Genomic DNA, 136991 nt, shown 5'->3' on the forward strand with positions numbered 1-136991 from the left:
ATGGGTAGGCAGACCGTTCCATAAAAATGGAGCTCTATAGGAGAAAGCCCTGCCTCCAGCTGTTTGCTTAGAAATTCTAGGGACAATTAGGAGGCCTGCGTCTTGTGACCGTAGCGTACGTGTAGGTATGTACGGCAGGACCAAATCAGAGAGATAGGTAGGAGCAAGCCCATGTAATGCTTTGTAGGTTAGCAGTAAAACCTTGAAATCAGCCCTTGCTTTGACAGGAAGCCAGTGTAGAGAGGCTAGCACTGGAGTAATATGATCAAATTTTTTGGTTCTAGTCAGGATTCTAGCAGCCGTATTTAGCACTAACTGAAGTTTATTTAGTGCTCTATCCGGGTAGCCGGAAAATAGAGCATTGCAGTAGTCTAACCTAGAAGTGACAAAAGCATGGATTAATTTTTCTGCATCATTTTTGGACAGAAAGTTTCTGATTTTTGCAATGTTACGTAGATGGAAAAAAGCTGTCCTCGAAATGGTCTTGATATGTTCTTCAAAAGAGAGATCAGGGTCCAGAGTAACGCCGAGGTCCTTCACAGTTTTATTTGAGACGACTGTACAACCATTAAGATTAATTGTCAGATTCAACAGAAGATCTCTTTGTTTCTTGGGACCTAGAACAAGCATCTCTGTTTTGTCCGAGTTTAATAGTAGAAAGTTTGCAGCCATCCACTTCCTTATGTCTGAAACACATGCTTCTAGCGAGGGCAATTTTGGGGCTTCACCATGTTTCATTGAAATGTACAGCTGTGTGTCATCCGCATAGCAGTGAAAGTTTACATTATGTTTTCGAATAACATCCCCAAGAGGTAAAATATATAGTGAAAACAATAGTGGTCCTAAAACGGAACCTTGAGGAACACCGAAATTTACAGTTGATTTGTCAGAGGACAAACCATTCACAGAGACAAACTGATATCTTTCCGACAGATAAGATCTAAACCAGGCCAGAACATGTCCGTGTAGACCAATTTGGGTTTCCAATCTCTCCAAAAGAATGTGGTGATCGATGGTATCAAAAGCAGCACTTAGGTCTAGGAGCACAAGGACAGATGCAGAGCCTCGGTCCGATGCCATTAAAATGTCATTTACCACCTTCACAAGTGCCGTCTCAGTGCTATGATGGGGTCTAAAACCAGACTGAAGCATTTCGTATACATTGCTTGTCTTCAGGAAGGCAGTGAGTTGCTGCGCAACAGCCTTCTCTAAAATTTTTGAGAGGAATGGAAGATTCGATATAGGCCGATAGTTTTTTATATTTTCTGGGTCAAGGTTTGGCTTTTTCAAGAGAGGCTTTATTACTGCCACTTTTAGTGAGTTTGGTACACATCCAGTGGATAGAGAGCCGTTTATTATGTTCAACATAGGAGGGCCAAGCACAGGAAGCAGCTCTTTCAGTAGTTTAGTTGGAATAGGGTCCAGTATGCAGCTTGAAGGTTTAGAGGCCATGATTATTTTCATCATTGTGTCAAGAGATATAGTACTAAAACACTTGAGCGTCTCTCTTGATCCTAGGTCCTGGCAGAGTTGTGCAGACTCAGGACAACTGAGGTTTGGAGGAATACGCAGGTTTAAAGAGGAGTCCGTAATTTGCTTTCTAATAATCATAATCTTTTCCTCAAAGAAGTTCATGAATTTATCACTGCTAAAGTGAAAGTCATCCTCTCTTGGGGAATGCTGCTTTTTAGTTAGCTTTGCGACAGTATTAAAAAGGAATTTCGGATTGTTCTTATTTTCCTCAATTAAGTTAGAAAAATAGGATGATCGAGCAGCAGTAAGGGCTCTACGGTACTGCACGGTACCGTCCATCCAAGCTAGTCGGAAGACTTCCAGTTTATATACAGGGTGTTACGGTACAGAGTCAATGTGGAGGCTATATACAGGGTGTTACGGTACAGAGTCAATGTGGAGGCTATATACAGGGTGTTACGGTACAGAGTCAATGTGGAGGCTATATACAGGGTATTACGGTACAGAGTCAATGTGGAGACTATATACAGGGTGTTACGGTACAGAGTCAATGTGGAGGCTATATACAGGGTATTACGGTACAGAGTCAATGTGGAGGCTATATACAGGGGGGGTACCAGTACAGAGTCAATGTGTGGGGGCACCGGTTAGTTGAGGTAATATGTACATGTAGGTAGAGTTATTAAAGTGACTACCGGTACCGGTACAGAGTCAATGTGGAGGTTATATACAGGGGGTACCGGTAAAGAGTCAATGTGGAGGCTATATACAGGGGGCACCGGTACAGAGTCAGTGTGGAGGCTATATACAGGGGGTACCGGTACAGAGTCAATGTGGAGGCTATATACAGGGGGCACCGGTACAGAGTCAATGTGGAGGCTATATACAGGGTGTTACGGTACAGAGTCAATGTGGAGGCTATATACAGGGTGTTACGGTACAGAGTCAATGTGGAGACTATATACAGGGTGTTACGGTACAGAGTCAATGTGGAGGCTATATACAGGGTGTTACGGTACAGAGTCAATGTGGAGGCTATATACAGGGTGTTACGGTACAGAGTCAATGTGGAGGCTATATACAGGGTGTTACGGTACAGAGTCAATGTGGAGGCTATATACAGGGTGTTACGGTACAGAGTCAATGTGGAGACTATATACAGGGTGTTACGGTACAGAGTCAATGTGGAGGCTATATACAGGGTGTTACGGTACAGAGTCAATGTGGAGGCTATATACAGGGTGTTACGGTACAGAGTCAATGTGGAGGCTATATACAGGGTGTTACGGTACAGAGTCAATGTGGAGGCTATATACAGTGTGTTAAGGTACAGAGTCAATGTGGAGGCTATATACAGGGTATTACGGTACAGAGTCAATGTGGAGGCTATATACAGGGTATTACGGTACAGAGTCAATGTGGGGGCTATATACAGGGTGTTACGGTACATAGTCAATGTGAAGGCTATATACAGGGTGTTACGGTACAGAGTCAATGTGGAGGCTATATACAGGGTATTACGGTACAGAGTCAATGTGGAGGCTATATACAGGGTGTTATGGTACAGAGTCAATGTGGAGGCTATATACAGGGTGTTACGGTACAGAGTCAATGTGGAGGCTATATACAGGGGGTACCGGTCCAGAGTCAATGTGGAGGCTATATACAGGGGGGGTACCGGTTAGTTGAGGTAATATGTACATGTAGGTAGAGTTATTAAAGTGACTGTGCATAGATGACAACAGAGAGTAGCAGTGGTGTAAAGGGGGAGGGGAGGGGGGCAATGTGAGTAGTCTGGGTAGCCATTTGACCAGATGTTCAGGAGTCTTATGGCTTGGGGGTAGAAGCTGTTTAGAAGCCTCTTGGACCTAGACTTGGTGCTCTGGTACCGCTTGCCTTGCGGTAGCAGAGAAAACAGTCTATGACTGGGATTGGAATCTTTGACAATTTTTAGGGCTTTCCTCTGACACCGCCTGGTATAGAGGTCCTGGATGGCAGGAAGCTTGGCCCTGGTGATGTACTGGGCCGTTCGCACTACCCTCTGTAGTGCCTTGGTCGGAGGTCGAGCAGTTGCCATACCAGGCAGTGATGCAACCGGTCAGGATGCTCTCGATGGTGCAGCTGTAGAACCTTTTGAGGATCTGAGGATCTCAGGACCCATGCCAAATCTTTTCCTGACTGGTTCCTAGGTTTTGTCGTGTCCTCTTCACGACTGTCTTGGTGTGCTTGGACCATGTTAGTTTGTTGGTGATGTGGACACCAAGGAACTTGAAGCTCTCAACCTGCTCCACTGCAGCCCCGTCGATGAGAATGGGGGTGTGCTCGGTCCTCCTTTTCCTGTAGTCCACAATCATCCCCTTTGTCTTGATCACGTTGATGGAGAGGTTGTTCTCCTGGCACCACACGGCCAGGTCTCTGTCCTCCTCCCTGTAGGCTGCCTCATCGTTGTCGGTGATCAGGCCTAACACTGTTGTGTCATCGGCAAATTTAATGATGGTGTTGGAGTCGTACAAAGCAGCAGTCCTTACGTTTGCAAGGAACATGAAAGGAAGGATCCAGCCTCCACCGCAGCTGCAGCACCTCACACAGGAGCAACAGAGCAACAGGCAGAGAAACAGACAGACCTCCGAGGCTCCCCCATGGAACTGCACCTTGAGGACCCACGCCAAGAGGACCTACACTATATATACTATATATACAAAAGTATGTGGACACAGCTTCAAATTAGTGGATTCTATTTCAGCCACACCCGTTGCTGACAGATAAAATCAAGCACACCGCCGTGCAATCTCCATAGACAAACATTGCCGGTGAAATGAGCTCAGTGAATTTCAATGTGGCACCGTCATAGGATGCCACCTTTCCAACAAGATGCCACCTGTCCTCTAGGTTACAGAGAGCTGGTAGTCCCATCCACCAAACTACCAGGTGTGAAACAGGGAAGAGACTCGGGGGGGATGCTAATCTGATATAGATTAGACATAACCCACTCCATTAAATGAATCAAAACTGGAACATTTTATATTTTGCTAGAAATTCAGAAGAAAATCATCTCTACAGAGAACAATTTCCTCCTGTGTGAAACCTGAAGCCCCCCACTAGAATCCCAATACTTTAATGAAGACAGCTTCTCCATCCTGGAGGGGGAGATCAACCACTTCCAGGCACAGGGACATGTACTAGTCTGTGGTGACCTAAATGCCAGAACTGGTCAAGAACCTGACACCCTCAGCAAACACCAACCTGGAGGTGACAGTATTCCCTCCCCCATATTCCCCCCCGTAGACACAACTACGACAAAACAACCAACAAAAAATGGGTCACAACTCCTGCAGCTCTGTCGCACGCTAGGTAAATCAAATCAAATCAAATCAAATCACATTTTATTTGTCACATACACATGGTTAGCAGATGTTAATGCGAGTGTAGCGAAATGCTTGTGCTTCTAGTTCCAACCATGCAGTAATAACCAACAAGTAATCTAACTAACAATTCCAAAACTACTTATACACAGTGTAAGGGGATAAAGAATATGTACATAAGGATATATGAATGAGTGATGGTACAGAGCAGCATTGGCAAGATACAGTAGATGGTATCGAGTACAGTATATACATATGAGATGAGTATGTAACAAAGTGGCATAGTTAAAGTGGCTAGTGATACATGTATTACATAAGGATGCAGTCGATGATATAGAGTACAGTATATACGTATGCATATGAGATGAATAATGTAGGGTAAGTAACATTATATAAGGTAGCATTGTTTAAAGTGGCTAGTGATATATTTACATCATTTCCCATCAATTCCCATTATTAAAGTGGCTGGAGTTGAGTCAGTGTCAGTGTCAGTGTGTTGGCAGCAGCCACACAATGTTAGTGGTGGCTGTTTAACAGTCTGATGGCCTTGAGATAGAAGCTGTTTTTCAGTCTTTCGGTCCCAGCTTTGATGCACCTGTACTGACCTCGCCTTCTGGATGATAGCGGGGTGAACAGGCAGTGGCTCGGGTGGTTGATGTCCTTGATGATCTTTATGGCCTTCCTGTAACATCGGGTGGTGTAGGTGTCCTGGAGGGCAGGTAGTTTGCCCCCGGTGATGCGTTGTGCAGACCTCACTACCCTCTGGAGAGCCTTACGGTTGAGGGCGGAGCAGTTGCCGTACCAGGCGGTGATACAGCCCGCCAGGATGCTCTCGATTGTGCATCTGTAGAAGTTTGTGAGTGCTTTTGGTGACAAGCCAAATTTCTTCAGCCTCCTGAGGTTGAAGAGGCGCTGCTGCGCCTTCTTCACGATGCTGTCTGTGTGAGTGGACCAATTCAGTTTGTCTGTGATGTGTATGCCGAGGAACTTAAAACTTGCTACCCTCTCCACTACTGTTCCATCGATGTGGATAGGGGGGTGTTCCCTCTGCTGTTTCCTGAAGTCCACAATCATCTCCTTAGTTTTGTTGACGTTGAGTGTGAGATTATTTTCCTGACACCACACTCCGAGGGCCCTCACCTCCTCCCTGTAGGCCGTCTCGTCGTTGTTGGTAATCAAGCCTACCACTGTTGTGTCGTCCGCAAACTTGATGATTGAGTTGGAGGCGTGCGTGGCCACGCAGTCGTGGGTGAACAGGGAGTACAGGAGAGGGCTCAGAACGCACCCTTGTGGGGCCCCAGTGTTGAGGATCAGCGGGGAGGAGATGTTGTTGCCTACCCTCACCACCTGGGGGCGGCCCGTCAGGAAGTCCAGTACCCAGTTGCACAGGGCGGGGTCGAGACCCAGGGTCTCAAGCTTGATGACGAGCTTGGAGGGTACTATGGTGTTGAATGCCGAGCTGTAGTCGATGAACAGCATTCTCACATAGGTATTCCTCTTGTCCAGATGGGTTAGGGCAGTGTGCAGTGTGGTTGAGATTGCATCGTCTGTGGACCTATTTGGGCGGTAAGCAAATTGGAGTGGGTCTAGGGTGTCAGGTAGGGTGGAGGTGATATGGTCCTTGACTAGTCTCTCAAAGCACTTCATGATGACGGTAGTCGTTTAGCTCAGTTACCTTAGCTTTCTTGGGAACAGGAACAATGGTGGCCCTCTTGAAGCATGTGGGAACAGCAGACTGGTATAGGGATTGATTGAATATGTCCGTAAACACACCGGCCAGCTGGTCTGCGCATGCTCTGAGGGCGCGGCTGGGGATGCCGTCTGGGCCTGCAGCCTTGCGAGGGTTAACACGTTTAAATGTCTTACTCACCTCGGCTACAGTGAAGGAGAGTCTGCATGTTTTCGTTGCAGGCCGTGTCAGTGGCACTGTATTGTCCTCAAAGCGGGCAAAAAAGTGATTTAGTCTGCCTGGGAGCAAGACATCCTGGTCCGTGACTGGGCTGGATTTCTTCTTGTAGTCCGTGATTGACTGTAGACCCTGCCACATGCCTCTTGTGTCTGAGCCGTTGAATTGAGATTCTACTTTGTCTCTGTACTGACGCTTAGCTTGTTTGATAGCCTTGCGGAGGGAATAGCTGCACTGTTTGTATTCGGTCATGTTATCAGTCACCTTGCCCTGATTAAAAGCAGTGGTTCGCGCTTTCAGTTTCACGCGAATGCTGCCATCAATCCACGGTTTCTGGTTAGGGAATGTTTTAATCGTTGCTATGGGAACGACATCTTCAACGCACGTTCTAATGAACTCGCACACCGAATCAGCGTATTCGTCAATATTGTTATCTGACGCAATACGAAACATGTCCTAGTCCACGTGATGGAAGCAGTCTTGGAGTGTGGAGTCAGCTTGGTCGGACCAGCGTTGGACAGACCTCAGCGTGGGAGCCTCTTGTTTTCTGTCTGTAGGCAGGGATCAACAAAATGGAGTCGTGGTCAGCTTTTCCGAAAGGGGGGCGGGGCAGGGCCTTATATGCGTCGCGGAAGTTAGAGTAACAATGATCCAAGGTTTTTCCACCCCTGGTTGCGCAATCGATATGCTGATAAAATTTAGGGAGTCTTGTTTTCAGATTAGCCTTGTTAAAATCCCCAGCTACAATGAATGCAGCCTCCAGATAAATGGATTCCAGTTTGCAAAGAGTTAAATAAAGTTCGTTCAGAGCCATCGATGTGTCTGCTTGGGGGGGGATATATACGGCTGTGATTATAATCGAAGAGAATTCTCTTGGTAGATAATGCGGTCTACATTTTACTGTGAGGAATTCTAAATCAGGTGAATAGAAGAATTTGAGTTCCTGTGTGTTTCTTTCATCACACCATGTCTCGTTAGCCATAAGGCATACGCCCCCGCTCCTCTTCTTACCAGAAAGATGTTTGTTCCTGTCGGCGCGATGCGTGGAGAAACCCGCTGGCTGCACCAACTCCGATGGCGTCTCTCCAGTGAGCCATGTTTCCGTGAAGCAAAGAACGTTACAGTCTCTGATGTCCCCCTGGAATGCTACCCTTGCTCGGATTTCATCAACCTTGTTGTCAAGAGACTGGACATTGGCGAGAAGAATGCTAGGGAGTGGTGCACGATGTGCCCGTCTCCGGAGTCTGACCAGAAGACCGCCTCGTTTCCCTCTTTTTCGGAGTCGTTTTTTTGGGTCGCTGCATGGGATCCATTCCGTAGTCCTGTTTGTAAGGCAGAACACAGGATCCGCGTCGCGAAAAACATATTCTTGGTCGTACTGATGGTGAGTTGACGCTGTTCTTATATTCAGTAGTTCTTCTCGACTGTATGTAATGAAACCTAAGATGACCTGGGGTACTAGTGTAAGAAATAACACGTAAAAAAAATAAAAAATGGTATCGTTTCCTAGGAACGCGAAGCGAGGCGGCCATCTCTGTCGGCGCCGGAAGTTAAGGTATGTACATAATCAATGGTAGGCTTCATGGGGACGCCTATGGTAGGTACACCTATAGCTAATTTCTTGGCAGTATTACTGTAGACTACTTTATCACTGACCTCAACCCAGACTCCTATGGTAGGTACACCTTTAGCTCATCTCTTGGCAGTAGTACTGTAGTTTATCTACTACTTTATCACTGACCTCAACCCAGAGTCTCTCAGAGCGTTCACAGTCAGCCCACTGACATCCCTATAAGATCACAGCTAATTCAACGGAGCAATACTCAACATAAAGCATCAAAGCCGAACAAAATGCCTACTATTAATTAATGCTATATCAAAAGGAGGATAGTGTAGGAACGATTTGTCAACAACAAATCCCACCGATACAAGTTCCTGGACAAAATGTTTCTCTGCAAAAGTGAATGTGTAAACTTAGCATATATATAATATAATATTAATATTATATTACATTTTAAATTCAAGCAGCAAACATAAGAAAACTAACGACAATCAGAAATGGTTTGATGAAGAATGCAAAAACCTAAGAAAGAAATTGAGACGTAACGTATCCAACCAAAAATGCAGCAAACCATAGCCTACGCCTTCACTACGCGGAAACACTAAAACAATACATGTTGGAGAAACAGGTGAAGAAGAATCCATAGAATCAAATACCTTCTGGGTAAATTGGAACTTGCTAAACAAACAACAACATGAAGAGCTAACTATCCAAAACAGAGATGTATGGGTAAACCACTTCTCCAATCGTTCTAAAACAAAGAACCAAAGGCAAATGCATTTACTTAGAGTCAGTTATTAAAGACTACCAGAACCCGCTGGATTCTCCAATTATAACTACAGGACAAAATACAAAACCCTCCAACCCAAAAAAGCCTGTGGTGTTGATGGTATACTAAACAAAATGGTAAAATATACAAATCACAAATTCAAATGCGCTATTCTTAAACTTCTTCAACATATATAACACCATCCTCAGCTCTGGTATCTTCCTTAATATTTGGAACCAAGGTCTGATCACCCCGATCCACAAAAGTGGAGACAAATCTGACCCCAGTAATTAACCGTGGAATCAACAGTAACCTCTGAAAAATTATCTGCAGTATCATCAACAGCAGACTCCAACATTTCCTCAGTTAAAACAATGTCCTGAGCAAATGTCAAATTGGCTTCTTACCAACATCGTAGGACAGACCACGTATTCACCCTGCACACCCTAACTGACAAACAAACACAGTCTTCTCAAGCTTTTTGTCTCAATTTATCACAAGGATCTGCTATACAAATTTATGGAAAGCGGTACTGGAGGGGGGGGGGGCATGGGGTGACACAGGGATGCAGCTTGAGCACCACCCTCTTCAACATATATGAGGGCACTAGAACAATCTGCAGCACCCAACCTCACCCTACTAGAGTCTGAAGTAAAATGTCTACTGTTTTTTTAAATTATTATATATTTTTTAATGTAACCTTTATTTAACTAGGTAAGTCAGTTAAGATGACGGCTTACCCCGGCCAAACCCGGACGACGCTGGGCCAATTGTGCGCCGCCCTCTGGGATTCCCAATTTATAGATGTGCGCCGCCCTATGGGTCTACTGTTTGCTGATGATCTGGTGCTTCAGTCCCCAACCAAGGAGGGCCTACAGCAGCACCTAGATCTGTCCCCAACCAAGGAGGGTCTACAGCAGCACCTAGATCTGTCCCCAACCAAGGAGGGTCTACAGCAGCACCTAGATCTGTCCCCAACCAAGGAGAACCTACAGCAGCACCTAGGGTCTGTCACCAACCAAGGAGGGTCTACAGCAGCACCTAGATCTGTCCCGAAGCAAGGAGGGTCTACAGCAGCACCTAGATCTGTCCCGAAGCAAGGAGGGTCTACAGCAGCACCTAGATCTGTCCCCAACCAAGGAGGGTGTACAGCAGCACCTAGATCTGTCCCCAACCAAGGAGGGACTACAGCCGCACCTAGATCTGTCACCAACTAAGGAGGGTCTACAGCAGCACCTAGATCTTCTGCACAAATTCTGCCAGACCTGGGCCCTGACAGTAAATCTCAGTAAGACAAAAATAATAGTGTTCCAAAAAAGGTCCAGTTGCCAAGACAACAAATACAAAATCTATCTAGAAAATCTAGACACTGTTGCCCTAGAGCACACAAAGAATTATACATACTTTGGTCTAAACATAAAACACCACAGGTAACGTCCACAAGGCTGTGAACGATCTGAGAGACAAGCTCAAGAAGGGCTTTCTATGCCACCTAGAAGGAAGTGATGCCCACACATTACACAACAAATCCCTCACGTAGAGAGAGAGAGAGATGAGCCTAGAGAAAAGTCCCCTCAGCCATCTGGTTCTGAGTTCTGAAACATAAACAGTCCCCAATAGAGCCCCAGGTCAGCAACACAATTTGAACCAATTAAATTATGAGAAATCTCAAATATACTGTAACTATTTGACGCACTGGAAAGAATCAACCTAAACAGAGAATCCACTGGCCCTAAACAGAGAATCCACTGGCCCTAAACAGAGAATCTACTGGCCCTAAACAGAGAATCCACTGGCCCTAAACAGAGAATCCACTGGCACTAAACAGATAATCCACTGGCCCTAAACAGAGAATCCACTGGCACTAAACAGAGAATCCACTGGCCCTAAACAGAGAATCCACTGGCACTAAACAGAGAATCCACTGGCACTAAGCAGAGAATCCACTGGCCCTAAACAGAGAATCCACTGGCCCTAAACAGAGAATCCACTGGCCCTAAACAGAGAATCCACTGGCCCTAAACAGAGAATCTACTGGCCCTAAACAGAGAATCTACTGGCCCTAAACAGAGAATCCACTGGCCCTAAACAGAGAATCTACTGGCCCTAAACAGAGAATCCACTGGCCCTAAACAGAGAATCCACTGGCCCTAAACAGAGAATCTACTGGCCCTACAGAGAATCCACAGTAGCAGAATACCTGACCCAAAAGGAAGAGCTATGTTCCGACTCAGTGAGCATATCCTTGCTATTGGGCAGACCGTAGGCAGACCTGGCTCTCAAGAGAAGCAAGGCTATGTGCCCACTGCCCAACCAAAAAATGAGGTGGAAACTGCATTTCCTAACCTCCTGCTAAATGTATGACCATATTAGAGAAAACCCATTTCCTGCAGATCGCACAGACCCACAAAGAATTCGAACACAGATAAAATGTTAACAAATCCCCGTATCTGTTAGCTGAAATACCACAGTGTGCAATCCCAGCAGCAAAACGTGTGACCTGAAAAGGTCAACCAGAGGGTCAGAAACCCCGTTGTAAATCCACCCATTTATTGGTTGCACATTGTCACAAAATGTTTTATATTATACAAAATGTTTACCCCCTGAACTTATTTAGGCTTGCCAAAAAGGGGTTGAATACTTATTGACTAATGTCATTTTAAACTTTTAATTTTTAATACATTTGTAAGAACTTCCAGATACATACTTCCACGTTGACATTACGGGGTATTGTGGGTAGGTCAGTGACACAAAATAACTCAATTGAACCCATTTTCAATTCAGGCTGCAAAAAAAATGTGGGAAAAAGTCAAGGGGTGTGAATATTTTCTGAATGCGCTATAGGTGCCAGCTAGTGACATCATTTTTTTTTTTTTTTACCTTTATTTAACTAGGCAAGTCAGTTAATTAAGAACAAATTCTTATTTTCAATGACGGCCTAGGAACAGTGGGTTAACTGCCTTGTTCAGGGGCAGAACGACAGATTTGTACCTTGTCAGCTCGGGGGTTTGAACTTGCAACCTTCCGGTTACTAGTCAAACGCTCTAACCACTAGGCTACCCCAATATGCCCCAATATTTTAGTCTCGGCCACGTACCTCCAGATTGCCGGCCATGGCGAAGACTAAAGCAAAGCAGTCGACTAGGTACTGTTGCTGTTTCAGCTGTTGCGGGCAGCCTAGCTGTTCAGAGAAGAATGTGCTTTCAGTACCATTCAGTACCATTCAGTGCCATTCAGTGCCACTCAGTGCCATTCAGTACCATTCAGTGCCATTCAGTACCATTCAGTGCCATTCAGTACCATTCAGTGCCATTCAGTACCATTCAGTACCATCCAGTGCCATTCAGTACCATTCAGTGCCATTCAGTACCATTCAGTGCCATTCAGTACCATTCAGTACCATTCAGTACCATTCAGAGCCATTCAGTACCATTCAGTGCCATTCAGTGCCATTCAGTACCATTCAGTGCCATTCAGTACCATTCAGTGCCACGCATACAGGGACTGTTGAGATGTTTGGATCCTTCTTGAAATGTACATTTGATTTGTAGATGAGTAGGATGTGAGGTCATTTCAGGAAACGTTTGATTGAAACACATCTTTATCTAAATCCTCTGATTGGTTATGAGGAGCAGGAAGAGGAAAGTCTTTTAGCTATTCCTTCCTGTTTTAAACCCTCCTGCTCTTTCTCTCTCTCTCTCTCTCTCTCTCTCTCATCTCTCTCTCTTTTTATCTCACCTCTCTCCTCTCTCTCTCTCACTCTCTCATCTATCTCTCATCTCTCACTCTCTCTTTCTTTCTTTCTTTCTTTCTTTCTTTCTTTCTTTCTTTCTTTCTTTCTTTCTTTCTTTCTTTCTTTCTTTCTTTCTTTCTTTCTTTCTTTCCCTCTCTCTCTCTTTTTATCTCACCTCTCTCCTCTCTCTCATCTCTCGCTCCCTCTCTCTCTCTTTCTCTCTCACTCTCTCTCTTTCTCCCTCTTTCTCTCTCTCTCTCCTATTCTCTCACCCATGAAAGGCCTCCTTTATGAGTTGATATATTGTGTTGTGATGGCTGTGGAGAATCATTGATGGATTAGCTAGTTGTGTGGGTATAGCTGTGGTGGTGCCTACTGTGCTGCCTGGGCACTGGGGTTTAGACTAAACAGGGGAGGCTTTCTGGTCCCTGTGTCTTTGTACCCAGGAACGGTTTCCTTTCTGTAGCAGGGGAGCTGGGTTAAACCTTGGTCAATATTTGGTCAGAAATGAACAATGCACCTAAGGATATTGCTCTGACCCAAAAGCACTTCCCCTTTCTTTCTCTCTTTCTCTCCTCTTTCTCTCCTCTTTCTCTCTTTCTCTCCTCTTTCTCTCTCTGTTCTCCTCCTCCCCACCCATCTCTTTCTCCCTCCTCCCATACCAAAACGCCTTAGCTGTAGGACTCACTTCCTCCCTCTTCACTCTCTCTCCTCCTCACGTTCTCTCTCCCTCCCTCTCTCTCAAGCGTTCTCTTTATCCCTCCTAAAGCCTTATAGCATTCCCTCTTTCCCTCTCGCGTTCTCTCCACTTCTCTCCTCTTTCTCTCCTCCTCCTCTCTCCTCCTCTCTCTTCCCCATCCCTCTCCTCTCTACCCCTTCCTCTCCTCCCTCTCTTTCTCTCTCCCCCTCCCCTCTTTCTCTCTCCTACCTCTCTACCCCTTCCTCTCCTCCCTCTCTCTCTCCTCCTCCCTCTCTTTCTCTCTCCTTCTTCTCTCACACATAGCCCTAGCTGTGAAGAATGAGCTGTGGGACAAGGGGTTGGTTATATTTTCCTCCCTGGAACCTCGGTCTCCATAGAAACCCATGCTGTTTGTATTGCTTAACCTTGTTTTCAACTTTGTATCTTTTCCAATGCCTTTGTAAAAGCCTATTTAGCATGCCTAGCAAGGGGCCACCTTTTATGTGTCAGGAACAATGGTGATATATGGTGTGGTCTGGTGTGGCTTGGCCTTTTAAATTCAAAGCACACACTATATGCAGTAAAGGAAATGTCTGATTTTTGTCAACATCTTCAATACATTCTATAGGACGGACAAAATGAGAAAGGACTCAATAACAGGACTACAATAAACTGACAAAATGAGAAAGGACTCAATAACAGGACTACAATAAACTGACTAAATGAGAAAGGACTCAATAACAGGACTACAATAAACTGACTAAATGAGAAAGGACTCAATAACAGGACTACAATAAACTGACAAAATGAGAAAGAACTCAATAACAGGACTACAATAAACTGACAAAATGAGAAAGGACTCAATAACAGGACTACAATAAACTGACTAAATGAGAAAGGACTCAATAACAGGACTACAATAAACTGACTAAATGAGAAAGGACTCAATAACAGGACTACAATAAACTGACTAAATGAGAAAGGACTCAATAACAGGACTACAATAAACTGACTAAATGAGAAAGGACTCAATAACAGGACTACAATAAACTGACTAAATGAGAAAGGACTCAATAACAGGACTACAATAAACTGACTAAATGAGAAAGGACTCAATAACAGGGACTACAATAAACTGACTGAGGGGAGGAGAGGGGAGGGAAGGAGAGGAGAGGGGAGGAGAGGAGAGGAGAGGAGAGGGGAGGGGAGGGGAGGGGAGGGGAGGGGGAGGGGAGGGAGGAGAGGAGAGGAGAGGAGAGGAGAGGAGAGGAGAGAGAGAGAGAGGAAGAGAGAGAAGAGAAGAGAAGAGAAGAGAAGAGAAGAGAAGAGAAGAGAAGAGAAGGAGAAGAGAAGAAGAAGAGAAGAAAGAGAGGAGAGGAGAGGAGAGGAGAGGAGAGGAGAGGAGAGGAGAGGAGAGAGGAGAGGAGGGAGAGGAGAGGAGAGGAGAGGATGAGGAGAGGAAAGAGAAGAGAAGAGAAGAGAGAGAAGAGAGAGAGAAGAGAAGAGAGAGAGAGAGGAGAGGAGAGGAGAGGAGAGGAGAAGAGAGGAGAGGAGAGGAAAAGAGGAGAGGAGAGGCAGAGGAGAGGAAGAGGAGATGAGAGGAGAGGAGAGGAGAGGAGAGGAGAGGAGAGGAGAGGAGAGGAGAGGAGAGGAGAGGAGAGGAGAGGAGAGGAGAGGAGAGGAGAGGAGAGGAGAGGAGAGGAGAGGAGAGGAGAGGAGAGGAGAGGAGAGGAGAGGAGAGGAGAGGAGAGGAGAGTTCATATCCATACATATACCATACATATCTGGACAGTATATTCATGAAACTTCTCAGAGTATGAGTGCTGATCTAGGATCAGTTTTCTCTCTTTTAAGATTGTAATGAATGGACAGCAGAGATCTGGGACCGTATCCACAAAGCATTTCAGAGTATGAGTGCTGATCTGGGATCAGTTTTCTCTCTTTATAAGATTGTAATGAATGGACAGAGGGGACTGGATCCTTGATTAGCATTCCTACTCTAAAACACATTGTGGACTCCCGTGGCTTAGATTTGTTGGTACCTTGGAAGGTCTCAGTCTCTGGTCTAGTGGGTGGTCTGGTGCTGTGTCTGTTTGTTAACCACCCTACGCTCTGCCTCTCTGGCAGAGAGACACGCCGGACGAGCCACTCTAGCAACAGAAATGACGAGGGATCCATCCCAAATGGCGTACTATTCACTATATAGTGCACTAGTTTTGACCAGGGCTCACATCTTTATTTTTTTGGTTTGTTTACGAGGGCTCTGGTCAAAACTAGTGCCCTATAAAACGGAATAGTGTGCCATTTGGGTCTCAGTCACAGGGACTCCGGGGGAACAGTCCCAGACTGTAATACTCTGGGGGAATCGTCCCAGACTGTAATACTCTGGGGGAATCGTTCCAGACTGTGAGACTATGGGAGAATCATCCCAGACTGTGATACTCTGGGGGAATCTTCCCAGACTGTGATACCCTGGGGGAATCATCCCAGACTGTGATACTCTGGGGGAATCATCCCAGACTGTGATACTCTGAGGGAACAGTCCTAGACTGTGATACTCTGGGGGAATCATCCCAGACTGTGATACTCTGGGGGAACAGTCCCAGACTGTGATACTCTGGGGGAATCATCCCAGACTGTGATACTCTGGGGGAATCATCCCAGACTGTGATACTCTGGGGGAAGTCCCAGACTGTGATACTCTGGGGGAACAGTCCCAGACTGTGATACTCTGGGGGAATCATCCCAGACTGTGATACTCTGGGGGAATCATCCCAGACTGTGATACTCTGGGGAACAGTCCCAGACTGTGATACTCTGGGGGGGAAGTCCAAGACTGTGATACTCTGGGGGAACAGTCCCAGACTGTGATACTCTGGGGGAATCGTTCCAGACTGTGAGACTATGGGAGAATCATCCCAGACTGTGATACTCTGGGGGAATAATCCCAGACTGTGATACTCTGGGGGAACAGTCCCAGACTGTGATACTCTGGGGGAATCATCCCAGACTGTGATACTCTGGGGGAACAGTCCTAGACTGTGATACTCTGGGGGAACAGTCCTAGACTGTGATACTCTGGGGGAATCATCCCAGACTGTGATACTCTGGGGGAACAGTCCCAGACTGTGAGACTATGGGAGAATCGTCCCAGACTGTGATACTCTGGGGGAATCATCCCAGACTGTGATACTCTGGGGGAACAGTCCCAGACTGTGATACTCTGGGGGAATCATCCCAGACTGTGATACTCTGGGGGAATCATCCCAGACTGTGATACTCTGGGGGAACAGTCTCAGACTGTGATACTCTGGGGGGGAAGTCCCAGACTGTGATACTCTGGGGGAACAGTCCCAGACTGTGATACTCTGGGGGAACAGTCCCAGACTGTGATACTCTGGGGGAATCGTTCCAGACTGTGAGACTATGGGAGAATCATCCCAGACTGTGATACTCTGGGGGAATAATCCCAGACTGTGATACTCTGGGGGAACAGTCCCAGACTGTGATACTCTGGGGGAATCATCCCAGACTGTGATACTCTGGGGGAACAGTCCTAGACTGTGATACTCTGGGGGAACAGTCCTAGACTGTGATACTCTGGGGGAATCATCCCAGACTGTGATACTCTGGGGGAATCATCCCAGACTGTGATACTCTGGGGGAACAGTCCCAGACTGTGATACTCTGGGGGAATCATCCCAGACTGTGATACTCTGGGGGAATCATCCCAGACTGTGATACTCTGGGGGAACAGTCTCAGACTGTGATACTCTGGGGGGGAAGTCCCAGACTGTGATACTCTGGGGGAACAGTCCCAGACTGTGATACTCTGGGGGAACAGTCCCAGACGGTGATACTCTGGGGGAATCATCCCAGACTGTGATACTCTGGGGGAACAGTCCCAGACTGTGATACTCTGGGGGCAAAGTCCCAGACTGTGATACCCTGGGGGAATAGTCCCAGACTGTGATACCCTGGGGGAACAGTCCCAGACTGTGATACTCTGGGGGAATAGTCCCAGACTGTGATACTCTGGGGGGAAAGTCCCAGACTGTGATACCCTGGGGGAATAGTTCCAGACTGTGATACCCTGGGGGAACAGTCCCAGACTGTGATTCCCTGGGGGAACAGTCCCAGACTGTGATACACTGGGGGAATCGTTCCAGACTGTGAGACTATGGGAGAATCATACCAGACTGTGATACTCTGGGGGAATAATCCCAGACTGTGATAATCTGGGGGAACAGTCCCAGACTGTGATACTCTGGGGGAATCATCCCAGACTGTGATACTCTGGGGGAACAGTCCTAGACTGTGATACTCTGGGGGAACAGTCCTAGACTGTGATACTCTGGGGGAATCATCCCAGACTGTGATACTCTGGGGGAACAGTCCCAGACTGTGAGACTATGGGAGAATCGTCCCAGACTGTGATACTCTGGGGGAATCATCCCAGACTGTGATACTCTGGGGGAACAGTCCCAGACTGTGATACTCTGGGGGAATCATCCCAGACTGTGATACTCTGGGGGAATCATCCCAGACTGTGATACTCTGGGGGAACAGTCTCAGACTGTGATACTCTGGGGGCAAAGTCCCAGACTGTGATACCCTGGGGGAATAGTCCCAGACTGTGATACCCTGGGGGAACAGTCCCAGACTGTGATACTCTGGGGGAATAGTCCCAGACTGTGATACTCTGGGGGGAAAGTCCCAGACTGTGATACCCTGGGGGAATAATCCCAGACTGTGATACTCTGGGGGAACAGTCCCAGACTGTGATACTCTGGGGGAATCATCCCAGACTGTGATACTCTGGGGGAACAGTCCTAGACTGTGATACTCTGGGGGAACAGTCCTAGACTGTGATACTCTGGGGGAATCATCCCAGACTGTGATACTCTGGGGGAACAGTCCCAGACTGTGAGACTATGGGAGAATCGTCCCAGACTGTGATACTCTGGGGGAATCATCCCAGACTGTGATACTCTGGGGGAATCATCCCAGACTGTGATACTCTGGGGGAACAGTCTCAGACTGTGATACTCTGGGGGGGAAGTCCCAGACTGTGATACTCTGGGGGAACAGTCCCAGACTGTGATACTCTGGGGGAACAGTCCCAGACGGTGATACTCTGGGGGAATCATCCCAGACTGTGATACTCTGGGGGAACAGTCCCAGACTGTGATACTCTGGGGGCAAAGTCCCAGACTGTGATACCCTGGGGGAATAGTCCCAGACTGTGATACCCTGGGGGAACAGTCCCAGACTGTGATACTCTGGGGGAATTGTCCCAGACTGTGATACTCTGGGGGGAAAGTCCCAGACTGTGATACCCTGGGGGAATAGTTCCAGACTGTGATACCCTGGGGGAACAGTCCCAGACTGTGATTCCCTGGGGGAACAGTCCCAGACTGTGATACACTGGGGGAATAGTCCCAGACTGTGATACTCTGGGGGAGGCCTGGGCAAATCCAGTCCTTGAGGGCCTGATTGGTGTCACCCCCCCCCCCCCCCCCCCCCCCCCGTCCCTAGCAAACACAGCTGATTTAAACTAATTGCATTCTAAACTGAACATCATGTTTAGGTGACTATTGGAATTAGGTGTGGTCAGTGTGTTGTGAAATCTGTTGTGAATGTATTGTAATGTTTGTAAAATTGTATCACTGCCTTAATTCCGCTGGACCCCAGGAAGAGTAGCTGCTGCCTTGGCAGGAACTAATGGGAATCCATAGTAAACCACAGGAAGAGTAGCTGCTGCCTTGGCAGGAACTAATGGGGATCCATAATAAACACCAGGAAGAGTAGCTGCTGCCTTGGCAGGAACTAATGGGGATCCATAATAAACACCAGGAAGAGTAGCTGCTGCCTTGGCAGGAACTAATGGGGATCCATAATAAACACCAGGAAGAGTAGCTGCTGCCTTGGCAGGAACTAATGGGGATCCATAATAAACCCCAGGAAGAGTAGCTGCTGCCTTGGCAGGAACTAATGGGGATCCATAATAAACCCCAGGAAGAGTAGCTGCTGCCTTGACAGGAACTAATTGGGGATCCATAATAAACCCCAGGAAGAGTAGCTGCTGCCTTGGCAGGAACTAATGGGGATCCATAGTAAACTACAGGAAGAGTAGCTGCTGCCTTGGCAGGAACTAATGGGGATCCATAATAAACCACAGGAAGAGTAGCTGCTGCCTTGGCAGGAACTAATGGGGATCCATAGTAAACCACAGGAAGAGTAGCTGCTGCCTTGGCAGGAACTAATGGGGATCCATAATAAACACCAGGAAGAGTAGCTGCTGCCTTGGCAGGAACTAATGGGGATCCATAATAAACACCAGGAAGAGTAGCTGCTGCCTTGGCAGGAACTAATGGGGATCCATAATAAACACCAGGAAGAGTAGCTGCTGCCTTGGCAGGAACTAATGGGGATCCATAATAAACCCCAGGAAGAGTAGCTGCTGCCTTGGCAGGAACTAATGGGGATCCATAATAAACCCAGGGAAGAGTAGCTGCTGCCTTGGCAGGAACTAATGGGGATCCAAAATAAACCCCAGGAAGAGTAGCTGCTGTCTTGGCAGGAACTAATGGGGATCCATAATAACCCCCAAGAAGAGTAGCTGCTGCCTTGGCAGGAACTAATGGGGATCGATAGTAAACCACAAGAAGAGTAGCTGCTACCTTGGCAGGAACTAATGGGGATCGATAGTAAACCACAGGAAGAGTAGCTGCTGCCTTGGCAGGAACTAATGGGGATCCATAATAAACACCAGGAAGAGTAGCTGCTGCCTTGGCAGGAACTAATGGGGATCGATAGTAAACCACAGGAAGAGTAGCTGCTGCCTTGGCAGGAACTAATGGGGATCCAAAATAAACCCCAGGAAGAGTAGCTGCTGTCTTGGCAGGAACTAATGGGGATCCATAATAACCCCCAAGAAGAGTAGCTGCTGCCTTGGCAGGAACTAATGGGGATCGATAGTAAACCACAAGAAGAGTAGCTGCTGCCTTGGCAGGAACTAATGGGGATCCATAATAAACCCAGGGAAGAGTAGCTGCTGTCTTGGCAGGAACTAATGGGGATCCATAATAACCCCCAAGAAGAGTAGCTGCTGCCTTGGCAGGAACTAATGGGGATCGATAGTAAACCACAAGAAGAGTAGCTGCTGCCTTGGCAGGAACTAATGGGGATCCATAATAAACCCAGGGAAGAGTAGCTGCTGCCTTGGCAGGAACTAATGGGGATCCAAAATAAACCCCAGGAAGAGTAGCTGCTGTCTTGGCAGGAACTAATGGGGATCCATAATAACCCCCAAGAAGAGTAGCTGCTGCCTTGGCAGGAACTAATGGGGATCGATAGTAAACCACAAGAAGAGTAGCTGCTACCTTGGCAGGAACTAATGGGGATCGATAGTAAACCACAGGAAGAGTAGCTGCTGCCTTGGCAGGAACTAATGGGGATCCATAATAAACCCCAGGAAGAGTAGCTGCTGCCTTGGCAGGAACTAATGGGGATCCATAATAAACCCCAGGAAGAGTAGCTGCTGCCTTGGCAGGAACTAATGGGGATCCATAGTAAACCACAGGAAGAGTAGCTGCTGCCTTGGCAGGAACTAATGGGGATCCATAATAAACACCAGGAAGAGTAGCTGCTGCCTTGGCAGGAACTAATGGGGATCCATAATAAACACCAGGAAGAGTAGCTGCTGCCTTGGCAGGAACTAATGGGGATCCATAATAAACACCAGGAAGAGTAGCTGCTGCCTTGGCAGGAACTAATGGGGATCCATAATAAACCCCAGGAAGAGTAGCTGCTGTCTTGGCAGGAACTAATGGGGATCCATAATAACCCCCAAGAAGAGTAGCTGCTGCCTTGGCAGGAACTAATGGGGATCGATAGTAAACCACAAGAAGAGTAGCTGCTGCCTTGGCAGGAACTAATGGGGATCCATAATAAACCCAGGGAAGAGTAGCTGCTGTCTTGGCAGGAACTAATGGGGATCCATAATAACCCCCAAGAAGAGTAGCTGCTGCCTTGGCAGGAACTAATGGGGATCGATAGTAAACCACAAGAAGAGTAGCTGCTGCCTTGGCAGGAACTAATGGGGATCCATAATAAACCCAGGGAAGAGTAGCTGCTGCCTTGGCAGGAACTAATGGGGATCCAAAATAAACCCCAGGAAGAGTAGCTGCTGTCTTGGCAGGAACTAATGGGGATCCATAATAACCCCCAAGAAGAGTAGCTGCTGCCTTGGCAGGAACTAATGGGGATCGATAGTAAACCACAAGAAGAGTAGCTGCTACCTTGGCAGGAACTAATGGGGATCGATAGTAAACCACAGGAAGAGTAGCTGCTGCCTTGGCAGGAACTAATGGGGATCCATAATAAACCCCAGGAAGAGTAGCTGCTGCCTTGGCAGGAACTAATGGGGATCCATAATAAACCCCAGGAAGAGTAGCTGCTGCCTTGGCAGGAACTAATGGGGATCCATAGTAAACCACAGGAAGAGTAGCTGCTGCCTTGGCAGGAACTAATGGGGATCCATAATAAACACCAGGAAGAGTAGCTGCTGCCTTGGCAGGAACTAATGGGGATCCATAATAAACACCAGGAAGAGTAGCTGCTGCCTTGGCAGGAACTAATGGGGATCCATAATAAACACCAGGAAGAGTAGCTGCTGCCTTGGCAGGAACTAATGGGGATCCATAATAAACCCCAGGAAGAGTAGCTGCTGCCTTGGCAGGAACTAATGGGGATCCATAATAAACCCCAGGAAGAGTAGCTGCTGCCTTGACAGGAACTAATGGGGATCCATAATAAACCCCAGGAAGAGTAGCTGCTGCCTTGGCAGGAACTAATGGGGATCCATAGTAAACCACAGGAAGAGTAGCTGCTGCCTTGGCAGGAACTAATGGGGATCCATAATAAACCACAGGAAGAGTAGCTGCTGCCTTGGCAGGAACTAATGGGGATCCATAGTAAACCACAGGAAGAGTAGCTGCTGCCTTGGCAGGAACTAATGGGGATCCATAATAAACACCAGGAAGAGTAGCTGCTGCCTTGGCAGGAACTAATGGGGATCCATAATAAACACCAGGAAGAGTAGCTGCTGCCTTGGCAGGAACTAATGGGGATCCATAATAAACACCAGGAAGAGTAGCTGCTGCCTTGGCAGGAACTAATGGGGATCCATAATAAACCCCAGGAAGAGTAGCTGCTGCCTTGGCAGGAACTAATGGGGATCCATAATAAACCCAGGGAAGAGTAGCTGCTGCCTTGGCAGGAACTAATGGGGATCCAAAATAAACCCCAGGAAGAGTAGCTGCTGTCTTGGCAGGAACTAATGGGGATCCATAATAACCCCCAAGAAGAGTAGCTGCTGCCTTGGCAGGAACTAATGGGGATCGATAGTAAACCACAAGAAGAGTAGCTGCTACCTTGGCAGGAACTAATGGGGATCGATAGTAAACCACAGGAAGAGTAGCTGCTGCCTTGGCAGGAACTAATGGGGATCCATAATAAACACCAGGAAGAGTAGCTGCTGCCTTGGCAGGAACTAATGGGGATCGATAGTAAACCACAGGAAGAGTAGCTGCTGCCTTGGCAGGAACTAATGGGGATCCAAAATAAACCCCAGGAAGAGTAGCTGCTGTCTTGGCAGGAACTAATGGGGATCCATAATAACCCCCAAGAAGAGTAGCTGCTGCCTTGGCAGGAACTAATGGGGATCGATAGTAAACCACAAGAAGAGTAGCTGCTACCTTGGCAGGAACTAATGGGGATCGATAGTAAACCACAGGAAGAGTAGCTGCTGCCTTGGCAGGAACTAATGGGGATCCATAATAAACCCAGGGAAGAGTAGCTGCTGCCTTGGCAGGAACTAATGGGGATCCAAAATAAACCCCAGGAAGAGTAGCTGCTGTCTTGGCAGGAACTAATGGGGATCCATAATAACCCCCAAGAAGAGTAGCTGCTGCCTTGGCAGGAACTAATGGGGATCGATAGTAAACCACAAGAAGAGTAGCTGCTACCTTGGCAGGAACTAATGGGGATCGATAGTAAACCACAGGAAGAGTAGCTGCTGCCTTGGCAGGAACTAATGGGGATCCATAATAAACCCCAGGAAGAGTAGCTGCTGCCTTGGCAGGAACTAATGGGGATCCATAATAAACCCCAGGAAGAGTAGCTGCTGCCTTGGCAGGAACTAATGGGGATCCATAGTAAACCACAGGAAGAGTAGCTGCTGCCTTGGCAGGAACTAATGGGGATCCATAATAAACACCAGGAAGAGTAGCTGCTGCCTTGGCAGGAACTAATGGGGATCCATAATAAACACCAGGAAGAGTAGCTGCTGCCTTGGCAGGAACTAATGGGGATCCATAATAAACACCAGGAAGAGTAGCTGCTGCCTTGGCAGGAACTAATGGGGATCCATAATAAACCCCAGGAAGAGTAGCTGCTGCCTTGGCAGGAACTAATGGGGATCCATAATAAACCCCAGGAAGAGTAGCTGCTGCCTTGACAGGAACTAATGGGGATCCATAATAAACCCCAGGAAGAGTAGCTGCTGCCTTGGCAGGAACTAATGGGGATCCATAGTAAACCACAGGAAGAGTAGCTGCTGCCTTGGCAGGAACTAATGGGGATCCATAACAAACCACAGGAAGAGTAGCTGCTGCCTTGGCAGGAACTAATGGGGATCCATAGTAAACCACAGGAAGAGTAGCTGCTGCCTTGGCAGGAACTAATGGGGATCCATAATAAACACCAGGAAGAGTAGCTGCTGCCTTGGCAGGAACTAATGGGGATCCATAATAAACACCAGGAAGAGTAGCTGCTGCCTTGGCAGGAACTAATGGGGATCCATAATAAACACCAGGAAGAGTAGCTGCTGCCTTGGCAGGAACTAATGGGGATCCATAATAAACCCCAGGAAGAGTAGCTGCTGCCTTGGCAGGAACTAATGGGGATCCATAATAAACCCCAGGAAGAGTAGCTGCTGCCTTGACAGGAACTAATGGGGATCCATAATAAACCCCAGGAAGAGTAGCTGCTGCCTTGGCAGGAACTAATGGGGATCCATAGTAAACCACAGGAAGAGTAGCTGCTGCCTTGGCAGGAACTAATAGGGATCCATAATAAACCCCAGGAAGAGTAGCTGCTGCCTTGGCAGGAACTAATGGGGATCCATAGTAAACCACAGGAAGAGTAGCTGCTGCCTTGGCAGGAACTAATGGGGATCGATAGTAAACCACAGGAAGAGTAGCTGCTGCCTTGGCAGGAACTAATGGGGATCCAAAATAAACCCCAGGAAGAGTAGCTGCTGTCTTGGCAGGAACTAATGGGGATCCATAATAACCCCCAAGAAGAGTAGCTGCTGCCTTGGCAGGAACTAATGGGGATCGATAGTAAACCACAAGAAGAGTAGCTGCTACCTTGGCAGGAACTAATGGGGATCGATAGTAAACCACAGGAAGAGTAGCTGCTGCCTTGGCAGGAACTAATGGGGATCCATAATAAACCCAGGGAAGAGTAGCTGCTGCCTTGGCAGGAACTAATGGGGATCCAAAATAAACCCCAGGAAGAGTAGCTGCTGTCTTGGCAGGAACTAATGGGGATCCATAATAACCCCCAAGAAGAGTAGCTGCTGCCTTGGCAGGAACTAATGGGGATCGATAGTAAACCACAAGAAGAGTAGCTGCTACCTTGGCAGGAACTAATGGGGATCGATAGTAAACCACAGGAAGAGTAGCTGCTGCCTTGGCAGGAACTAATGGGGATCCATAATAAACCCCAGGAAGAGTAGCTGCTGCCTTGGCAGGAACTAATGGGGATCCATAATAAACCCCAGGAAGAGTAGCTGCTGCCTTGGCAGGAACTAATGGGGATCCATAGTAAACCACAGGAAGAGTAGCTGCTGCCTTGGCAGGAACTAATGGGGATCCATAATAAACACCAGGAAGAGTAGCTGCTGCCTTGGCAGGAACTAATGGGGATCCATAATAAACACCAGGAAGAGTAGCTGCTGCCTTGGCAGGAACTAATGGGGATCCATAATAAACACCAGGAAGAGTAGCTGCTGCCTTGGCAGGAACTAATGGGGATCCATAATAAACCCCAGGAAGAGTAGCTGCTGCCTTGGCAGGAACTAATGGGGATCCATAATAAACCCCAGGAAGAGTAGCTGCTGCCTTGACAGGAACTAATGGGGATCCATAATAAACCCCAGGAAGAGTAGCTGCTGCCTTGGCAGGAACTAATGGGGATCCATAGTAAACCACAGGAAGAGTAGCTGCTGCCTTGGCAGGAACTAATGGGGATCCATAATAAACCACAGGAAGAGTAGCTGCTGCCTTGGCAGGAACTAATGGGGATCCATAGTAAACCACAGGAAGAGTAGCTGCTGCCTTGGCAGGAACTAATGGGGATCCATAATAAACACCAGGAAGAGTAGCTGCTGCCTTGGCAGGAACTAATGGGGATCCATAATAAACACCAGGAAGAGTAGCTGCTGCCTTGGCAGGAACTAATGGGGATCCATAATAAACACCAGGAAGAGTAGCTGCTGCCTTGGCAGGAACTAATGGGGATCCATAATAAACCCCAGGAAGAGTAGCTGCTGCCTTGGCAGGAACTAATGGGGATCCATAATAAACCCCAGGAAGAGTAGCTGCTGCCTTGACAGGAACTAATGGGGATCCATAATAAACCCCAGGAAGAGTAGCTGCTGCCTTGGCAGGAACTAATGGGGATCCATAGTAAACCACAGGAAGAGTAGCTGCTGCCTTGGCAGGAACTAATAGGGATCCATAATAAACCCCAGGAAGAGTAGCTGCTGCCTTGGCAGGAACTAATGGGGATCCATAATAAACCCAGGGAAGAGTAGCTGCTGCCTTGACAGGAACTAATGGGGATCCATAATAAACCCAGGGAAGAGTAGCTGCTGCCTTGGCAGGAACTAATGGGGATCCATAATAAACCCCAGGAAGAGTAGCTGCTGCCTTGACAGGAACTAATGGGGATCCATAATAAACCCAGGGAAGAGTAGCTGCTGCCTTGGCAGGAACTAATGGGGATCCATAATAAACCCCAGGAAGAGTAGCTGCTGCCTTGGCAGGAACTAATGGGGATCCATAATAAACCCCAGGAAGAGTAGCTGCTGCCTTGGCAGGAACTAATGGGGATCCATAATAAACCCCAGGAAGAGTAGCTGCTGCCTTGGCAGGAACTAATGGGGATCCATAATAAACCCCAGGAAGAGTAGCTGCTGCCTTGGCAGGAACTAATGGGGATCCATAATAAACCCCAGGAAGAGTAGCTGCTGCCTTGGCAGGAACTAATGGGGATCCATAATAAACCCCAGGAAGAGTAGCTGCTGCCTTGGCAGGAACTAATGGGGATCCATAATAAACCCCAGGAAGAGTAGCTGCTGCCTTGGCAGGAACTAATGGGGATCCATAATAAACCCCAGGAAGAGTAGCTGCTGCCTTGGCAGGAACTAATGGGGATCCATAATAAACACCAGGAAGAGTAGCTGCTGCCTTGGCAGGAACTAACCTCATGAATCCATGAATTTCTTACACATTTTAAGTTTGAATATTACATACATTTTTACTTTAAGATATTTACTATATTTACTACTGTACTACAAAAGTGATATTGCATTGCGTTTAGTTGACCACGCAACCAAATATTTAAACATTGAAAGGGAAGGTACCAGTGTCTACTGCTTGCATAGTTTCATTGGAGCCACTGGCCTTAATCCCTTTAACTTTTATATTTGCATGAGTTGGAGATGTGAATCCAACATATTACTTCTTGACAACTTAATTGGCTATTCATTTCAAAAGTGATTGAATTGAATTGAATTGTGTTTGGTTTGTTGTTTTCCACTTCGATTCCACCACACAATACGTCGACAGATTTCGCTGAAGCAACGTTGGTTCAACCAGTTTGCGCCCAGTTGGAATGTGTTCCTGGTACACGTAGGTAGGTACAGACTTTAGAGTGTGTGAGAAGTGTTATTTAAAAACATCTGAAAACCTTTCTGTTGTACTTCTCTTTGTTGCACTAACATTTTTGTCGACTTCTTAGGAGCACATATTTTTCAGATAGCTGCTTTACTGAGGAAATGTTCACTCCCTGTGACTGGTTGTTTTAGCTTCCTGAATATATGTCTGAATGTAATTGTAAGTCAGATAAATGACTCACTAACTGTAAGTCTCAGTAGATAAGAGAGTCAGATAAATGACTCACTAACTGTAAGTCTCAGTAGATAAGAGAGTCAGATAAATGACTCACTAACTGTAAGTCTCAGTAGATAAGAGCATCTGTTAAATGACTCACTAACTGTAAGTCTCAGTAGATAAGAGAGTCAGATAAATGACTCACTAACTGTAAGTCTCAGTAGATAAGAGCATCTGCTAAATGACTCACTAACTGTAAGTCTCAGTAGATAAGAGCATCTGCTAAATGACTCACTAACTGTAAGTCTCTCTGGGTAAGAGAGTCAGATAAATTACTCACTAACTGTAAGTCTCTCTGGATAAGAGTGTCTGCTAAATGACTCACTAACTGTAAGTCTCAGTAGATAAGAGCATCTGCTAAATGACTCACTAACTGTAAGTCTCACTAGATAAGAGCATCTGTTAAATTACTCACTAACTGTAAGTCTCACTAGATAAGAGCATCTGCTAAATGACTCACTAACTGTAAGTCTCAGTAGATAAGAGCATCTGCTAAATGACTCACTAACTGTAAGTCTCAGTAGATAAGAGCATCTGCTAAATGACTCACTAACTGTAAGTCTCTCTAGATAAGAGCATCTGTTAAATGACTCACTAACTGTAAGTCTCAGTAGATAAGAGCATCTGCTAAATGACTCACTAACTGTAAGTCTCTCTAGATAAGAGCATCTGTTAAATGACTCACTAACTGTAAGTCTCAGTAGATAAGAGCATCTGCTAAATGACTCACTAACTGTAAGTCTCACTAGATAAGAGCATCTGTTAAATGACTCACTAACTGTAAGTCTCACTAGATAAGAGCATCTGTTAAATGACTCACTAACTGTAAGTCTCACTAGATAAGAGCATCTGCTAAATGACTCACTAACTGTAAGTCTCTCTAGATAAGAGAGTCAGATAAATGACTCACTAACTGTAAGTCTCTCTGGATAAGAGTGTCTGCTAAATGACTCACTAACTGTAAGTCTCTCTGGGTAAGAGAGTCAGATAAATTACTCACTAACTGTAAGTCTCTCTGGATAAGAGTGTCTGCTAAATTACTCACTAACTGTAAGTCTCTCTGGGTAAGAGAGTCAGATAAATTACTCACTAACTGTAAGTCTCTCTGGATAAGAGTGTCTGCTAAATGACTCACTAACTGTAAGTCTCTCTGGGTAAGAGAGTCAGATAAATGACTCACTAACTGTAAGTCTCTCTGGATAAGAGTGTCTGCTAAATGACTCACTAACTGTAAGTCTCTCTGGGTAAGAGAGTCAGATAAATGACTCACTAACTGTAAGTCTCTCTGGATAAGAGTGTCTGCTAAATGACTCACTAACTGTAAGTCTCTCTGGGTAAGAGCGTCTGCTAAATGACTCACTAATTGTAAGTCTCTGGGTAAGAGCGTCTGCTAAATGACTCACGAACTGTAAGTTTCTCTGGATAAGAGTGTCTGCTAAATGACTCACTAACTGTAAGTCTCTGGGTAAGAGCGTCTGCTAAATGACTCACTAATTGTAAGTCTCTGGGTAAGAACATCTGCTAAATGACTCACTAACTGTAAGTCTCCCTGGGTAAGAACATCTGCTAAATGACTAAAATGATAATTCAAATGATAATAGAATAGCATAAAGGGAAACAGCAGCCAGTGTTGCTTTCAAAGGACCAGTGACTTCCTGCCAGTCTGCTTCTCTGGTGGCCACTACTCTTTATGCACAGCACTGCTCCGACCCCTGTGCTGCATGTTGGTTGGTCTGTTAGCTTGGGCGTTTTATGACAAGTTTCTCGTGTGTTTCGATTGGAGGATATTCAATACAGTTAAAGGGGACAGGACCAGACCGCAATGGCTTAAAGTGATTTGCCTCATCAATACGAATTCGAGATGGAGCATTTTTTTATGTTCTAAACTCAGCAAAAAAAAAGAAACGTCCCTTTTTCAGGACCCTGCCTTTCAAAGTAATTCATAAAAATAAAAATAACTTCACAGATCTTCATTGTAAAGGGTTTAAACACTGTTTCCCTATGCTTGTTCAATGAACCATAAACAATTAATGAACATGCACCTGTGGAACGATCGTTAAGACACTAACAGCTTACAGACAGTAGGCAATTAAGGTGACAGTTATGAAAACTTAGGACACTAAAGAGGCTTTTCTACTGACTCTGAAAAATACCAAAAGAAATATGCTCAGGATCCCTGCTCATCTGCGTGAACGTGCCTTAGGCATGCTGCAAGAAGGCATGAGGACTGCAGATGTGGCCAGGGCAATAAATTGCAATGTCCTGTCTGTGAGACGCCTAAGACAGAGCTACAGGGAGACAGGATGGACAGCTGATCGTCCTCGCAGTGGCAGACCACGTGTAACAACACCTGCACAGGATCGGTACATCCGAACATCACACCTGCGGGACAGGTACAGGATGGCAACAACAACTGCCCAAGTTATACCAGGAACGCACAATCCCTCCATCAGTGCTCAGACTGTCCGCAATAGGCTGAGGGAGGCTGGACTGAGGACTTGTAGGCCTGTTGTATGAAGCAGGTCCTCACCAGACATCACCGGCAACAACGTTGCCTATGGGCACAAACCCACCGTCGCTGGACCAGACAGGACTGGCAAAAAGTGCTCTTCACTGACGAGTCACGGTTTAGTCTCACCAGGAGTGATGGTCGGATTCACGTTTATCATCGAAGGAATGAGCGTGACACTGAGGCCTGTACTCTGGAGCAGGATCAATTTGGAGAGGGTCCGTCATGGTCTGGGGCGGTGTGTCATATCATCATCGGATTGAGCTTGTTGTCATTGCAGGCAATCTCAACGCTGTGCATTACAGGGATGACATCCTCCTCCCTCATGTGGTATCCTGCAGGCTCATCCTGACATGACCATCCAGCATGACAATGTCACCAGCCATACTGCTCGTTCTGTGCGCGATTTCCTGCAAGACAGGAAAGTCAGTGTTCTGCCATGGCCAGTGAAGAGCCCGGATCTCAATCCCATTGAACACGTCTGGGACCTGTTGGATCGGAGGGTGAGGGCTAGGGCCATTCCCCTCAGAAATATCCGGGAACTTGCAGGTGCCTTGGTGGAAGAGTGGGGTAACATCTCACAGCAAGAACTGGCAAATCTGGTGCAGTCCATGAAGAGGAGATGCACTGCAGTACTTAATGCAGCTGGTGGCCACACCAGATACTGACTGTTATTTTGATTTTGACCCCACCTTTGTTCAGGGACACATGTTAAGTTTGCTGAAAATAAACGCAGTTGACAGTGAGAGGACGTTTTCTTTATTTTTCTGAGTTTATTAGCTATGTGGTGACATTCAACCATGCATGTTTCAACCGGAATATAGCAAAGAGGATTTTGAAACAAAGTATTGGATTTAGCTGGAAGCTCAGCTACAGACGATGACAGCAGCTAGCACCAAGAGGGCAGATGACAAACTGCAAGTCACCTAGTTAAACTAACTTTAGTTTATCTAAAACCCATATGGTTTATATATTATTATTTGACCCTGCTGGTCATTTATGAACATTTGAACATCTTGGCTGTTCTGTTATAATCTCCACCCGGCACAGCCCGAAGAGGACTGGCCACCCCACATAGCCTGGTTCCTCTCTAGGTTTCTTCCTAGGTTTTGGCCTTTCTAGGGAGTTTTTCCTAGCCACCGTGCTTCTACACCTGCATTGCTTGCTGTTTGGGGTTTTAGGCTGGGTTTCTGTACAGCACTTTGAGATATCAGCTGATGTACGAAGGGCTATATAAATAAATACAATTATGTAAAAATATATATATAATTGATTTGATATGGTGTATTACTGGCTATCCTACTACTGTGTTAGAGTGGGAGGAAATCGAATTATTTTTCTGTTTGCTAACTTAGATAGCTAGGTAGGTTATATTTACTAGCTAGTCTAGCTATCTAGCTAAGTTAGCTAAACAACTGCAGGTGGCCATATCTATGACCAAAGATAGAAGAGGTTTTACAATTGTATCTCGATTGCTATAGCGTTACAACCAGCCACCTAAAGCTAAGTTTACCAGCTAATGTGAGCACATGACTGGAGTTGGCTAGCTAGTTAGCCTGCTAACTTGTTATGTGCCACGCCTCACATTTGTTACTTGTTTGCAAACGTGTCATCAGCAACTATAACTAGCTAGCTAGCTATGTAACTTGACAAGGGTAGACATTGGGTATGATTAGAACCGTTTCAATCTCACAGAATTGTAGCCATGACGCAAGATAAAATTCCAAACAGATGTAAAGAACTATTATTTGCTATCCACCTAGCTAGCTAGCTACTAGCTAACAGTGAGAGGAGAAACAATAATAGAACAATTTACTGTTGTAAAAAACCTCTAAAACTGATCAACTGGTTTTAATATAAAAAGATTTGCCTCAGCATGCCTGATAGACATGGCTGCAGTTAGATCTGCCTCCTGCACGGTCTGGTCACTGTGCAAAAGTTGAGAGTTATGCTATCTGTCTTTCTATTAGGCTAGATATTTTTTCAAAATGTCATCTCTGCTTGTTGTAATGTGGTGCGTGTTGGTGGCAGGGGAGTCAGGCGCAGGAGACGTTCAGTTAGTCTACCCTAAATACATTGTGGTACCTGGGCTTCTTCCTGGAGTGGAGTCTAGAGAAACATAATTAATTTGCCTATGTGTGTCATTGCAGCAGTACTGTATCCTGTGAACTACCCCTCTCGATGGATTGGACACATGGATTTCAAAGCAGAAGATGTCTCGTGGAGCTGAATGGCAGTTAGATTTTGTTTTTAAATGTAACCTTTATTTAACTAGGCAAGTCAGTTAAGAACAAATTCTTATTTTCAATGAGTGGGTTAACAGTGGGTTAACCGCCTTGCTCAGGGGTAGAATGACATATTTTTTACCTTGTCAGCTCAGGGATTTGATCTTGAAACATTTTGGTTACAAGTTCAACGCTCTAACCACTAGGTTACCCCGCCGCCCCATGATCATGACAACACTGTACAAGTATTCCCTGAACTTTACTAGACTGATCATAATATATTTTCTTAATATGTGTTTCTTTGTGAATGGCGACCACCTCTCTCGTCAACTGCTGATCACCATCATCTCGTAGCAACAGATACAGTTACACCAGATCATGTGATTTTACCTCAGATTTTTTGGTATCCATTACTGGGAGTTAGAGGGTAGGTTCTGTTTTGGTGTAGCACAGAGAATTATCAACCAGCCTTAATGATGTCGTCTTCGTCATGGAAACAGGAGTCTCATAAAATGGCTGTGTCAGTTGCAGGAGCTCCGTTTGAATTTAGAAAAGACTTAGTTATTAAAAATATATTTTAAAAAGTAATCCAACAATGTGTCATCTTATCTTATTTCCAGTCTTCTCTCATTAATCGAGATAGGTGACTGTCATCATGCCATGCCACACTTCAGGGTGGACACCCATCTGTCTCGATTAATGTGGACACCCATCTGTCTCGATTGATGTGGACACCCATCTGTCTCGATTAATGAGGACACCCACCTGTCTCGATTAATGTGGACACCCACCTATTTCGATTAATGAGGACACCCACCTGTCTCGATTAATGAGGACACCCACCTGTCTCGATTAATGAGGACACCCACCTGTCTCGATTAATGAGGACACCCATCTGTCTCGATTGATGTGGACACCCATCTGTCTCGATTGATGTGGACACCCACCTATCTCGATTGATGAGGACACCCACCTGTCTCGATTAATGAGGACACCCACCTGTCTCGATTAATGAGGACACCCACCTGTCTCGATTAATGAGGACACCCACCTGTCTCGATTAATGAGGACACCCATCTGTCTCGATTGATGTGGACACCCATCTGTAATGTGGGGAGATTTCTATTCCGAGGGCTAATATTAATACTATGCTATAATATTAATACTATGCATGCCTATCTCTCTAGGCTAAGAGGAAAGACTGGCTTCCTCAACTTCTTGTTTTTGATAAGAAACATTGTAATGTTTTGGAAATTCAAAATAGTTTGAATAGTCAACTTACACACAGCACACAGCAAAACACACACTTAACCCACCAGATATGTCACAACAGTGGAGGTCAGTGCAGTTACATTATAAAATATATATTTTATATTACAACTTATTGGATGACTGTCATTCATATTACATTCACTAAGCTCAATGTAACAGCGAAATGTTTAGGCTACTACACGATATTCAAATTTTCACTGTACAGGTTGAGAGAATTTTCAGTCGTCAAGGTAACTGTCACGTTCTGACCTTAGTTCTGTTATTATATCTTTGTTTTAGTATGGTCAGGGCGTGAGTTGGGGTGGGTTGTCTATGTTCGTTTTTCTATGATTTGGTATTTCTGTGTTTGGCCTGGTATGGTTCTCAATCAGAGGCAGCTGTCAATCGTTGTTCCTGATTGAGAACCATACTTAGGCAACCCGTTTTCCCCCTTGAGTTGTGGGTGATTATTTTCTGTGTCAACGGAACTGTTTTTGTTATTTCACGTTGTTATTTTGTATTTTTCAGTGTCATGAATCATGAACACGTACCACGCTGCGCATTGGTCCTCCGATCCTTCCTACTACTCCTCGTCAATTAGAGTAACAGACACATTCAATACTGCATCTAGGTGATCTAGGGTGTAATTATTAGTCCGACAGCTGCAAATGAGAGTTTTTATTGGACAAATTCAGGTATGTTTTTCAACAGAAACGTTTTTCAACAGAATCGGCGTAATGATGTACAATCCTGATCACAATCAAACAGATCACTATCATAGCAGCCATTTAAAAACAGTATGATCACTTTCCTCGTTGTATATATATATAATTCCTTCTCGCTACTATCTATTGCGTTCTCCTCCTCTCAGCTTTTCCCTTCACTTGTGGACTTCAATGAGTGTTTCATTAACTAATTGTGACACAATACAAAACAAGAAACACAAACATCGCACCGACATGAAACAGGAACAATGACGACTGTGGAAGAAACCAAAGAGAGAGACATATAAAGGGCAGGTAATCAAGGAGGTGATGGAGTCCAGGTGAGTGTCATAATTCGCGTAACGATGGTGACAGCTGTGCGCCATAACGAGCAGCCTGGCGACCTAGAGGCTGGAGAGGGTGCACATGTGACAGTACTCCCTCCCCGAAACGCGGCTCCAGCCACAGGACACAGATCAAGATGACAATCCCAGGGATCAGGAGCGGATCGGTCACCTCTGCTAAGGTGCTCCCGTCGATCCAGCTGAGGCTTTGGAGCCTATCGAGACAGCTGAGGCTTGGGAGCCTATCGAGCCAGCTGAGGCTTGGAAGCCTATCGAACCAGCTGAGGCTTGGCAGCCTGTCGAACCAGCTGAGGCTTGGGAGCCTATCGATCCCATTGAGGCTTGGCAGCCTGTCGAACCAGCTGAGGCTTGGGAGCCTGTCGAACCAGCTGAGGCTTGGGAGCCTATCGAGCCAGCTGAGGCTTGGCAGCCTGTCGAACCAGCTGAGGCTTGGGAGCCTGTCGATCCCATTGAGGCTTGGCAGCCTGTCGAACCAGCTGAGGCTTGGGAGCCTATCGATCCCATTGAGGCTTGGCAGCCTGTCGAACCAGCTGAGGCTTGGGAGCCTGTCGAACCAGCTGAGGCTTGGGAGCCTATCGAGCCAGCTGAGGCTTGGCAGCCTGTCGAACCCGTTGAGGTATGGAAACCCGTTGAGTCAGCTGAGGCAGGGGAATCCGAACAACCGGATTCCCAGGTACACCCGGAACCGACATCATCTCCCAAAAATGTGTAATAAATAAATAAAACAGTCCCTGATGCTTCCTTTTGGTGAGGCATCAGTCTGTAACGATGGTGACAGGTGTGCGCCATAACGAGCAGCCTGGTGACCTAGAGGCCGAAGAGGGAGGAGCACACGTGACACCTTCATATCATGACTGCTAACTGCTACACACAGCCTACATCTGTGTCATGTAGATCATAATCAATAATCATAATCAATATAGCTACTAGAACTAACGCGTTAGTAAACCCGCTACAATCATACAGTACACCACGCCACTCACCAACCCCTCTTTTACGCTACTGCTACTCTCTGTTCATCATATATGTAAACTCACTTTAACCATATCTACATGTACATACTACCTCAATCAGCCTGACTAACCAGTGTCTGTATGTAGCCTCGCTACTTTTATAGACTCGCTACTGTTATAGCCTCTCTACTGTATATAGCCTCTCTACTGTATATAGCCTCTCTACTGTTATAGCCTCTCTACTGTATATAGCCTCTCTACTGTATATAGCCTCACTACTGTATATAGCCTGTCTTGTTACTGTTGTTTTTATTTCTTTACTTACCTATTGTTCACCTAATGCTTTTTTGCACTATTGGTTAGAGCCTGTAAGTAAGCATTTCACTGTAAGGTCTACACCTGTTGTATTCAGCATTTCACTGTAAGGTCTACTACACCTGTTGTATTCAGCATTTCACTGTAAGGTCTACTACACCTGTTGTATTCAGCATTTCACTGTAAGGTCTACACCTGTTGTATTAAGCATTTCACTGTAAGGTCTACTACACCTGTTGTATTCGGCATTTCACTGTAAGGTCTACTACACCTGTTGTATTCGGCATTTCACTGTAAGGTCGACAACACCTGTTGTATTCGGCGCACGTGACAAATAAACTTGGATTTGATTTGTACAGTCAGAAAGCAGTTCTGCTAGAGGGCAAATGCTTACCTGGAAGAGTTCCGGTGTTGGATAGCCGTAGCCAGCTAGCTAACATAGCATCCCTCTCTGTTGGATAGCCATAGCCAGCTAGCTAACATAGCATCCCTCTCTGTTGGATAGCCATAGCCAGCTAGCTAACATAGCATCCCTCTCTGTTGGATAGCCGTAGCCAGCTAGCTAACATAGCATCCCTCTCTGTTGGATAGCCATAGCCAGCTAGCTAACATAGCATCCCTCTCTGTTGGATAGCCGTAGCCAGCTAGCTAACATAGCATCCCTCTCTGTTGGATAGCCATAGCCAGCTAGCTAACATAGCATCCCTCTCTGTTGGATAGCCATAGCCAGCTAGCTAACATAGCATCCCTCTCTGTTGGATAGCCATAGCCAGCTAGCTAACATAGCATCCCTCTCTGTTGGATAGCCATAGCCAGCTAGCTAACATAGCATCCCTCTCTGTTGGATAGCCATAGCCAGCTAGATAACATAGCATCCCTCTCTGTTGGATAGCCGTAGCCAGCTAGCTAACATAGCAGCCCTCTCTGTTGGATAGCCGTAGCCAGCTAGCTAACATAGCATCCCTCTCTGTTGGATAGCCATAGCCAGCTAGCTAACATAGCATCCCTCTCTGTTGGATAGCCGTAGCCAGCTAGCTAACATAGCATCCCTCTCTGTTGGATAGCCATAGCCAGCTAGCTAACATAGCATCCCTCTCTGTTGGATAGCCATAGCCAGCTAGCTAACATAGCATCCCTCTCTGTTGGATAGCCGTAGCCAGCTAGCTAACATAGCAGCCCTCTCTGTTGGATAGCCGTAGCCAGCTAGCTAACATAGCATCCCTCTCTGTTGGATAGCCATAGCCAGCTAGCTAACATAGCATCCCTCTCTGTTGGATAGCCGTAGCCAGCTAGCTAACATAGCATCCCTCTCTGTTGGATAGCCATAGCCAGCTAGCTAACATAGCATCCCTCTCTGTTGGATAGCCATAGCCAGCTAGCTAACATAGCATCCCTCTCTGTTGGATAGCCATAGCCAGCTAGCTAACATAGCATCCCTCTCTGTTGGATAGCCGTAGCCAGCTAGCTAACATAGCATCCCTCTCTGTTGGATAGCTATAGAAAGCTAGCTAACATAGCATTCCTCTCTGTTGAATAGCCTTAGCCAGCTAGCTAACATAGCATCCCTCTCTGTTGGATAGCCATAGCCAGCTAGCTCTCTGTTTGAGCCGGGTGAGTATGTTAGAGTAGGCTAAACTAGCTAGTTGCAATCAGCTAAGTTAAAGTGAAAGTAAAAAATGTATACAGCCAAATATAGATGTCTCTCTCACCTAACTCTTGCTTCTGCTTAATTTTGGAATTTAATTTGTTCAAAACTGCTCAACTACATATTTTATGCACTGCAGTGCTAGCTAGCTGTAACTTATGCTTTCAGTATTAAACTACAATCTGGTCCTTTGATTGGGTGGACAACATGTCAGTTCATGCTGCAATAGCTCTGGTAGGTTGGAGGACGTCCTCCGGAAGTTGTCATAATTACTGTGTAAGTCTATGGAAGGGGGTGAGTTCTGGTGGCTAATAGGGATCCTAATGAATCACATCAGACATAGAACACGTGCAAATGATGAAAAAACAAACGTTTTGAAAAATATTTTATATTTTTGTTTTGTACTTTTTTTTAACTACAATTGGTAGTTAAAGTCTTGTCTCTGCAACTCCCGTACGGACTCAGGAGAGGTAAAGGTCAAGAGCCACTTACCACACACGACCCTGCCAAGCCACACTGCTCCCTTAACCCGGAAGCCAGCTGCAGCAATGTACAAACTGGCATGCTCACCGTACAACTGGCATGCTCCCGGCCTGCCACAAGGAGTCGCTAGAGCGCGATGGAAGAGGGACATCCCGGCCGGCCAAGCCCTCCCCTAACCCGGACGACTCTTGCGTCACCTCACGGGCTGGCTGCGACAGCCTGGGATTGAACCTGGGTCTGTAGTGATGCCACTTGGGAGGCCCACTGCCTAGAGATGTTCTGAGATTACTATGTGTTGGTCGTTCAAAATAAACAAAGTTATCAAGTTACCTAGTCTGCATGAATGAAAATACCAGGTTGGCATATCTGCATTTTCTATGAATACCAGGCTTTGTGGGCATGCCCCAATCTACCAAGTGGGGCAGTATCTGCATTTTCTATGAATGCCAGGCTTTGTGGGCATGCCCCCATCTACCAAGAGGGGCAGTATCTGCATTTTCTATGAATGCCAGGCTTTGTGGGCATGCCCTCATCTACCAAGCGGGGCAGTATCTGCATTTTCTATGAATGCCAGGCTTTGTGGGCATGCCCCCATCTACCAAGCGGGGCAGTATCTGCATTTTCTATGAATGCCAGGCTTTGTGGGCATGCCCCCATCTACCAAGCGGGGCAGTATCTGCATTTTCTATGAATGCCAGGCTTTGTGGGCATGCCCCCATCTACCATGTGGGGCAGTATCTGCATTTTCTATGAATGCCAGGCTTTGTGGGCATGTCCCCATCTACCAAGCGGGGCAGTATCTGCATTTTCTATGAATGCCAGGCTTTGTGGGCATGCCCCCATCTACCATGTGGGGCAGTATCTGCATTTTCTATGAATGCCAGGCTTTGTGGGCATGCCCCCATCTACCATGTGGGGCAGTATCTGCATTTTCTATGAATGCCAGGCTTTGTGGGCATGCCCCCATCTACCAAGCGGGGCAGTATCTGCATTTTCTATGAATGCCAGGCTTTGTGGGCATGCCCCCATCTACCATGTGGGGCAGTATCTGCATTTTCTATGAATGCCAGGCTTTGTGGGCATGCCCCCATCTACCATGTGGGGCAGTATCTGCATTTTCTATGAATGCCAGGCTTTGTGGGCATGCCCCCATCTACCAAGCGGGGCAGTATCTGCATTTTCTATGAATGCCAGGCTTTGTGGGCATGCCCCCATCTACCAAGCGGGGCAGTATCTGCATTTTCTATGAATGCCAGGCTTTGTGGGCATGCCCCCATCTACCAAGTGGGGCAGTATCTGCATTTTCTATGAATGCCAGGCTTTGTGGGCATGCCCCCATCTACCATGTGGGGCAGTATCTGCATTTTCTATGAATGCCAGGCTTTGTGGGCATGCCCCCATCTACCAAGTGGGGCAGTATCTGCATTTTCTATGAATGCCAGGCTTTGTGGGCATGCCCCCATCTACCAAGTGGGGCAGTATCTGCATTTTCTATGAATGCCAGGCTTTGTGGGCATGCCCCCATCTACCAAGTGGGGCAGTATCTGCATTTTCTATGAATGCCAGGCTTTGTGGGCATGCCCCCATCTACCAAGCGGGGCAGTATCTGCATTTTCTATGAATGCCAGGCTAAGTTGGCATGCCCCCATCTACCATGTGGGGCAGTATCTGCATTTTCTATGAATGCCAGGCTTTGTGGGCATGCCCCCATCTACCAAGCGGGGCAGTATCTGCATTTTCTATGAATGCCAGGCTTTGTGGGCATGCCCCCATCTACCAAGTGGGGCAGTATCTGCATTTTCTATGAATGCCAGGCTTTGTGGGCATGCCCCCATCTACCAAGTGGGGCAGTATCTGCATTTTCTATGAATGCCAGGCTTTGTGGGCATGCCCCCATCTACCAAGCGGGGCAGTATCTGCATTTTCTATGAATGCCAGGCTAAGTTGGCATGCCCCCATCTACCATGTGGGGCAGTATCTGCATTTTCTATGAATGCCAGGCTTTGTGGGCATGCCCCCCATCTACCAAGTGGGGCAGTATCTGCATTTTCTATGAATGCCAGGTTTTGTGGGCATGCCCCCATCTACCAAGCGGGGCAGTATCTGCATTTTCTATGAATGCCAGGCTTTGTGGGCATGCCCCCATCTACCAAGCGGGGCAGTATCTGCATTTTCTATGAATGCCAGGCTTTGTGGGCATGCCCCCATCTACCATGTGGGGCAGTATCTGCATTTTCTATGAATCCCAGGCTTTGTGGGCATGCCCCCATCTACCAAGCGGGGCAGTATCTGCATTTTCTATGAATGCCAGGCTTTGTGGGCATGCCCCCATCTACCAAGCGGGGCAGTATCTGCATTTTCTATGAATGCCAGGCTTTGTGGGCATGCCCCCATCTATCAAGCGGGGCAGTATCTGCATTTTCTATGAATGCCAGGCTTTGTGGGCATGTCCCCATCTAACAAGCGGGGCAGTATCTGCATTTTCTATGAATGCCAGGCTTTGTGGGCATGCCCCCATCTACCATGTGGGGCAGTATCTGCATTTTCTATGAATGCCAGGCTTTGTGGGCATGCCCCCATCTACCATGTGGGGCAGTATCTGCATTTTCTATGAATGCCAGGCTTTGTGGGCATGCCCCCATCTACCATGTGGGGCAGTATCTGCATTTTCTATGAATGCCAGGCTTTGTGGGCATGCCCCCATCTACCAAGTGGGGCAGTATCTGCATTTTCTATGAATGCCAGGCTTTGTGGGCATGCCCCCATCTACCAAGTGGGGCAGTATCTGCATTTTCTATGAATGCCAGGCTTTGTGGGCATGCCCCCATCTACCAAGCGGGGCAGTATCTGCATTTTCTATGAATGCCAGGCTAAGTTGGCATGCCCCCATCTACCATGTGGGGCAGTATCTGCATTTTCTATGAATGCCAGGCTTTGTGGGCATGCCCCCATCTACCAAGTGGGGCAGTATCTGCATTTTCTATGAATGCCAGGCTTTGTGGGCATGCCCCCATCTACCAAGTGGGGCAGTATCTGCATTTTCTATGAATGCCAGGCTTTGTGGGCATGCCCCCATCTACCAAGCGGGGCAGTATCTGCATTTTCTATGAATGCCAGGCTAAGTTGGCATGCCCCCATCTACCATGTGGGGCAGTATCTGCATTTTCTATGAATGCCAGGCTTTGTGGGCATGCACCCCATCTACCAAGTGGGGCAGTATCTGCATTTTCTATGAATGCCAGGTTTTGTGGGCATGCCCCCATCTACCAAGCGGGGCAGTATCTGCATTTTCTATGAATGCCAGGCTTTGTGGGCATGCCCCCATCTACCAAGTGGGGCAGTATCTGCATTTTCTATGAATGCCAGGCTTTGTGGGCATGCCCCCATCTACCAAGTGGGGCAGTATCTGCATTTTCTATGAATGCCAGGCTTTGTGGGCATGCCCCCATCTACCAAGCGGGGCAGTATCTGCATTTTCTATGAATGCCAGGCTAAGTTGGCATGCCCCCATCTACCAAGCGGGGCAGTATCTGCATTTTCTATGAATGCCAGGCTTTGTGGGCATGCCCCCATCTACCAAGCGGGGCAGTATCTGCATTTTCTATGAATGCCAGGCTTTGTGGGCATGCCCCCATCTACCAAGTGGGGCAGTATCTGCATTTTCTATGAATGCCAGGCTTTGTGGGCATGCCCCCATCTACCATGTGGGGCAGTATCTGCATTTTCTATGAATGCCAGGATTTGTGGGCATGCCCCCATCTACCAAGTGGGGCAGTATCTGCATTTTCTATGAATGCCAGGTTTTGTGGGCATGCCCCCATCTACCAAGCGGGGCAGTATCTGCATTTTCTATGAATGCCAGGCTTAGTTGGCATGCCCCCATCTACCAAGCGGGGCAGTATCTGCATTTTCTATGAATGCCAGGCTTTGTGGGCATGCCCCCATCTACCAAGCGGGGCAGTATCTGCATTTTCTATGAATGCCAGGCTTTGTGGGCATGCCCCCATCTACCAAGCGGGGCAGTATCTGCATTTTCTATGAATGCCAGGCTTTGTGGGCATGCCCCCATCTACCAAGCGGGGCAGTATCTGCATTTTCTATGAATGCCAGGCTTTGTGGGCATGCCCCCCATCTACCAAGTGGGGCAGTATCTGCATTTTCTATGAATGCCAGGCTTTGTGGGCATGCCCCCCATCTACCAAGTGGGGCAGTATCTGCATTTTCTATGAATGCCAGGCTTTGTGGGCATGCCCCCATCTACCAAGCGGGGCAGAATACACAGGAAGTTAGAAACTTTCCCGATTCTACCAGTGAAATTGAAAATTATCTCGTTCAAGCTTGTGGTTTGGATAAACATACTGTTGTTAATAATGTAATGACTATATATATCTTGATAGAAATTCCCCTTTAAGGAATGTGTGTGTTGCCTTGACGAACTCGGAGGCACAACAGGTCGGTTGTTTGTGTTGTTTGTATGCTGCCTGAACCCCTGCATGTGTCCCAAATGCCCCCCCCCCCCCACCCACCCCCCTGTTCCCTATATAGTGCACTCCTTTTGACCAGAGCCTCATGGACACTGGTCCAAAGTAGGGCACTATAAAGAGATTAGGGTGCCATTTGGGATACAAAGGCCTTTGTCTCAACAAAGGATACAACACCACTGACATCAATTCATAAATCAATGGTTTCTAGCTCTTTAGGTTTGACTCTCCTTCCTTCTCTTGACATTTCCCTGCTGATCATGTGGCTAGGATTCAGCAAAATAGTCACTTGTACCCCGTAAACTCCTTTAACTCACAGTCACTCGTCCACTCTTTAGGTTCGACTTTCCTTCTCAACACCCCCTGAACTAAGGTAAAAAAAATATATATATATTTAGAACTACTAAATAACTGTGTTTTGAGCAAATTATTATGCTAATATCTGCAACATTTCTCTATTTGTAGGTCATTAATATTTACAATATTGATAATTTCCACTTTGTTCAACTAGTTTTGTAAAAAAATTTAAAAAAAAGTTTAATTCACCTGTTTTGGAAAAACCTATTTTTGAAGTCATCAGAATACTTAGTAAAATTTTATTTTAGTTTTCATTCGGTTTTGAAAGCGAGAACTTGACATTTTAAATGTAATAAAAGTTTATGACAATTTGTCACTTTGCTACTGTAGTGACCACATGTTATGGAAACATGCAGTTATGATGGTTGACGGGTTATTTATTACACACGATGCACTGAAACCACAAAAGCTTGTATGACTCTATACAGTACATTCACAATACAGTTCCGTCAAATTTCTAAATCACGCATGACAAGCTTAGAAATGCAGTCTTCTAGTGCACATGATGGCAGAATTAGTTTCCCCCCCCTCTATAGATCTATCCAGGTCTTGAATAGATTGTTAGCCTGGCTCAACGAAAACAACAACAACAAATACCCACACACCAAGAATAAAACCTCACACTCTCTGAGGCGTTGAGCTATAGGCTATAATTTTTCCTAATTTTGTTCAGCCTGGTTATCTTTCCGTTGGTCTTCGTAACTCCGTCCCCCTTTTTCCCTGTGCTGTGTAGAGTGAGTTTACAATGGTGTGTGAAACACCGCGCTGTGTGGTTACGGTTACCTCGTGGCTTCTGTCCAACCCGAGGCGTTAGGAGATCACATCGCGCGCTTTACCCACCGGCTGCGCAGTTGCATGTTATCCTATCCAGCACGAGCCTGGTACGAGATATCTACCGCTGCCGCCTAACCGGAATCTTCCTTTATATAGACGGAGACAAAACAAAAAACAACCACATTCAACTGACGGCGGAAAACATCCAGAACTTCCTTTTTTTCTCTCCTTCTTTATCGCGTCCTGGTTCTCTTCTTAGAATCTAAAGCCACGGAGCGCTTCACTATATAACCTACAGTATATTCTTTATTATATAACCTACAGTATATCGGTGAGTAGTGTGACTTCAGACTTCACCTCTTTGTCAATTCATGCTTTCTTTCATCCATTAGACGAAGGGGAAGGCGGGATCGATACGAATCATGATTTTAAAACAAATCAATTGTAAGAGTTGATGATGTGTCGTTTTGCGCTCATTACTTTGTCACACCTAAATTCAATTGTGTCGTGTCATGCTGTTCCTAATTGGAGAGACAATTGTTGCATTTGGGGGACCTCATGATTGACGACACAGCTCTATTTTATTTTATTTGAATGTCCGTTTATAAACTATATCATACCAATTTTGTAACAGTTGGGGTTCTTGTAAATGCATGTCAGACAAATCTCTAGTGTAATTTCCTGTGATTGTAGTCGAAGACTCCCAGTCTCCCAGTGTCATCCTAAAGTGGTGGAACTCTTCTCTACATTTACTCTACTCTAACTCTACTCTACTCCAACTCTATTCTACTCTACTCTAACTCTACTCTAACTCTACTCTACTCTAACTCTACTCTACTATAACTCTACTCTAGCTCTACTCTAACTCTACTCTAAACTACCTTTACTCTACTCCAACTCTATTCTACTCTAACTCTACTCTAACTCTACTCTAACTCAACTCTACTATAACTCTACTATACTCTACTATAACTCTACTCTACAATAACTCAACTCTACTATAACTCTACTCTACTATGACTATACTCTACTATAACTCTACTATACTCTACTATAACTCCACTCTACTTTACTCCAACTCTATTCTACTCTACTCTACTCTACTCTACTATAACTATACTCTACTATAACTCTACTCTACTATAACTCTACTATACTATAACTCTACTCTACTATAACTCTACTCTACTATAACTCCACTCTACTCTACTCCAACTCTATTCTACTCTACTCTACTCTACTCTACTCTACTCTACTATAACTATACTCTACGATAACTCTACTCTACTATAACTCTACTCTACTATAACTCTACTATACTATAACTCTACTCTACTCTACTATAACTCTACTCTACTGTAACTCTACTCTACTGTAACTCTACTCTACTCTACTATTACTCTACTATAACTCTACTCTACTATAACTCAACTCTACTATAACTCTACTCTACTCTACTCTACTCTACTATAACTATACTCTACTATAACTCTACTATACTCTACTATATCTCTACTCCAACTCTATTCTACTCTACTCTACTCTACTATAACTATACTCTACTATAACTCTACTCTACTATAACTCTACTATACTCTACTATAACTCTACTCTACTATACTATAACTCTACTCTACTGTAACTCTACTCTACTGTAACTCTACTCTACTATAACTCTACTATAACTCAACTCTACTATAACTCTACTCTACTCTACTATAACTATACTCTACTATAACTCTACTATAACTCGACTATACTCTACTATAACTCTACTCTACTCTACTATAATTCCACTCTACTCTACTATAACTCTACTCTACTATAACTCTACTCTACTATAACTCTACTCTACGATAACTCTACTCTACTATAACTCTACTCTACTATAACGCTACTCTACTATAACTCTACTCTACTCTACTATAACTATACTCTACTATAACTCTACTATACTCTACTATATCTCTACTCCAACTCTATTCTACTCTACTCTACTCTACTATACCTATACTCTACTATAACTCTACTCTACTATAACTCTACTATACTCTACTATAACTCTACTCTACTCTACTATAACTCTACTCTACTGTAACTCTACTCTACTGTAACTCTACTCTACTCTACTATAACTCTACTATAACTATACTCTACTATAACTCAACTCTACTATAAATCTACTCTACTATAACTATACTCTACTATAACTCTACTCTACTATAACTCTACTATACTCTACTATAACTCTACTCTACTCTACTATAATTCCACTCTACTCTACTATAACTCTAATCTACTATAACTCTACTCTACTATAACTCTACTCTAACTCTACTCTACGATAACTCTACTCTACTATAACTCTACTATACTCTACTATAAATCTACTCTACTATAACTCTACTATACTCTACTATAACTCTACTCTGCTATAATTCTACTCTACTATAACTACTCTACTCTACTATAATTCTACTCTACTATAACTCTACTATAACTCTACTTTACTCTACTTTACTCTACTGTAACTCTACTCTACTATAACTCTACTCTAAATATAACTCCACTCTACTATAACTCTACTCTACTCTACTCCAACTCTGCTCTACTCTACTATAACTCGACTATAACTCTACTCTACTCTACTCCAACTCTGCTCTACTCTACTATAACTATACTCTACCATAACTCTACTCTACTATAACTCTACTATACTCTACTATAACTCTACTCTACTCTACTATAACTCTACTCTACTCTACTCCAACTCTATTCTACTCTACTCTACTATAACTATACTCTACCATAACTCTACTCTACTATAACTCTACTATACTCTACTATAACTCTACTATACTCTACTATAACTCTACTCTACTCTACTCCAACTCTATTCTACTCTACTCTACTCTACTATAACTATACTCTACTATAACTCTACTCTACTATAACTCTACTATACTCTACTATAACTCTACTCTACTCTACTCTACTATAACTCTACTCTACTCTAACTCTACTCTACTCTAACTCTTCTCTACTCTACTATAACTCTACTATAACTCTACTCTACTATAACGCAACTCTACTATAACTCTACTATACTCTACTATAACTATACTCTACTATAACTCTACTCTACTATAACTCTACTATACTCTACTATAACTCTACTATACTCTACTATAATTCTACTCTACTATAACTCTACTCTACTGTACCTCTACTATAACTCTACTATAACTCTACTCTACTATAATTCCACTCTACTCTACTATAACTCTACTCTACTCTACGATAACTCTACTCTACTATAACTCTACTCTACTATAACGCTACTCTACTCTAACTATACTCTACTATAACTCTACTATACTATAACTGTAACTCTACTATACTCTACTCTAACTCTACTATACTCTACTATAATTCTACTCTACTATAACTGTAACTCTACTATAACTCTACTATAACTCTACTCTACGATAACTCTACTCTACTATAATTCTACTATAACTCTACTCTACTATAATGCTACTCTACTATAATTCTACTATAACTCTACTCTACTATAATGCTACTCTACTATAACTCTACTATACTCTACTATAACTCTACTCTACTATAACTCTACTCTACTATAACTCTACTCTGCTATAACTCTACTCTACTATAACTACTCTACTATAATTCTACTCTACTTTAACTCTACTCTACTATAACTCTACTATAACTCTACTTTACTCTACTGTAACTCTACTCTACTATAACTCTACTCTAATATAACTCCACTCTACTATAACTCTACTATAACTCTACTCTACTATAACTCTACTATAACTCTTATCTACTATAACTCTACTATACTCTAACTCTACTCTACTATAACTCTACTCTACTATAACTCTACTCTACTCTAACTCTACTCTACTATAACTCTGCTATACTCTAACTCTAACTCTACTCTACTATAACTCTACTCTAACTCTACTCTACTATAACTCTACATCTACTCTACTCTAACTCTACTCTACTATAACTCTACTATCCTCAGACTCTACTCTACTCTACTATAACTCTACTATACTCTACTCTAGTATAACTCTACTCTACTATACTCTACTCGAACACTACTCTAGCTGTACTCTTACTTTACTCTCTCTTCTCTAACTCTTCTCTAGCTCTGCTCTACTCTAACTCTTCTCTAACTCTTCTCTAGCTCTGCTCTACTCTAACTCTACTCTACTCTAACTCTACTCTATTCTACTCTAACTATACTCTTACTTTACTCTAACTCTTCTCTAACTCTACTCTACTCTACTCTAACTCTACTCTACTCTACTCTACTCTTCTCTAACTGCGCTCTACTCTAACTCTACACTACTCTAACTGTACTCTACTTTACCTCTACCTCTATTCTACTCGTACTCTATTCTTCGCTCACTCTACTCTAACACTACTCTAAATATACCTCTCACTCTCCGGTGTCATGCCAACAGTAAAACATCCTGAGACCATTCATGTGTGTGGTTGCTTCTCAGCCAAGGGATTGGGCTCACTCACAATTTTGCCTAAGAACACAGCCATGAATAAAGAATGCTACCAACACATTCTCCGAGAGCAACTTCTTCCAACCATCCAGGGACAGTTTGGTGATGAACAATGCCTTTTCCAGCATGATGGAGCAACTTGCCATAAGGCAAAAGTGATAACTAAGTGGCTCGGGGAACAAAACATCGCTATTTTGGGTCCATGGCCAGGAAACTCCCCAGACATTAATCCCATTGAGAACTTGTGGTCAATCCTCAAGAGGCGGGTGGACAAATAAAACCCCACAAATTCTGACAAACTCCAAGCATTGATTATGCAAGAATGGGCTGCCATCAGAAGTTAATTGACAGCATGCCAGGGAGGATTGCAGAGGTCTTGAAAAAGAAGGGTCAACACTGCAAATATTGACTCTTTGCATCAACTTCATGTAATTGTCAATAAAAGCCTTTGACACTTATGAAATGCTTGTAATTATACTTCAGTATTCCATAGTAACATCTGATATCTAAAGACACCGAAGCAGCAAACTTTGTGGAAATTAATATTTGTGTCATTCTCAAAATTATTTTGGCCACGATTGTACTCTGCTCTACTCTACTCTACTCTACTCTAACTGTACTCTACTCTAACTCTACTCTCCTTTACTCTACCCTAACTCTACTCTCCTTTACTCTACTCTAACTCTACTCTACTCTAACTCTACTCTCCTTTACTCTACTCTAACTCTACTCTCCTTTACTCTACCCTAACTCTACTCTCCTTTACTCTACTCTAACTCTACTCTACTCTAACTCTACTCTACTCTCCTTTACTCTACTCTAACTCTACTCTCCTTTACTCTACTCTAACTCTACTCTACTCTAACTCTACTCTACTCTAACTCTACTCTCCTTTACTCTACTCTAACTCTACTCTCCTTTACTCTACCCTAACTCTACTCTCCTTAACTCTACTCTACTCTAATTCTACTCTAACTCTACTCTCCTTTACTCTACTCTAACTCTACTCTACTCTAACTCTACTCTCCTCTACTCTACCCTAACTCTACTCTCCTTTACTCTACTCTAACTCTACTCTCCTTTACTCTACCCTAACTCTACTCTCCTCTACTCTACCCTAACTCTACTCTCCTTTACTCTACTCTAACTCTACTCTCCTTTACTCTACCCTCCTTTACTCTACCCTAACTCTACTCTCCTTAACTCTACTCTACTCTAATTCTACTCTAACTCTACTCTCCTTTACTCTACTCTAACTCTACTCTCCTCTCCTCTACTCTACTCTACTCTACTCTAACTCGACTCTCCTTTACTCTACCCTAACTCTACTCTCCTTAACTCTACTCTACTCTAACTCTACTCTACTCTAACTCTACTCTACTCTAACTCTACTCTACTCTAACTCTACTCTCCTCTACTCTACCCTGTCCCCGGGCCGCCTCTCTCAGCTGCCTCATCATAAACATGCTTCAAAATCAAAATATCACTGTATAGCCTTAAACCAGAGGTTTAATCTAATTGAAGGAGTGTAACATCAATTAGTTTCATTTCAGGCTGTTGCAACGCCATGACAGGCGAGAAGAAAGTCTCAGTAATCAATGGCAAACCAGAGGACGCCCTGGACTTCGAGGCAGCCAACGACAAGAAGCCGGTCAACGAGAGGGGCCACTGGAACAACAAGATTGAGTTTGTCCTGTCGGTGGCCGGAGAGATCATAGGGCTGGGAAACGTGTGGCGTTTCCCCTACCTGTGTTACAAGAATGGAGGAGGTAAGATATTCTACTGTGTTATAGCAAATTCGGAGGTTAGCCCTGACTGGGACTGGAACCTGGGTCCAGCGACTATCAACCCAACATCTAAGCCATTACGTGACTGTTACCTTAATTGTGTTATAAGACTAGAGTAGGTAAGACATTGATTCAACCATGTTGTAGATCATTCGGGGGGGGGGGGTTGTTATAACAACAGAGGAGGTCAGATATTCCCCGACCTCTGTTATAACAACAGAGGAGGTCAGATATTCCCCGACCTCTGTTTTAACAACAGAGGAGGTCTGATGTTCCCCGACCTCTGTTATAACAACAGAGGAGGTCAGATATCCCCCTACCTCTGTTATAGCAACAGATGTCAGATATACCCCGACCTCTGTTATAACAACAGAGGAGGTCAGATATTCCCCGACCTCTGTTATAGCAACAGAGGAGGTCAGATATACCCCGACCTCTGTTATAACAACAGAGGAGGTCAGATATACCCCGACCTCTGTTATAACAACAGAGGAGGTCAGATATTCCCGACCTCTGTTATAACAACAGAGGAGGTCAGATATTCCCGACCTCTGTTATAACAACAGAGGAGGTCAGATATTCCCGACCTCTGTTATAACAACAGAGGAGGTCAGATATTCCCGACCTCTGTTTATAACAACAGAGGACTGTGTTGTAACAATGACATTGTAGCGAATTTGTATGTTAATCTGGTGGTTAATATGTGAACAAGCATTTCCCTTCACCCTCAATAACATGCTAACCATGTGTACGTGACCAATAAACATTTGATTTGATTTGAACACAGCTAGTCCTTCTTTATTCAAGAAAGATACCCTCCCAATCTGTCTCTCTTGAGTACTGTAAAAAACAGAATCTTCTAGGACTTTCAATATTATAATCTTCATTCAAAATGGCTTTTTTTTCTTACTCCAATGACTTGGCCTTTTCCGTGTCCGGGAAACTGGGCCCCATATTATTATTGAGAACCGTTCTTTTAACACTAGTCAACGTGTCTGTGTGTGTGTGTGTGTCTGTGTGTGTGTGTGTGTGTGTGTGTGTGTGTGTGTGTGTGTGTGTATGTGTGTGTGTGTGTCTGTGTGTGTGTGTGTGTGTGTGTGTGTGTGTGTGTGTGTGTGTGTGTGTGTGTGTGTGTCTGTGTCTGTGTCTGTGTCTGTGTGTGGTGTGTGTGGGTGTGTGTGCGTGTGTGTGTGTTTTCCAGGTGCGTTCTTCGTACCATATATAATCTTCTTTATATGTTGTGGCATCCCGGTGTTCTTCCTGGAGACAGCTCTGGGACAGTTCACCAGCGAAGGAGGCATCACATGTTGGAGGAAATGCTGCCCGCTTTTTGAAGGTAATAATGCCTTCATTTATTTAATTTTTCTTCTCGATTATGTATTAATACATAATAAATAAATAAATAATGTCATTAATGTCATTAAATAATTATATTTTGGTTATATTATTAACACTAAAGTCAACTATGGTGGTTTACATTCACTTCATAATGATAATAAAAACGAAATAAACAATCACCCTCTCGATTACAATCACAGTTGAGTATTAGTTAAGTACTTATCCTACCCTGGTGATTGTGCTGACTGTACATGTTTATCTATCTTATGACCTTATGTCTTTAATTCAAGTAGTGATTGATGTTATTTATCCAACGTAGTGAGAAAGGAAGTATATGTATATGTCTATACTATCCATCCCATGCCGGTTTATTCTCTCTGTGTTCTTTCCAATGAATTTCCATACCTGTATGTTCTGTGTGTCTGTGTTTGTTTAAACCTTCCTGAGTATTTTCTCTCTCTCTGTCCCGCTGAACAGCTCATAGACTCCTATATCCTGTTTCTGATGTACCAGGACACTCCCTGGACAGGACACTAGTCTATCTCCTGTTTCTGTAGTGAGGCAGCTTGATGTACCAGGACACCCCCTGGACAGGACACTAGTCTATCTCCTGTTTCTGTAGTGAGGCAGCTTGATGTACCAGTACACCCCTGGACAGGACACTAGTCTATCTCCTGTTTCTGTAGTGAGGCAGCTTGATGTACCAGGACACCCCCTGGACAGGACGCTAGTCTATCTCCTGTTTCTGTAGTGAGACAGCTTGATGTACCAGGACACCCCCTGGACAGGACACTAGTCTATCTCCTGTTTCTGTAGTGAGGCAGCTTGATGTACCAGGACACCCCCTGGACAGGACACTAGTCTATCTCCTGTTTCTGTAGTGAGGCAGCATGATGTACCAGTACACCCCCTGGACAGGACACTAGTCTATCTCCTGTTTCTGTAGTGAGGCAGCTTGATGTACCAGGACACCCCCTGGACAGGACGCTAGTCTATCTCCTGTTTCTGTAGTGAGACAGCTTGATGTACCAGGACACCCCCTGGACAGGACACTAGTCTATCTCCTGTTTCTGTAGTGAGGCAGCTTGATGTACCAGGACACCTCCTGGACAGGACACTAGTCTATCTCCTGTTTCTGTAGTGAGGCAGCTTGATGTACCAGGACACCCCCTGGACAGGACACTAGTCTATCTCCTGTTTCTGTAGTGAGGCAGCTTGATGTACCAGGACACCCCCTGGACAGGACACTAGTCTATCTCCTGTTTCTGTAGTGAGGCAGCTTGATGTACCAGGACACCCCCTGGACAGGACACTAGTCTATCTCCTGTTTCTGTAGTGAGGCAGCTTGATGTACCAGGACACCCCCTGGACAGGACACTAGTCTATCTCCTGTTTCTGTAGTGAGGCAGCTTGATGTACCAGGACACCCCCTGGACAGGACACTAGTCTATCTCCTGTTTCTGTAGTGAGGCAGCTTGATGTACCAGGACACCCCCTGGACAGGACACTAGTCTATCTCCTGTTTCTGTAGTGAGGCAGCTTGATGTACCAGTACACCCCTGGACAGGACACTAGTCTATCTCCTGTTTCTGTAGTGAGGCAGCTTGATGTACCAGGACACCCCCTGGACAGGACACTAGTCTATCTCCTGTTTCTGTAGTGAGGCAGCTTGATGTACCAGGACACCCCCTGGACAGGACACTAGTCTATCTCCTGTTTCTGTAGTGAGGCAGCTTGATGTACCAGGACACCCCCTGGACAGGACACTAGTCTATCTCCTGTTTCTGTAGTGAGGCAGCTTGATGTACCAGGACACCCCCTGGACAGGACACTAGTCTATCTCCTGTTTCTGTAGTGAGGCAGCTTGATGTACCAGGACACCCCCTGGATAGGACACTAGTCTATCTCCTGTTTCTGTAGTGAGACAGCTTGATGTACCAGGACACCCCCTGGACAGGACACTAGTCTATCTCCTGTTTCTGTAGTGAGGCAGCTTGATGTACCAGGACACCCCCTGGACAGGACACTAGTCTATCTCCTGTTTCTGTAGTGAGGCAGCTTGATGTACCAGGACACCCCCTGGACAGGACACTAGTCTATCTCCTGTTTCTGTAGTGAGGCAGCTTGATGTACCAGGACATCCCCTGGACAGGACACTAGTCTATCTCCTGTTTCTGTAGTGAGGCAGCTTGATGTACCAGGACACCCCCTGGACAGGACACTAGTCTATCTCCTGTTTCTGTAGTGAGGCAGCTTGATGTACCAGGACACCCCCTGGACAGGACGCTAGTCTATCTCCTGTTTCTGTAGTGAGACAGCTTGATGTACCAGGACACCCCCTGGACAGGACACTAGTCTATCTCCTGTTTCTGTAGTGAGGCAGCTTGATGTACCAGGACACCCCCTGGACAGGACACTAGTCTATCTCCTGTTTCTGTAGTGAGGCAGCTTGATGTACCAGTACACCCCCTGGACAGGACACTAGTCTATCTCCTGTTTCTGTAGTGAGGCAGCTTGATGTACCAGGACACTCCCTGGACAGGACGCTAGTCTATCTCCTGTTTCTGTAGTGAGACAGCTTGATGTACCAGGACACCCCCTGGACAGGACACTAGTCTATCTCCTGTTTCTGTAGTGAGGCAGCTTGATGTACCAGGACACCCCCTGGACAGGACACTAGTCTATCTCCTGTTTCTGTAGTGAGGCAGCTTGATGTACCAGGACACCCCCTGGACAGGACACTAGTCTATCTCCTGTTTCTGTAGTGAGGCAGCTTGATGTACCAGTACACCCCTGGACAGGACACTAGTCTATCTCCTGTTTCTGTAGTGAGGCAGCTTGATGTACCAGGACACCCCCTGGACAGGACACTAGTCTATCTCCTGTTTCTGTAGTGAGGCAGCTTGATGTACCAGGACACCCCCTGGACAGGACACTAGTCTATCTCCTGTTTCTGTAGTGAGGCAGCTTGATGTACCAGGACACCCCCTGGACAGGACACTAGTCTATCTCCTGTTTCTGTAGTGAGGCAGCTTGATGTACCAGGACACCCCCTGGACAGGACACTAGTCTATCTCCTGTTTCTGTAGTGAGGCAGCTTGATGTACCAGGACACCCCCTGGACAGGACACCCCCTGGACAGGACACTAGTCTATCTCCTGTTTCTGTTTTGCTACCAATAGGTGCCTTTCTTTGCGAGACATTGGAAAACCTCCCTGGTCTTTGTGGTTGAATCTGTGCTTGAAATTCACTGCTCCACTGAGGGACGTTACACATAATTGTATGTGTTGGGGTAGAGAGATGAGGAAATCATTCAGAAATCATGTTAATCACTATTATTGAACACAGAATGAGTCCATGCAATTCATGATGTCATTAGTTAAGCAAGTTTTTTTCCTCCTGAATGTACGTAGGCTTGTCATAACAAAGTGGTTGAATACTAATTGATTCAAGACATTTCAGCTTTTACATTTACATTTACATTTACATTTATTTATTTTGTTGAAAACAATTCTACAAATAAAATTCCACTTTGACATTACGGGGTATTGTGTGTAGATCAGTGACAGATCCTTTTCAATTTAACACAGGTGTTTCCAGATGTAACAAACCAAAATATGAACGTGAAGAAAGAGTGGAATCAATACTTAGATTATTTTCCATTTAAGAGGCATTAGAAGAAGACAAAAATGAATATTACCAATTGAACGAAATCGATCGCAGGATAAATCAATTTTAAGAGTTTTCATAGCTATATCTTTAAATTTAAAAAACAAAGTCTGTCAGATTAAACAGACATTCCAATTCATTTAATACCCCCCCCCCCCCCCCCCATACCCCCTTCACCTTTAAGAATCTGACTTGGAAATATGGAAGTATGGATTAGCACAAATTGTTTTACCTGAGTATAACCCAAAAAACGAAGGATTTATTAGCCTGTTGTTCATGTTTTGTGTTGCCATGCACGACTGATAGGCCTCATTGATTAGAGTTCTCGGAATGGCGTGCTCTGAACACTAACCCGAGAAGTGTTATTCGCACGTGGGAAATGTATACCATATATGCTGTGTTTGCTATAGACCTATTGTTTCCGAAGGGTTGTTGGTTGACACTTTGATGTCTCGATAATTTGCAGCTGTTTACGTCTATCAAGGCTCCCGAGTGGCGCAGCGGTCTAAGGCACTGCATCACAGTGCTAGAGGTGTCGTTGCAGACACCCTGGTTCAAATCCAGGCTGTATCACAACCTTTCCGGGATTGGGAGTCCCATAGGGCAGCGCACAATTGGCCCGGTGTCGTCCCGTTTAGGCCTGTCATTGTAAATAATAATTTGTTCTTAACTGACTTTCCTAGTTAAATAAAACATATTTTTTAAATGACTCGACCACCCAATCTTCCGATTTTAGGGCGGACATTCTAGCCATAAGGTCATAGGTCATTGGTCTGTCTGTTTCATGCCTGTGTAATCTCTCTGTCTGTTTCATGCCTGTGTAATCTCTCTGTCTGTTTCATGGCTGTGTAATCTCTCTGTCTGTTTCATGGCTGTGTAATCTCTCTGTCTGTTTCATGCCTGTGTAATCTCTCTGTCTGTTTCATGGCTGTGTAATCTCTCTGTCTGTTTCATGCCTGTGTAATCTCTCTGTCTGTCCATGCCTGTGTAATCTCTCTGTACGTCCATGCCTGTGTAATCTCTCTGTCTGTCCATGCCTGTGTAATCTCTCTGTCTGTCCATGCCTGTGTAATCTCTCTGTCTGTTTCATGCCTGTGTAATCTCTCTGTCTGTCCATGCCTGTGTAATCTCTGTCTGTTTCATGCCTGTGTAATCTCTCTGTACGTCCATGCCTGTGTAATCTCTCTGTACGTCCATGCCTGTGTAATCTCTCTGTCTGTTTCATGCCTGTGTAATCTCTCTGTCTGTCCATGCCTGTGTAATCTCTCTGTCTGTTTCATGCCTGTGTAATTTCTCTGTCTGTTTCATGCCTGTGTAATCTCTCTGTACGTCCATGCCTGTGTAATCTCTCTGTACGTCCATGCCTGTGTAATCTCTCTGTCTGTTTCATGGCTGTGTAATCTCTCTGTCTGTTTCATGCCTGTGTAATCTCTCTGTCTGTTTCATGGCTGTGTAATCTCTCTGTCTGTCCATGCCTGTGTAATCTCTCTGTCTGTTCATGCCTGTGTAATCTCTCTGTACGTCCATGCCTGTGTAATCTCTCTGTCTGTCCATGCCTGTGTAATCTCTCTGTCTGTTTCATGCCTGTGTAATCTCTCTGTCTGTCCATGCCTGTGTAATCTCTCTGTCTGTTTCATGGCTGTGTAATCTCTCTGTCTGTTCTACAGGTATTGGCTATGCGACCCAGGTGATCGTGGCCCATTTGAATGTGTATTATGTGGTTATCCTGTCCTGGGCTATCTTCTACCTGTTCAACTGCTTCACCACGGAGCTACCCTGGGCCTCGTGTGATCACTACTGGAACACAGGTGAGAACACACCTGTTCAGGTGAGACCCATAATGCATCCTGCTTCACCTGGGTCCTACTTATAAAAAAATATAAAAAAAAGTATTCTATTCTATTCTAGTCTATTCTATTCTAGTGTATTATATTATAGTCTAGTCTATTCTATTCTAGTGTATTCTATTCTATTCTAGTCTATTCTATTCTAGTGTATTCTATTCTATTCTAGTCTAGTCTATTCTATTCTAGTGTATTCTATTCTATTCTAGTCTATTCTATTCTAGTGTATTCTATTCTATTCTAGTCTATTCTATTCTATTCTATTCTAGTCTAGTCTATTCTATTCTAGTGTATTCTATTCTATTCTAGTCTAGTCTATTCTAGTGTATTCTATTCTAGTCTAGTCTATTCTATTCTAGTGTAATCTATTCTAGTGTATTCTATTCTATTCTAGTCTAGTCTATTCTAGTGTATTCTATTCTAGTGTATTCTATTCTAGTGTATTCTATTCTAGTGTATTCTATTCTAGTGTATTCTATTCTATTCTAGTCTAGTCTATTCTAGTGTATTCTATTCTAGTCTAGTCTATTCTATTCTAGTGTATTCTATTCTATTCTAGTGTATTCTATTCTATTCTAGTCTAGTCTGACCATCTACCTCCATGTTGTTCAATACTGAATATGTTCACTGTCTGTTTCCTAGTAGAGAACTGTGATATGTTCCCTGTTTCCTAGTAGAGAACTGTGATATGTTCCCTGTTTCCTAGTAGAGAACTGTGATATGTTCCCTGTTTCCTAGTAGAGAACTGTGATATGTTCCCTGTTTCCTAGTAGAGAACTGTGATATGTTCCCTGTTTCCTAGTAGAGAACTGTGATATGTTCCCTGTTTCCTAGTAGAGAACTGTGATATGTTCCCTCTCTGTTTCCTAGTAGAGAACTGTGATATGTTCCCTGTTTCCTAGTAGAGAACTGTGATATGTTCCCTGTTTCCTAGTAGAGAACTGTGATATGTTCCCTGTTTCCATGTAGAGAACTGTGTCGATTTCCAGAGGAACGGCACCAATTTCACCTTCAACCCCAACTCCACCTCGCCTGTTGTAGAGTTCTGGGAGTGAGTACATTGTTTTATAATATATACATACTGTATGTATAGTATCAGCATCCATACACGTGATCTATACTATATAGCTGAACTACACCATACTGTATGTATAGTATCAGCATCCAGGCTAGTACCACAACCGGCCATGATTGGGAGACCCATAGATTGGCTCACAATTGGCCCAGCGTCGTCCTGGTTTGGCCGGTGTAGTGCTGTCATTGTAAATAACAATTTGTTCTTAAACGACTTACATAGTTAAATAAAGGATAAATTATAATATAAAATTATATTTATATTGATACTGGACGTATAGCTGAACTATACTATACTGTAAAGCTGAACTATACTATAATATATAGCTGAATTATACTATACTATATAGCTGAATTATACTATATAGCTGAATTATACTATATTATATAGCTGAACTATACTATATAGCTGAACTATACTATATAGCTGAACTACACCATACTGTATAGCTGAACTATACTATATAGCTGAACTACACCATACTGTATAGCTGAACTATACTATATAGCCGAACTACACCATACTGTATAGCTGAACTATACTATATAGCTGAACTACACCATACACCATGGATCCCCATTAGTTCCTGCCAAGGCAGCAGCTACTCTTCTTGGGGTTTATTATGGATCCCCATTAGTTCCTGCCAAGGCAGCAGCTACTCTTCCTGGGGTTTATTATGGATCCTCATTAGTTCCTGTCAAGGCAGCAGCTACTCTTCCTGGGGTTTATTATGGATCCTCATTAGTTCCTACCAAGATGGCAGCAGCTACTCTTCCTGTGGTTTACTATGGATCCACATTAGTTCCTACCAAGATGGCAGCTACTCTTCCTGGGGTTTATTATGGATCCCCATTAGTTCCTGCCAAGGCAGCAGCTACTCTTCCTGGGGTTTATTATGGATCCCCATTAGTTCCTGCCAAGGCAGCAGCTATTCTTCCTGGGGTTTATTAGGGATCCCCATTAGTTCCTGCCAAGGCAGCAGCTACTCTTCCTAGGGTTTAATATGGATCCCCATTAGTTCCTGCCGAGGCAGCAGATACTCTTCCTGGGGTTTATTATGGATCCCCATTAGTTCCTGCCAAGGCAGCAGCTACTCTTCCTGGGGTTTATTATGGATCCCCATTAGTTCCTGCCAAGGCAGCAGCTACTCTTCCTGGGGTTTATTAGGGATCCCCATTAGTTCCTGCCAAGGCAGCAGCTACTCTTCCTGGGGTTTAATATGGATCCCCATTAGTTCCTGCCGAGGCAGCAGATACTCTTCCTGGGGTTTATTATGGATCCCCATTAGTTCCTGCCAAGGCAGCAGCTACTCTTCCTGGGGTTTATTATGGATCCCCATTAGTTCCTGCCAAGGCAGCAGCTACTCTTCCTGGGATTTATTATGGATCCCCATTAGTTCCTGCCGAGGCAGCAGCTACTCTTCCTGGGGTTTATTATGGATCCCCATTAGTTGCTGCCAAGGCAGCAGCTACTCTTCCTGGGGTTTATCATGGATCCTCATTAGTTCCTACCAAGGCAGCAGCTACTCTTCCTGGGGTTTATTATGGATCCTCATTAGTTCCTACCAAGGCAGCAGCTACTCTTCCTGGGGTTTATTATGGATCCCCATTAGTTCCTGCCAAGGCAGCAGCTACTCTTCCTGTGGTTTACTATGGATCCACATTAGTTCCTGTGTAACGGTTTTCTTCATCTGAAGGAGAGGCGGACCAAAATGCAGCGTGGTGGTTATTCATGTTTTTAATAAAGACAACTATACATGAAATAACTAACAAAACAAGAAATGTGAAAACTCAAAACAGTCCTATCTGGTGCAAACACAAAGACAGGAACAATCACCCACAAACACACAGTGAAACCCAGGCTACCTAAATATGGTTCCCAATCAGAGACAATGACTAACACCTGCCTCTGATTGAGAACCATATCAGGCCAGAGATAGAAATAGACAAACAAGACATCCAACATAGAATGCCCACTCAGATCACACCCTGACCAACCAAAACATAGAAACATACAAAGCAAACTATGGTCAGGGTGTGACATCCTGCCAAGGCAGCAGCTACTCTTCCTGGGATTTATTATGGATCCTCATTAGTTCCTGCCAAGACAGCAGCTACTCTTCCTGGGGTTTATTATGGATCCCCATTAGTTCCTGCCAAGGCAGCAGATACTCTTCCTGGGGTTTAATATGGATCCCCATTAGTTCCTGTCAAGGCAGCAGCTACTCTTCCTGGGGTTTATTATGGATCCCCATTAGTTCCTGTCAAGGCAGCAGCTACTCTTCCTGGGGTTTATTATGGATCCCCATTAGTTCCTGCCAAGGCAGCAGATACTCTTCCTGGGGTTTAATATGGATCCCCATTAGTTCCTGTCAAGGCAGCAGATACTCTTCCTGGGGTTTATTATGGATCCCCATTAGTTCCTGCCAAGGCAGCAGATACTCTTCCTGGGGTTTAATATGGATCCTCATTAGTTCCTGCCAAGGCAGCAGATACTCTTCCTGGGGTTTAATATGGATCCCCATTAGTTCCTGTCAAGGCAGCAGCTACTCTTCCTGGGGTTTATTATGGATCCCCATTAGTTCCTGCCAAGGCAGCAGATACTCTTCCTGGGGTTTAATATGGATCCTCATTAGTTCCTGCCAAGGCAGCAGATACTCTTCCTGGGGTTTAATATGGATCCCCATTAGTTCCTGTCAAGGCAGCAGCTACTCTTCCTGGTTTATTTTGGATCCTCATGCTAATTGAAGATATGGCAAATAGGAGTGTCAATATCGTCCGGTATTATCCTCAGTAATTTGTCATCCAAGTTGTCAGACCCCAGTGGCGTGTCATTGTTGATAGACGACAATAATTTGTTCACTTCTTCCACACTCACTTTACAGAATTCAAATTTACAATGCTTCTCTTTCATAATTTAATCAGTTATACATGGATGTGTAGTGTCGGCATTTGTTGCGGTCATGTCATGCCTAAGTTTGCTCATCTTGCCAATGAAACAAATTATTAAAGTCATTGGTAATATCAGTGGGTTTTGTGATGAATGAGCCACCTGATTCAATGAATAAGGGAGCAGAGTTTGCCTTTTTGCCCAAAATGTCATTTAAGATGCTCCAAAGCTTTTTGTTATCATTCTTTGTCATTTATCTTTGTTTCATAGTGTAGTTTCTTCTTCTTTTTATTCAGTTTAGTCACATGATTTATCAATTTGCAGTACGTTTTGTAATCGGTTGTGCAGACAGATTTATTCATAATATGATATCATGATTTATCAATTTGCAGTACCTTTGCCAATAGGTTGTGCAGACAGACTTTTTTAACATTCCTTTTGCATCATCCCTCTCAACCATACAATGTTTAAATTCCTCGTCAATCCACAGGGATTTAACTGGTTTTACAGTCGTTTTCTTAATGGGTTCATGTTTATTAGTAACTGGAATAAAACATTTCATTAATGTGTCCAGTGCAGCATCTGGTTGCTCCTCATTACACACCACAGACCAGCAGCGTCTGGTTGCTCCTCATTACACACCACAGACCAGCAGCGTCTGGTTGCTCCTCATTACACACCACGGACCAGCAGCGTCTGGTTGCTCCTCATTACACACCACGGACCAGCAGCGTCTGGTTGCTCCTCATTACACACCACAGACCAGCAGCGTCTGGTTGCTCCTCATTACATACCACAGACCAGCAGCGTCTGTTTGCTCCTCATTACACACCACAGACCAGCAGCGTCTGGTTGCTCCTCATTACACACCACAGACCAGCAGCGTCTGGTTGCTCCTCATTACACACCACAGACCAGCAGCGTCTGGTTGCTCCTCATTACACACCACAGACTAGCAGCGTCTGGTTGCTCCTCATTACACACCACAGACCAGCAGCGTTTGGTTTCTCCTCATTACACACCACAGACCAGCAGCGTCTGGTTGCTCCTCATTACACACCACAGACCAGCAGCGTCTGGTTGCTCCTCATTACTCACCACAGACCAGCAGCGTCTGGTTGCTCCTCATTACACACCACAGACCAGCAGCGTCTGGTTGTTCCTCATTACACACCACGGACCAGCAACGTCTGGTTGCTCCTCATTACACACCACAGACCAGCAGCGTCTGGTTGCTCCTCATTACTCACCACGGACCAGCAGCGTCTGGTTGCTCCTCATTACACACCACAGACCAGCAGCGTCTGGTTGCTCCTCATTACACACCACAGACCAGCAGCGTCTGGTTGCTCCTCATTACACACCACAGACCAGCAGCGTCTGGTTGCTCCTCATTACACACCACAGACCAGCAGCGTCTGGTTGCTCCTCATTACACACCACAGACCAGCAGCGTCTGGTTGCTCCTCATTACTCACCACGGACCAACAACTATTCTTTACATCAACAACGTAGGAATCACTATAAAACTTATTGTATGAACTCTTATACACTATATTAGGCCCAGCCGGACCTCTTATACACTATATTAGGCCCAGCCTGACCTCTTATACACTATATTAGGCCCAGCCTGACCTCTTATACACTATATTAGGCCCAGCCTGACCTCTTATGCACTATATTAGGCCCAGCCTGACCTCTTATACACTATATTAGGCCCAGCCTGAACTCTTATACACTATATTAGGCCCAGCCTTTGAAACTGTGGTTTTCCTAGATATGGCTACTATATTATGATCATTACATCTGATGGATCTGGATGCTGCTTTAAAGCTGCTTCTGCAGCATTAGTAAAGATGTGATCAATACATGTTGATGATTTCATTCCTGTGCTGTTTGTAACTACCCTGATAGGTTGACTGACAACCTGAACCAGGATGCAGGTACTGGTTACAGTTTCAAGCTTTTTCTTGAGTGGGCAGCTTGATGAAAGCCAGTCAGTATTTAAATCACCCAGAAAATATACCTCTCTGTTGATATCACACACATTATCAAGCAATTCACACATGTTATTCAGATACTGACTGTTAGCACTTGGTGGTCTATAGCAGATTCCCACCAGAATGGGCTTTAGGTGAGGCAAATGAACCTGTAGCTATATTACATCAACAGATTGTAACATTAGATTGTCTCTAAGCTTTACAGGAATGTTGTTCTGAATATAAACGACAACACCTCCACCTTTAGCATGTCTGTCCTTTCTGTAGATGTTATAACCATGTATTGCTACCAAGGTATTATCTAAGTGAGTTTCAGAGATTGTCAGAATATAAATGTCATCTGTTACTAGCAAAGTATTCATTTCATGAACTTTGTTTCTTTAAGCTATATATGCTAACATGAGCTATTTTTTAACACTTTTCTGCGATGCTTTACTGGGAGGCTTATCAGAAGTAGACATGCTCAGGTTATTGATGTTATTGCAGGGTGAGCTGCACACAGTGGACTTCCTCCTAGGGCACACCACCTCAGTGCTAACAGTATAACTCTGGTTCATAGACACATGATTACTGCAGACAATAGCAGTAGGATCAGAGGCATTCAGGACAGTTAGAGGGACATACATTAGGTTACTTACATTGTGTCTTCCAACACCCCTGGGATAATGTACATTTGCTGAAGCATTATGATGACTCAGTGTCTCAATGGTGGGGATTAACTGAGCTGGGTTTGGGTCATTGGTAAATCAATGTCTCAACGCAGCCTTATAATGCTGTGAAAGGATCCAGGAACACAAATGATGTGGGTGGATCCCATCTTCCTTATAAAACAAGCTATGCTTCCAGAAGGTATCAACATTGTTAATAAATGTTTCACCCACAGAACTGCAATAGTCTGGTAGCCAGTTACGGAGGGATAACAGTCTGTTGAACTGTTCAATGCCACGATTTAGGGAGGGCAGATGGCGAGATATTATGGGGCGTTTGTTGGTGTCAAGCAGAGAACCAATCAGTTCTGTAATCCATCTTCAGCTGTTCTGAGCTGCCCTTCATAATGTCCTTGAATCCCACACGAACTATGATAGACTCAATTTCCTGATGCAGGTTTTTAAAGTGTTTGGGAGTAGCTTATTGATGTCCTGATGCTGGTTTATAATGTTTGGGAGCAGCTTATTGATGTCCTGATGCAGGTTTATAATGTTTGGGAGCAGCTTATTGATGTCCTGATGCAGGTTTATAATGTCTGGTAGCAGGTTATTGATGTCCTGATGCAGGTTTATAATGTTTGGGAGCAGGTTATTGATGTCCTGATGCAGGTTTATAATGTCTGGGAGCAGCTTATTGATGTCCTGATGCAGGTTTATAATGTTTGGGAGCAGTTTATTGATGTCCTGATGCAGGTTTATAATGTTTGGGAGTAGCTTATTGATGTCCTGATGCAGGTTTATAATGTTTGGGAGCAGGTTATTGATGTCCTGATGCAGGTTTATAATGTTTGGGAGCAGCTTATTGATGTCCTGATGCTGGTTTATAATGTTGGGGAGCAGGTTATTGATGTCCAGTACTCGTGCTCCTGGGTACCACAACGTTTTAGTTCCAGAGACTGAGACATTTCTCACCGTTGAACTGTCCAATACAACTGCTGGAGAGGGGGATGGAAAAATCTGCCCATTCCTACCCCTCACACAATTTGTTGAACCTTTCACTGGTCCACGAGAAGCAGGATAGCGTAGGGCCGCTGCTCCTGGCGATAGGTCCTCCCACAGCAGGCAGTGCCCCATCAAATCCAGAGAGAGGGATAAGGAGCCGAAACTCTAAGCCGCTGCTGGAGTCAGCACAGCCATCGCAGACACAGGCAGTCCCAGAGATGAAGGCACAGGTAGATCAGGCACTAGTGCGGCGAAGCTATTCCTCATGTCAGAGTGCGCCGAACCTGGAACATTGGAACTCCGGATTGGAACATTTGAACTCCGGATTGGAACATTGGAACTCCGGATTGGAACATTGGAACTCCGGATTGGAACATTGGAACTCTGGATTGGAACTCCGGATTGTCAGTATTGTCCCACATAAGAGCATAGTAAACACAGCTTCTACAACGCTGGCGAAGCAGGCTCCATTGCAACCTAGCTAGCTGTATCCCTGTGGCTACTGTATGTGTAGCCAGTCTATTGTGACTGTGACTCCAGCAGATGTCAAGTAAATTCCATTTAAATTCTAGTCAATTCAGGAAGTGCAATGAATTTCCAATTCCAATTATTTCCAATGCTTTTCAATGAGCAAAATCTGGAATTGGAATTTGGTTTACTTTCTGAATTGACTGGAATTGAAACGCAAATGATCCCAATCCTGGGCTCCAGTATATTAGTGTATATGCAGACAGCCTACTGTTGGTTTGGCTGCAGTACTCCGGTAAAACTGAGGGAAACTCAGTGTGCAACCCCAAGAGACAACAATTTGCTGTAGCCTACGATTGACATACTTAACCATTTCCCTAATAATTTGTCAGTCATTTGAAATGGTTCTATGTGTACCAGCGTCAGTGGAGCTCTTGCACAGCCGGAGATGGTATGATGTGGAGACAAATCTGCTCGTGTCAGCATGTTGTGTTGTTGGGAGCAGGATTCCTGTCTGGCTGCCAAAGGACCATAGAGGAGATGGCAAGGCTACTGTATCACTGCGAGGCTCTGCTCCAAATGCCACACTATTTCCTATATAGTGCACTACCCATAGGGCCTTGATCAAAAGTATATAGGGAATAGGGTGTGTTTTGGGGTGGGGGACACACAGGCAGCTATTAAGGATATGAAATGCTACTGTATGATATCTCTCTGAACCTGGACAATCGTTGACCGGGCTATAGGAGCGATGCCAAACAGCTAGCTAACGCTCATAGTCATCTACTCTAGGAGCAGGTTGAGTCAAAGTACCGTAGCAAAACCCTGTTTGGTTACCTGGCTTATCACATCACATTCAGAGGTTAGCCTATCCTATGGCTTGCTTATTCAGAGGTTAGCCTATCCTATGGTTAGCTTATTCAGAGGTTAGCCTATCCTATGGCTAGCTTATTCAGAGGTTAGCCTATCCTATGGTTAGCCTATTCAGAGGTTAGCTTATCCTATGGTTAGCATATTCAGAGGTTAGCCTATTCAGAGGTTAGCTTATTCAGAGGTTAGCCTATCCTATGGTTAGCCTATTCAGAGGTTAGCCTATTCAGAGGTTAGCCTATCCTATGGTTAGTCTATTCAGAGGTTAGCCTATTCAGAGGTTAGCCTATCCTATGGTTGGCCTATTCAGAGGTTAGCCTATTCAGAGGTTAGCCTATTCAGAGGTTAGCGTAGTCAGAGGTTAGCCTATTCAGAGGTTAGCCTATTCAGAGGTTAGCCTATTCAGAGGTTAGCCTATCCTATGGTTGGCCTATTCAGAGGTTAGCCTATTCAGAGGTTAGCCTATTCAGAGGTTAGCGTAGTCAGAGGTTAGCCTATCCCACTGTAGCTCTCCCAGATTGAGCCAGAGTAGGAGTTTGAATCAGCTGGCTAACCAGTTTCCTACACTTTTACAGATGCAGTACCTTCAGTTGATCATCCTGTTGTTGCAGGAATTTTCCTGCGCAGCTGGAAATCAAAACTTGTAGTCTATTCAATAGTTTGTCGTTTCCACTTTAGAATTTCAGACTTGATTTGCCCTATTGAAAAATGTATCAACCCCCTACAAAACATGTCCATTAATTATAATCCACAATTCACATTTCCTGTTGCTGCAGGTTTATTTATCTGCAAAAACTGGCTCAAATAACGACATGGCATCTGTACTATAATCTGGTGTTCATAGAGAATTGACAACAACTAAGTGTTGTGTAAGTGACAGTATACTAGTTTCATGCTAATTACAGTATTGAGATGTCACATTTTACAGTATACTTGTTTCATGCTAATTACAGTATTGAGATGTCACATTTTACAGTATACTAGATTCATGCTAATTACAGTATCGTCATGTCATATTTTACAGTATACTAGATTCATGCTAATTACAGTATCGTCATGTCATATTTTACAGTATACTAGTTTCATGCTAATTACAGTATCGAGATGTCACATTTTACAGTATACTAGTTTCATGCTAATTACAGTATCGTCATGTCATATTTTACAGTATACTAGTTTCATTGTCATGTCATATTTTACAGTATAATAGTTTCATGCTAATTACAGTATCGTCATGTCACATTTCAGAAAGTGTTGCTAGTTTTGTGAGGTCAGCATTGTCCGTTCATGGACATATTGAAATACAATGAAGTCACTTGGTATTTCCTGTGGATGTCTTTCTGGCCTGGTCCCAAACCTTAAGAGTTGAACCAGGGCTGGTCCCAAATCTGCATGTGATATCTTGCCAACGCGTATGGTCATTGACATGCATGACAACTCGGCTATAGATCAGATCTGGGACCAGTGTGGCCCTAATTCAACTCTTAAGGTCATTGTCATGCCAACAGCACTTTAACAGATCTGGGACCAGGCTAGAGCCAGGTCTGGCATTTGATTCTTGTTCAGTCAGGACCCCAGCAGCATTGGAAGACTTATTAGCTGCCACTCCAACCCCAGAGTAGTGAAGGAACGAGACTGGTTTCAACAGTGTTCTGCCCTGGGCCATGGGTTCTCTGAGTACTGGGCCCTGGGTTCTCTGGGTACTGGGCCCTGGGTTCCTTGAGTACTGGGGCCTGGGTTCTCTGAGTACTGGGCCCTGGGTTCTCTGAGTACTGGACCATGGGTTCTCTGGGTACTGGGCCCTGGGTACTGGACCCTGGGTACTGGGCCATGGGTTCTCTGGGTACTGGGCCTTGGGTTCTCTGAGTAATGGGCCCTGGGTTCTCTGAGTACTGGACCATGGGTTCTCTGAGTACTGGGCCCTGGTTTCTCTGGGTACTGGGCCCTGGGTTCTCTGAGTACTGGGCCCTGGGTTCTCTGGGTACTGGGCCCTGGATTCTCTGAGTACTGGGCCCTGGGTTCTCTGGGTACTGGGCCCTGGGTTCTCTGAGTACTGGGCCCTGGGTTCTCTGGGTACTGGGCCCTGGATTCTCTGAGTACTGGGCCCTGGGTTCTCTGGGTACTGGGCCCTGGGTTCTCTGGGTACTGGGCCCTGGGTTCTCTGGGTACTGGGCCCTGGGTTCTCTGGGTACTGGGCCCTGGGTTCTCTGGGTACTGGGCCCTGGGTTCTCTGGGTACTGGGCCCTGGGTTCTCTGGGTACTGGGCCCTGGGTTCTCTGGGTACTGGGCCCTGGGTCCTCTGAGTACTGGGCCCTGGGTTCTCTGGGTACTGGGCCATTGGTTCTCTGGGTACTGGGCCCTGGGTTATCTGAGTACTGGGCCCTGGGGTCTCTGGGTACTGGGCCCTGGGTTATCTGAGTACTGGGCCCTGGGTTCTCTGGGTACTGGACCATGGGTTCTCTGGGTACTGGGCCCTGGGTTCTCTGAGTACTGGGCCCTGGGTTCTCTGGGTACTGGGCCCTGGGTTCTCTGAGTACTGGGCCCTGGGTTCTCTGTGTTCTCTGGGTACTGGGCCCTGGGTTTTCTGGGTACCGGGGCCTGTGTTCTCTGGATTCTCTGGGTACTGGGCCCTGGGTTCCGGGCCCTGGGTTCTCTGGGTTCTCTGGGTACTGGACCCTGGGTTCTCTGGATACAAGGCCCTGATTTCTCTGGGTTATCTGGGCACTGGGTTCACCGTGTACTGGGCCTTGGGTTCTCTGGGTACTGGGCCCTGGGTTCTCTGGCTACTGGGCCCTGGGTTCTCTGGGTACTGGGCCATGGTTTCTCTGGGTTATCTGGGTACTGGGTTCTCTGTGTATGGGCTATGGGTGGGGGAACACATAGATGATCAATGGCCAGGGTTGGACCCAGATCTCTCCTCTCTCTCTCACTGTAGACACAGACACTCAATCACTCAATCACCTAATTGATAACGTACATGAAATATATCATGATATGTCAGTATGTCTTGGATAGGGTTGGGGGTCAATTCCATTTCACAGAAAACCCCAATTGAAATGCAGTTGATCCCAACCATGGTTTAAGATGTCATTTCTAATGTTAAAACAACATTAAAGATACCTTTTTATAGAAATATTTTATTAATTGTGTGTCTTTCCTGATATGTTTTTTTTGTCGTTGTTGCTCAAACAGACGTCGTGTCCTCAAGATCTCCAGTGGGATTGAACACATCGGGAAGCTACGCTGGGAACTGGCTCTGTGTCTGGCTCTGGCTTGGGTCATCTGCTACTTCTGCATATGGAAAGGGCCCAAATCCACCGGAAAGGTACCATTTTATTTTCATTAGCTATCACAGTCAAGCCTTTAGATTTCGATCGAGCTATGAAGAAGATCTTTCTCGTTACTTCCTGGATACAGTATTGAATTGAGTTACGTGGAAGGTTCTGCTACTCTTTGAACAGGGATCTCAGTATTAGACTTCACTCATGGTGACAAGATCACTGCAATATCACTGCATATCACTGCAATGTCTTACCTGTTGTGTGAAATGGAAATGTGTGTGTGTGTGTGTGTGTGTGTGTGTGTGTGTGTGTGTGTGTGTGTGTGTGTGTGTGTGTGTGTGTGTGTGTGTGTGTGTGTGTGTGTGTGTGTGTGTGTGTGTGTGTGTGTGTGTGTGTGTGTGGAGGGCGGGTGGCAATGATTTGGGTAATACCTGTTAAGAATAAGAAATAAAAGTAACAAGTAATTAAAGAACAGCAGTAAAATAACAATAGCGAGACTATAAACAGGGGGTACTGGTACAGAGTCAATTTGCAGGGGCACAGATGTCGAAGTAATTGAGAAAATATATACATGTAGGTAGAGTTATTAAAGTGACTGTGCATTGATAATAACAGACAGTAGCAGAAGCGTAGGAGGGGGGTGCAATGCAAATAGTCTAGGTAGCCATTTGATTAGATGTTCAGGAGTCTTATGGCTTGACGCTCCGGTACCGCTTGCCGTGTGGTAGCAGAGAGAACAGTATATGACTAGGGTGGCTGGAGTCTTTGTCAATTATTAGGGCCTTCCTCTGACACCGCCTGGTATAGAGGTCCTGGATACTGGGCCGTACGCACTACCCTCTGTAGTGCCTTGCGGTTGGAGGCCGAGCAGTTGCCATACCAGGCAGTGATGCAACCCGTCAGGATGCTTTCGATGGTGCAGCTGTAAAACCTTTTGAGTATCTCAGCACCCATGCCAAATCTTTTCAGTCTCCTGAGGGGGAATAGGCTTTGTTGTGCACGGCTGTCTTGCTGTGCTTGGACCATGTTAGTTTGTTGGTGATGTGGACACCAAGGAACTTGAAGCTCTCAACCTGCTCCACTGCAGCCCCGTCGATGAGAATGGGGGCGTGCTCAGTCCTCCTTTTCCTGTAGTCCACAATCATCTCCAATTGTCTTGATCACGTTGAGGGAGAGGTTTGTAGACCTGGCACTACATTACCAGGTCTCTGACCATCGTTGTCGTTGTCGGTGATCAGGCCTACCACTGTTGTGTCATCGGAAAACTTAATGATGGTGTTGGAGTTGTGCCTGGCCATGCAGTCATGAGTGAACAGGGAGTACAGGAGGGGACTGAGCACGCACCCCTGAGGGGCCCCCGTGTTGAGGATCAGCGTGGCGGATGTTTTTGTTACCTACCTCTTACCACCTGGAGGAGGCCCGTCAGGAAGTCCAGAATCCAGTTGCAGAGGGAGGTGTTTAGTCCCAGCGTAGTGATGAGCTTTGAGGGCACTATGGTGTTGAACACTGAGCTGTAGTCAATGAATAGCATTCTCACATAGGTGTTCATTTTGTCCAGGTGGGAAAGGGCATTGTGGAGTGCAATAGAGATTCCATCATCTGTGGATCTGTTGGGGAGGTATGCATATTGGAGTGGGTCTAGGGTTTCTGGGATAGTGGTGTTGATGTGAGCCATCACCAGCCTTTCAAGCATTTCATGGCTACAGACGTGAGTGCTACGGGTCAGTAGTCATTTAGGCAGGTTACCTTAATGTTCTTGGGACTATGGTGGTCTGCTTGAAACATGTTGGTATTACAGACTCGGACAGGGAGAGGTTAAAAATGTCAGTGAAGACACTTGCCAGTTGGTTAGCGCATGCTCAGAGTACACATCCTGGTAATCTGTCTGGCCCTGCGGCCTTGTGAATGTTTAAAGGTTTTACTTACATCGGCTGCGGAGAGTGTGATCACACAGTCGTCCGGAACAGCTGATGCTCTCATTCATATTTCAGTGTTTCTTGCCTCGAAGCGAGCATAGAAGTGATTTAACTCATCTTGTAGGTTCGTGTCACTGGGCAGCTCTCGGCTGTGCTTCCTTTACTTTTAGTCTGTAATAGTTTGCAAGCCCTGGCACATCAGACGAGCTTCGGAGCCGTTGTAGTATACGTATGTACTATTCAATCTTATTCCTGTATTGATGCTTTGCCTTTTTGATGGTTCGTCAGAGGGCTTAGCAGGATTAATTATAAGCTTCCAGGTTAGAGTCCTGCTCCTTGAAAGCGGCAGCTCTCCCTTTAGCTTAGTGCGATTGTTGCCTGTAATCCTGGCTTCTGGTTGGGGTATGTACGTACAGTCACTGGGGGGATGACGTCATCGATGCACTTATTATTCAAGCCAGTGACTAATGTGGTGTACTCCTCAATGCCATCAGAAGAATCCCAGAACATATTCCAGTCTGTGCTATTAAAACAGTCCTGTAGCTTAACATCTGCTTCATCTGACCACGTTTTTATAGACCAAGCCACTGGTGTTTCCTGCTCTCATTTTTTGCTTGTTAGCGGGAATCGGGAGGATAGAATCATGGTCAGATTTGCCAAATGGAGGGTGAAGGAGAGCTTTGTGTGTGTCTCTGTCTGTGGAGTAAAGGTGGTCTGGAGTTTATTTTATTTTTTTCCCTCTGGTTGCATATTTAACATGCTGATAGAAATGAGGTTTAACTGATTTAAGATTTAAAGGATTAAAGTTGCAATAACGTCCCCGGCCACTAGGAGCGCCGCCTCTGGGTTTTCCTGTTTGCTTATTGAGTTTTTAGTGCAGCATCGGTCTGTGGTGGTATGTAGACCAGCTACGAAAAATACAGATGAAAGCTCCCTAGGTAGATAGTGTGGTCTACAGTTTATCATGAGATACCTCAGGCAAGCAAAAAACCCTCTCCAAGTCAAATCAAATTGTATTGCTCACATACACACATTTTGCAGATATTATTGCGGGTGGAGTGAAATTCTTGTATTCCAACAGTGCAGTAATATCTAATAATTCACAACAATACACACACATCTAAAAGTAAAAGAATGGAATTAAGAAATATATAAATATTAGATCGAGCCAGATTGGCATGATTGGCATTGACTAAAATACAGTAGAATAGAATACAGTATATACATATGAAATTAGTAAAGCCTCCTGCGGTTGAATAGGTGCTGTTTCAGATTGTCAGTGATGTCCATTTAAGATTGTCACTGACGCAGAGGAACTTGAATCTTTCCACCTTCTCCACTGCGTCCAGTGTATGTGGACAGCTCCCTCTGCTGTTTTCTGAAGTCCACGATCAGCTCCTTCATTTTGTTGACGTTGAGGCACCTCCTCCCTGTAGGCTGTCTCGTCATTGTTGGTAATCAGGCCTACTACTGTTGTTTCATCTGGAAACTTGGTGATTGAGTTGGAGGTGTGCGTGGCCACACAGTCATGGGTGGACAGGGAGTACAGGAGGGGGCTGAGCACGCAACCTTGTGGGGCCCATGTGTTGAGGATCAGCAAAGTGGAGGTGTTGATTTCTACCTTCTCCACCTGGGGGCGGCCCATCAGGATGTCCAGGACCCAGTTGCACAGGGCGGGGTTGAGACCCTGGCCCCGAGCTTAATGATGGTGCTATGGTGTTAAATGCTGAGCTATAGTCGATGAACAGCATTCTTACATAGGTATTCCTCTTGTCCAGATGGGATAGGGCAGTGTGCAGTGTGATGAAGATTGCATTGTCTGTGGATCTATTGGGACGGTAAGCAAATTGAAGTGAGTCTATGGTGTCAGGTAAGGTAGAGGTGATCCTTAACTAGTCTTTCTTGGGAACAGGAACAAGGGTGGACACCTTGAATCAAGTTGGGACAGCAGACTGGGATAGAGAGAGATTGAATATGTCCATAAACACTCCAGCCAGCTGGTCTGCGCATGCTCTGAGGACGTGGCTTGGGATGCTGTCTGGGCCGGCATGCTAGCGAGGGTTTATATGCTTCAATGTCTTACTCACGTCTGCCAGGGAGAACGAGAGCCCACAGTCCTTGGGAGCTGCGTCGGTGGCACTGTGTTATCCTCAATGCATGCGAAGAAGGTGTTTAGCTTGTCCGGAAGCAAGGCGTCTGTGTCCGCGACGTGGCTGGTTTTCCCTGCAGTCCGTGATTGTCTGTAGACCCTGCCACATACGTCTTGTGTCTGAGCCGTTGAATTGCGTCTTCATTTTGTCTCTGTACTGATGTTTTGGCTATTTGATAGCCTTACGGATGGAATAACTGCACTGTTTGTATTCAGCCATATTCCCAGTCACCTTGCCGTGGTTAAATGCGATGGTTCACACTTTCAGTTTTGCGCGAATGCTGCCATATATCTACGGTTTTCCTTGTTTGGGTAGGTTTTAATAGTCACAGAGGGAACAACATCTCCTATACACTTTCTGACAAACTCAGTCACCGTTTCTGTGTATATCAACCTCCCTGTCCCCTCTCTGTGCCCCTCTCTCCCTGTCCCCCTCTCCAACCTCCCTGTCCTCCTCTCCGTGCTTTGTCCCCCTTCTCCGTCCCCATCTCCATGCCTCTCTCTCCCTGTCCCCCTCTCCGTGTTTTGTCCCCCTTCTCCGTCCCCATCTCCGTGCCTCTCTCTCCCTGTCTCCCTCTTCAACCTCCCTGTCCCCCTCTCCATGCCTCTCTTTCCCTGTCATCCTCTCCATGCCTCTCTCTCCCTGTCCCCCTCTCCAACCTCCCTGTCCCCATCTCCATGCCTCTCTCTCCCTGTCCCCCTCTCCAACCTCCCTGTCCCCATCTCCATGCCTCTCTCTCCCTGTCCCCCTCTCCAACCTCCCTGTCCCCATCTCCATGCCTCTCTCTCCCTGTCCCCCTCTCCAACCTCCCTGTCCCCATCTCCATGCCTCTCTCTCCCTGTCCCCCTCTCCAACCTCCCTGTCCCCCTCTCCATGCCTCTCTTTCCCTGTCCTCCTCTCCATGCTTTGTCCCCCTTCTCCAACCCCATCTCCGTGCCTCTCTCTCCCTCTCTCCCTCTTCAACCTCCCTGTCCCCCTCTCCGTGCCCCTCTCTCCCTGTCCCCCTCTTCAACCTCTCTGTCCCCCACTCCATGCCTCTCTCTCCCTGTCCCCCTCTCCAACCTCCCTGTCCCCCTCTCCATGCCTCTCTCTCCCTGTCTCCCTCTCTGTGCCTCTCTGTGCCTGTCCCCCTCTCCATCCTCCCTGTCCCCCTCTCCGTGCCTTGTCCCATTCCGTCCCCCTGTCCAAGTTCCCTATCCCCCTCTCCGTGCCTTCTCCCATTCCGTCCCCCTGTCCAAGTTCCCTATCCCCCTCTCTGTGCTTCTCTCTCCCTGTCCCCCTCTCCGTGCTTTGTTCCCCTTCTCCTTCCCCCTCTCTGTGCCTCTCTCTCCCTGTCCCCCTCTATCCCACCTCCCTGCCCCCCTCTCCGTGCCTCTCTCTCCCTGTCCCCCTCCAACCTCCCTGCCCCCTCTCTGTGCCCCTCTCTCCCTGTCCCCCTTTCCGTTCTTTGAGCCTCTACCCAGTCCCTTCCATTCTCCCTGCAGTCTTTAAGAAAGTAGAACAGATTCAATGAACCAGAATGAGAAGGGGAGGAGAGAAAGAGAAATGAAGAGAGATGTGGAAAAATGAATGGGCTCACATTGTACAGGAGAAAAGAGGACTCGGCAGCGAAGGGGGCCTATATCTCCTGAAGTGTCTTTTGTCCCAACGTGAAGTAAGCCGAAAGAATGCTCCTTCATAGCCCGGGTCTTTAGGGAACAGTCCAAGATTGATTTCTGCATTCAAGTAGAGTGTTCATGAGGGGCATGCAGAGTTCCTTCTCCTAGCCTCACTCTCATTTTTTTCTCTCCTCCTCTCTCTCTCTCTCCCCTCATCCTCTCTCTCTCCCCCCTCATCCTCTCTCTCTCACCTACTCACTTCTCTCTCTCTCTCTCTCTCTCTCTCTCTCTCTCTCTCTCTCCCCTCATCCTCTCTCTCCCCCCTCATCCTCTCTCTCTCACCTACTCACTTCTCTCTCTCACTCTGTAGATGTACAGTGAGCTGTCTGCTGTGTTTAGATGTACAGTGAGCTCCAAAACTATTGGGACAGTGACATTTGTTGTCGTTGTTTTGTCTCTGTACTCCAGCACTTTAGATTTTAAATGATACAATGACTACGAGGTCAAAGTGCAGACTGTCAGCTTTAATCCGAGGGTATTTTCATCCATATCGAGTGAACCGTTTAGAAATTACAGCCCTTTTTGTACATAGTCCCCATTTTAGGGGTCCCTAAAGTATTGAGACAAATTCACTTATATGTGTATTAACGTAGTAAAAAATGAAGTATTTGGTTCCATATTCATAGCATGCAATGATTACATCAAGCTGGTGTTCCAGATTATTTTGTGCCCAATATAAATTAAATTAATGGTATATAATGGTATATGATGGTATATAATGGTATATAATGGTATATCATGGTATATGATGGTATATAATGGTATATAATGGTATATGATGGTATATAATGGTATATAATGGTATATCATGGTATATGATGGTATATAATGGTATATAATGGTATATCATGGTATATCATGGTATATAATGGTATATGATGGTATATCATGGTATATCATGGTATATAATGGTATATGATGGTATATAATGGTATATCATGGTATATCATGGTATATCATGGTATATAATGGTATATGATGGTATATAATGGTATATCATGGTATATAATGGTATATAATGGTATATAATGGTATATCATGGTATATCATGGTATATAATGGTATATAATGGTATATAATGGTATATCATGGTATATCATGGTATATAATGGTATATAATGGTATATCATGGTATATATGGTATATCATGGTATATCCTGGTATATAATGGTATATATGGTATATCATGGTATATAATGGTATATCATGGTATATCATGGGTATATAATGGTATATCATGGTATATCATGGTATATAATGGTATATCATGGTATATAATGGTATATCATGGTATATCATGGTATATAATGGTATATCATGGTATATCATGGTATATAATGGTATATCATGGTATATCATGGTATATCATGGTATATAATGGTATATAATGGTATATCATGGTATATCATGGTATATCATGGTATATCATGGTATATCATGGTATATCATGGTATATCATGGTATATAATGGTATATAATGGTATATCATGGTATATCATGGTATATAATGGTATATAATGGTATATCATGGTATATCATGGTATATAATGGTATATCATGGTATATAATGGTATATCATGGTATATAATGGTATATCATGGTATATAATGGTATATCATGGTATATAATGGTATATCATGGTATATAATGGTATATCATGGTATATAATGGTATATCATGGTATATAATGGTATATAATGGTATATCATGGTATATAATGGTATATCATGGTATATCATGGTATATAATGGTATATCATGGTATATAATGGTATATCATGGTATAATGGTATATCATGGTATATAATGGTATATCATGGTATATAATGGTATATCATGGTATATAATGGTATATCATGGTATATAATGGTATATCATGGTATATAATGGTATATCATGGTATATCATGGTATATAATGGTATATATGGTATATGATGGTATATCATGGTATATAATGGTATATAATGGTATATCATGGTATATAATGGTATATAATGGTATATCATGGTATATAATGGTATATCATGGTATATAATGGTATATCATGGTATATCATGGTATATAATGGTATATAATGGTATATGATGGTATATAATGTATTGTGTCATTTTGGAGTCACTTTTATTATAATATATACTATGTTCTCTAAATTAATGTGGATGTGGATAATCGTGAATAATGAGTGATGATACACAAATATCATACCTCCAAGTTCACGTTTTACTACAAAAATGTTTTAGGGGAGGGGGGGGGGGTATATCATTTTTGACTTGCTCAGTCATGTGCTGGGGTGGTGTGATGGCAGTGGGTTTGAGATGTGATCATTTTTATTAGACTGATTAAAAAACTAGGGGCTTTTCTTTCCCTTCTTCTGAAAATAGTGTTTTTTAAACTTGACTATGGGGGGGGGGTTCAGATAATATGCTGCAAAGAAGCAAGTTTGATTCCGTTGAGTCTCATATATGATTGACATGAGAACTACAACAGGAGTTATGTAACTCTATTCAACATGGCTGAATGACAAGTCTGGCGGTCACACTCACTGATGTAGCTAGTCGGGTGAGAGGAGTTGGCGACTGGGTGCCAAGCGTTGTGGGGAACACTGAAGGGGTTAAGGAATGATGTGTGTCTGTGCCAAGACGGGAGGACTCTGCTCTAAAGAACCTAATTGAGACACTAATTCTCTCAAGGATGGAGGGAGGGAGGGAGGGAGGAGGCCGGTGCTCTGAGCCAGCGAGCGGTTGAGATGGAGGGATGGAGAGATAGAGTGATGGAGGGAATGAGGGAAGAGGCTGGAGCTAGAGGGATTGAAGGATTATGAAATATAGTGGTGGAAAAATCACTCAGCATCTTCCCTCTACCAACGCACAGAGGAGAGGAAAGGGATACAAATAGAATACTTGGAGCTGTGCTGGGGTTATGGATGACATCATGATGTTCAGTGTCTGGATCAGAAGCTGTCTTCTACACAAATAGGGAGTTGACTCTCTCTCTCTCTCTCTCTCTCTCTCTCCTCTCTCTCTCTCTCTTCCCTCCTTAAATCCCCCCTGTATCTCCCCTCTCTCTCTCTCTCTCTCTCTCTCTCTCTCTCTCTCTCTCTCTCTCTCTCTCTCTCTCTCTCTCTCTCTCTTCCCTCCTTAAATCCCCCCTGTATCTCCCCCTCTCTCTCCTTCTCTCTCTCTCTCTCTCTCTCTCTTCCCTCCTTAAATCCCCCCTGTATCTCCCCTCTCTCTCTCTCTCTCTCTCTCTCTCTTCTCTCTCTCTCTCTCTCTCTCTCTCTCTCTCTCTCTCTCTCTCTCTCTCTCTCTTCCCTCCTTAAATCCCCCTGTATCTCCCCCCTCTCTCTCTCTCTCTCTCTCTCTCTCTCTCTCTCTCTCTCTCTCTCTCTCTCGCTTTCTCTCTCTTCCCTCCTTAAATCCCCCTGTATCTCCCCTCTGTCTCTTTCTCTCTCTCCAATTCAATGACAATTTAAAGGGCTTTTTTTGGCATGGGAAACATATGTTTACATTGCCAAAGCAAATGTAATAGATAATAATAAAATAAAAAAAGGTTGAAATAAACAATAACAAAATGAACAGTAAACAACAATAATAATAATAATAATAATAATAACAGTAAACACTCACAGAAGTTCCAAAAGGATAAAGACATTTCAAATGTCATATTATGTGCAAATAGTTAAAGTACAAAAGGGAAATAAATAAACATAAATATGTAATTTACAATGTATTTGTATTTACAATGATGTTTGTTCTTCACTGGTTGCCTTTTTTCTTGTGGCAACAGGTGACAAATCTTGCTGCTGTGATGACACACTGTGGTATTTCACCCAGTAGATATGGAAGTTTATCAAATTGTTTTCGAATCCTTTGTGGATCTGTGTAATCTCAGGGAAATATTGTCTCTAATATGGTCAAACATTTGTCAGGAGGTTAGGAAGTGCAGCTCAGTCTCCACCTCATTTTGTGGGCAGTGTGCACATAGCCTGTCTTCTCTTGAGATCCAGGTCTGTCTACGGCGGCCTTTCTCAATAGCAAGGCTATGCTCACTGAGTCTGTACATAGTCAAAGCTTTCCTTAAGTTTGGGTCAGTCACAGTGGACAGGTATTCTGCCACTGTGTACTCTCTGTTTAGAGCCAAATAGCATTCTAGTTTTGCTCAGTTTTTTTGTTAATTCGTTCCAATATGTCAAGTAATTATCTTTCGTTTTCTCATGATATGGTTGGGTCTAATTGTGCTTCTGTCCTGGGGCTCTGGGTCTGTTTGTGTTTGTGAACAGAGCCCCAGGACTAACTTGGTCACAAGATTCCATCTCTCCGTAGGTGATGGTTTTGTTGTGGAAGGTTTTGCTTCCTTTTCAGGTGTTTTTTAGGTGTTTGTTTTTTATTTGGATAATTAGCAGCTTAATTCTGCTCGGCATTATTTGGTGTTTTACGTTTTACTGAGGATAATTTTTTGTTCCCAACTTTTAACTGGTATATGGATATGTTTAATAATATTAATAAATATTATTAAATATGCAAACAAATAAAGTGGGGCAAAAAAGTATTTAGTCAAGAAGAAGTTACAGAAGTTATTTTGACCCCACGGGGTGAGATCTTGTGTGGAGCCCCAGATCGAGGGAGATTATCAGTGGTCTTGTATATCTTCCATTTCCTAATAATTGCTCCCACAGTTGATTTCCTCAAACCAAGCTGCTTACCTATTGCAGATTCAGTCTTCCCAGCCTGGTGCAGGTCTACAATTATGTTTCTGGTGTCTTTTGACAGCTCTTTAGTCTTGGCCATAGTGGAGTTTGGAGTGTGACTGTTTGAGGTTGTGGACAGGTGTCTTTTATACTGATAACAAGTTCAAACAGGTGCCATTAATACAGGTAACGAGTGAAGGACAGAGGAGCCTCTTAAAGAAGAAGTTACAGGTCTGTGAGAGCCAGGAATCTTGCTTGTTTGTAGGTGACCAAATACTTATTTTCCACCATAATTTGCAAATAAATTCATAAAAATCCTAAAATGTGATGATTTTCAGGATTTTTTCTCTCTCATTTTGTCTGTGATAGTTGAAGTGTACCTATGTTGAAAATTACAGGCCTCTCTCATCTTTTTAAGTGGGAGAACTTGCACAATTGGTGGCTGACTAAATACTCCCCCCCCCCCCCACTGTATATATACAGTACATCTATGTGTGAATGATCTTTAAAACAATTCCATATAGCTTAATAGAACCCTCCACCTCCCCCGGGTTGAAACAGTTACATTTTAAAGACCAGGGTTTTCCATTACCTTGCAAATAAGGGCACCTATTGGTAGATGGGTAAAAAAAAGAAAAAGCAGATATTGAATATCCCTTTGAGCATGGTGAAGCTATTAATTACACTTTGGAAGGTGTATCATTATACCCACTCCCTACAAAGATGCAGGCGTCCTTCCTAACTCAGTTGCCAGAGAGAAAGGAAACTGTTTAGTGATTTCACCAATGGTGACTTTAAAACAGTTATGAGTTTAATGGTTGTGAGAGGAAAAAAACAACATTGTCCACAATACTAACCTAATTGACAATGTGAAAAGAAGGAAGCCTGTACAGAATAAAAATATGACAAAACGTGCATCCTGTTTGCAACAAGGCACTGAAGTAATACTGCAAAAAAAAAGTATCAAATTGAATTGAAGACTCAGAACAATGTGGACTGCAATTGGGTTAAAATATTTATCAAAGATATTTCACATTTGGTTATTTTGTTCCTGTAAGCCATTTAACAACTATAACAGACTAACATTGTAATTTGAGTTGGCAATACATACAGTGGCATTGTTGGGGGGTTTGTATCATTTACACAACATGCCTACAACTTTGAAGATGCAACATATTTTTTATCGTGAAACAAACAAGAAATAAGACATAAAAAATAAAAATAAACGTGGCAGCAGATAGCCTAGTGGTTAGAGCGTTGGGCCAGTAACCAGCAGATAGCCTAGTGGTTAGAGTGTTGGGCCAGTAACCAGCAGGTAGCCTAGTGGTTAGAGTGTTGGGCCAGTAACCAGCAGGTAGCCTAGTGGTTAGAGTGTTGGGCCAGTAACCAGCAGGTAGCCTAGTGGTTAGAGTGTTGGGCCAGTAACCAGCAGATAGCCTAGTGGTTAGAGTGTTGGGCCAGTAACCAGCAGGTAGCCTAGTGGTTAGAGTGTTGGGCCAGTAACCAGCAGGTAGCCTAGTGGTTAGAGTGTTGGGCCAGTAACCAGCAGGTAGCCTAGTGGTTAGAGCGTTGGGCCAGTAACCAGCAGGTAGCCTAGTGGTTAGAGTGTTGGGCCAGTAACCAGCAGGTAGCCTAGTGGTTAGAGCGTTGGGCCAGTAACCAGCAGGTAGCCTAGTGGTTAGAGTGTTGGGCCAGTAACCAGCAGGTAGCCTAGTGGTTAGAGCGTTGGGCCAGTAACCAGCAGGTAGCCTAGTGGTTAGAGTGTTGGGCCAGTAACCAGCAGGTAGCCTAGTGGTTAGAGCGTTGGGCCAGTAACCAGCAGGTAGCCTAGTGGTTAGAGTGTTGGGCCAGTAACCAGCAGGTAGCCTAGTGGTTAGAGTGTTGGGCCAGTAACCAGCAGGTAGCCTAGTGGTTAGAGTGTTGGGCCAGTAACCAGCAGGTAGCCTAGTGGTTAGAGTGTTGGGCCAGTAACCAGCAGATAGCCTAGTGGTTAGAGTGTTGGGCCAGTAACCAGCAGGTAGCCTAGTGGTTAGAGTGTTGGGCCAGTAACCAGCAGGTAGCCTAGTGGTTAGAGTGTTGGGCCAGTAACCAGCAGGTAGCCTAGTGGTAAGAGTGTTGGGCCAGTAACCAGCAGATAGCCTAGTGGTTAGAGTGTTGGGCCAGTAACCAGCAGGTAGCCTAGTGGTTAGAGTGTTGGGCCAGTAACCAGCAGGTAGCCTAGTGGTTAGAGCGTTGGGCCAGTAACCAGCAGGTAGCCTAGTGGTTAGAGTGTTGGGCCAGTAACCAGCAGGTAGCCTAGTGGTTAGAGTGTTGGGCCAGTAACCAGCAGGTAGCCTAGTGGTTAGAGTGTTGGGCCAGTAACCAGCAGGTAGCCTAGTGGTTAGAGTGTTGGGCCAGTAACCAGCAGGTAGCCTAGTGGTTAGAGTGTTGGGCCAGTAACCAGCAGGTAGCCTAGTGTTTAGCACGTTGGGCCAGTAACCAGCAGATAGCCTAGTGGTTAGAGTGTTGGGCCAGTAACCAGCAGGTAGCCTAGTGGTTAGAGTGTTGGGCCAGTAACCAGCAGGTAGCCTAGTGGTAAGAGTGTTGGGCCAGTAACCAGCAGATAGCCTAGTGGTTAGAGTGTTGGGCCAGTAACCAGCAGGTAGCCTAGTGGTTAGAGTGTTGGGCCAGTAACCAGCAGGTAGCCTAGTGGTTAGAGCGTTGGGCCAGTAACCAGCAGGTAGCCTAGTGGTTAGAGTGTTGGGCCAGTAACCAGCAGGTAGCCTAGTGGTTAGAGTGTTGGGCCAGTAACCAGCAGGTAGCCTAGTGGTTAGAGTGTTGGGCCAGTAACCAGCAGGTAGCCTAGTGGTTAGAGTGTTGGGCCAGTAACCAGCAGGTAGCCTAGTGGTTAGAGTGTTGGGCCAGTAACCAGCAGGTAGCCTAGTGGTTAGAGTGTTGGGCCAGTAACCAGCAGATAGCCTAGTGGTTAGAGTGTTGGGCCAGTAACCAGCAGGTAGCCTAGTGGTTAGAGCGTTGGGCCAGTAACCAGCAGATAGCCTAGTGGTTAGAGTGTTGGGCCAGTAACCAGCAGGTAGCCTAGTGGTTAGAGTGTTGGGCCAGTAACCAGCAGGTAGCCTAGTGGTTAGAGTGTTGGGCCAGTAACCAGCAGATAGCCTAGTGGTTAGAGTGTTGGGCCAGTAACCAGCAGGTAGCCTAGTGGTTAGAGTGTTGGGCCAGTAACCAGCAGGTAGCCTAGTGGTTAGAGCGTTGGGCCAGTAACCAGCAGGTAGCCTAGTGGTTAGAGCGTTGGGCCAGTAACCAGCAGGTAGCCTAGTGGTTAGAGCGTTGGGCCAGTAACCAGCAGGTAGCCTAGTGGTTAGAGTGTTGGGCCAGTAACCAGCAGGTAGCCTAGTGTTTAGCACGTTGGGCCAGTAACCAGCAGGTAGCCTAGTGGTTAGAGTGTTGGGCCAGTAACCAGCAGATAGCCTAGTGGTTAGAGTGTTGGACCAGTAACCAGCAGGTAGCCTAGTGGTTAGAGTGTTGGGCCAGTAACCAGCAGATAGCCTAGTGGTTAGAGCGTTGGACCAGTAACCAGCAGGTAGCCTAGTGGTTAGAGTGTTGGGCCAGTAACCAGCAGGTAGTCTAGTGGTTAGAGCGTTGGGCCAGTAACCAGCAGGTAGCCTAGTGGTTAGAGCGTTGGGCCAGTAACCAGCAGGTAGCCTAGTGTTTAGCACGTTGGGCCAGTAACCAGCAGGTAGCCTAGTGTTTAGCACGTTGGGCCAGTAACCAGCAGATAGCCTAGTGGTTAGAGTGTTGGGCCAGTAACCAGCAGGTAGCCTAGTGGTTAGTGTTGGGCCAGTAACCAGCAGGTAGTCTAGTGGTTAGAGTGTTGGGCCAGTAACCAGCAGGTAGCCTAGTGGTTAGAGTGTTGGGCCAGTAACCAGCAGGTAGCCTAGTGGTTAGTGTTGGGCCAGTAACCAGCAGGTAGCCTAGTGGTTAGAGCGTTGGGCCAGTAACCAGCAGGTAGTCTAGTGGTTAGAGCGTTGGGCCAGTAACCAGCAGATAGCCTAGTGGTTAGAGTGTTGGGCCAGTAACCAGCAGGTAGCCTAGTGGTTAGTGTTGGGCCAGTAACCAGCAGGTAGTCTAGTGGTTAGAGTGTTGGGCCAGTAACCAGCAGGTAGCCTAGTGGTTAGAGCGTTGGGCCAGTAACCAGCAGGTAGCCTAGTGGTTAGAGCGTTGGGCCAGTAACCAGCAGATAGCCTAGTGGTTAGAGCGTTGGGCCAGTAACCAGCAGGTAGCCTAGTGGTTAGAGTGTTGGGCCAGTAACCAGCAGGTAGCCTAGTGGTTAGAGTGTTGGGCCAGTAACCAGCAGATAGCCTAGTGGTTAGAGCGTTGGGCCAGTAACCAGCAGGTAGTCTAGTGGTTAGAGTGTTGGGCCAGTAACCAGCAGGTAGCCTAGTGGTTAGAGCGTTGGGCCAGTAACCAGCAGGTAGCCTAGTGTTTAGCACGTTGGGCCAGTAACCAGCAGGTAGCCTAGTGGTTAGAGTGTTGGACTAGTAACCAGCAGATAGCCTAGTGGTTAGAGTGTTGGGCCAGTAACCAGCAGATAGCCTAGTGGTTAGAGCGTTGGGCCAGTAACCAGCAGGTAGTCTAGTGGTTAGAGTGTTGGGCCAGTAACCAGCAGGTAGCCTAGTGGTTAGAGCGTTGGGCCAGTAACCAGCAGGTAGCCTAGTGTTTAGCACGTTGGGCCAGTAACCAGCAGGTAGCCTAGTGGTTAGAGTGTTGGACTAGTAACCAGCAGATAGCCTAGTGGTTAGAGTGTTGGGCCAGTAACCAGCAGATAGCCTAGTGGTTAGAGTGTTGGGCCAGTAACCAGCAGATAGCCTAGTGGTTAGAGCGTTGGGCCAGTAACCAGCAGGTAGCCTAGTGGTTAGAGTGTTGGGCCAGTAACCAGCAGATAGCCTAGTGGTTAGAGTGTTGGGCCAGTAACCAGCAGATAGCCTAGTGGTTAGAGCGTTGGGCCAGTAACCAGCAGGTAGCCTAGTGTTTAGCACGTTGGGCCAGTAACCAGCAGGTAGCCTAGTGGTTAGAGTGTTGGGCCAGTAACCAGCAGATAGCCTAGTGGTTAGAGTGTTGGGCCAGTAACCAGCAGGTAGCCTAGTGTTTAGCACGTTGGGCCAGTAACCAGCAGGTAGCCTAGTGGTTAGAGTGTTGGGCCAGTAACCAGCAGGTAGCCTAGTGGTTAGAGTGTTGGGCCAGTAACCAGCAGGTAGCCTAGTGTTTAGAGTGTTGGGCCAGTAACCAGCAGGTAGCCTAGTGGTTAGAGTGTTGGGCCAGTAACCAGCAGATAGCCTAGTGGTTAGAGCGTTGGGCCAGTAACCAGCAGGTAGCCTAGTGTTTAGCACGTTGGGCCAGTAACCAGCAGGTAGCCTAGTGGTTAGAGTGTTGGGCCAGTAACCAGCAGGTAGCCTAGTGGTTAGAGTGTTGGGCCAGTAACCAGCAGGTAGCCTAGTGGTTAGAGTGTTGGGCCAGTAACCAGCAGGTAGCCTAGTGGTTAGAGTGTTGGGCCAGTAACCAGCAGATAGCCTAGTGGTTAGAGTGTTGGGCCAGTAACCAGCAGGTAGCCTAGTGGTTAGAGTGTTGGGCCAGTAACCAGCAGATAGCCTAGTGGTTAGAGTGTTGGGCCAGTAACCAGCAGATAGCCTAGTGGTTAGAGTGTTGGGCCAGTAACCAGCAGATAGCCTAGTGGTTAGAGTGTTGGGCCAGTAACCAGCAGATAGCCTAGTGGTTAGAGTGTTGGGCCAGTAACCAGCAGATAGCCTAGTGGTTAGAGTGTTGGGCCAGTAACCAGCAGATAGCCTAGTGGTTAGAGTGTTGGGCCAGTAACCAGCAGATAGCCTAGTGGTTAGAGTGTTGGGCCAGTAACCAGCAGGTAGCCTAGTGTTTAGCACGTTGGGCCAGTAACCAGCAGGTAGCCTAGTGTTTAGCACGTTGGGCCAGTAACCAGCAGATAGCCTAGTGGTTAGAGTGTTGGGCCAGTAACCAGCAGATAGCCTAGTGGTTAGAGTGTTGGGCCAGTAACCAGCAGATAGCCTAGTGGTTAGAGTGTTGGGCCAGTAACCAGCAGATAGCCTAGTGGTTAGAGTGTTGGGCCAGTAACCAGCAGGTAGCCTAGTGTTTAGCACGTTGGGCCAGTAACCAGCAGGTAGCCTAGTGTTTAGCACGTTGGGCCAGTAACCAGCAGGTAGACTAGTGTTTAGCACGTTGGGCCAGTAACCAGCAGATAGCCTAGTGTTTAGCACGTTGGGCCAGTAACCAGCAGATAGCCTAGTGGTTAGAGTGTTGGGCCAGTAACCAGCAGATAGCCTAGTGTTTAGCACGTTGGGCCAGTAACCAGCAGGTAGCCTAGTGTTTAGCACGTTGGGCCAGTAACCAGCAGATAGCCTAGTGGTTAGAGTGTTGGGCCAGTAACCAGCAGGTAGCCTAGTGGTTAGAGTGTTGGGCCAGTAACCAGCAGGTAGCCTAGTGTTTAGCACGTTGGGCCAGTAACCAGCAGATAGCCTAGTGGTTAGAGTGTTGGGCCAGTAACCAGCAGGTAGCCTAGTGTTTAGCACGTTGGGCCAGTAACCAGCAGATAGCCTAGTGGTTAGAGTGTTGGGCCAGTAACCAGCAGATAGCCTAGTGTTTAGCACGTTGGGCCAGTAACCAGCAGGTAGCCTAGTGTTTAGCACGTTGGGCCAGTAACCAGCAGATAGCCTAGTGGTTAGAGTGTTGGGCCAGTAACCAGCAGGTAGCCTAGTGTTTAGCACGTTGGGCCAGTAACCAGCAGATAGCCTAGTGGTTAGAGTGTTGGGCCAGTAACCAGCAGGTAGCCTAGTGGTTAGAGTGTTGGGCCAGTAACCAGCAGGTAGCCTAGTGGTTAGAGTGTTGGGCCAGTAACCAGCAGATAGCCTAGTGGTTAGAGTGTTGGGCCAGTAACCAGCAGGTAGCCTAGTGGTTAGAGTGTTGGGCCAGTAACCAGCAGATAGCCTAGTGGTTAGACCGTTGGGCCAGTAACCAGCAGGTAGCCTAGTGTTTAGCACGTTGGGCCAGTAACCAGCAGATAGCCTAGTGGTTAGAGTGTTGGGCCAGTAACCAGCAGATAGCCTAGTGTTTAGCACGTTGGGCCAGTAACCAGCAGGTAGCCTAGTGTTTAGCACGTTGGGCCAGTAACCAGCAGATAGCCTAGTGGTTAGAGTGTTGGGCCAGTAACCAGCAGGTAGCCTAGTGTTTAGCACGTTGGGCCAGTAACCAGCAGATAGCCTAGTGGTTAGAGTGTTGGGCCAGTAACCAGCAGATAGCCTAGTGTTTAGCACGTTGGGCCAGTAACCAGCAGGTAGCCTAGTGTTTAGCACGTTGGGCCAGTAACCAGCAGATAGCCTAGTGGTTAGAGTGTTGGGCCAGTAACCAGCAGGTAGCCTAGTGGTTAGAGTGTTGGGCCAGTAACCAGCAGATAGCCTAGTGGTTAGACCGTTGGGCCAGTAACCAGCAGGTAGCCTAGTGTTTAGCACGTTGGGCCAGTAACCAGCAGATAGCCTAGTGGTTAGAGTGTTGGGCCAGTAACCAGCAGGTAGCCTAGTGTTTAGCACGTTGGGCCAGTAACCAGCAGATAGCCTAGTGGTTAGAGTGTTGGGCCAGTAACCAGCAGATAGCCTAGTGTTTAGCACGTTGGGCCAGTAACCAGCAGGTAGCCTAGTGTTTAGCACGTTGGGCCAGTAACCAGCAGATAGCCTAGTGGTTAGAGTGTTGGGCCAGTAACCAGCAGGTAGCCTAGTGGTTAGAGTGTTGGGCCAGTAACCAGCAGATAGCCTAGTGGTTAGACCGTTGGGCCAGTAACCAGCAGGTAGCCTAGTGTTTAGCACGTTGGGCCAGTAACCAGCAGATAGCCTAGTGGTTAGAGTGTTGGGCCAGTAACCAGCAGATAGCCTAGTGGTTAGAGTGTTGGGCCAGTAACCAGCAGGTAGCCTAGTGGTTAGAGTGTTGGGCCAGTAACCAGCAGATAGCCTAGTGGTTAGAGTGTTGGGCCAGTAACCAGCAGGTAGCCTAGTGGTTAGAGTGTTGGGCCAGTAACCAGCAGATAGCCTAGTGGTTAGAGCGTTGGGCCAGTAACCAGCAGGTAGCCTAGTGGTTAGAGTGTTGGGCCAGTAACCAGCAGGTAGCCTAGTGGTTAGAGTGTTGGGCCAGTAACCAGCAGATAGCCTAGTGGTTAGACCGTTGGGCCAGTAACCAGCAGGTAGCCTAGTGGTTAGACCGTTGGGTTGTAACCAGCAGGTAGCCTAGTGGTTAGAGTGTTGGGTTGTAACTGAAAGGTTGCTGCATTGAATCCCGGAGCTGACAAGGTAAAAATCTGTCGTTCTGCCCCTGAACAAGTCAGTTAACCCACTGTTCCTAGGTGTCACTAAAAATAAGAATTTGTTCTTAACTGCCTAGTTAAATAAAGATAACATTCACCCCCCCCCCCAAAGTTAATACTTTGTAGAGCCACCTTTTACAGCTCCAAATCTCTCTATAAGCTTGGCACATCTGGCCACTGGGAATTTTAAATCACACTACAGATTCTCAATTGGATTGAGGTCTGGCTTTGACTAGGCCATTCCAAGACATTTAAATGTTTCCCCTTAAAACACTCGAGTGTTGCTTAATGCAACACTCGAGCGGCAGGGTAGCCTAGTGGTTAGAGTGGCGGACTAGCAACCGGAAGGTTGCTAGTTCAAATCCCTGAGCTGACAAGGTACAAATCTGTCGTTCTGCCACTGAACAGGCAGTTGGCCTTTCTAGGGAGTTTTTCCTAGCCACCGTGCTTCTACACCTGCATTGCTTGCTGTTTGGGGTTTTTAGGCTGGGTTTCTGTACAGCACTTTGAGATATCAGCTGATGTACGAAGGGCTATATAAATACATTTGATTTGATTTGATTTGAGTTAGCCTAGGAACAGTGGGTTGTCATTGAAAATAAGAATTTGTTCTTAACTGACATGCCTAGTTAAATAAATGTAAAAAAATAAATACAAATGCGGATTGTGTAGCCAAAAAAAAGGGAAGGTGAACCTCTGTCCCAGTCTCATATATCTGGAACAGGTTATATCTCCAACAGGTTTCCCTCAAGAATTCCCCTTTATTTAGCACCATTCTTTCAATTCAACTGACCAGTTCCCTGCAGTCCCTGCCGATGAAAAACATGGTCCCTGCAGTCCCTGCTGATGAAAAACACGGTCCCTGCAGTCCCTGCTGATGAAAAACACGGTCCCTGCAGTCCCTGCTGATGAAAAACATGGTCCCTGCAGTTTCCTGCCGATGAAAAACATGGTCCCTGCAGTCCCTGCTGATGAAAAACACGGTCCCTGCAGTCCCTGCTGATGAAAAACATGGTCCCTGCAGTTTCCTGCCGATGAAAAACATGGTCCCTGCAGTCCCTGCTGATGAAAAACATGGTCCCTGCAGTTTCCTGCCGATGAAAAACACGGTCCCTGCAGTCCCTGCTGATGAAAAACACGGTCCCTGCAGTCCCTGCCGATGAAAAAGATGGTGTTCTCGTAGGTGATGTAGGGTGTTGGGTTTGCCCTTGATGGCCTAAAAGCTCAATTTTAGTCTCATCTGACCAGAGTACCTTCTTCCATATGTTTGGGGAGTCTCCAACATGCCTTTTGGTGAACACCAAACGTGTTTGCTTATCTTTTCTTTAAGCAATGGCATTTTTCTGGCCACTCTTCTGTAAAGCCCAGCTCTGTGGAGTGTACGGCTTAAAGTGGTCCTATGGACAGATACTCCAATCTCTTCCCTAAAGCCCAGCTCTGTGGAGTGTACGGCTTAAAGTGGTCCTATGGACAGATACTCCAATCTCTTCCCTAAAGCCCAGCTCTGTGGAGTGTACGGCTTAAAGTGGTCCTATGGACAGATACTCCAATCTCTTCCATAAAGCCCAGCTCTGTGGAGTGTACGGATTAAAGTGGTCCTATGGACAGATACTCCCATCTCTTCCGTAAAGCCCAGCTCTGTGGAGTGTACAGCTTAAAGTGGTCCTATGGACAGATACTCCAATCTCTTCCCTAAAGCCCAGCTCTGTGGAGTGTATGGCTTAAAGTGGTCCTATGGACAGATACTCCAATCTCTTCCCTAAAGCCCAGCTCTGTGGAGTGTATGGCTTAAAGTGGTCCTATGGACAGATACTCCAATCTCTTCCATAAAGCCCAGCTCTGTGGAGTGTTCGTCTTAAAGTGGTCCTATGGACAGATACTCCAATCTCTTCCCTAAAGCCCAGCTCTGTGGAGTGTACGGCTTAAAGTGGTCCTATGGACAGATACTCCAATCTCTTCCCTAAAGCCCAGCTCTGTGGAGTGTATGGCTTAAAGTGGTCCTATGGACAGATACTCCAATCTCTTCCATAAAGCCCAGCTCTGTGGAGTGTACGGCTTAAAGTGGTCCTATGGACAGATACTCCAATCTCCTCTGTGGAGCTTTGCAGCTCCTTCAGGGTTATCTTTGGTCTCTTTATTGCCTCTCTGATTAATGCCCTCCTTGCCTGGTCCGTGAGTTTTGGTGGGCAGCCCTCTCTTGTCAGGTTTGTGGTGGTGCCATATTCTTTACATTTTTTAAAATAGATTTAATGGTGCTCCGTGGGATGTTCAAAGTTTCAGATATTTTTTTATAACCCAACCCTGATCTGTACTTCTCCACAACTTTGTCCCTGACCTGTTTGGAGAGCTCCTTGGTCTTCATGGTGCCGCTTGCTTGGTGGTGCCGCTTGCTTAGTGGTGTTGCAGACTCTGGGGCCTTTCAGAACAGGTGTATATATACTGAGATCATGTGACAGATCATGTGACACCTAGATTGCACACAGGTGGAATTAACTTACCTAATTATGTGACTTCTGAAGGTAAGGTAGGGGCTTCATAGCAAAGGGGGTGAATACGTATGCACGCACCACTTTTCCATTATAAAAAATAAATAACATTGAAACCAAGTTTTTTATTTATTTATTTCACTTCACCAATTTGGACTATTTTGTGTATATGTCCATCACAGGAAATCCAAATACAAATCCATTTAAATTACAGGTTGTAGTGCAACAAAATAAGATAAACGCCATGGGGGATAAAAACTTTTGCAAGGTACTGTAAAATACCTTAAATACCCAACTTGAAGTAAACACGTATTTGGCCATGGAGCACGTTCTGATTGGCCAGTGAGGGGCACACCCACAACTTGTTCATTCATCAGAACTCAGCCCTTTCTAGCCAAAGCCAGCAAGTGCTCTGATAATTGTGATAGTGAAATTTGCTCAACCCTGTTCCCTCCCCAGCCCTGTGGCCCAGTCTCTGGTCCTGTTCCCTCCCCAGCCCTGTTCCTCCCCCAGCCCTGGGACCCAGTCTCTGGCCCTGTTCCCTCCTTAGCCCTGTGACCCAGTCTCTGGCCCTGTTCCCTCCCCAGTCCTGTTCCCTCCCCAGCCCTGTGACCTAGTCTCTGGTCCTGTTCCCTCCCCAGCCCTGTGACCCAGTCTCTGGCCCTGTTCCCTCCTCAGCCCTGTGACCCAGTCTCTGGCCCTGTTCCCTCCCCAGTCCTGTTCCCTCCCCAGCCCTGTGACCTAGTCTCTGGTCCTGTTCCCTCCCCAGCCCTGTGACCTAGTCTCTGGTCCTGTTCCCTCCTCAGCCCTGTGACCTAGTCTCTGGTCCTGTTCCCTCCCCAGCCCTGTTCCCTCCCCAGCCCTGTGACCTAGTCTCTGGTCCTGTTCCCTCCTCAGCCCTGTGACCCAGTCTCTGTTCCTGTTCCCTCCCCAGCCCTGTTACCCAGCTTCTTGCAGGTCTGGGAGGAGAGTAGAGGAGAGTAGAGGAGAGGAGAGGAGAGGAGAGGAGAGGAGAGGAGAGGAGAGGAGAGGAGAGGAGAGGAGAGGAGAGGAGAGGAGAGGAGAGGAGAGGAGAGGAGAGGAGAGGAGAGGAGAGGAGAGGAGAGGGAGGGGGATCCCAGCTGAGGCAGTGTGGGAAAATGATCTGGCTCGGCATGTGCACACCCAATTACCCACAACCCCCCGGCAGGTGACCCAGGTCACTGGACTGTATAGTGAAACAGCAGTCGCCCGTATGAATGGACGGGCTGGCGGACTGCTTTGTGGAGGAACAGACTTGTTGTGTCCACTTAGGGTACTTGCTTCTAAAGGTGGTTTGTGCTTGTTGATTGACCAATCACAGCTATTCACTGAATTCCCAATGAAACGACATTGACAACAGATATGGGATTGAATACCCAGAACATCCCAGGTCTGCATGCAGATGATATTCATTTAGGCGGTGTTTGGGATTTATGCCTTCCCCTATAGAGTATGTCATATATAGATGGTATGATATATAGAGTCTTCAGAGAGATTCAAACCCGTTGATTTATTCCACATTTGTTGTTGTGTTACAGCTTGAATTCACAATGGATTAAATCAATATTTTCTCTCGCCCATCTACGCACCTCATAATTACAGAGCGAGAACATGTTTTTAAACGTTTTTGCAAATGTATTGGAAATTAAATACAGAAATATCTCATTTACGTAAGTATTCACATCCCTGAGTCAATACATTGTAGAAGCACATTTGTCAGCAATTGCATCTGTGAGTCTTTCTGGGTAAATCTCTTAAGATCTTTCCACACCTAGATTGTGCAACATTTGTCCATTATAATTTTCAAGTAGATTTAAGTCAAAACTGTAACTCGGCCACTCAGGAACATTCATTGTCTTCTTAGCAAGCAACTCCAGTGTAGATTTGGCCTTGTGTTTTAGGTTATTGTCCTGCTGAAAGGTAAATTCATCTCCCAGTGTCTGTTGGAAAGCAGAAAGCAGTTTTCCTCTATGGTTTTGTCTGTGCATAGCTCCATTCATTTTTTTCCCCCTGAAAAACTCCCAAGTTCTTAACGATTACAAGCATACCCATAACATGATGCAACCACCACTACGCTTGAAAAGATGGAGAGTGGTACTCAGTAATGTATTGTATTGTATTTGCCCCAAACATAACACTTTGTATTGCGGACAAAAAATGAATTTTGCAGTATTACTTTATTGCAGGGCTTTCCAGCCCTATAAGCCTATAGGAGGGTATCTCTCCAGGAACAGGGTTGGAGTTAACCTACAGGAGGGTATCTCCAGGAACAGGGTTGGAGTTAACCTACATGAGGATATCTCTCCAGGAACAGGGTTGGAGTTTGCCTATAGGAGGGTATCTCTCCAGGAACAGGGTTGGAGTTAACCTACAGGAGGGTATCTCTCCAGGAACAGGGTTGGAGTTCAAACCTACAGGAGGGTATCTCTCCAGGAACAGGGTTGGAGTTAACCTATAGGAGGGTAGCTCTCCAGGAACAGGGTTGGAGTTAACCTATAGGAGGGTAGCTCTCCAGGAACAGGGTTGGAGTTAACCTATAGGAGGGTAGCTCTCCAGGAACAGGGTTGGAGTTAACCTATAGGAGGGTAGCTTTCCAGGAACAGGGTTGGAGTTAACCTATAGGAGGGTAGCTCTCCAGGAACAGGGTTGGAGTTAACCTATAGGAGGGTAGCTCTCCAGGAACAGGGTTGGAGTTAACCTATAGGAGGGTAGCTCTCCAGGAACAGGGTTGGAGTTAACCTATAGGAGGGTATCTCTCCAGGAACAGGGTTGAAGTTAACCTACAGGAGGGTATCTCTCCAGGAACAGGGTTGGAGTTAACCTATAGGAAGGTATCTCTCCAGGAACAGGGTTGGAGTTAACCTATAGGAGGGTTTCTCTCCAGGAACAGGGTTGGAGTTAACCTATAGGAAGGTATCTCTCCAGGAACAGGGTTGGAGTTAACCTATAGGAGGGTTTCTCTCTAGGAACAGGGTTGGAGTTAAAACCTACAGGAGGGTATCTCTCCAGGAACAGGGTTGGAGTTAACCTATAGGAGGGTTTCTCTCTAGGAACAGGGTTGGAGTTAAAACCTACAGGAGGGTATCTCTCCAGGAACAGGGTTGGAGTTAACCTATAGGAGGGTATCTCTCCAGGAACAGGGTTGGAGTTAACCTATAGGAGGGTATTTCTCCAGGAACAGGGTTGAAGTTAACCTACAGGAGGGTAGCTCTCCAGGAACAGGGTTGGAGTTAACCTATAGGAGGGTATCTCTCCAGGAACAGGGTTGGAGTTAACCTATAGGATGGTATCTCTTCAGGAACAGTGTTGGAGTTAACCTATAGGAGGGTAGCTCTCCAGGAACAGGGTTGGAGTTAACCTATAGGAAGGTATCTCTCCAGGAACAGGGTTGGAGTGTCCTGCTTTAGTGCCTTGTTACAAACTGGATACATGTTTTGGAATATTTTTCATTCTGTACAGGCTTTCTTCTTTTCACTTTGTCAATTATGTTCGTATTGTGGAGTAAATACAATATTGTTGATCCATCCTCAGTTCTCTCCTATCACAGCCATTCAACTCTGTAACTGTTTTAAAGTCACCATTGGCCTCATGGTGAAATCCCTGAGTGGTTTCCTTCCTCTCCGGCAACTGAGTTAGGAAGGGCGTCTGTAACTTTGTAGTGACTGGGTGTATTGTAACACCATACAAAGTGTATTTAATCACTTCACCATGCTCTAAGGGATATTCAATGTCTACTTTTAAATGTTTACACATCTACCAATAGGTGCCTTTCTTTGCGAGACATTGGAAAACCTCCCTGGTCTTTGTGGTTGAATCTGTGTTTGAAATTCACTGCTCGACTAAGGGGTCTTACAGATCATTGTATGTGTGGGGTACAGAGATGAGGGACCGTACAGATCATTGTATGTGTGGGGTAGAGAGATGAGGTAGTCATTCAGAAATCATGTTAAACACCATTATTGCACACAGAGTGAGTCCATGCAACTTATTATGTTATTTGTTAAGCACATTTTTACTCCTGAACTTATTTAGGTTTTCCATAACAAAAGTGTTGAATACCAATTGACTCAAAACAATTTAGCTTTGCATTATTTATTATTTTGTAAACATTTCAAAAACCATAATTCCACTTTGACATTATGGGGTATTGTGTTTAGGCCAGTAATCTTTTTAATATATTTTTTTAATCCAATTTAAATTCAGGTTGTGACACAACAAAATGTGGAAAAACTCAAGGGGTGTGAATACTTCCTGAAGGCATTGTAGATACAGTATGATATGTTGTTCTGTCTATCAATAGGTGATGTACTGTATGTAACCTTTAGATTATATCTGATATGTTCCTACATGACTGATACCTATAGATGATATCTGATATGTTCCTATGTGACTGATACCTATAGATGATATCTGATATGTTCCTATGTGACTGATACCTATAGATGATATCTGATATGTTCATATGTGACTGATACCTATAGATGATATCTGATATGTTCCTATGTGACTGATACCTATAGATGATATCTGATATGTTCCTACGTGACTGATACCTATAGATGATATCTGATATGTTCCTACGTGACTGATACCTATAGATGATATCTGATATGTTCATATGTGACTGATACCTATAGATGATATCTGATATGTTCCTACATGACTGATACCTATAGATGATATGTGATATGTTCCTATGTGATGGTTACCTTCCCCTATAGATTATATAATATAATATGATATGTTGTTGTTGTGGTTCTGTCCTCCTATAGGTGGTGTATGTGGCTGCTACCTTCCCCTATAGATTATATAATATAATATGATATGTTGTTGTTGTGGTTCTGTCCTCCTATAGGTGGTGTATGTGGCTGCTACCTTCCCCTATAGATTATATAATATAATATGATATGTTGTTGTTGTGGTTCTGTCCTCCTATAGGTGGTGTATGTGGCTGCTACCTTCCCCTATAGATTATATAATATAATATGATATGTTGTTGTTGTGATTCTGTCCTCCTATAGGTGGTGTATGTGGCTGCTACCTTCCCCTATAGATTATATAATATAATATGATATGTTGTTGTTGTGGTTCTGTCCTCCTATAGGTGGTGTATGTGGCTGCTACCTTCCCCTATAGATTATATAATATAATATGATATGTTGTTGTTGTGGTTCTGTCCTCCTATAGGTGGTGTATGTGGCTGCTACCTTCCCCTATAGATTATATAATATAATATGATATGTTGTTGTTGTGGTTCTGTCCTCCTATAGGTGGTGTATGTGGCTGCTACCTTCCCCTATAGATTATATAATATAATATGATATGTTGTTGTTGTGGTTCTGTCCTCCTATAGGTGGTGTATGTGGCTGCTACCTTCCCCTATAGATTATATAATATAATATGATATGTTGTTGTTGTGGTTCTGTCCTCCTATAGGTGGTGTATGTGGCTGCTACCTTCCCCTATAGATTATATAATATAATATGATATGTTGTTGTTGTGGTTCTGTCCTCCTATAGGTGGTGTATGTGGCTGCTACCTTCCCCTATAGATTATATAATATAATATGATATGTTGTTGTTGTGGTTCTGTCCTCCTATAGGTGGTGTATGTGGCTGCTACCTTCCCCTATAGATTATATTATATAATATGATATGTTGTTGTTGTGGTTCTGTCCTCCTATAGGTGGTGTATGTGACTGCTACCTTCCCCTATGTCATGCTGTTGGTCCTGCTGATCCGAGGGGTGACTCTGCCAGGGGCATGGGAAGGAATCAAGTTCTACCTGTACCCTGACATCTCCCGCCTCTCAGACCCACAGGTAGGTACCGTCGCTCGATCCAACTTGGCCTCCCGGTCGCCTTCTCTCTAAGCCGTTAGCAGTTAGCGTCTCAGCAACTGTCACCTTCGATCAAACATGGCCTCCCGGTCGCCTTCTCTCTAAGCCGTTAGCAGTTAGCGTCTCAGCAACTGTCACCTTCGATCCAACATAGCCTCCCGGTCGCCTTCTCACTAAGCCGTTAGCAGTTAGCGTCTCAGCAACTGTCACCTTCGATCCAACATGGCATCCCTGTCGCCTTCTCTCTCAGCCACGAGCAGTTAGTGTCTCAGCAACTGTCACCTTCGATCCAACATGGCCTCCCAGTCGCCTTCTCTTTAAGCCAAGAGCCGTTAGTGTCTCAGCAACTGTCACCTTCGACCCAACATGGCATCCCTGTCGCCTTCTCTCTCAGCCACAAGCAGTTAGTGTCTCAGCAACTGTCTCCTTCGATCCAACATAGCCTCCCTGTCGCCTTCTCCCCCAGCTGCTGTTACTCTCTCAACAACTGTCAACCTAGGTCTGCTCGATCCAACATGGCCTCCCGGTCGCCTTCTCTCTAAGCTGTTAGCAGTTTGTCTCACAGCAATTGGGCAAATCTAAATTTGTGCCCTGTTCCCTTTATAGTGCACTACTTTTGTGCTAGCGTCTTTTTACATCAAGCGGCCTCACACTAAAGTAACAGGAGATTGGCTCCTGCCCCTATGGGCCGTTCTGGCCCCTGGCCCTATGGGCCGTTCTGGCCCCTGACCCTGTGAGCCGTTCTGGCCCTATGGGCCGTTCTGGCCCCTGGCCCTATGGGCCGTTCTGGCCCCTGACCCTGTGAGCCGTTCTGGCCCAGTGGGCCATCCTGACCCTGTGGGCCGTTCTGGCTCCTGGCCCTAAAGGCCGTTCTGGCTCCTGGCCCTGTGGCCCGTTCTGGCCCCTGACCCTATGGGCCATTCTGGCACCTGGCCCTAAGGGCCGTTCTGGCACCTGGCCCTACGGGCCGTTCTGGCTCAGATAGAACATACCTTTCTTTACATAATGTTGGGCCTTGCACCGTAAGCCCTATACCCCTATACCCCTATAACCCTATACCCCTATACCCCTATACCCCCATAGCCCTATATCCCTTATATCCCTATACCCTATAGTCCTATACCCCTATACCCCTATATCCCTATACCCTATATCCCTACCTATAGTCCTATACCCCTATACCCTATACCCTATACCCTATATCCCTATCCCCTATACCCTATATCCCTATACCCTATACCCCTATAGCCCTATATCCCTATACCCTTATATCCCTATACCCTATAGTCCTATACCCCTATATCCCTATATCCCTATACCCTATACCCCTATAGCCCTATATCCCTATACCCTTATATCCCTATACCCTATAGTCCTATACCCCTATATCCCTATACCCTATACCCCTATACCCTATACCCTATACCCCTATACCCTATAGTCCTATACCCTTATACCCCTATATCCCTACCTATAGTCCTATACCCCTATACCCCTATATCCCTATAACCTATATCCCTATACCCCTATAGCCCTATATCCCTATATCCCTATACCCTATAGTCCTATACCCCTATATCCCTATACCCTATACCCCTATACTCTATACCCTTTATCCCTATAGCCCTATAGCCCTATTCCCCTATACCCCTATATCCCTATACCCTATACCCTATACCCCTATACCCTATATATATATCCCTATACCCTATACCCCTATACCCCTATTCCCCTATACCCTATAGCCCTATACCCCTATACCCCTATACCCCTATAGCCCTATACCCTATACCCCTATACCCATATATCCCTATACCCCCATAGCCCTATAGCCCTATATCCCTATACCCCTATATCCCTATACCCCTATACGCCTATACCCTATACCCCTATAACATATACCCCTATACCCCTATACCCCTATATCCCTATACCCTATACCCCTATAGCCCTATACCCCTATTCCCCTATACCCTATACCCCTATACCCCTATAGCCCTATACCCTATACCCATATACCCCTATACCCTATACCCCTATAGCCCTATAGCCCTATACAAAATTGTAATTATTCTCCTACCTCCTCATGCCTTTTGCACACAATGTATATAGACTCCCCTTTTTTCTACTGTGTTATTGACTTGTTAATTGTTTACTCCATGTGTAACTCTGTGTTGTCTGTTCACACTGCTATGCTTTATCTTGGCCAGGTCGCAGTTGCAAATGAGAACTTGTTCTCAACTAGCCTACCTGGTTAAATAAAGGTGTTCTCAACTAGCCTACCTGGTTAAATAAAGGTGTTCTCAACTAGCCTACCTGGTTAAATAAAGGTGTTCTCAACTAGCCTACCTGGTTAAATAAAGGTGTTCTCAACTAGCCTACCTGGTTAAATAAAGGTGTTCTCAACTAGCCTACCTGGTTAAATAAAGGTGTTCTCAACTAGCCTACCTGGTTAAATAAAGGTGTTCTCAACTAGCCTACCTGGTTAAATAAAGGTTAAATAAAAAAATAAAAAATAAATAAATACCCCTATATCCCTATATCCCTATACCCTATACCCTATATCCTAATACCCCTATATCCCTATACCCCTATACCCTATATCCTAATACCCCTATATCCCTATATCCCTATACCCTATATCCTAATACCCCTATATCCCTATACCCCTATACCCTATACCCTATACCCCTATACCCATATATCCCTATATCCCTATACCCTATATCCTAATACCCCTATATCCCTATACCCCTATACCCTATACCCCTATACCCTATACCCCTATACCCCTATATCCCTATACCCCTATACCCCTATGTGTATGTCTGTAGAAAGGAGTGATATGCAGGGGAAAGGGTTCCATTCAGGACTCAGAGCGGTGACAGCAGTGTTAGAGGAGGTTAGCTAGCTGCCAGGAAGCACAGATGGAGTAGTGGTGGGGAGCTGACTATAGTTGACGATAGGAGGTAGAGGTGTAGTGGTGGGGTGTTGACTATAGGAGGTAGAGGTGTAGTAGTGGGGTGTTGACTATAGGAGGTAGAGGTGTAGTGGTGGGGTGTTGACTATAGGAGGTAGAGGTGTAGTGGTGGGGTGCTGACTATAGGAGGTAGAGGTGTAGTGGTGGGGTGTTGACTATAGGAGGTAGAGGTGTAGTGGTGGGGTGTTGACTATAGGAGGTAGAGGTGTAGTGGTGGGGTGCTGACTATAGGAGGTAGAGGTGTAGTGGTGGGGTGTTGACTATAGTTGACTATAGGAGGTAGAGGTGTAGTGGTGGGGTGTTGACTATAGGAGGTAGAGGTGTAGTGGTGGGGTGTTGACTATAGGAGGTAGAGGTGTAGTGGTGGGGTGTTGACTATAGGAGGTAGAGGTGTAGTGGTGGGGTGTTGACTATAGGAGGTAGAGGTGTAGTGGTGGGGTGCTGACTATAGGAGGTAGAGGTGTAGTGGTGGGGTGCTGACTATAGGAGGTCATCTTCATATTAGCGTACTGGGTTGAACTGACACACTCTATATTTCTCGACTGTGTAACACTGCACACCAATGCACTGAAAGCACAACAAGCAGGAAGAGGAGTGGTCTGAAGATTGAGTCAGAGAGAGAGAGAGGAAGAGGAGTGGTCTGAAGATTGAGTCAGAGAGAGAGAGAGGAAGAGGATTGAGTCAGAGAGAGAGAGAAAGAGGAGTGGTCTGAAGATTGAGTCAGAGAGAGAGAGAGAAAGAGGAGTGGTCTGAAGATTGAGTCAGAGAGAGAGAGAGAAAGAGGAGTGGTCTGAAGATTGAGTCAGAGAGAGAGAGAGAAAGAGGAGTGGTCTGAAGATTGAGTCAGAGAGAGAGAGAGAAAGAGGAGTGGTCTGAAGATTGAGTCAGAGAGAGAGAGAGAAAGAGGAGTGGTCTGAAGATTGACTCAGAGAGAGAGAGAGAGGAGTGGTCTGAAGATTGAGTCAGAGAGAGAGAGAGAAAGAGGAGTGGTCTGAAGATTGAGTCAGAGAGAGAGAGAGAAAGAGGAGTGGTCTGAAGATTGAGTCAGAGAGAGAGAGAGGAAGAGGAGTGGTCTGAAGATTGAGTCAGAGAGAAAGAGAGGAAGAGGAGTGGTCTGAAGATTGAGTCAGAGAGAGAGAGAGGAAGAGGAGTGGTCTGAAGATTGAGAAAGAGGAGTGGTCTGAAGATTGAGTCAGAGAGAGAGAGAGAAAGAGGAGTGGTCTGAAGATTGAGTCAGAGAGAGAGAGAGAAAGAGGAGTGGTCTGAAGATTGAGTCAGAGAGAGAGAGAGAAAGAGGAGTGGTCTGAAGATTGAGTCAGAGAGAAAGAGAGAAAGAGGAGTGGTCTGAAGATTGAGTCAGAGAGAGAGAAGAGGAGTGGTCTGAAGATTGAGTCAGAGAGAGAGAGAGGAGTGGTCTAAAGATTGAGTCAGAGAGAGAGAAAAGACAGAGATGAAGGGTATTGAAGTGGACTGGAGATGACTGGTACAGAGGAATGGCTCCTCCTGAAGTACCAGCAGCTCTTATAGTGTAGCCTATAGCAGCTCAAACATATTAACTCTGTTACGGTAATATCCTATAGCAGCTCTAAAGTACAAACCATTTCATAGCAGCTCTAATATACAAACCCTGGTACAGTAATATCCCATAGCAGCTCTAACATACGAACCCTGGTACAGTAATATCCCATAGCAGCTCTAACATACGAACCCTGGTACAGTAATATCCTATAGTAGCTCTAACATAGGAACCCTGGTACAGACAGTACAACTAGAGTGCCGAACTAGGTACTAGGTAATACTAGGTACTAGGTAATACTAGGTAATAGGTAATACTAGGTACTAGGTAATACTAGGTACTAGGTAATACTAGGAACTAGGTAATACTAGGTACTAGGTAATACTAGGTACTAGGTAATACTAGGTAATAGCAGTTATTGTACAGTAAGCCAACGAGGCAGAGAGATGAGCAATGCGTTTAATGTTTGAGGCGTCATGACATCACTGGACAGAGCAGAGCTCAAGACAGCAGGACAGCTGGGGTTGCCAGGCAACTGTTTTTTTCCCCCCCTGCGAACGCCAGGATTGTCTGTTTATTATTATGGGGTGTTGTTCAGCTGTGAGGACGAGGAGGCTATGACGCGGTGCTAGGGTACTAATAATGGATGACACATTTGTCCGGGTTACATCTGATGAACACGAAACCTCTGGGTTATTAATGATACACAATCTGAGTGTTAGAATCTAGGCTGGCAAGAAATATGTCTCCACTAGGTAAGTACTGGGTCGCATGGCTTTGGTACTTACATGTTTATAGTACATGTGGCCAGTCAGCTAGTCAGTCAGCCAACCAGCCAGTCAGCCAGTCAGCTAGTCAGTCAGCCAACCAGCCAGTCAGTCAGCGAACCAGCCAGTCAGTTGACTGACTAGTCAGCTAGTCAGTCAGCCAACCAGCCAGTCAGCCAGCTAGTCAGTCAGCCAACCAGCCAGTCAGTGAGCCAACCAGCCAGTCAGTTGACTGACTAGTCAGCTAGTCAGTCAGCCAACCAGCCAGTCAGTCAGTCAGTCTGCCAGTCAGCTAGTCAGTCAACCAACCAGCTAGTCAGCCAGCTAGCCAGCCAGCTAGTCAGTCAGCCAACCATCCAGTCAGTCAGCCAGTCAGCTAGTCAGTCAGACAGCCTGCCAGCTAGTCAGTCAGCCAGTCAGTCAGCTAGTCAGGCATCCAGTCATCCAGTCAGCCAGCCAGCCAGCCAGCTAGTCAGTCAGCCAACCAGCCAGTCAGACTTTTACTACACTGGGCTGCTCTCTGCTCTCCATATTGATTGCGGCCTGTCTTTGGTGAACCTCGGGGATAGCGTCTGGATCAAAGCCTGCTGCTTGTCCTAGTCTTTACAGCCGCCATTGACTGCCAATACGCTGTTTATCATGCATGAGATGTGGATACTAGTAGTAGACTCCTCTGTGCTGATTAATGAGGAAGAGGGGATGTGTGAGAGTAAAGGAGAGCCAGAGAAGAAAGAAAAGAGAGAGAGGAAGAAAAAGACAGAGAGCAGGAGAGAGAGAAGAGAGAGAGAAGAAAAGAGAGAGAGAAGAAAAAGACAGAGAGCAGGAGAGAGAGAAGAGAGAGAGAAGAAAAGAGAGAGAGAAGAAAGCGCGAGAGGGGGAGAAAAAGACTGTAGGAAAAGAGAAAGCACGAGAACATTAATGAAAGCTGGAGGGATAGAGAGAAATAGATGGATGGCAAATTATATATATTTATAGAGGGAGAGATAGATAGAAGGACAGAAAGCAAAGTTGAGAGAGAGAGAGAGAGAGAGAGAGAGAGAGAGAGAGAGAGGGAGAGAGAGAGAGAGAGAGACAGAGAGAGAGAGAGAGAGACAGAGAGAGAGAGAGAGAGAAAGGGGCCGTTGCTTCTGACACCATGTTTAATTAGATTTTAACAGGGACAATACAGGGTTTGTTCTGGCTCTCTGAGGACGGTTGTTTGCCCCTCTCCCTCTCCCCATACTTCACCTCTCCGTTTCTCTCCCCCTCTTCCTCTCCTTCTATCTCTCCCCCTCTTCCTCTCCTTCTATCGCTCCCCCTCTTCCTCTCCTTCTATCTCTCCCCCTCTTCCTCTCCTTCTATCTCTCCCCCTCCACTTCTCCCTCTCCACCTCCTCTCCCTCTCCCCCTTCATCTCTCCTTCTATCCCTCTCCCTCTCCCTCTCTCTCTTCCTCTCCCCATACTTCACCTCTCCCCCTCCACCTCTCCTTCTATCTCTTCCCCTCCACCTCTCCCTCTCCTTCTCTCTCCCCCTCCACCTCTCCTTCTATCTCTCCACCTCCTCCTCTCCCTCTCCCCCTTCACCTCTCCCTCTCCTTCTATCTCTCCCCCTCCTCCTCTCCCTCTCCTTCTATCTCTCCCCTTTCATTCTGATGAGTTCTGATGATTCACTTCTGCTCTCAGAATAATCTGCTGCTTGGGATCTTACTAGAACGTCTTCCACAGCAAAGTGTTGTGTGGTGTGGAAAACAAAGATGTTTTACGGAAGACAGATAGAGATTCCAGTCAGTGTCCCTCTGCTTGGTCGGACCATGAGGTTACATCCTACCTTGCGTCCCAACATCACCGAACACCAAACTCTGAAACACTGGCCCTCCATCCATCCAGACTCCAAATTTCAGAATCAGGCAACACATCAAAAAGTAATTCCCTGGACCGGAGCCCTCCTTCAGCCCTCTGAGATGTGGCCTGAGCTGGAGCCATGTCAACTCATCAACAGTAGTTTGTGTGTGTGTGTCTCTGTGTGTGTCTCTGTGTGTGTTTCTCCGTGTGTGTCTCTGTGTGTGTCTCTGTGTGTGTTTCTCCGTGTGTGTCTCTGTGTGTGTCTCTGTGTGTCTCTCCGTGTGTTTCTCCGTGAGTGTCTCTCCGTGTGTGTGTCTCTGTGTGTGTCTCTCTGTGTGTTTCTCCGTGTGTGTCTCCGTGAGTGTCTCTGTGTCTGTCCGTGAGTGTCTCTCCGTGTGTGTGTCTCTCTGTGTGTTTCTCCGTGTGTGTCTCCGTGTGTGTCTCTGTGAGTGTCTCTGTGTCTGTCCGTGAGTGTCTCTCAGTGTGTCTGTGTGTACGAACTGAAAGGACATTAATGAACATCAGAACCATAGAAAGAATGTTATTGGATGGAGGTAGAGATCTGTGTCTGAGAGGTCAGCTAGGTTTCCGTGGAGGCAGGGTGCAGGGAGCTAAAACTGTATGGCTGAATGGTGATGTAATAGCCAGTTTACACCCCCTTAATGGCACCCTATTCCCTAAATAGTGCACTACTTTTGACCAGGGCCTATAGGGTAGTAGTGCACTATAATAGAGAGTCGTTTGGGACGCAGGTTAGCATCCATTGTGCCTCTCTAGGTCCTGCTCTGTTTGTTCTCTTGGTTTGTACACTCGCTGACACTGTCTCTGTCTCTGTCTAGCTTCATAATCCGCTTTATGTCTGTCTTTTGGATATTTGAAGCTGTAAATATTGATGATAGGAGGGTGCTCTCAGGGTGCTCTCAGGGTGCTCTTAGGGTGCTCTCGGGGTGCTTTCAGGGTGCTCTCTGGGTGCTTTCAGGGTGCTCTCGGGGTGCTTTCAGGGTGCTCTTAGGGTGCTCTCGGGGTGCTCTCAGGGTGCTCTCTGTGTGCTTTCAGGGTGCTCTCAGGGTGCTCTTAGGGTGCTCTCAGGGTGCTCTCGGGGTGCTCTTAGGGTGCACTCGGGTGCTCTTAGGGTGCTCTCGGGGTGCTTTCAGGGTGCTCTTAGGCTGCTCTCGGGGGTGCTCTCAGGGTGCTCTCAGGGTGCTCTCAGGGTGCTCTCAGGGTGCTCTCAGGGTGCTCTTAGGGTGCTCTCGGGGTGCTTTCAGGGTGCTCTCGGGGTGCTTTCAGGGTGCTCTCGGGGTGCTTTCAGGGTGCTCTTAGGGTGCTCTCGGGGTGCCCTCGGGGTGCTCTCAGGGTGCTCTCGGTGTGCTTTCAGGGTGCTCTCAGGGTGCTCTTAGGGTGCTCTCAGGGTGCTCTCGGGGTGCTCTTAGGGTGCTCTTAGGGTGCTCTCAGGGTGCTCTCGGGGTGCTCTCAGGGTGCTCTCAGGGTGCTCTTGGGGTGCTTTCAGGGTGCTCTCAGGGTGCTCTTAGGGTGCTTTCAGGGTGCTCTTAGGCTGCTCTCGGGGGTGCTTTCAGGGTGCTCTCAGGGTGCTCTCAGGGTGCTCTCAGGGTGCTCTCAGGGTGCTCTCAGGGTGCTCTCGGGGTGCTCTCAGGGTGCTCTCAGGGTGCTCTCGGGGTGCTCTCAGGGAAATTGTCTCTGAATCTCAAACCAAAAACCCCTCACCCCATTGTCCTAGGCACATCTCCCCTCGGGACTTAAGGAGATATGAGAGGATCGGGTACATGTTGCAACATGCAGAGGTAGAATTTAGTTTATGAATATGAGTGTATATGAATCCCAGAGGCAGTTTTAATATCTAATCTACATGGAGGATGATGATCTATGATTTATGTGTTTTGTTCTCTCCCTGGGAGAGTCTTGAAAGCCTCTGGTTTCTAGAGGTTTGTCTAACTACAGTCATTTGGAACATCGTTTATTTAGACAGTTACAATCAGATGCATGAACTGGTATAGGGCCGTCAAGGTTCAAGGGTCAAGGGTCTAGGGTTCATGCACCGTAAAAAAAAAGGTTGCTATTAAAACTACTTTAAAAAAAGCATTGATCTGAACATGATTCTGATCCTGTTGTCTGTCTTCCTTTGTGTGATGGTGTGTGTGATGGTGTGTGTGATGGTGTGTGTGTGTGTGATGGTGTGTGTGATGGTGTGTGTGTGATGGTTTGTGTGATGGTGTATGTGATGGTGTGTGTGTGTGATGGTGTGTGTGTGTGATGGTTTGTGTGATGGTGTGTGTGTGATGGTTTGTGTGATGGTGTGTGTGTGTGATGGTGTATGTGTGTGATGGTTTGTGTGATGGTGTGTGTGTGTGATGGTGTGTGTGTGATGGTGTGTGTGTGTGATGGTTTGTGTGATGGTGTGTGCGTGTGATGGTTTGTGTGATGGTGTGTGTGTGATGGTTTGTGTGTGTGATGGTTTGTGTGATGGTGTGTGTGTGATGGTGTGTGTGTGATGGTGTGTGTCTTGTGTCCCTCAGGTGTGGGTGGATGCTGGGACTCAGATCTTCTTCTCCTATGCCATCTGTTTGGGGTGCCTGACGGCCCTGGGGAGCTACAACAGCTACGACAACAACTGTTACAGGTTAGACTGACACACAGACAATACTGCAAGTTAGACTGACACACAGACAATACTACTGGTTAGACTGACACACAGACAATACTGCTGGTTAGACTGACAATACTACCGGTAAGACTGACAATACTACTGGTTAGACTGACACACAGACAATACTACCGGTAAGACTGACAATACTACAGGTTAGACTGACACACAGACAATACTACTGGTTAGACTGACACACATACAATACTACCGGTAAGACTGACAATACTACCGGTTAGACTAACCCAATTATGGGGTATTGTGTGTAGGTCAGTGACACAAAATCTGTTCCAGGGACTGCATTAGTAAATGTATGTCCCAGGGACTGCATTAGTAAATGTATGTCCCAGGGACTGCATTAGTAAATGTGTGTTCCAGGGACTGCATTAGTAAATGTGTGTTCCAGGGACTGCATTAGTAAATGTGTGTTCCAGGGACTGCATTAGTAAATGTGTGTTCCAGGGACTGCATTAGTAAATGTGTGTTCCAGGGACTGCATTAGTAAATGTGTGTTCCAGGGACTGCATTAGTAAATGTGTGTTCTAGGGACTGCATTAGTAAATGTATGTCCCAGGGACTGCATTAGTAAATGTATGTCCCAGGGACTGCATTAGTAAATGTGTGTTCCAGGGACTGCATTAGTAAATGTGTGTTCTAGGGACTGCATTAGTAAATGTGTGTTCCAGGGACTGCATTAGTAAATGTGTGTTCCAGGGACTGCATTAGTAAATGTGTGTTCTAGGGACTGCATTAGTAAATGTGTGTTCCAGGGACTGCATTAGTAAATGTGTGTTCCAGGGACTGCATTAGTGCATGTGTGTTCCAGGGACTGCATTAGTAAATGTGTGTTCCAGGGACTGCATTAGTAAATGTGTGTTCCAGGGACTGCATTAGTAAATGTGTGTCCCAGGGACTGCATTAGTGCATGTGTGTTCCAGGGACTGCATTAGTAAATGTGTGTTCTAGGGACAGGTTCATGGTGTTCTCTCTTAATTTGGCCAGTTTTGTCACAGAAAAATAATCCTTCAGCACAACAGGATTTGAACCCCTTCCCACTGTTCTGCCAAGTTAATGTTGCTTGATCGGTAATTAAACGATTAGCTGGTCAATAGTAGGGCTACATGAAAAATACAATACTGTAATTATAACGATGTGTTAGTGCAGGTTTTAAATGTATTTATAAATCCTGTGGTTCAGGAAAACAACATAGTTATCAAATTAAGGTTCTGTCTGTCTGTCTGTCTGTCTGTCTGTCTGTCTGTCTGTCTGTCTGTCTGTCTGTCTGTCTGTCTGTCTGTCTGTCTGTCTGTCTGTCTGTCTGTCTGTCTGTCTGTCTGTCTGTCTGTCTATCTGTTCCACAGGGACTGCATCATGCTGTGCTGTCTGAATAGTGGGACCAGCTTCGTGGCGGGCTTCGCCATCTTCTCTGTGCTTGGCTTCATGGCCCTAGAACAGGGTGTGCCCATCGAGGCCGTGGCAGAGTCTGGTAAAAAAGGATCATCTTGTTCTCTTTAGCACCAGACAATGTCAAATAAAGGATAAGAGGCTGTTGCCGAAAAACCATCCATCTTGAGAAATGAAAACTTCTTAAGACTGTGTTTCCAATGAGTGCAGGTTTTTCAATTTCTCTCCAACCCTGCACTCAGAGGTCTTTGTTAAAGGACTGTTGAGCTGCAGGCCATGCCAGAGTCACTTCCTGATTGGATTTTTCTCAGGCTTTCGCCTGCAATATCAGTTCTGTTATACTCACAGACAATATTGAAAAAAAATGAAAATAATGCCCCCTAGATTCAAGAGGTTAAAGGACTGTTGAGCTGCATGCCAGTTCGTGGTTCTACTGACAAACCCAGCCTTCTGTATGACTGTAACTGATGGAGGAGGAGGATGATGATGATGTAACTGCCTTCCTCTCAGAAGCTCTTAGAGAAGTAGATCCACCGCTGTGCTATGTCTTAATCAAGTCCAACATCAATGATTCAGCTGTGTGGAGAGAGGCAGAGGCAGAGGCAGAGGCAGAGGCCGAGGCAGAGGCAGAGGTAGAGGCAGAGGCAGAGGTAGAGGTAGAGACAGAGGTAGAGGCAGAGACAGAGGTAGAGGCAGAGGCAGAGGCAGAGGCAGAGGTAGAGGCAGAGGTAGAGGCAGAGGCAGAGGTAGAGTTAGAGGCAGAGGTAGAGGCAGAGACAGAGGTAGAGGCAGAGACAGAGGTAGAGGCAGAGGTAGAGGCAAAGGTGGGCAGTGTTATGAAGTGGGGCAGATGGGAGGAGTTTGGCAGGAGATGGGATGAGTTTGAAAGGAGTTTGGCAGGAGATGGGATGAGTTTGAAAGGAGTTTGGCAGGAGATGGGAGGAGTTTGGCAGGAGATGGGAGGAGTTTGGCAGGAGATGGGAAGGGTTTGGCAGGAGATGGGAGGGGTTTGGCAGGAGATGGGAGGAGTTTGGCAGGGGATGGCAGGAGATGGGAGGAGTTTGTCAGATGGGAGGAGTTTGACAGGAGAAGTGCGGAGTTTGACAGGAGATGGGAGGAGTTTGACAGGAGATGTTTGGAGTTTGGCAGGAGATGGGAGGAGTTTGGCAGGACTTTTGCAGGAGATGGGAGGGGTTTTGTAGGAGATGGGAGGAGTTTGGCAGGAGATGGGAGCAGGTAGGAGGACTTTGGCAGGAGATGGGAGGGGTTTTGTAGGCCTTTTGCAGGAGATGGGAGGAGTTTGGCAGGAGATGGGAGGAAGTAAAAGGACAGACCAGTTGGCTCACAGAGGGCTGTTTGTCTGCAGATGTGTGATTATTTGCATGTAATTAGCAAATTGCAGACATGTGTCATATGTTCTTCTGAATCTCATGTTCTTGATCACGTTGAGTGCCATGTAGACACAGCCAGCAGTATCTATCAACAGCCTAACCTTCGTAGTCTAAACCCTGAAGCTGTGTGTTGTTGTTGCTAATGTTGTTATTGTTGTCGTTTACACCAGGTCCAGGCTTAGCCTTCATAGCCTACCCTAAAGCTGTGACCATGATGCCTCTGTCTCCTCTGTGGGCTTGTCTCTTCTTCATGATGCTCATTTTCCTGGGGCTGGACAGCCAGGTTAGGACCAGAGGGGGAGGGAGGGGGGGAGGTGGGGGAGGGAGGGAGGGAGGAGGGAGGGAGAGAGGGAGGGAGGGAGGAGGGAGGGAGAGAGGGAGGGGGGAGGGGGGGGGGGGAGGGGGGAGGGAGGGAGAGAGAGAAGGGGAGGGAGGGAGGGAAGGGGGGGAGGAGGGGGAGAGGGGGAGGGAGGGAAGGGGGGAGGAGGGAGAGAGGGGGGAGAGAAGGGGGGAGGAGGGAGGGAGAGAAGGGAGGGGGAGGGAGGGAAAGAAGGGGGAGGAGGGAGGGAGGGGAGGGGGGAGGAAGGGAGGGAGGGGGGAGGGAAGGAAGGGGGAAGGTGGGAGGGAGAGAAGGGGGGTGAGGGAGGGAGGGAGAGAGAGAGAAGGGGGAGGGAGGGAGGGAGGGAGGGAGGGAGGGAGGGAGGGAGGGAGGGAGGGAGGGAGGGAGGGAGGGAGGGAGGAGGGAAGGGAGAGGGAGGGAGAGAGAGAGAGAGAGAGAGAGAGAGAGAGAGAGAGAGAGAGAGAGAGAGAGAGAGAGAGGGAGGGAGGGAGGGAGGGAGGGAGGGAGAGAGAGAGAGAGGGGGAGGGAGGGAAGGAAGGAAGGAGAGAAGGGAGGGAGAGAGAGAGGCAGGAAAGGAAGGAAGGAGAGAGAGAGAGAGAGAGAGAGATGCAGGGAAGGAGAGAGAGAATGAGTTGTGTTGTGTTGTGTAGTTTGTGTGTGTAGAGAGCCTGGTGACAGCGGTAATAGACATGTACCCAGAGACTTTCAGGAGAGGCTACCGTCGAGAAATGCTCATCCTGGGCTTGTCTATATGCTCCTTCTTCCTGGGGCTCATCATGTTGACAGAGGTAAGACCATAGTACTTCCTGCTTGTACTTCCTGCTTCACTCCCATGGGTACACTCAATATGGCCGCTGGTCCACAAAACATTGACTTGAATGGAAATGTCTGTTCTTCTAGTTATATTTCTGCCTATTTCCAAATGAACGTTTCATATAAGGAACTATACCACCAATACACTTCACTTTTTAAATTTCAGAAAATGTTAATAAATGGGTCAAAATGGTGTTGAATGCTGTTTACACTGAACTTAAGAAGGCTTTCGTCTTGCTAAAAGCCCTTTCTGCTCAGTTCCTCTGGAAAACACGGATACATCTCACGTGTAGCTGACCTATGACCTATGACCTATGCCATCGTTCAAATGGACTCACCTCTAAATGGCTGACCCACATTGATAATGGTTCAGATTATATAGCACAGAAACCCGGTAACTAAAACCCAAGTCACTCACTAGAACCAGATCAATTCAAAGTGTTTGGGACCTGATCATGTGTTGATGTCCTCAGGGTGGAATGTACGTGTTCCAGCTGTTTGGGACCTGATCATGTGTTGATGTCCTCAGGGTGGAATGTACGTGTTCCAGTTGTTTGGGACCTGATCATGTGTTGATGTCCTCAGGGTGGAATGTACGTGTTCCAGCTGTTTGGGACCTGATCATGTGTTGATGTCCTCAGGGTGGAATGTACGTGTTCCAGCTGTTTGGGACCTGATCATGTGTTGATGTCCTCAGGGTGGAATGTACGTGTTCCAGCTGTTTGGGACCTGATCATGTGTTGATGTCCTCAGGGTGGAATGTACGTGTTCCAGCTGTTTGGGACCTGATCATGTGTTGATGTCCTCAGGGTGGAATGTACGTGTTCCAGCTGTTTGGGACCTGATCATGTGTTGATGTCCTCAGGGTGGAATGTACGTGTTCCAGCTGTTTGGGACCTGATCATGTGTTGATGTCCTCAGGGTGGAATGTACGTGTTCCAGCTGTTTGGGACCTGATCATGTGTTGATGTCCTCAGGGTGGAATGTACGTGTTCCAGCTGTTTGGGACCTGATCATGTGTTGATGTCCTCAGGGTGGAATGTATGTGTTCCAGCTGTTTGGGACCTGATCATGTGTTGATGTCCTCAGGGTGGAATGTACATGTTCCAGCTGTTTGGGACCTGATCATGTGTTGATGTCCTCAGGGTGGAATGTACGTGTTCCAGCTGTTTGGGACCTGATCATGTGTTGATGTCCTCAGGGTGGAATGTATGTGTTCCAGCTGTTTGGGACCTGATCATGTGTTGATGTCCTCAGGGTGGAATGTACGTGTTCCAGCTGTTTGGGACCTGATCATGTGTTGATGTCCTCAGGGTGGAATGTACGTGTTCCAGCTGTTTGGGACCTGATCATGTGTTGATGTCCTCAGGGTGGAATGTACGTGTTCCAGCTGTTTGGGACCTGATCATGTGTTGATGTCCTCAGGGTGGAATGTACGTGTTCCAGCTGTTTGACTCGTACGCGGCCAGCGGAATGTGTCTGCTGTTTGTGGCCATCTTCGAGTCAATATGTATCGGCTGGGTATACGGTAAGTCTCTCTCTCTCTTTCTCTCTTTCTCTCTCTCTCTCTCTCTCTCTCTCTCTCTCAATTCAATTCAATTCAAGGGGCTTTATTGGCATGGGAAACATGTGTTAGCATTGCACAACACATTAAGGACACCTTTCCAGGACATAGACTGACCAGGTGAAAGCTATGATTCCTTATTGATGTCACTTGAAAAATCGATGAAGGGGAGGAGACAGGTTAAAGAAGGATGTTTAATCCTTGAGACGATTGAGACATGGTGCCTGCTCAGGTTTTTCACGCTCAACAGTTTCTCGTGTGTATCAAGAAGGGTCCACCACCTAAAGGACATCCAGCCAACTTGACACAACTGTGGAAAGCATTGGAGTCAACATGGGCATTCCTGTGGAAACACCTTCAACACCTCGTAGAGTCCATTACCCAATGAATTAACTCAATATTAGGAAGGTGTTTTTAATGGTTTGTACACAAAGTGTACTTAATATACTGAACAAAAATATAAACTCAACATATAAAGTGTTGGTCACGTGTTTCACTATCAACCAATCACGTTCTCAGAGGTCTCCTCTGAAATAAAAGATCCCAGAAATGTTCCATAGGCACAAAAAGCTTATTACTCTCAAAATGTGTTTCCATCCTTTTTAGTGGGCATTTCTCCTTTGCCAAGATAATCAATTCACCTGACAGGTGTGGCAGCTGATTAAACAGCATGATCATTACACAGGTGCACCTTGTGCTAAGGGGGGGGGACCATAAAAAGCCACTCTAAAATGTGCAGTTTTGCCAAACAGCAAAATTCCACAGATGTCTCAAGTTTTGAAGGAGCGTGCAATTGACATGATGACTGCAGGAATGTCCACCAGAGCTGTTGCCAGAAAAATGTAATGTTAATTTCTCTACCATAAGCCACCTTCAACGTCATTTTAGAGAATTTAGCAGTAGGTCCAACCAGCCTCTCTACCACAGTTTGCTACGTTGTGAACAGAATACCCCATGGTGGAGGTGGTGTTATGGTATGGGGAAGGCATAAGCTACGGGAAACAAACACAATTGCATTTTTATCGATGGCAATATGAATGATCAGAGATACCGTGATGAGATCCTGAGGCCCAATGTCGTGCCCTTCATCTTACTCCATGTTTCAGCATGACAAAATAATGCACGGCCCCACGTTGCAAGGATCTGGACACAAATCCTGAAAGTTGAAGATGTCCCAGTTCTTGCATGGCCTGCATACGCACCAGACATCTCTTTGAGCATGTGTGGGATGCTCTGGATCAACGTGTACGACAGCGTGTTCCAGTTCCCGCCAATATCCAGCAACTTCTCACAGCCATTGAAGAGGAGTGGGACAACATTCTACAGGCCACAATCAACATCCTGATCAACTCTATGTGAAGGAGATGTGTTGTGCTGCATGAGACAAATGGTGGTCACACCAGATTCTGACTGGTTTTCTGATCAACGCACATAACATTTTTTTTAAGTATCTGTGACCAACAGATGCATATACATATGTGAAATCCATAGGTTAGGGCCTAATGAATATATTTCAATTGACTGATTTCCTTATATAAACTGTAACTCAGTAATATCTTTGAAAATGGTTGCGTTTATATTTTGTTGTTCATCTAACCCACCCCCCCCTCTAACTATATAGTTATACTGTATATGACAATTGCTCTGTTATAGAGGTTATTTTATTGAAACTTAATTTAACTAGGCAAGTCAGTTAAGAACAAATTCTTATTTACAATGACGGCCTACCGAGAAACAGTAGGTTAACTGCCTTGTTCAGGGGCAGAACTATGTTTTTTTTTTTTTTTACCTTGTCAGCTCAGGGATTCGATCCAGCAACCTTTTGGTTACTGATCCAACGCTCTAACCTGCCACCAGTAGGTACAGATATATCATCTTTGTTTCCAGTCAGATAACACCACCAGTAGGTACAGATATATCATCTTTGTTTCCAGTCAGATAACACCACCAGTAGATACAGATACATCATCTTTGTTTCCAGTCAGATAACACCACCAGTAGGTAGAGATATATCATCTCTGTTTCCAGTCAGATAACACCACCAGTAGATACAGATATATCATCTTTGTTTCCAGTCAGATAACACCACCAGTAGATACAGATACATCATCTTTGTTTCCAGTCAGATAACACCACCAGTAGGTAGAGATATATCATCTCTGTTTCCAGTCAGATAACACCACCAGTAGGTACAGATATATCATCTTTGTTTTCAGTCAGATAACACCACCAGCACTCAGATAGAGTCCTCGAGTACACATTGTTACTGTAGCCCTGGGCAAAACATTTGATTCAGTTTGACCACTTATCCTCAGCGGTCTTTTTTTTACAGTGAGCTCTAAAAGTATCGGGACAGTGACAATTGTTTTTGTTTGTTTTGATTTGATTTGTTTTGTGGTGAGAGGTTGGTATGTCCTTGGGGGTATGATATTAAATGCTAACCTCCCCTGTTATTGTAATGGTGAGAGGTTAGCATGTCTTGGGGGTATGATATAAAATGCTAACCTCCCCTGTTATTATAATGGTGAGAGGTTAGCATGTCTTGGGGTTATGATATAAAATGCTAACCTCCCCTGTTATTGTAATGAGAGGTTAGCATGTCTTGGGGGTATGATATAAAATGCTAACCTCCCCTGTTATTGTAATGGTGAGAGGTTAGCATGTCCTTGGGGGTATGATATAAAATGCTAACCTCCCCTGTTATTGTAATGGTGAGAGGTTAGCATGTCCTTGGGGGTATGATATAAAATGCTAACCTCCCATGTTATTGTAATGGTGAGAGGTTAGCATGTCCTTGGGGGTATGATATAAAATGCTAACCTCCCCTGTTATTGTAATGGTGAGAGGTTAGCCAGTCTTGGGAGGTATGATACTTGTGCGTATGGTATTTTGGAGCTCGCTCTATATACTGTAGCTAGAGAGAAGGTTTTGGCCGTTGTGTTAATACCACTGATCTACATATAGACGTGTCATATGATATATATCAGTTTGCAGCCTTACTGTTTCCTCCTGTCTGTCTGTCTGTCTGTCTGTCTGTTTGTTTGTTTGTTTGTTCCAGGTAGTGACAGGTTCTATATGAACATCGAGGATATGATTGGATACCGGCCTGCCATCTTCATCAAATGGTGCTGGATGCTACTGACCCCAGGCATCTGTGCTGTGAGTTAAGAACACTGGATCGACCAATCAACCATCTTCAATTGTTTCATTCCCTGTGTTTAAATTGATTTTCCTCTCCTCTCCTCTCCTCTCCTCTCCTCTCCTCTCCTCTCCTCTCCTCTCCTCTCCTCTCCTCTCCTCTCCTCTCCTCTCCTCTCCTCTCCTCTCCTCTCCTCTCCTCTCCTCTCCTCTCCTCTCCTCTCCTCTCCTCTCCTCTCCTCACCTCTCCTCTCCTCTCCTCTCCTCATCCAGGGTATCTTCCTGTTCTTCCTGATTAAGTACAAGCCTCTGAAGTACAACAACGTGTATATCTACCCAGACTGGGGCTACGGTATAGGTTGGATGATGGCCCTGTCCTCCATGGTCTGCATTCCCCTAGGAATCATCATACAGCTCTGGAAAACACCTGGAACCTTCTCAGAGGTCTCCTTAAACCTTCACTAATGTTACTGATGCACTATCAACCAATCACGTTCTCAGAGGTCTCCTTAAACCTTCACTAATGTTACTGATGCACTATCAACCAATCACCTTCTCCTTAAACCTTCACTAATGTTACTGATGCACTATCAACCAATCACGTTCTCCCTCACCCTTAACTAATGTTACTGATACATTATCAACCAATCACCTTCTCAGAGGTCTCCCTCACCCTTAACTAATGTTACTGATACACTATCAACCAATCAACCTTCTCAGAGGTCTCCCTCACCCTTAACTAATGTTACTGATACACTATCAACCAATCACGCAATCAACCTTCTCAGAGGTCACGCTGAGGTCACACTGATAGTCACGCTGAGTGTCACGCTGAGGTCACACTGATAGTCACACTGAGTGTCACATTGATAGTCACGCTGAGTGTCACGCTGAGTGTCACACTGATAGTCACGCTGAGTGTCATTTTGATAGTCACGCTGAGTGTCACGCTGAGTGTCACATTGATAGTCACGCTGAGTGTCACATTGATAGTCACGCTGAGTGTCACATTGATAGTCACGCTGAGTGTCACGCTGAGTGTCACGCTGAGTGTCACATTGATAGTCACGCTGAGTGTTACATTGATAGTCACGCTGAGTGTCACATTGATAGTCACGCTGAGTGTCACATTGATAGTTACGCTGAGTGTCACATTGATAGTCACACTGATAGTCACATTGATAGTCACATTGATAGTCACATTGATAGTCACACCGATAGTCACACTGATAGTCACGTTGTTAGTCACGTTGATAGTCACATTGATAGTCACATTGATAGTCATGGTGATAGTCACATTGATAGTCACACTGATAGTCACATTGATAGTCACACTGATAGTCATATTGATAGTCACGCTGAGTGTCACGCTGAGTGTCATGCTGCTAGTCACATTGATAGTCACGCTGAGTGTCACATTGATAGTCACATTGATAGTCACGCTGAGTGTCACATTGATAGTCAGGCAGAGTGTCACATTGATAGTCACACTGATAGCCACGTTGATAGTCACACTGATAGTCGCACTGATAGTCACGTTGATAGTCACATTGATAGTCACACTGATAGTCACGTTGTTAGCCACGTTGATAGTCACGTTGATAGTCACATTGATAGTCACATTGATAGTCACATTGATAGTCACACAGATAGTCACATTGATAGTCACACTGATAGTCACACTGATAGTCACATTGATAGTCACACTGATAGTCACACTGATAGTCACATTGATAGTCACACGGATAGTCACATCGATAGTCACACTGATAGTCATATTGATAGTCACGCGGAGTGTCACGCTGCTAGTCACGCTGCTAGTCACGCTGCTAGTCACGCTGAGTGTCACGCTGCTAGTCACGCTGCTAGTCACGCTGAGTGTCACGCTGCTAGTCACGCTGAGTGTCACGCTGAGTGTCACGCTGCTAGTCACGCTGCTAGTCACGCTGAGTGTCACGCTGCTAGTCACATTGATAGTCACATTGATAGTCACTCTGAGTGTCACATTGATAGTCACACTGATAGTCACACTGATAGTCACATTGATAGTCACATTGATAGTCACTCTGAGTGTCACATTGATAGGCACACTGATAGTCACACTGATTGTCACATTGATAGTCACACGGATAGTCACATTGATAGTCACACTGATAGTCATATTGATAGTCACGCTGAGTGTCACGCTGCTAGTCACGCTGAGTGTCACGCTGAGTGTCACATTGATAGTCAGGCAGAGTGTCACATTGATAGTCACACTGATAGCCACACTGATAGTCACGTTGATAGTCACATTGATAGTCACACTGATAGTCACACCGGTAGCCACGTTGATAGTCACATTGATAGTCACACCGCTAGTCACATTGATAGTCACACTGATAGTCACATTGATAGTCACACTGATAGTCACATTGATAGTCACACTGATAGCCACACTGATAGTCACATTGATAGTCACACCGATAGTCACATTGATAGTCACATTGATAGTCACACTGATAGTCACACTGATCGTCACGTTGTTGGTCACGTTGATAGTCACGTTGATAGTCACACTGATAGTCACATTGATAGTCACACTGATAGTCACATTGATAGTCACATTGATAGTCACACTGATAGTCACACTCCAGTCTCCCTTTCAGGTGCTCTTAAATGCAAGTAAAACTAAATGCATGCTCTTCAACCGATCGCTGCCTGGACGGTTCTGACTTAGCATATGTGGACAACTACAAATACCTAGGTGTCTGGTTAGACTGTAAACTCTCCTTCCAGACTCATATTAAGCATCTCTAATCCAAAATTAAATCTAAAATCGGCTTCCTATTTCGTAACAAAGCATCCTTCACTCATGCTGCCAAACATACCCTCGTAAAACTGAATATCCTACCGATCCTTGACTTCGGCGATGTCATTTACAAAATAGTCTCCAACACTCTACTCAGCAAACTGGATGCAGTCTATCACAGTGCCATCCGTTTTGTCACCAAAGCCCCATATACTACCCACCACTGCGACCTATATGCTCTCGTTGGCTGGCCCTCGCTTCAAATTCGTTGCCAAACCCACTGGCTCCAGGTCATCTATAAGTCTTTTTCTAGGTAAAGCCCCGCCTTTTCTCAGCTCACTGGTCACCATAGCAACACCCACCTGTAGCACGCGCTCCAGCAAGTATATTTCACTGGTCAACCCCAAAGCCAATTCCCCACTCGTCATCGTGGCTAAATTATATATTTTTAACACTTACAGAGGAATAGACATGTGTGAAGAGCGTACGGAGAGAAGCAGGTGAGTGAGGGGTGGTAGAGCATGCTGAGAGAAGCAGGCGAGAGAGAGCTGGTTAGGTGATGCTGAGAGAAGCAGGTGAGTGAGGGTGGTAGGGGATAGCAGGTGTTAGATGAATTTAGTTCTTATGTGTTCATTAACCTTTAGCGTCGAGTAAACCCGCATCCGGGAGCGTAATCATAGCCTCAAGCTCATTACCATAACGCAACGTTAACTATTCATGAAAATCGCAAATGAAATGAAAGAAATATATTCACTCACAAGCTTAGCCTTTTGTTAACAACACTGTCATCTCAGATTTTCAAAATATGCTTTTCAACCATAGCAAAACAAGCATTTGTGTAAGTATTTGAAGAACTTCGGATGTTTTCAATGAGGAGACTCTCAGTTAGGTAGCAAATGTTCATTTTTTCCAAAAAGATTATTTGTGTAGGAGAAATCGCTCCGTTTTGTTCATCACGTTTGGCTAAGAAAAACATCCGAAAATGCAGTCTACAACGCCAAACTTTTTACCAAATTAACTCCATAATATTGACAGAAACATGGCAAACGTTGTTTAGAATCAATCCTCAAGGTGTTTTTCACATATCTATTTGATGATAAATCATTTGGGGCAGTTGTGTTTCTCCTCGGAAGCAAATGGAAAAATACACGCAGCTTGCGATGGAGGACACCAAGCGAGCACCTGGTAGATGTAGTGTAAAATGGTCAATCTTCCAATGAAATGCCTACAAATACGTCACAATGCTGTCGACACTATGGGGAAACGACAGAAAGTCTAAGCTCATTCGTGACCAATTCACAGCCATATAAGGACTTATTGGAACACAGCGCCTTCAAAATCTGGGGCACTTCCTGTTTGAAATTTCATCTTGGTTTCGGCTGTAGCATCAGTTCTGGGGCACTCACAGATAATATCTTTGCAGTTTTGGAAACGTCAGAGTGTTTTCTTTCCAAAGCTGTCAATTATATGCATAGTCGAGCATCTTTTCGTGACAAAATATCGCGCTTAAAACGGGAACGTTTTTTTATCCAATAATGAAATACCGCTCCCAGAGTTCCAAGAAGTTAACCAATTCAATTTAAAACACTCTGTCTGTTTCTAAGAATTTGTAAGATCCTTATTAGCATAAAATAGACAGAGACCAGTCAACCGAAATTAGCCAATAGCGTTTATTCTCGAGAGATACCTCACATTACGTCATAGCGTCTTAATTCCCCCCCCCCTCTCCGACAGGGACAAAGCAGCTTCTGAAGTCCATTCCAACCCACTAACGCACATACATGACACACTATATCTGGATTATCTCCTGAAGGCTCACCACAGTTTATTACCATTTAGCTGACAGTTCCAGCCTCCTCCCCCCCCCCCCCCCCCAGATACAGAAAACCTGGAGGGGCTCTCCCTGTCCTATCTTATCTCCCCAGAGTTACAGCTGGGTCGGTTCAAACATACGTTAATGATCCTCTTTGTTTTCGTTAAACACACACACATACATTCCTCTCTTCCCCCCTCCAACCTAGTTGGAGCTGTGTTTATTATTTTTAATTACTCCTTGTTCATGCTACCTCTAATCCCTAATGGTTAAGTTTCTGAGTAGAATTATTTAATCATTTAACTTAAACCTTAAAATACCTTAACAGCAGGCTAGTGAGGGCTGGTAGGGCATGTTGAGAGAAGCAGGCTAGTGAGGGCTGGTAGGACATGTTGAGAGAAGCAGGCTAGTGAGGGCTGGTAGGACATGTTGAGAGAAGCAGGCTAGTGAGGGCTGGTAGGGCATGTTGAGAGAAGCAGGCTAGTGAGGGCTGGTAGGACATGTTGAGAGAAGCAGGCTAGTGAGGGCTGGTAGGACATGTTGAGAGAAGCAGGCTAGTGAGGGCTGGTAGGGCATGTTGAGAGAAGCAGGCTAGTGAGGGCTGGTAGGACATGTTGAGAGAAGCAGGCTAGTGAGGGCTGGTAGGACATGTTGAGAGAAGCAGGCTAGTGAGGGCTGGTAGGACATGTTGAGAGAAGCAGGCTAGTGAGGGCTGGTAAGACATGTTGAGAGAAGCAGGCTAGTGAGGGCTGGTAGGACATGTTGAGAGAAGCAGGCTAGTGAGGGCTGGTAGGGTATACGGATAGCTAATGATATGAGCATGAAAGTGAAGTGGATATAATTGGACCTGAGCATACAAGAGACTAGTGGCTGTTGCTTAAATTAATTTTTAACAGTGAGTTCTTTAGATCGTCCCGTTGGTACGTTGCCAAGGAGGGCGGCCATGTGTGTTAGCAAAGCAGAGGTCCTCGGTTCGAGCCAGGCATGTGCCGAACAAGGAGGAAGTGATACTCGCTAAGCGAGCAGCGTGATGTCCGTAACATTCACATCACTGGAGATAGCATTAACATGAGGGCTCAGATATAAACCATATGTGAGGCGGAGGACGCGAAACAGACCTTAGATCCATTGTCCCACCTCAGCAAGATCTAATGAGAATCTCCCTTTCCCTTCTCTCCCCAATCTGTCCTATCTTCCTGTCCTCCTCTCCCTCCACTACAGAGTATGATGTTCCTGAACGCCCCCAGTCCAGATCTCAGTCATAAAACACCTCTCCTCTCCCACTACAGAGTATGATGTTCCTGAACGCCCCCAGTCCAGATCTCAGTCATAAAACACCTCTCCTCTCCCTCTCTCCCTCTACAGAGGATGACTTTCCTGACCACCCCCAGTCCAGATCTGGTGATGAGAGGTAAACTGGCTGGTATGAGCCCCTTCACCATCAGACCCAAGCCCAGCAAAGAGTCAAAGAAAGCTGCAAAGATCGCTACCATCACAGAGAAGGAGACCCATTTCTAACACTTCTCAAAGTCCAACCACTGACCAAGCCTCTATCTGTCTGTCCCCAACCACAACCACAATGAAGACAACAACAAACAACAAACAAAACAAACAACAAACAAAACAAACAACAATCAGATGATAATCAAGGACTGTTTTATATAGGTTTTTTTTTTTTAAGAGAAAGAAGTTATCACATAATTATTAGTCTTGCTTCGTCTTTTTCTGCACAAACTTTGTTAACACATCATCTACGTTAACATTATGACTAAAGAGATCATTTTTAACGATTAAAAGAATATCAAGTTTATTGATTGAGATCGGCATGATATCGTGCAGGTATTCGTGTCACTAGTGTTTTACTGTACAACTGTAGGTCTTTATCTAACTCATTCACTGAGTATACAAAACATTAAGAACACCTTCCATGCCCCCTAACTCAATTCGTCGGGGGGATGGACTCTACAAGGTGTCGAAAGCGTTTCCACAGAGATGCTGGCCCCTTGTTGACTCCAATGCTTCCCCACATTGGTGTCCAGTTGGCTGGATGTCCTTTGGATGGTGGATCATTCTTGATACACACAGGAATCTGTTGATCATGAAAACCCACGCCAGCACCTACTAACATATCCCGTTCAAAGGCCTATTCACCTTCTGAATAAAACACATACACAATCCATGTCTCAATTATCTCAAGGCTTAAAAATCTTTAACATGTCTCCTCCCCTTCATTTACACTGCTTAAAGTGGATTTAACAAGCGAGATCAATAAGAGATCATAGCTTTCACCTGAATTCACCTAGTCGGTCTATGTCATGGAAAGAGCAGGGGTTCTTAATGTTTTGTCCAGTCAGTGTACAGCAGTACTGCTGGAACCTTGCTGAAGTGTATTTTGTGTTTAGAGAGATTATTATACATTTATAGAGAGAACCTCCTTCCCAGAGTTATTATACATTTATAGAGAGAACCTCCTTCCCAGAGTTATTATACATTTATAGAGAGAACCTCCTTCCCAGGGTTGTTATCAACTCATAGAGAAAACCCCCCTCCCAGGCTTGTTATAAACTTATAGAGAGAAACTCCTTCCCAGGGTTGTTATCAACTTCTAGAGAGAACCTACTTCCCAGGATTGTTATACATTTATAGAGAGAACCTACTTCCCAGGGATGTTATAAACTTATAGAGACAACCTCCTTCCCAGGTTTGCAAAATTAAATTAACTTTCCCCAAGTTCTTGGGTCTTCCAGAAACTCTGGTTGGAGTATTTGCTCCCAGCTACCCCCGTGATTCTGGGGGTAGCTTCCTAGTCTTAAAGAGGCAGTAGGGCACTGTGCTCCAGCCCTGGTTGAAAGTTCCTTAAAGAGGCAGTGGGGCACTGTGCGCCAGCCCTGGTTGAAAGTTCCTTAAAGAGGCAGTAGGGCACTGTGCGCCAGCCCTGGTTGAAAGTTCCTTAAAGAGGCAGTAGGGCACTGTGCGCCAGCCCTGGTTGAAAGTTCCTTAAAGAGGCAGTAGGGCACTGTGCGCCAGCCCTGGTTGAAAGTTCCTTAAAGAGGCAGTAGGGCACTGTGCGCCAGCCCTGGTTGAAAGTTCCTTAAAGAGGCAGTAGGGCACTGTGCGCCAGCCCTGGTTGAAAGTTCCTTAAACAGGCAGTAGGGCACTGTGCGCCAGCCCTGGTTGAAAGTTCCTTAAAGAAGCAGTAGGGCACTGTGCGCCAGCCCTGGTTGAAAGTTCCTTAAAGTGGCAGTAGGGCACTGTGCTCCAGCCCTGATTGAAAGTTCCTTAAAGAGGCAGTAGGGCACTGTGCGCCAGCCCTGGTTGAAAGTTCCTTAAAGAGGCAGTAGGGCACTGTGCTCCAGCCCTGGTTGAAAGTTCCTTAAATAGGCAGTAGGGCACTGTGCGCCAGCCCTGGTTGAAAGTTCCTTAAAGAGGCGAGTAGGGCACTGTGCTCCAGCCCTGGTTGAAAGTTCCTTAAAGAGGCAGTAGGGCACTGTGCGCCAGCCCTGATTGAAAGTTCCTTAAAGAGGCAGTAGGGCACTGTGCTCCAGCCCTGGTTGAAAGTTCCTTAAAGAGGCAGTAGGGCACTGTGCTCCAGCCCTGGTTGAAAGTTCCTTAAAGAGTCAGTAGGGCACTGTGCGCCAGCCCTGGTTGAAAGTTCCTTAAAGAGGAGGTAGGGCACTGTGCGCCAGCCCTGGTTGAAAGTTCCTTAAAGAGGCAAGTAGGGCACTGTGCTCCAGCCCTGGTGGAAAGGTCCTTAAAGAGGCAAGTAGGGCACTGTGCGCCAGCCCTGGTTGAAAGTTCCTTAGTCCCCATTGTCATCTCTGACTGACTCGCAGGCCGAGTTAGTTTCAGTGTCAGTGACAGCAATGACGTCTTCTTTCTCCTCGGTCATTTCACAGCGATTAGACTGAGTTTAATCCAAACTGACAGATGATGCGCGTCTCATAATTTTTTCGGTTCTGCTCGGCTCCGTTCGGCTCAGAGTCCAGATAGATAGAGAGACAGACAGAACCGTCAGTCTCCTCCCCCCTCCTCTTCCTTCTTCTCCTCCCTCATCTTCGTTCTCCTCCTTCTCTTCCTCCTCCTCGTTGATAGTAACACTAGCTGGTTTTGGCCTTAAGTAGGGGGCGGAATGAGCTGGTCTCATCCACAGTCGCCCCGCCCCATCTTCCTTGTCCAATCAGCTCTTTGTGGCCACTAGCTGCTAATTGGTCCTGTCTACTGCGGTGTGACTAGTCTGCTTCCTGGAGAGCATGCGGTGCAGGCTTTTTCTCTAGACCTGCACTAACACACCTGATTTTACCTAATCAGCTGCTGCTCATCAGGACCTTGATTGGCTGATTCACACTTCATTCTACCAATCATCAGGATTGTGATTGGTTCAGATGAATCGTGCTCGTTAGGAAAAAGAACCTGGAGGAGTGTTGCTGGGTCCACCAGGGTTCTCCAATGCTGTTCCTGGAGGAACGTTACTGGGTCCACCAGGGTTCTCCAATGCTGTTCCTGTGGGGAACGTTACTGGGTCCACCAGGGTTCTCCAATGCTGTTCCTGGAGGAACGTTACTGGGTCCACCAGGGTTCTCCAATGCTGTTCCTGTGGGGAACGTTACTGGGTCCACCAGGGTTCTCCAATGCTGTTCCTGTGGGGAACGTTACTGGGTCCACCAGGGTTCTCCAATGCTGTTCCTGGAGGGCTACCGTCCCCAGTTGTAACTAACCTGATTCAGTTTATCAGCTTATCAACCAGCTCATTATTAGAATCAGGTGTTCTAGATTAGGGTTGGCAATGAAACCTACAAGACGGTAGCTCTCTGGCCTTGGTATATACTGTGGACTGGACACAGGGATGCTCTGTTATCTGTGGTCTCTACTCTCTCTATCACCTCTCTGTTATCTGTGGTTTCTACTCTCTCTATCACCTCTGTTATCTGTGGTCTCTACTCTATCACGTCTCTGTTATCACCTCTCTGTTATCTGTGGTTTCTACTCTCTATCACCTCTCTGTTATCTGTGGTCTCTACTCTCTCTATCACCTCTTCATCTTCACTGACGTTTGTGCAACTTAAACAATGTGTGGCGTTATTTTAACAGCTTGTTTTAACATTGGAGATTGATGTATATGTTTACATCCTAGTAGAAATGTTTTGTGGTCTTATTTCTTATAGATGAAGTGTGAAAAGGACAAAATACACATCCTAAACTGCACCCAATTTGCTATATAGTGCACTACCCATTGATCTCTGGTGAAAAGTAGTGCCCTACCCATTGATCTCTGGTGAAAAGTAGTGCCCTACCCATTGGTCTATGGTGAAAAGTAGTGCCCTACCCATTGGTCTCTGGTGAAAAGTAGTGCACTACCCATTGATCTCTGGTGAAAAGTAGTGCCCTACCCATTGGTCTCTGGTGAAAAGTAGTGCCCTACCCATTGGTCTCTGGTGAAAAGTAGTGCCCTACCCATTGGTCTCTGGTGAAAAGTAGTGCCCTACCCATTGATCTCTGGTGAAAAGTAGTGCCCTACCCATTGGTCTCTGGTGAAAAGTAGTGCCCTGCCCATTGGTCTGGTGAAAAGTAGTGCCCTACCCATTGGTCTATGGTGAAAAGTAGTGCCCTACCCATTGATCTCTGGTGAAAAGTAGTGCCCTACCCGTTGGTCTATGGTGAAAAGTAGAGCCCTACCCATTGATCTCTGGTGAAAAGTAGTGCCCTACCCATTGGTCTCTGGTGAAAAGTAGTGCCCTACCCATTGGTCTATGGTGAAAAGTAGTGCCCTACCCATTGATCTCTGGTGAAAAGTAGTGCCCTACCCATTCGTCTCTGGTGAAAAGTAGTGCCCTACCCATTGGTCTATGGTGAAAAGTAGTGCCCTACCCATTGATCTCTGGTGAAAAGTAGTGCCCTACCCATTGGTCTCTGGTGAAAAGTAGTGCCCTACCCATTGGTCTATGGTGAAAAGTAGTGCCCTACCCATTGATCTCTGGTGAAAAGTAGTGCCCTACCCGTTGGTCTATGGTGAAAAGTAGAGCCCTACCCATTGATCTCTGGTGAAAAGTAGTGCCCTACCCATTGGTCTCTGGTGAAAAGTAGTGCCCTACCCATTGGTCTATGGTGAAAAGTAGTGCCCTACCCATTGATCTCTGGTGAAAAGTAGTGCCCTACCCATTCGTCTCTGGTGGAAAGTACTGCCCTACCCATTGGTCTATGGTGAAAAGTAGTGCCCTACCCATTGGTCTATGGTGAAAAGTAGTGCCCTACCCATTGGTCTCTGGTGAAAAGTAGTGCCCTACCCATTGGTCTATGGTGAAAAGTAGAGCCCTACCCATTGATCTCTGGTGAAAAGTAGTGCCCTACCCATTGGTCTCTGGTGAAAAGTAGTGCCCTACCCATTGGTCTATGGTGAAAAGTAGTGCCCTACCCATTGATCTCTGGTGAAAAGTAGTGCCCTACCCATTCGTCTCTGGTGAAAAGTAGTGCCCTACCCATTGGTCTATGGTGAAAAGTAGTGCCCTACCCATTGATCTCTGGTGAAAAGTAGTGCCCTACCCATTGGTCTCTGGTGAAAAGTAGTGCCCTACCCATTGGTCTATGGTGAAAAGTAGTGCCCTACCCATTGATCTCTGGTGAAAAGTAGTGCCCTACCCGTTGGTCTATGGTGAAAAGTAGAGCCCTACCCATTGATCTCTGGTGAAAAGTAGTGCCCTACCCATTGGTCTCTGGTGAAAAGTAGTGCCCTACCCATTGGTCTATGGTGAAAAGTAGTGCCCTACCCATTGATCTCTGGTGAAAAGTAGTGCCCTACCCATTGGTCTCTGGTGAAAAGTAGTGCCCTACCCATTGGTCTATGGTGAAAAGTAGTGCCCTACCCATTGGTCTATGGTGAAAAGTAGTGCCCTACCCATTGATCTCTGGTGAAAAGTAGTGCCCTACCCATTGGTCTCTGGTGAAAAGTAGTGCCCTGCCCATTGGTCTGGTGAAAAGTAGTGCCCTACCCATTGGTCTATGGTGAAAAGTAGTGCCCTACCCATTGATCTCTGGTGAAAAGTAGTGCCCTACCCATTGATCTCTGGTGAAACTGTGTTGGGAATACAGTACCATATGAGACAAACAAATATACAGTGCCTTCAGAAAGTACTCATACCCCCAGTTTTTTTCTCACCAATCTACACACAATAACTCATAACGACAAAGTCAAAACATGTTTTTATAAATGTTTGCAAAGTGTATTGAAAATGAAATACAGAACTGTCTACTTGACATAAGAATTCACACCCCCTGAGGAAATACTTTGTAGAAGCACCTTTGGCGGTGATTACAGCGTTGAGTCATCTTGGGTATGTCTGTATCAGCGTTGAGTCGTCTTGGGTATGTCTGTATCAGCGTTGAGTCATCTTGGGTATGTCTGTATCAGCGTTGAGTCGTCTTGGGTATGTCTGTATCAGCGTTGAGTCGTCTTGGGTATGTCTATATCAGCGTTGAGTCGTCTTGGGTATGTCTGTATCAGCGTTGAGTCGTCTAGGGTATGTCTATATCAGCTTTGAGTCATCTTTGAGTCATTTTGGGTATGTCTGTATCAGCTTTGAGTCATCTTGGGTATGTCTGTATCAGCTTTGAGTCGTCTTGAGTATGTCTGTATCAGCTTTGAGTCATCTTGGGTATGTCTGTATCAGCTTTGAGTCATCTTTGAGTCATCTTGGGTATGTCTGTATCAGCTTTGAGTCATCTTTGAGTCATCTTGGGTATGTCTGTATCAGCTTTGAGTCATCTTGGGTATGTCTGTATCAGCTTTGAGTCATCTTTGAGTCATCTTGGGTATGTCTGTATCAGCGTTGAGTCGTCTTGGGTATGTCTGTATCAGCGTTGAGTCGTCTTGGGTATGTCTGTATCAGCTTTGAGTCGTCTTGGGTACGTCTGTATCAGCGTTGAGTCGTCTTGGGTATGTCTGTATCAGCTTTGAGTCGTCTTGGGTATGTCTGTATCAGCGTTGAGTCATCTTGGGTATGTCTGTATCAGCGTTGAGTCGTCTTGGGTATGTCTGTATCAGCTTTGTGTCGTCTAGGGTATGTCTGTATCAGCTTTGAGTCGTCTTGGGTATGTCTGTATCAGCTTTGAGTCATCTTGGGTATGTCTGTATCAGCGTTGAGTCGTCTTGGGTATGTCTGTATCAGCTTTTTAGTCGTCTTGGGTATGTCTGTATCAGCTTTGAGTCGTCTTGAGTATGTCTGTATCAGCTTTGAGTCGTCTTTGGTATGTCTGTATCAGCTTTGAGTCATCTTTGAGTCATCTTGGGTATGTCTGTATCAGCTTTGTGTCGTCTAGGGTATGTCTGTATCAGCTTTGAGTCATCTTGGGTATGTCTGTATCAGCTTTGAGTCATCTTTGAGTCATCTTGGGTATGTCTGTATCATCTTTGAGTCGTCTTGGGTATGTCTGTATCATCTGTGAGTCATCTTGGGTATGTCTGTATCATCTTTGAGTCATCTTTGAGTCATCTTGGGTATGTCTGTATCAGCTTTGAGTCATCTTGGGTATGTCTATCAGATTTGAGTTGTCTTGGGTATGTCTCTATCAGATTTGAGTCGTCTTGGGTATGTCTGTATCAGCTTTGTGTCGTCTAGGGTATGTCTGTATCAGCTTTGAGTCATCTTGGGTACGTCTGTATCAGCTTTGAGTCGTCTTGGGTATGTTTGTATCAGATTTGAGTCATCTTGGGTATGTCTGTATCAGCTTTGTGTCGTCTTGGGTATGTCTGTATCAGCTTTGTGTCGTCTAGGGTATGTCTGTATCAGCTTTGAGTCATCTTGGGTATGTCTCTATCAGATTTGAGTCGTCTTGGGTATGTCTGTATCATCTTTGAGTCATCTTGGGTATGTCTGTATCATCTTTGAGTCATCTTTGAGTCATCTTGGGTATATCTGTATCAGCTTTGAGTCATCTTGGGTATGTCTATCAGATTTGAGTTGTCTTGGGTATGTCTGTATCAGCTTTGAGTCGTCTTGGGTATGTTTGTATCAGATTTGAGTCATCTTGGGTATGTCTGTATCAGCTTCGAGTCGTCTTGAGGATGTCTATCAGATTTGAGTCGTCTTGGGTATGTCTCTATCAGATTTGAGTCGTCTTGGGTATGTCTGTATCATCTTTGAGTCATCTTGGGTATGTCTGTATCATCTTTGAGTCATCTTTGAGTCATCTTGGGTATGTCTGTATCAGCTTTGAGTCATCTTGGGTATGTCTATCAGATTTGAGTTGTCTTGGGTATGTCTCTATCAGATTTGAGTCGTCTTGGGTATGTCCGTATCAGCTTTGAGTCGTCTTGGGTATGTCTGCATCAGCTTTGAGTCGTCTTGGGTATGTCTATCAGATTTGAGTCGTCTTGGGAATGTCTCTATCAGATTTGAGTCATCTTGGGTATGTCTGTATCATCTTTGAGTCATCTTGGGTATGTCTGTATCAGCTTTCAGTTGTCTTGGGTATGGCCGTATCAGCTTTGAGTCGTCTTGGGTATGTCTGCATCAGCTTTGAGTCGTCTTGGGTATGTCTATCAGATTTGAGTCGTCTTGGGAATGTCTCTATCAGATTTGAGTCATCTTGGGTATGTCTGTATCATCTTTGAGTCATCTTGGGTATGTCTGTATCAGCTTTCAGTTGTCTTGGGTATGTCTATATCAGCTTTGAGTCGTCTTGAGTATGTCTGTATCAGCTTTGAGTCGTCTTTGGTATGTCTGTATCAGCTTTGAGTCGTCTTGGGTATGTCTGTATCAGCTTTGAGTCATCTTGGATATGTCTGTATCAGCTTTGAGTCGTCTTGGGTATGTCTGTATCAGCTTTCAGTTGTCTTGGGTATGTCTGTATCAGCTTTGAGTCGTCTTGGGTATGTCTGTATCAGCTTTCAGTTGTCTTGGGTATGTCTGTATCAGCTTTGAGTCATCTTGGGTATGTCTGTATCAGCTTTGAGTCATATTGGGTATGTCTGTATCAGCTTTATACATCTGGATTTGGGGATTTTCTCCCTTGCAGATTTTCTCAAGCTCTGTTAAGTTAGATGGGGAGTGGAGGTTAACAGCAATCTTCAAGTCTTTCCACAGATTGTCTACTAGATTCAAGTCTGGGCTTTGGCTGGGCCACTCAAGGACTTTCACATTCTTGTTCTGAAACCATTCCAGTGTTGCTTTGGCTGTCTGCTTGAGGTCGTTGTCCTGTTGGAATGCAAATCTTTGCCCCAGTCTAAGGTCGTTTACACTCTGAAGCAGGTTCTCATCAAGGATTTGCGTGTATTTGGCTCCAGTCATTGTTCCCCTCTACCCCTTACCAGTCTCCCAGTCCCTGCCACCGAAAAGCATCTCCATAGCATGATGCTGCCACCACCAGGCTTCACAGTTCGATGGAGTTAGATGGGTAATGAGTTGTGCCTGGTTTTCTCCAGACATACCGCTTTGCATTCAGTCCACAGAGTTACATTTTTGTCTCATCAGACCACATAATCTTTTGCCTTTCAGGTGCCTTTTTTGCTAATTAACTCCAGGCGTGCTGTCATGTGCCTTTTTCTCAGAAGTGGCTTCCCATCTGGCCACTCTCCCATAAAGCCCAGACTGGTGAAGTGGTGTCCTTTTGGTAGGTTCTCCCATCTCATCCGAAGGAAACTCTGTAGTTCTGTCAGAGTGGTCAATGGGTTCTTGGTCACCTCCCTTGACCAAGGTCCATCTTGCCCGGTTGTTTAGTTTGATCAGACAGCCAGCTCTAGGCAGAGTCTGAGCAGTTCCATATTTTTGTTCCTTTCCCAATGTTGGAGACAACTATGCTCTTGGAAACTTTCAACACTCTAGAAAATTGTTTTATACCCTTCCCCAGATATATGCCTCATTACTATTCTCTATCGGAGATCTATGGACAGTTCCTTGGACTTCATTATATATGATGTAGTTTCTGCTCTGACACGCACTGTCAAATGTGGACCTTATATAGACAAACGCGTTACTTTCCAAATCATGTACAAACAATTGAATTGGCTACAGGTGGGCTCCAATCAAGTTGTAGTGACATCTCAAGGATGATCAAAGGAAATTGGATGCACCTGAGCTCAATTTGGAGCGTCACAGCAAAGGGGTGTGACTACTTATGTAAATGAGATCTTCCTGAGCTCAGTTTGGAGTGAAGGGGTGTGACGACTTATGTAAATGAGATATTCCTGAGCTCAGTTTGGAGTGGTGGGGTGTGACTACTTATGTAAATGAGATATTCCTGAGCTCAGTTTGGAGTGTCATAGCAAAGGGGTGTGACTACTTATGTAAATGAGATCTTCCTGAGCTCAGTTTGGAGTGAAGGGGTGTGACTACTTATGTAAATGAGATCTTCCTGAGCTCAGTTTGGAGTGAAGGGGTGTGACTACTTATGTAAATGAGATATTCATGAGCTCAGTTTGGAGTGACATAGCAAAGGGGTGTGACTACTTATGTAAATGAGATATTCATGAGCTCAGTTTGGAGTGTCATAGCAAAAGGGGTTTGAACACTAATATGTCATTTGATATTTTTCTATTTCCTTTTCAATACATTTTCAAAAATGTCTAAAAACATATTTTCACTTTGTCATTATGGGGTTTTGTGTGTTGATTGGTAAGAACCAATGTACAGTACCAGTGAAAAGTTTGGACACATTTACTCATTTAAGGATTTTTCTTAATTTTTTAAAAACTATTTTTTACATTGTCGAATAATAACAAAGACATCGAAACTATGAAATAACACCATATGGAATCATGTAGTAACCAAAAAAAGCGTTAAACAAAATATATGTTATGTTTGAGATTCTTCAAAGTAGCCACTCTTTGCCTTGATGACAGCTTTACACACTCTTGGCAAATATATATTTATTTTGTTACTACATGATTTTCTTATTTCTTTATGTCTTGACTTTTATTCTATAATGTAGAAAATAGTTTCAAAAAAGAAAGAAAAACCCTTGAATGAGTAGATGTGTCCAAACTGTTGACTGATGCTGTATATTTAATACATGTTGAATCCAGGCTGTAAGACATCAGTCAATGCTTTCTGTAAGACATCAGTCAATGCTTTCTGTAAGACATCAGTCAATGCTTTCTGTAAGACATCAGTCAATGCTTTCTGTAAGACATCAGTCAATGCTTTCTGTAAGACATCAGTCAATGCTTTCTGTAAGACATCAGTCAATGCTTTCTGTAAGACATCAGTCAATGCTTTCTGTAAGACATCAGTCAATGCTTTCTGTAAGACATCAGTCAATGCTTTCTGTAAGACATCAGTCAATGCTTTCTGTAAGACATCAGTCAATGCTTTCTGTAAGACATCAGTCAATGCTTTCTGTAAGACATCAGTCAATGCTTTCTGTAAGACATCAGTCAATGCTTTCTGTAAGACATCAGTCAATGCTTTCTGTAAGACATCAGTCAATGCTTTCTGTAAGACATCATTCAATGCTTTCTGTAAGACATCATTCAATGCTTTCTGTAAGACATCAGTCAATGCTTTCTGTAAGACATCAGTCAATGCTTTCTGTAAGACATCAGTCAATGCTTTCTGAAGTCACCTTTTATTGTTGTTGTTTTGTTTCTTTGGAATCTTTCGATATGTCACTCAAACGAAACATACGTTTTAGAGAAATAGTGGGATTAAAAATAAATTTAAAAAAATGTTGTTTTTTAATGTTACTGTTTTACACAGATTTTGGTATTCAAATCATAGGGCAGAAGAACTGCTTGCTTACCCGTTTTTAAAAATAAACATTACAAAAGAAAAATAGAGTTTGACTTCCATCTCTTGCGGTACTATGAGTAAACTGTTGTTGTAGTTAGGGGTTTCAGCTCACGAAACCCTGTTGTTGTAGTTAGGGGTTTCAGCTCACGAAACACTGTTGTTGTAGTTAGGGGTTTCAGCTCACGAAACCCTGTTGTATTTGTTGACGTTCATTACTATTATTCGGTCGTGGAATATTAACATTGAGATGGTAAGACCATGTGCAACTTACCCTCTCATTTATGTCATTTATCCAGAGTGACTTACAGTGAGTGTATACATTTTCATCTTGTTGATTTGTGATGGTAAGGAGTACAGAAGTGGCCAGTGTGTCCTGATGGTGGCACAATGGGTCCACAGCTTGAACCCCGGCAATGTTGCTATATTTATTAAACCCTATCTTATACAGTGGGGCAAAAAAGTATTTAGTCAGGAATGGAGGAATGGGCCAAAATACCAGCAACAGTGTGAAAACCTTGTGGAGACTTACAGAAAACGTTTGACCTCTGTCATTGCCTCTGTCATTGCCTCTGTCATTGCCAACAAAGGGTATATAACAAAATTATTGAGATAAACTTTTGTTATTGACCAAATACTTATTTTCCACCACAAATTGTGCAAATATATTCATTAAAAATCCTGTCATAGTTGAAGTGTACCTACGATGAAAATTACAGGCCTCTCTCATCTTTTTAAGTGGGAGAACTTGCACAATTGGTGGCTGACTAAATACTTTTTTGCCCCACTGTATATGTCACTCCCTTTGGTTCCTTCCCTATATATGTCACTCCCTTTGGTTCCTTCCCTATATATGTCTCTCCCTTTGGTTCCTCCCCTATATATGTCCCTCCCTTTGGTTCCTTCCCTATATATGTCTCTCCCTTTGGTTCCTTCCCTATATATGTCACTTCCTTTGGTTCCTTCCCTATATATCCCTCCCTTTGGTTCCTGCCCTATATATGTCACTCCCATTGGTTCCTTCCCTATATATGTCTCTCCCTTTGGTTCCTGCCCTATATATGTCCCTCCCTTTGGTTCCTTCCCTATATATGTCCCTCCCTTTGGTTCCTTCCCTATATATGTCCCTCCCTTTGGTTCCTTCCCTATATATGTCACTTCCTTTGGTTCCTTCCCTATATATCCCTCCCTTTGGTTCCTTCCCTATATATGTCCCTCCCTTTGGTTCCTTCCCTATATATGTCACTTCCTTTGGTTCCTTCCCTATATATCCCTCCCTTTGGTTCCTTCCCTATATATCCCTCCCTTTGGTTCCTTCCCACTGTATGTTGCCATTCATTATTAGGGGTTCAAGCAACGAAGAAGAAAAGGCCCAGGACTGTGCAACTTAGCAATATGGTCAAGGGCCACATGGCGGCGCTATAACAAGCAATTTAAATTGCACACCTTGAAAGGTCAGACCCCGTGTAGCCTAGAGACATTACATGTTTTTCTCTCACAAGGAACACCATTGCCTCAAGATGAATTTTTCCATCATTTAGGAAATGCTTCTCCTCCGTTTTCCATTTTGCATGAAACTTAACATGTCGGTATTTTATTTCATCTTTCAGTCAGTTAAAAACAAATTCTTATTTACAATGACGCCCTGGATGAGGCCTGGATGTGCGCCGCCCAATCACAGCTGGTTGTGATACAGCCTGGAATCGATCCAGGATCTGTAGTGACGCACTGAGATGCAGTGCCTTTAGACCGCTGTGCCACTCAGGAGCCCTGAAATATTTTCCGCACTAGTAACAAAAAACAACATGGCCACTATTAACCAATGAATGTTCACATGGGTGTGGTCAAGCACATAAATGCATACAACATCAGACAAGGATGTTCGTTATTGTGACAAAAATGGATACACATGTTCGAAACACTGTCAAGAATCAACATATAGAAGCACATTTAGATTGACCACACGGTGGCGCTATAACGGGAACATGTTTATACCACTTAAACTGTTTTACTCAAAGTGAAGAAATTTGGCACACATGCTCAGGGAGGTTAGTCTAGCTAACCGCATGGTGGCACTGTTGGGCAGGAAAAAACATTCATGCAAGGTCATTGGTTCATAGCGGCCATGTTGTTTTAGCTAGACTCTTGGAAAAAGTTTAAAGACGTCCATACATAGACACGATATATAAATAAATATACTAAATTGTGTTCTAATCGGTCCGGTGGTTCAGGAGAAGAAAACATTTAAAGAAATCCAATATCATTAACACGGTGTCCGAAAAACATCAAAAGCATCTTGCATGATATTGTTGATTTTGAGCTCTGATATTTGCCAAACGTGCTCAGGAGTACAGAAGTAGCTCATCCTAGGGCGATGTGTACTGATGGTGGGACAGTCTGAACCCCTGCTTGCAGCTATATTTATTATTATTATCAATATACCTATGATTAAAAAAATTACAGACCTCTACATGCTTTGTAAGTAGGAAAACCTGCAAAATCGGCAGTGTATCAAATACGTGTTCTCCCCACTGTATATTCATATATAAACTCAGCAAAAAAAGAAACGTCCCATTTTCAGGACCCTGTTTTTCAAAGATAAGTCATAAAAATTCAAATAAATTCACAGATCTTAATTGTAAAGGGTTTAAACACTGTTTCCCATGCTTGTTCAATGAACCATAAACAATTAATGAACATGCACCTGTGGAACGGTCGTTAAGACACTAACAGCTTACAGACGGTAGGCAAATAAGGTCACAGTTATGAAAACTTAGGACACTAAAGAGGGCTTTCTACTTACTCTGAAAAACACCAAAAGAAAGATGCCCAGGGTCCCTGCTCATCTGCGTGAACGTACAGATGTGGCCAGGGCAATAAAATGCAATGTCCATACTGTGAGACGCCTAAGACAGAGCTACAGGGAGACAGCTGATCGTCCTCGCAGTGGCAGCCCACGTGTAACAACACCTGCACAGGATCGGTACATCCGAACATCTGCGGGACAGGAACAGGATGGCAACAACAACTGCCCGAGTTACACCAGGAACGCACAATCCCTCCATCAGTGCTCAAACTGTCTTCAATAGGCTGAGAGAGGCTGGACTGAGGGCATGTAGGCCTGTTGTAAGGCAGGTCCTCACCAGACATCACCGGCAACAACGTCGTCTATGGGCACAAATCCACCGTCGCTGGACCAGACAGGACTGGCAAAAAGTGCTCTTCACTGTCGAGTCGCGGTTTTGCCTCACCAGGGGTGATGGTCTGATTTGTGTTTATCGTCAAAGGAATGAGCATTACACCGAGGCCTGTACTCTGGAGCGGGATCGATTTGGAGGTGGAGGGTCCGTAATGGTCTGGGGCGGTGTGTCACAGCATCATCGGACTGAGCTTGTTGTCATTGCAGGCAATCTCAACGCTGTGCATTACAGGGAAGACATCCTCCTCCCTCATGTGGTACCCTTCCTGCAGGCTCATCCTGACATGAACCTCCAGCATGACAATGTCACTAGCCATACAGCTCATTCTTTGTGTGAAATGTCAGTGATTTTGCCCCGCCCCTTTGTTCAGGGACACATTTTTCACCTTCTAATGCAATACCATGCCAAAATGGCCACATGATGGCGCTATAACAAGCCATTGAAAATTCAAACTTTGAAAGGTCACGTCGCTCACCCCATTTGATCTAGAGTCATGAGATTAAGTTCATAGGTCCCTCTCTTCACAAGGATCAAATTTTACTCAAGAACCCTTAAAGTCCGCCATGATGGATATTGTGAAAATCAATTAAAATCCTTTAGCACCAATTGACGATCTTAGAAAAACTTGATAAATGGCATATATGGGACCAAAGTTTGTAAACGCACCATAATCCAGGCTAGTACTTCAAACGAGCTGGCGGCAACTGACCAATAAATATTGTCTGTCACATAAATGCAAATCGGTCACGGATCTTCGTATTTTAACAATACTCGCTTTTTCCAAAAACCGAAGACTCAAACTATACAAGCACCTTCATATCGATCACACATAACGGGCACAGTTTTATATCTCTTGATCATTTTTTGGCACACATACTCAAGGATATGAGTCTAACTAACATGTAAAATGTTGTTGAATTTATGGCCACATTGTGGCACTGTTGGAAAGGATAAAACCATTCATGCTCATTTGCTCATATCAATCAATCAATCAAATGTATTTATATAGCCCTTCGTACATCAGCTGATATCTCAAAGTGCTGTACAGAAACCCAGCCTAAAACCCCAAACAGCAAGCAATGCAGGTGTAGAAGCACGGTGGCTAGGAAAAACTCCCTAGAAAGGCCAAAACCTAGGAATAAACCTAGAGAGGAACCAGGCTATGTGGGGTGGCCAGTCCTCTTCTGGCTGTGCCGGATGGAGATTATAACAGAACATGGCCAAGATGTTCAAATGTTCATAAATGACCAGCAGGGTCAAATAGCGGCCATATTGTTTCAGCTAGAGTTTTGTAAAATAGTATGTAAGTAGTCAACACCATTAAAAAAGTTGCCCAAAAATATTGCATGATCAGTTTGATGTTTATGAGCTAGAGTCCTAAAAAATTGGTACATAAGTCCCTCTCCTCACAAGGAACAGATTTGCCTCAAGTACCCATGAAGTTTGCCTCTTTGTCCTATATTTTTATTTTAAATCCCAGCCTTTTGTCTTTTGGTAGGCTGACATTGTAAATAATAATTTGTTCTTAACTGACTTGCCTAGTTAAATAAAGGTTAAGTAAATAAATAAATAAAGTTTGCCATTATAGATTTCCGCCATTTAGAATTTTGTGAAAAACACTCAAAGTGCTACTCCTCCACCGAAAGACCGATCTACAAAAAACTGTATTCTAAATACATTGCCGATTGGTCCAGCGGTTCTGGAGAAGTAGATGTTTAAAGTAGTCAACATTGAAAA

The 136991-nt window shown here is 45.4% G+C and overlaps 1 protein-coding gene across 2 annotated transcripts; it reads left to right on the plus strand.

The window, feature by feature from the left end:
* Nucleotides 1-42926: 42926 nt before the first annotated feature.
* slc6a11b (solute carrier family 6 member 11b) lies at nucleotides 42927-121565 on the plus strand. Of its 2 annotated transcripts, none has more exons than XM_031825794.1 (15): nucleotides 42927-43033; nucleotides 49898-50113; nucleotides 51333-51467; nucleotides 56806-56946; nucleotides 57952-58033; nucleotides 69126-69258; nucleotides 96189-96323; nucleotides 105957-106060; nucleotides 107446-107570; nucleotides 109050-109162; nucleotides 109870-110007; nucleotides 111458-111560; nucleotides 114655-114755; nucleotides 115008-115178; nucleotides 120704-121565. In XM_031825794.1, exons 2-15 carry the CDS (start codon nucleotides 49912-49914, stop codon nucleotides 120854-120856), a joined length of 1836 nt encoding a protein of 611 aa, XP_031681654.1. In that variant the 5' UTR covers nucleotides 42927-43033; nucleotides 49898-49911; the 3' UTR covers nucleotides 120857-121565. The 2 variants fall into 2 exon arrangements, with proteins under 2 accessions (XP_031681654.1, XP_031681653.1); XM_031825793.1 differs by lacking the exon at nucleotides 42927-43033 and adding an exon at nucleotides 43809-44122.
* The last annotated feature ends 15426 nt before the right edge of the window (nucleotides 121566-136991 follow it).

This window comes from Oncorhynchus kisutch, linkage group LG5 (assembly GCF_002021735.2).
Source record: "Oncorhynchus kisutch isolate 150728-3 linkage group LG5, Okis_V2, whole genome shotgun sequence".
Taxonomy (NCBI): Eukaryota; Metazoa; Chordata; class Actinopteri; order Salmoniformes; family Salmonidae; genus Oncorhynchus; species Oncorhynchus kisutch.

Bases quoted from the DNA above. Each gene is read 5' to 3' on its own strand.
- slc6a11b (XM_031825794.1), top strand. From the start codon at position 49,912: ATGACAGGCGAGAAGAAAGTCTCAGTAATCAATGGCAAACCAGAGGAC. The intron at 109,163-109,869 runs GTTAGGACCAGA...TGTGTTGTGTAG, and splicing joins TCCTGGGGCTGGACAGCCAG to TTTGTGTGTGTAGAGAGCCT. The intron at 114,756-115,007 runs GTGAGTTAAGAA...CTCCTCATCCAG, and splicing joins TGACCCCAGGCATCTGTGCT to GGTATCTTCCTGTTCTTCCT.